This window comes from Hyla sarda, chromosome 2 (assembly GCF_029499605.1).
Source record: "Hyla sarda isolate aHylSar1 chromosome 2, aHylSar1.hap1, whole genome shotgun sequence".
Taxonomy (NCBI): domain Eukaryota; kingdom Metazoa; phylum Chordata; class Amphibia; order Anura; family Hylidae; genus Hyla; species Hyla sarda.
Window position 1 is genome coordinate 10,205,641 of NC_079190.1, and position 119,779 is coordinate 10,325,419.

General features: G+C 46.6%; 5 protein-coding genes across 10 annotated transcripts in view; 3 read left to right on the plus strand and 2 right to left on the minus strand.

The window, feature by feature from the left end:
- LOC130358214 (mitochondrial uncoupling protein 2-like) overlaps positions 1-1,642 on the plus strand; it is a 13,506-nt gene extending 11,864 nt beyond the window's left edge. For both annotated transcript variants that reach the window (XM_056561118.1, XM_056561119.1), the window contains one exon: positions 740-1,642. In XM_056561118.1, the coding sequence (XP_056417093.1) occupies positions 740-854 (115 nt within the window). In that variant the 3' untranslated portion in view covers positions 855-1,642. The remainder of the gene's footprint in view (positions 1-739) is intronic.
- A 21,135-nt stretch (positions 1,643-22,777) lies between these two features.
- Positions 22,778-53,360, minus strand: DNAJB13 (DnaJ heat shock protein family (Hsp40) member B13). Of its 2 annotated transcripts, XM_056561129.1 has the most exons (8): positions 53,186-53,360; positions 48,445-48,548; positions 47,309-47,470; positions 47,077-47,234; positions 41,297-41,410; positions 41,065-41,178; positions 37,075-37,151; positions 22,778-23,138 (listed from the first exon to the last, which is right to left on the minus strand). In XM_056561129.1, the coding sequence occupies exons 1-8, from the start codon at positions 53,251-53,253 to the stop codon at positions 22,976-22,978; spliced, it is 960 nt and encodes a 319-aa protein (XP_056417104.1). In that variant the 5' UTR covers positions 53,254-53,360; the 3' UTR covers positions 22,778-22,975. The 2 variants fall into 2 exon arrangements, with proteins under 2 accessions (XP_056417104.1, XP_056417105.1); XM_056561130.1 differs by lacking the exon at positions 41,065-41,178.
- Positions 53,361-53,366: 6 nt separating this feature from the next.
- On the plus strand, positions 53,367-62,806 carry LOC130358218 (uncharacterized). 4 transcript variants are annotated; one of them, XM_056561133.1, is made up of 7 exons: positions 53,367-54,255; positions 56,545-56,683; positions 57,021-57,209; positions 60,227-60,308; positions 62,121-62,207; positions 62,294-62,373; positions 62,583-62,806. In XM_056561133.1, the coding sequence occupies exons 2-7, from the start codon at positions 56,564-56,566 to the stop codon at positions 62,682-62,684; spliced, it is 660 nt and encodes a 219-aa protein (XP_056417108.1). In that variant the 5' UTR covers positions 53,367-54,255; positions 56,545-56,563; the 3' UTR covers positions 62,685-62,806. The 4 variants fall into 4 exon arrangements, with proteins under 4 accessions (XP_056417108.1, XP_056417109.1, XP_056417106.1 ...); XM_056561134.1 differs by having other exon boundaries at positions 53,367-54,177; XM_056561131.1 differs by having other exon boundaries at positions 53,367-53,992.
- A 1,009-nt stretch (positions 62,807-63,815) lies between these two features.
- On the plus strand, positions 63,816-71,670 carry LOC130358220 (gastrula zinc finger protein XlCGF71.1-like). Its single transcript, XM_056561135.1, has 6 exons — positions 63,816-63,917; positions 64,004-64,083; positions 64,296-64,377; positions 67,528-67,628; positions 67,705-67,768; positions 70,027-71,670. The coding sequence occupies exons 4-6, from the start codon at positions 67,611-67,613 to the stop codon at positions 70,563-70,565; spliced, it is 621 nt and encodes a 206-aa protein (XP_056417110.1). The 5' UTR covers positions 63,816-63,917; positions 64,004-64,083; positions 64,296-64,377; positions 67,528-67,610; the 3' UTR covers positions 70,566-71,670.
- Positions 71,671-75,223: 3,553 nt separating this feature from the next.
- Positions 75,224-107,251, minus strand: LOC130358221 (zinc finger protein 197-like). Its single transcript, XM_056561136.1, has 10 exons — positions 107,228-107,251; positions 104,594-104,732; positions 99,834-100,148; positions 93,250-93,364; positions 91,638-91,733; positions 89,817-89,917; positions 81,359-81,428; positions 80,344-80,444; positions 76,685-76,751; positions 75,224-76,392 (listed from the first exon to the last, which is right to left on the minus strand). Exons 2-10 carry the CDS (start codon positions 104,726-104,728, stop codon positions 75,458-75,460), a joined length of 1,935 nt encoding a protein of 644 aa, XP_056417111.1. The 5' UTR covers positions 104,729-104,732; positions 107,228-107,251; the 3' UTR covers positions 75,224-75,457.
- Between the last annotated feature and the right edge of the window lie 12,528 nt (positions 107,252-119,779).

A 119,779-nucleotide genomic window follows, 5' to 3' on the forward strand; every position in this document is an offset into this window, starting at 1 on the left:
TGGCATCAGTTGATTTAGAATGTGCCCCCCCCCCCCAAAAAAGTGGAGTACCCCTTTAACTCTGTTATCCAGGATTAGAAAACAAGGCTAATTTCTTTTAGCGCCATCCTTGTCCTTCGGTGGTGTGATATTGCAACATTTTATATTTTTAATCATGTAATTAAATATTTTGTAATACATATGTAAGTTTTATGACATTTTTAGTGTTAAAAATATTTTGCATAAATATGTAAAAAATAAACACTTTTTTTTATTTTATTTAAATATGTACAATTTTAATATAATTTGCATAGGTTCTCTATACAAATTAAAAAAAAAATGGAATAACTATGTAAAATATTTATTTAGTACACTATATATGGGTCTATTCACACATACAGGGTCCTGCGCAGGATTTGTAACTGCTGAATAGAAGTTGTGCGCGGTCATTTAGTTTACATTGAAATCTGCACAGAATACTGTACATGTGAATGCACCCAAAAAAAAGATTTTTGTTACAAAATATTTTATTATAATTAGAAATACATAATGTTGCAATACCACACTCTACCTAAAGACAAGGGTGGCGCTGTTTTTTTATTTTTAATTTTAAAATTTTTTTAAGAAATCTAATATAAATCTAAAATAATATACTTTTTTATTTTAACTTTTTTTTTTTTTTTTTTAACCTTCTAAGGGGGTGTCTGGGTATTTTTAACGTGGTAAATTCTTGTCCTAACCATCCGGTCTCCCCGCTCAGGTTCATGCCGTCCTTCCTCAGGCTGGGCTCCTGGAACGTTGTGATGTTCGTGACCTACGAGCAGCTGAAGAGGGCCATGATGTCCGCCCGCGGCTCCTGGGAGGCCCCTCTCTGACGCACTTCTACCTGTCTCTACCTCTTGTAGTTGTTTACAATAGTTTTTACGTTTTTTTTCCCCAAAAAAAATTAAAAAAAAAAATCCTTCCTTAGGTAGAAGCTCAGGTTTTAGTTTTACTACTTTAGAAGAAGAAAAAAAGTGAAGAAAAATACGAAAAACCCCAAAACTTCTCTTATTGCATCAATAAAACCCAAGACCAGGCAGGAATTGGCGCTCACATTCTGTCGTGACCATGACTGCAGATCCTGTTCTGCTTAACCCCTTACATTACTCGCTAAAACTTTTTTAATTTTTTTTTTTATTACTTCTGTCTTGTGTTTTTTGATTTTAATCAGTTCTGGTTTTTAAGAATTTTTAAACGTTACGGCTGAGTAATCTTGTAAATCCTTATCATTTTTATGGCATTGAAGGGGGGGTTATCCAGTATAGGAAAAAATAGCTGCCTAAAGCAACAGCGCCACTCCTGTCCTCCATGTTGTGTGTGGTATTACAGGTCTGTTTCATTAAAAGTGAATGGAGCTGAGATGTAATGGCCACCACTCTTGTCTTCAGGTTGTGTATGGTATTGCAGCTTAGTTCCATTAAAGTGAATAGGGTTGAGTTGTAATAGTGCTGCCCCTGTCCTCAGGTTGTGTGTGGTATTGCAAGTGGAGTTCTAATTAAAGGGGTACTCCCGTGGAAAACTTCTTCTTTTTATTTATTTTTATTTTTTTAACTGGTGCCAGAAAGTTAAACAGATTCGTAAATTAAATCTATTAAAAAAAAAAAAAAAAAAATCTTAATCCTTCCAGTACTTTTTAGGGGCTGTTTACTACAGAGGAAATTTTTTTTTTTTTTTTTTTTCTCTTCTGTCACAGTGCTCTCTGCTGTCCATTTTAAGAACTGTCCAGAATAGGGGAAAATCCCTATAGCAAACATATGCTGATCTGGACAGTTCCTAAAATGGACAGCAGAGAGCACTGTGGTCGTGACAGAAGAGAAATCCAAAAAAAGAGGAGAATTTCCTCTGTAGTATACAGCCCCTAAAATGTACTGGAAGGATTAAGATTTTTTTTAATAGAAGTAACTTACAAATCTGTTTAACTTTCTGGCACCAGTTGATTGAGAAAGAATATTAAAAAAAATATTTTTTTTCCCCACAGGAGTACCCCTTTAAGTGAATAGTAGAGATGAGCAAACTTACAGTAAATTCGATTCGTCACGAACTTCTCGGCTCGGCAGTTGATGACTTATCCTGCATAAATGAGTTCAGCTTTCAGGTGCTCCCGTGGGCTGGAAAAGGTGGATACATTCCTAGGAGACTCTCTCCTAGGAATGTATCCACCTTTTCCAGCCCACCGGAGCACCTGAAGGCTGAACTAATTTATGCAGGATAAGTCCTCAACTGCCGAGCCGAGAAGTTCGTGACGAATCGAATTTACTGTAAGTTTGCTCATCTCTAGTGAATAGTCAGTAGGCAGCGCTGGCCTTGTATTTAGGTTGTGTAGACTCTACTCGCTTAATTTGAACTCTGCTGCAATACCACACACAACCTGAAGATGGGAGGTGGCGCTGTTTAAGAAAGCAGCTATGTGTTTCTAATTGTGGATAAACCCCCTGAAATTTTATTAATCGGGTCCAAAACCACTGCTTTGCTGTTGGCTCTCATGACCAGAGTAAAATCCGCTATTCCTTTGCTATCCCTAGAACAGTGTGCCTCCAGCTGTTGCAAAACTACAACTCCCAGCATGCCCGGACAGCCATTGGCTGTCCGGGCATGCTGGGAGTTGTAGTTTAGCAACAGCTGAAGATCCACCATTTGAACCACTGTCAAGGTGCAAGATTACTGGTTGAAGTAACGAAGCTTGTCACTGGTTGCAGCCGAAGCTGCGAGGACTTCTCCTTTTATTATGGTTGACGTGTGACTGTCACATTCCTATGTGACACCCTTCCCCCCCCCCCCCCCCAACTAGACCAAATGACTCCTGTTCCCGGTTTTTGTTGTCTGTCTTTTATATGGATGACTTGGCATGAAACAATAAAGCCCAATGCACAAACAGCGGCGGTGGTCTAGCATCTTATTTACGCGGGGGGGCAGAGCTCATACGGCTCTAGGTGCTGCCAAGGTGGTCTCGGCACTCAAAGGGGTATTCCAGGAAAACTTTTTTATTTTTTTTATTTTATATATCAACTGGCTCCAGAAAGTTAAACAGATTAAACGTAGAGAGAGGGGGAGGGGGGGGGGGAGGAGAGGGATCAACATATGGGGGGAGGGGGGGGGGGGGGTACACAAACAGGCGACAAAACAGTCAAAAGGCAGTTAGGAGACAACCACTTATTCCCCCTTACAACTGACCCTACCTACACAATGGACAGATCCCACCCCCTGGATGACCTATCGTCTTGGGAGTGGGATCTGTCACCGAGCATCTGTCACATTATTTAGAATGGCTACTGTCACCGATTTTTACCAGCATATATTAAATATAGACTGCACCTACTTCAAATGATGAAAGAACTTTACCTGGGAAGAGGATTGGAAGTTATGTTCAATTGATGTCGTTAGCCTGTACACCCGTATCCCACATGATGCGGGTGTACAGGCTATCCGAGAGTTTAACTCGCTCGAACAAAACGACCCAATTCATAGACTTCGTGACAGAGGCACTCAGCTTCCTGCTGACAAATAGCACATTTAAGTTTGGAGAACAGTGGTATAGGCAGGACACCGGGATCCCTATGGGGACCCCGGTGTCCTGTACCTATGCTAATTTATTCTTAGCAGAATTTGAGAGCCAATACATATACTCATCAACTAACCCCCTTCATTGGTCATTTAAAGGTCTATGCAAGATACGTCGACGACGTTCTAATAGCGTGGGCAGGCACAGAAAATCAATTTAGTGACTTTGTCACTTATCTGACCAATGTAAATAAAATGAACTTCCCAATTCGGCGGATTCTCAATAGAGTTTCTAGATGTGAGACTTTTATAGTAGAGCAGAATAGAGTTGTCAGCGAAGGATATAGAAAAGAGACAGCCAGGAACACCCTTCTTCATTATGGGAGCTCCCACCCCCCAGTCAGTGAAGAGGGGTGTCCCTTATGGCCAGTTTATACGCCTTAGAAGAAACAATGTTTCAGGCATGACATTCGAAAGACAGGCCGACGAACTTCAAAAGCGGTTGATGGAAAGAAAGAGTCCGTTACAACTAATTACAGAAGGAAGAGAGAAAGCTTGTAGCGTAGTAAGATACTTTATTGATAGATAAAAAGAAACGAGGTCTTTTAGGAGAGAATAAACGTTTCACTTTCACCTTCCAAAATTCCCCTAATAACCCAATAATAGAGCGATCAGGAAAAAGTTCTCTTTTACTAGAAAGTGACCCTGAATTAAGTCGCGATGAGGAAATCTTATTTCCTATAGGAGAAATAGGATGTTAGGTGACACTCTAAAAAAGAAAGATGAAGACCCCAGAAAAACTACTTGGCTCGAAAAGAGTACCCCGAAAGGGAATTATTGTTGTAAGTTTTGCAAGTTTAATGCGGAGTTAAAAACAATGCGCCTCGGTGCAGTCACAGATATCATCACGTGCCGGACTAAGTATGTAGTATACGTGATCTTCTGCCCCTGCAGATTCTTCTACATAGGGAAAACTATCAGGCAATTAAGTGCGCGAATAAGAGAACATTTCTATTCGCTTCGTACTTTAAAAGGACGCGCCTCGCCTGATTTCCCATGTGGTCGAGTTCCACGGGGGGGGGGGGGGGGCAGACAGATCACTTGACTTTTTCTGGTATAGAGAGAATTAGACCAAGTCCGGTATAAATTTTACATAAATTTCTATTACAATGTGGATTGGATCATACGCGCTGCCGCAGCGGGCCCGTTGGGTCTGAACGAGAAAGTGGATTATGCCCCTTGTTTATAAATACCTATTAAATATGTTGTATTTATATGTACGCACTGGGTTCTTCTGATGTGTTTGAACAAAATGGCGACTTACAGCCAATGGTGTGAACCAGTGAGTTCACATCTCACATCAGAGCAGGTGGGCGGGTCGGATCATTTTTAGGTCCACCTCTCACCTGTATAAGAACCAGTTCAGGCTCCAGACCTGCATGGCCAGAGGAAGCTCGCCAGCCGAGTGACACAGAATCTGTCGCCTGTTTGTGTACCCCCCCCCCCCCCCCATGTTGATCCCTCTCCCCGATCTACGTTTTTTTTTTTATCTGAGTATTTTGCAATAAAGAAAATTAGAAGATGGGTGAGTGCCGGTTTTTCTTCAATATCCTTGGATCGAGAAGTTTAGATTTGTAAATTACTTCTATAAAAAAAATCTTAATCCTTTCAATAATTATCAGCTGCTGAAGTTGAGTTGTTCTCTTCTGTCTGTCAACAGTGCTCTCTGCTGACATCTCTGCTTGTCTCAGGAACTGCAGAGTAGAAGAGGTTTGCTATGGGGGATTTGCTTCCAAACTGGGCGGTTCCCAAGACAGGTGTCATCAGAGAGCACTTAGACAGAAAATAACGCCACTTCAGAAGCTCATAAGTACTGAAAGGATTAAGATTTTTTTTTTTTTTAATAGAAGTAATTTACAATCTGTTAACTTTCTGGAGCCAGTTGATATATAAACATTTTTTTTACTGGATAACCCCTTTAAAGAAGCACTCTAGGTTTTTTTCCTTACACATGCACTCACCATCACTAGTCCTACAGAATCATCTGTTTTATTCCAGCACAGCGGAAAAATGTTTTTACTTACTGTAACTCAGTCATGTGATCAGCAGTCTGAGCCTCCTAGCTTCCAGACCCCTCCCATCTCTGTATACTATATCTATGAGATTAGGCTATATAGTTAGTAGTTATAAATCTCCCCTACAGCTTTATCTGTATACTGCTGTTATCTGCATGTGATCAGGATATATATTATACACCTCCCCTCTAGCTCTTTGTATACTGCTTCAGTCTCTGAGATTAGGATATATAGTAAACACCTCCTCTCCATATAATTCTGATCCCATAGAGAGCAGCAGTATACAGAGTAGTTTATACACCTCTTCTCCAGCTCTATCTGTATACTGCTGCTTCTATCTCTATGGGATCAGTATATGATTCCCCTCCAGCTCTATCTGTATAAAGTTAATATACTCCCCTGAGGCTGTGCTTTTCCCCCCCCCTCCCCCTCTTTGCTGTGATTTTTCCCTTAAACATCAGAAATGGTGCTTTTTACCACAAATGCCAGTAAAATCAGTTTTTAAACCAGTTTTGTAAAAATGCAACATGTGAACAAAACCGAAGACTTGATCTTCATAAAACACAAACTCTGGTTATAGTGAAATCACATTCTCATTTTTTATGGTATAAAGTGACCAAAAATACGCTATTTAGGACTTTGGAATTTTTTTTTTTACATGTACGCCATTGACCGTGCGGGTTAATTAACGATATATTTAGTGTGGACATTTACACACGTGGCGATACCACATGTGTTTATAATTTTACACTTTTTTTTTTTATGGGAAAAGGGGATGATAAAAAAAAAAAATTTTTATTAGGGAAGGGGTGTAATCACATTTTAACAATTTTCTTACACTCCCATAGGGGACTATAACATGCAGTACATTGATTGCAGGCAATGATCAATGCTATGCCATAGCATTGCATTGATCAGTGTTGTCAGCGGTCCACTGCTTCTGCTTGGATCTCAGGCACAAAGCAGTGAATCAACAATCAGATAACAAGGAGGTAGGTAGAGACTCTCCTTGTGTCCGTACAGCTGATCGGGACACCGGTGGTGCCGATCAGCCTGACTTTGATCCCCGCATCTGAAGGGTTAATACTGGGTATCACCGATCAGTGATTTACGGTATTAGCAACAGGTCCCGGCTATCATTACTTACCGGGACCGACCAGTTATGACACGGGGTCACTGCATGACCCTGCTTTATATCACAAGAGCCGGCGCAGGATATAAATACATTCTGCGTCTAAGGAGTTAAATGTTTTGTTGCCAGAGTTCTGACCATTCTTCTACTTTGCCTAAATCCTTTTCCATTTGGCGGATCCCTCCAGGAACATCAACCCTGTTACATATCTTTGTGTCATCAGCAAAAAGACCAAAACCATCGGGACCTTCTGCAATATCACTAATGAAGATATTAAACAATATTGGTCCCAGTACAGATCCCTGAGGTCCCCACTGGTGACAAGACCGCGCTCTGAATATTCTCCATTGACTACAACCCTCTGTTGTCTGTCCCTCAGCCACTGCCTAATCCACTCAACAATATGGAGTCCAAGCTCAATGACTGCAGTTTATTGATAAGTCTTCTATGTGGGACAGTGTCACTAACCTTACTAAAATCTAGATATGCGATGTCTACTGCCCCTCCGCCATCTATTATTTTAGTCACCCAATCAAAAAAATCAATAAGACTTGTTTGACATGATCTCCCTGAAGTAAACCCATGTTGTTTTTCATCTTGCATCTTGCAATGGGATTTTAGATGTTTAGATGTTCCACAATCCTATCCTTTAGTAGGGTTTCCATTAATTTCCCCATTATTGATGTCAGACTTACTGGCCTATAGTCACCTGATTCCTCCCTACTACCTTTCTTGTGAATGACTCCTCTTACCAGTGATTGGTTAAATAAATCTTAACGGTTTTGCTAGCTCAGGCCCCTGTGACTTATTTGTCTTCACGTTAGACAGCAAACATAGAACCTCTTCCTCTGTAAAGGATTGCATTAGTCTTCCTCCCTAATTGAGGTCCTTTTTCTTCTGTAAAAACTGAATAGAAGTATTAATTTAGACAGTCTGCTGGCCCTTTATTCTCTTCTACATACCTGCCTTCCTTTTTTTTGTCTTTAATTGTTGTTCCTTGTTTTTATTTCCTTTTTTCATTTATATATCTGAAGAATGTCTTTATCTCCTTTTTCCCGGTCGCCATGACAGCACCACCTGAGAAAGGGACTCCGCCCCTAGGGTCAGGGAACCTGAGGCCTCCCCGGCCTTAGTGTGTTTCTTGCCCCGAAGGAGGCCTGTCTGGGCCGGGGGTCCCTGTCTCAGGTGTGGATAAGAAATGCTGAGGGTGCGCCGGAGCGGTTACAAATCCCCGTAGTCTCGGGGTTAAGGTGGTCCTATTTAGTCTCCCTAGTCTGGGAGTATTCAGCCTGGCTCCACGGCCTGCCCGTAACTGATGTTGCTGCCACGCCCCCTCCCATAGACTTGCATTGAGGGGGTGGGGCTATGACGTCACGAGCTGCCGGCTCCAGCGTTCGGAGCAGTTTGTGCCAAACGCTGAGCTGCGGAGTACCCCTTTAAAAAGAAAATACTGAGTTAACCGAAAGGGAGAAAGTACCAAAAAATAGATGTAGCCATTTCTAAGGTTTCCAGAAATGGCTTTGGAAGACAAGAGAGTTCTACGTCACCCTATGGACAAAAAATCAGACTTTTTTATTTTTTTATTTTTTTGCGTAGAACCTGAGAGGCCGCCACAGTCTCCTTCAAACCTAATGTGGCTTCTTCTTGGGTCGCCAGGTCTTTGATTCTTTGGCTGGATCAGTTCTCTTCCGACATTCAGAATCAGGTCCCTCGTGAAGAGTTACTCAATTCTATTCCTTGAATTAAAAAATCGGCAACATTTCTGGCAGATGCATCTTCGGATCCTCTTAGGTTATCTAGAACTGCAGCACTGTCTAAGGCTGGGTTCACACTACGTTTTGTCCCATACGGGAGCGCATACGGCAGGGGGGAGCTAAAAGCTCGCGCTCCCGTATGTCACCGTATGCGCTCCCGTATGTCATTCATTTCAATGAGCTGACCGGAGTGAAACGTTCGGTCCGGTCGGCTCATTTTTGCGCCGTATGCGCTTTTACAACCGGACCTAAAACCGTGGTTGACCACAGTTTTAGGTCCGGTGGTAAAAGCGCATACGGCGCAAAAATGAGCCGACCGGACCGAACGTTTCACTCCGGTCGGCTCATTGAAATGAATGACATACGGGAGCGCATACGGTGACATACGGGAGCGCGAGCTTTTAGCTCCCCCCTGCCGTATGCGCTCCCGTATGGGACAAAACGTAGTGTGAACCCAGCCTAAGGCTGCACGCACACCACGATTTTGTCTCCAGTTTAAAAACCGTACTGCAACCGCGTACGTTTTTTTAACATGGACGTCAGTGGGAAACGCACATGTATACGGTTCCATACGGGAAAAACATATATGTTTTTACTTTGCACATGCGCATTTGAATCCTAAAGTCCCCACCCAAGACCCCTCCCATTAAAAATGGACAAAATTTTCAAAAGCGTATGGTTTTCTTTTCTATAAAAACTGATGGAACTGTATGCACTTTTAAAAACAGTATACTGTTTAAAAACGCATACGGTTTACTTTTTTCCATACTGTTCCATCCGTTTTTTGCCATACGGTTTTCTTTAGAAAAACGGATTGAAAACAGTATGGCAAAAACGTAGTGTGAACCCAGCCTAAAGTCCGTTTTGCATCTCATACGGTTTTGCCCAGTTTTTTAACCGTATCCAAAACTGCAGTCTACCACGGTTTTTGGTCCGGGTGAAAAACTGTATTAAACTGTATAGTTTTTTTTTTCTAACATGGGAGTCAATGGGAACCGTACAGAACTGTATGTGAGTACGGTTCCATCAGGTTTTCACCATACGGCTTTTGACTTTGCACAGTTTTTTTTCTTGGAATTTCAATCAAAGTCAAAAACCGTATGGTGAAAACCTGATGGAACCGTACGCACATACAGTTCTGTACGGTTCCCATTGACTCCCATGTTAAAAAAAACTGTATACAGTTTAAGGCTGCATTCACACCACGTTTTTGCAATACAGTTCTCTCTATCAGGTTTTTAATGAAAAACGGATTCCTCAAAACCGGACTAAACTGTATCAAAACGTGTGTACAAATTTTAACCCATATACGGTTGAAAACCGTATACTGTTTGAAAAATTATGTCCGGTTGCATCCGTTTTTTTAAGAAAAAAGAAAGTATAAGTTTTTAACTTTTCACTCCATTTTGAATAAAGTTTCACTTGTTTGCACAGTTTTTTATATTGGAATTTCAAACAAGTGAAACTTTATTCAAAATGGAGTGAAAAGTTAAAAACTTATACTTTCTTTTTTCTTAAAAAAACGGATGCAACCGGACATAATTTTTCAAACAGTATACGGTTTTCAACCGTATATGGGTTAAAATTTGTACACACGTTTTTTCAATCCAAAACCTTTTTTCATCAAAAACCTGATACAGGAACTGTATTGCAAAAACATGGTGCGCATGCAGCCTAACTCTGCCCGCAGGGCCTTGTGGCTGAAAACGTGGCCTGGTGATAATTACTTCAAAGAACAAACTTTGTGCCCTTCCCTGTGAGGGAAAGTTGTTGTTCGGGCCTGTGTTGGCTGACATCTTAGAAAAGGCCGGGGACAAATCCAGACGTTACTCCACCAATAGGAGGGCGTAGGTCAGAGGATTCCCAGAGGTGGCGTTTCCCCCCAAAAAGGGGAACCCGATTTTCTAAGTTAATGAGAGCCTATATCTTCAATCAAGCCTCCACCAGTTCCAAAAAATCTAGTCAGCAATGACCGTCGGGGGCGAGTCGGGGGCGAGTCGGGGGCGGGCTGAGAAGCTTTGTGGCCGAATGGGAAAAAAATTATCAAACAACTCCTGGGTGTTAAATACCTTAAGGGAGGTCTCCGCCTGGAGTTCCTTAGTTTCCCTCCGACTCGCATAAGAGTGACGTCAAGTCACTTGGGACCCTCGGGGTTTGTGGCCCTTCAAAAAGAAATCCTTTCCCTACTAGAAAAGCAGGTTCTTGTTCCCGTCCCTCAGGAAGAAGTAGGGTTGGGTTTTTATTCTACCCTTATTTTGGTAAAAAAAAAATCCTGACAATACTTACCGTACAATTACAGTGGTCCCTCAAGTTACAATGGTCGTCCTGGAACCAATTAATATTGTATGTTGAGACCATTGTATGTTGAGACCAGAACTCTATGGAAACCTGGTAATTGGTTCTGAAGGCACCAAAATGTCATCCAAAAATAGGAAAAAGTGAGGATTAAAGATAAATAAGTAGATAACTAATACAGATAAAGCAAATCCTTATATATAAAAGGAATAAAGATCTGCTGGGAGCTGTAATCACTGTCTATGTCAGTGTTTCCCAACCAGGGAGCCTCCAGCTGTTGCAAAACTTGTAGTTTTGCAACAGCTGGGGGCACCCTGCTTGGGAAACACTGGTCTATGCAGAGGACAGGAACTTCTTCAGGGTCCTGTTCAGTACACCGTGTCCTTAAAAAAAGTAACATGGAGTCGCCCTCACTTGGTGTCCAAAGGAGCAGGTAACCATGGTACAGGTAAAGAGTACAGAACATGTAATACCTCCCTGTACTGTAGGGGGCGCTACCAGACACCAGTCAGTGCATACACTTCAGTAATACAGGTAAAGAGTACAGAACATGTAATACCTCCCTGTACTGTAGGGGGCACTACCAGACACCAGTCAGTGCATACACTTCAGTAATACAGGTAAAGAGTACAGAACATGTAATACCTTCCTGTACTGTAGGGGGCGTTACCAGACACCAGTCAGTGCATGCACTTCAGTAATACAGGTAAAGAGTACAGAACATGCAATACCTCCCTGTACTGTAGGGGGCGATACCAGACACCTGTCAGTGCGTGCACTTGAGTAATACAGGTAAAGTGTATACAGAACATGTAATACCTCCCTGTACTGTAGGGGGCGCTACCAGACACTAGTCAGTGCATGCACTTCAGTAATACAGGTAAGGAGTAGTACAGAACATGTAATATTTCCCTGTACTGTAGGGGGCGCTACCAGACACCAGTCAGTGTATACACTTCAGTAATACAAGTAAAGAGTACAGAACATGTAATACCTCCCTGTACTGTAGGGGGCGCTACCAGACACCAGTCAGTGCATACACTTCAGTAATACAAGTAAAGAGTACAGAACATGTAATACCTCCCTGTACTGTAGGGGGTGCTACCAGACACCAGTCAGTGCATGCACTTCAGTAATACAAGTAAAGAGTACAGAACATGTAATACCTCCCTGTACTGTAGGGGGTGCAACCAGACACCAGTCAGTGCATACACTTCAGTAATACAGGTATGGAGTACAGAACATGTAATACCTCTCTGTACTGTAGGGGGCGCTACCAGACACCAGTCAGTGCATGCACTTCAGTAATACAGGGGGTTTTACCAGTGAATGCCCATTCTGATTGGTCATTTCTTCCGGCCATTGACACGTTTCGCAGATCTGGACTGTCTGTACATTGTATGTTGAGTCTGGTTTCAACTTACAATGGTCCAGAAAAGACCATTGTATGTTGAAACTATTGTATGTTGAGGCCATTGTAAGTTGAGGGATCACTGTATAAACTTAAAACCTCTAAATCAATACCTTGTATACAAAAAGTTCAAAATAGAGACCATAAAATCAACAATAAATCTGTTAACCTAATTCTGCTTCATGGTCTCCATGGACCTAATAGATGTGTACCTGCACGTCCCCATGCATCCAGACCACAAAAATATTTACACATAGCCATAAATTTAGACGTAGGATTGACTTAGCTCCAGTTCAGGGCCTTGCCTTTTGGGATAGCCGTAGCCCCCAGGGTTTTTACCAAAATGGCAGCACACATCCGAGAAGGGGTAGGCTTATTCGCCCCATACTTAGACAATTTCCTTTTGGTAGGGCAGTCAAAAAAAACAGGTCAAACAATGTTTAGGTCACACTATAGTCATCTTAAAAAAGTTCGGTTGGATTGTGAATTGGGGGAAATCATCCCCACTGGTGTCTGACAGATCTTTGGAACAGTGGGCTGTGCAAATTCAAAATAATGTTTTTTCATTTTCACGGACCACTGTTCCAAAAATCTGTCAGACACCAGTGGGGTGTAAATGCTCACTGCACCCCTTTTTAAATTCTGTGAGGGGTGTAGTTTTCAAAATGGGGTCACATGTGTGGGGGGGGGGGGGCGGGTTCTGCTATTCTGGCACCACGGGGGCTTTGTCAACACACATGGCCTTCAATTCCAGCCAACTGTGTAGGGTTATGTGTATATGGAGTGTTTTTAGGGTTCATTATAGAGATGAGCGAACTTACAGTAAATTCGATTCGTCACGAACTTCTCGGCTCGGCAGTTGAAGTTTTATCCTGCATAATTAGTTCAGCTTTCCGGTGCTCCCGTGGGCTGGAAAAGGTGGATATAGTCCTAGGAGAGTCTTTCCTAGGACTGTATCCACCTTTTCCAGGCCACCAGAGCACCTGAAAGCTGAACTAATTTATGCAGGAAAAGTCATCAACTGCCGAGCCGAGAAGTTCGTGACGAATCGAATTTACTGTAAGTTCGCTCATCTTTAGTACATTCACTTGGGGGGGGGGGGGAAACAAACCTTCAGATTTTGCAAAACTACAAGTCCCAGCATGCCTGCCCTTCGGCTGTCACTGCATGCTGGGGGTTGTAGTTATGCAACAGCTGGAGGCACACTGGTTGCAAAACGGAGTTTACTTAGTGTTTCGCAACGTGTGCCTACAGTTGTTGCAAAAACTACAACTCTCAGCATGAAGTGACAGCTGAAGGGCATGCTGGGACTTGTAGTTATGCAACAGCTGGAGGCACACTACTACAACTTCCAGCATACCCTTTGGCTGTCCGTGTATGGTGGGAGTTGTAGTTATGCAACAGCTGGAGGCATACTTTTTCATAACTACAACTTCCAGCATGCCCAGACAGCCCGCTTGGAGCTGCAGTTGTGCCTCCAGCTGTTACAAAACCAACATGCCCGATGCCCCGCCAATGCCGCCCAGCAGGACGGGTGATTGGTCGGCCGATCCAGCCGACTAATCACGCCGATCTTGAGGTGGCACCGGTGGCACTTCACTCCTGCTGGGCAAGAGTGATTGGTGCCAACTCGGACTGCACCAATCACCCTTTTTTTTTCGGGTCACCAATGACCGTGCGGCGGGCTGGAGCTGAGGCGTTTGTCATCTTGCCCACTTGGGATGTAAACCATCGTACCCCATGCATCTTGATATGAAAATTTGATGATTTTGAAAGCAACAAATGAATAAAAAGTGAAAGTATGAAGAGTAATTCATCTAAATCTTCTAGTGCAGTTGTATATACTCGCCGCATGCTATCCAGTTAGCCAAAAAAAACACACGGCAAACATTTAAGCGCCGTATGCAGGTCCCGGGGGGACCAATATATAACGGAGAGACCCTCGATACTGACAATATTTCGTAAAGGTAGAACAATCTTTATTAAACAGAATAAGACATACAATTAAAATAATTAAAAATAAAAGGCAGAAGATGACCATGGGCAGGAGACAAATTGTGCTGGTGAATCCGGTATGGGTGATGCAGGTATTCAACGAGGAACATACACAATATAATACTGAAAGAACTGCAGATTCCTAATGTAATACAATATAAGTGTAGCGTCTAACAGACATAAGTATAAGATAGGAGGCAGCAATACAGTAGTATAAGCAAAATAAAAACTAGGGATCGACCGATATCGTTTTTTTAGGGCCGATACCGATAATCGGTGGAGGTTAGGGCCGATACCCGATAACTTATACCGATATTCCGGTATAAGTTATCGGCTATTTAATCCCCTGCGACACCGCTGCAGATCATTGATTTAAAGCGGGCGCTTTAAATCAATGCACTGCAGTGGCTTTTGCGGTGCCAGAGACCGCCGCCACCACCTCCCGCTTCTCTCCCCCTGCCTGTCAGGGTGGTCCGGGCCATCCATCCTTCCTTCCTTCCTGTAGTGTCCGGGGGCATTCCGGGTGGAGGGTGAACTGGTCCGGGCTGTCCTTCTTCTCCGGCAGTCATCTTCTCCACTCCGGGCAGGCTCCGGCCTAGTAACGCTGCATAGACGCCGCTGCGCAGTGACGCCCGTGCGCAGCGACGCATCTGACGTCACGGCGTAGCGGCGTCTATACAGTGTACTAGGCCGGAGCCTGCCCGGAGTGGAGAAGGAGGACAGCCCGGACCGGTTCACTCTTCACCCGGAATGCCCCCGGACACTACAGGAAGGAAGGATGGATGGATGGTTGGCCCGGACCACCCCCATTACGGGTAAGCTTAATTTTTTTTATTGACTCGGAGGGTGGGGGAGGGGCCCGACCGGTATAGCGGTATGGGCAAAAATCCATACCGGTATACCGCCCAGCACTACGGGGGGGGGGTTGGTCGGGGGGATGTTGGGTGCGACGCGGTGCGGTGGGGGCGGTGCGGGGGCGGGGCATTATCGTCAAGGTAATTGCCGATACCGATAATGCCCAAAATCGTGATTATCGGCCGATAATATCGGCCATACCGATAATCGGCCGATCCCTAATAAAAACCAAAATTGGAAAAGAGGAACGCCTAAGAAAACTACCTGTCATAAACCCACAAGCCAGGAACACCAAGCACCGACACCCCAACGCACGTTTCGCATATGGGCTTCGTCAGGGGGCGTGACACGCCCCCTGACGAAGCCCATACGCGAAACGTGCGCGTTATTTTAATTGTATGTCTTATTCTGTTTAATAAAGATTGTTCTACCTTTACGAAATATTGTCAGTATCGTGGGTCTCTCTGTTTTTTTAGACTATTAGTTTTTAGCCTATTCAGTGTCCGGTTTACCTGCCCCAATTGGTCTTAGAGCTTACTCAACTCGAGCTGTAGCCGCCTCTTGGGCAGAAAGAAGTGGCGCCTCTATAGATCAGATCTGCAGGGCAGCTACCTGGTCTTCCTCATAATTTTTTTTTTTCGTGACTATCGGGTGAATGTTGGGAGTTCTTCTTCCCTTTCTTTTGGTCGCAAGGTCTTGCAGTCAGTATTTTTGTTTAAATGGGCACTGTCATGAAAATTTTTTTTTTATATATATGTTGTAGTACTTATGTACTACAACATATCTCTAATACAGTTTCATTATTTATTTATTTTTTTATTAATATGGTGTAATTTACGTTTGAAAACCGGCCACTAGGGGTCTCCCTACTAGTGGCCAGCTGCAGCCTGGCGTGAGGTCTGAATTCGGACTGATGTGGCCGGGCATCGGTCCTTTTCATTCAGCCTGCGCTCGCTCCCTGCCTGTCAATCAGACAGGCAGGGAGCGCTGAGAGCGCATTGGCTCCCTGGCCTCACACACCGGCCCCACCTCCCGGCATACGCCGCTATTGCTGCCTCAGGAAGGACTCAGCACAGCACTTGGGTATGTCTGCTTTGGGTGGGGGTGGGGGGATTTTAGCGCCTGGGGTGGGGGTTTGCATAGCGCCGCGGCCATAACAAATGTATTGCTGTCAGCGGGGCGGGCGGGGGTTAGCGCTGCAGCCACAGCGCTATGCAAAAATCAAATGTATTGCTTTTACCGGGGCGGGCGGGTTTAGCGCCGAATGTATTGCTTTCAGAGGGGGGGGGGGGGTGTTGTCACCACAGGATGCCTCCAGTTTCACCACTTCAACTCCCAGCATGCCCTGACAGCCGATAGATGTCAGGGCAATCTGGGTGTTGTATTGGTAAAACAGTTGGAGGCGCCCTGTATAGATGAGTTAAGGGCGGAAGTGCCGGCCCCAGCAGGCATCAGTGACGTCGCCCCTGCTGGGGAAGTCTACCTGGTAGTGAACACACTACCAGGCAGACAAAAAGGCATTTCTAAAATAGTTTTAAAAAAAATTTAAGGCAGGGAGGGGGTAAGAAAAAGATGGGCAATAGGCAGGAATAGAAAAAAAAAAAGAATGGTGAGAGCTACTCTTTAAGTACTACAACATATCTCTAATATACTTTTATATAAAAAAAAATGCTTTTAAAACATTTTAAAAGCAATTTGAAATTCGGCCACTAGGGGTCGCCCTCCTAGTGGCCGAATGCAGTGCGGAGTGACGTCACTGCAAGATTCCGACTGATTCTGGCAGGGCATCAGTCGTAATTTTGCGCAGGCGCAGGAACATCCAGGGCTGCGCATCGGCTCCCTGCACTCGCCAATGGCCCTGCTGCAAGGATTGGGGGGGGGGGGGGTATAGGAAGAGGCTCCCCCGCAATCGTCCCTCCCGCATCGGCTCCCGGCTCACTCCTTCCCCCATGACGTTCCTGTCCTGGGCGGCGGCAGCCAACAGAGCCCTGGGCGGGGGTGGGCCTAGTGCAGGGAGAAGCACAGCTGTAAGGGGCACCGCACGTCCTTCTTCAGCAGCCGCCTGAGGGGAGTCCGGGGCTCCAGGGACCACTGGGGCCCCTCTGGCTCCACTCTGGTGTAGCTGCTGCCTTCCATGGCCAGGCTCCGGCTCAGCTCCAGCTCCCCGCCGCTGTCCGTCAGGTACAGAGCCACGGAGGTTGCCTTCCAATACAGGGTGCCTCCAGTTGTTTTACCACTACAACTCCCAGCATGCCCTGACAGCCAATAGATGTCAGGGTATGCTGGGAGTTGTAGTGGTGAAACAGCTGGAGGCACCCTGTTAGGAGAACTAAGGGCGGAAGTTGGCCCCCCCAGCAGGCATCAGTGACGTGGTGCCTGCTGGGGAAGTCTGCCTGCTAGTGAGCACGCTACCAGGCAGACTAAATGCCATTTTTAAAATAGTAAAAAAAATAAAAATAAAGGCAGGGAGGGGGTTAGGGATAGAAGGGCAATAGGCAGGGACAGAAAAAAACATGATGGTGGGCGCTACCCTTTAAAATTTCAGTTTTCTCTGATATTCTCTCAGGTGGTGCTGTCATGGCAACCGGGAAAGCCGCTAATTACTCACCGGTAATCCTGTTTCCCCGAGCCATGACAGCACCAGGGCATTCCCACCCTATATTTTCAGGTGTTGTTTCCTCACGTGGTGGGGGGCCACGTTCTTTGCCTCTTCTTCAATAATGTTATGTTTACTAATTAAGAAGGCTCTTCTGAAACTCACTGAGGCCGAGGAGGAGGGTTCTTCTTCTTTTTATCCTCAGGTTTCCTGTCCCTAGAGGCGGAGTCCCTCTCTCAGGTGGTGCTGTCATGGCGACCGGGAAACAGAGTAATTACTGGATCTTCCCAGACTGAGCTAGATTTTCTTCTGCCTGTGCTTTAGAAGTTCTTATAACTTGCTTGGCCTCTTTCTGCCTAGTCTTGTAGATTTCCCGATCTTCATTGCTCTGGGTTGTTTTATAATTACTAAATGATAGTTTTTTGTTTTTTATGATTTTGGCCACTTCTGCTGAGTACCGCAGGGGTCTCTTCCTATTTCTGCTTTTACTGACAAGTCTAATGCAATTTTCTGTTGCCTTCAATAAAGCGTCTTAAAGGGGTTATCCAGGAAAAAACTTTTTTTTATATATCAACTGGTTCCAGAAAGTTAAACAGATTTGTAAATTACTTCTATTAAAAAATCTTAATCCTTTCAGTACTCATGAGCTTCTGAAGTTAAGGTTGTTCTTTTCTGTCTAAGTAATCTCTGACGACACGTGTCTCGGGAACCGCCCAGTTTAGAAGCAAATTCCCATAGCAAACCTCTTCTAAACTGGGCGTTTCCCGAGACACGTGTCATCAGAGATTACTTAGACAGAAAAGAACAACCTAAACTTCAGAAGCTCATAAGTACTGAAAGGATTAAGATTTTTTAATAGAAGTAATTTACAAATCTGTTTAACTTTCTGGAGCCAGTTGATATATATAAAAAAAAGTTTTTTCCTGGAATACCCCTTTAAATTGTCCCATTTCTCCTGAACTCCATGTTCTCTGTTCCAGTCTGATAGGGACTCATTTATGGCTCCTCAACCACTTGTTGTAGAGATAATCCCAATAGGGAATTTAGAATATCTGTACTCCCGGCAGAACTTGCTATTTTGGTTTTCCAGTTTATATCCGGAAGATTGAAGTCTCCCATAATGATAACTTCTCCTTTCATTGTCATTTTAGATATTTCTTCAACTAGGAGATCATCTACTTCTTTAACTTGGCCAGGTGATCTGTATATCCCACCTACACAAGTAACTGCATGATTACCAAACTGCACCGTAGTGCTGGGCGGTATACCGGTATGAACCGGATACCGTTTTTTTTTTCTCCCACGGTATGGATTTTTGCCCATACCGCTATACCGGTCGGGCCCCTCCCCCACCCTCCCAGTCAATAGAAAAAATTAAACTTACCCGTAATGGGGGTGTCCGGGCCATCCATCCTTCCTGTAGTGTCTGGCGGCATTCCGGGTGGAGGGTGAACCGGTCCGGGCTGTCCTTCTTCTCCGGGGGTCCTCTTCTCCACTCCGGGCAGGCTCCGGCCTAGTAACGCTGCATAGACGCCGCTACGTCCGTGACGTCAGGTGCGTCGCTGCGCAGCGGCGTCTATGCAGCGTTACTAGGCCGGAGCCTGCCCGGAGTGGAGAAGAGGACCCCCCCGGAGAAGAAGGACAGCCCGGAACGGTTCACCCTCCACCCGGAATGCCGCCGGACACTACAGGAAGGATGGATGGCCCGGACCACCCTGCAGCAACTGGGAAGGTGAGTCAGGGTTCTGGGATGGACAGGAGTCTGTATAATATACTATACCTACAGTAGGCCCTCCAGCTGTTGCAAAACTACAGCCAACGGCTGTCCGGGCATGCTGGGAGTAGTAGTTTTGCAACAGCTGGAAGCACCCCTAGTTGGGAAACACTGACCTATACTATACGCTACTATATAGTCCAACATGCTGGGAGTTGTAGTTTTGCAACAGCTGGAGGCACCCCTAGTTGGGAAACACTGACCTATACTATACGCTACTATATAGGCCAACATGCTGGGAGTTGTAGTTTTGCAACAGCTGGAGGCTGTAGGGTTGTTTGTTACATCTATTTAAAAGGGTACTCCACTGCCCCAGTGTTCAGATCATTTAGTTCCGCTACGCCCCCTCAATGCAAGTCTCAATGTAAAAAAATAAAATAAAATACCGTGATAATTTAGAAAAATACTGTGATACTCATTTTTGGTCATATCGCCCAGCACTACTGCAACGTAACCCAACCTGACTCTATGTTGGCCTCACTAACTTGTATTAGGTTAGATTTTATGCTATCTTTCACATATAGGGCCACTCCTCCTCCTTTCTTGCCTTCTCTGTCTCTTCTGTATAAAGAGAACCCTGGTATGGATATGTCCCAGTCATTCCTTTCATTAAAAACTAAATCTACATTCAGATGCCATTATTGACCCGGGTTCATTGATCTTCTTATTACCTAGACTGCGGGCATTTGTAGACAGGACTCTGAGCTTGACATTTCTTAACCTCTGTGCTACTGACATGTTCTGGCATTGTTTTGGGGGCAATTGGACTCATGGATTATCACTCTTTTGCACCCCGCCCTCCTAGTTTAAATACTCCTTAGCACATTTTGGGAATTGCTCACTGAGTACATTTGTTCCTTTGAGAAAAAGATGCAAAACATCTTTTTTGTGCAGTACAAGTAAAGCTTTCACGAGACACAAAGCCAAATCTTGAAACCATTTACTAAGCCATAATTAGAACTCCTTAATGCGCCTCTGCCTATCATTCTGAACATTATGCACAGGCAGAACTTCGGAAAATGAAACAGTGGATGCAAAATCCTGTACATCATTACCAAGTGTGAGAAAGGATTCCTTCACCTCCTGAAACTTCAAGCCAGGTCATTTGTCCCTAGATGGACGAGAACATTCATGTCCCCTTCCTGCTTGTTTAACAATATTAAGAATACGTCTTCAAGCAGTAGCACCAGGGAGACCTCTCGAATTTGTCAACGGAAAATCCGCTTGGATATTTCTGACCTGAAGAATGGCATTGCTCATTCTTCAGGCCGAAATACTCACGAAACACATTGCAGTCTACTGGAGAAATTTCCTGCCCAGAGACTCCGTAGTGTGAACCTAGTCTTGCAGCAGTCCCAGCCAGATAATTTAAACATCAAAGGATTTCTAAAAATGCTGCAGTAAGGAGAACTGTCTACAGATCTGACAGCATCCAAACCTCCAAAGAGTGGAACATGAAATAAAGGCACAACAATTCCTGCACTGAACCAAGTCTTCCATTTTAAAGAGGAGAACATTTTAATCAAACAAATTTTATTTTTTAGATTGTATCTACCTCCTGCAGTATCTCCCTAATGCACTTAGAATAGCAGCACTTTGAATATGCAGCTAATGAATTAGCAACTGACCCCCAACCCACTTATGAGTCCAATCAGTTTAGGCTTTTGTCTGCTGGAGTCTAGCCAGGTGATTAGGTCACATAAGGTGAATTGTAGTATTAAGACTCCACCCCCCTCTCTCTGCAAAACCAGAGGGTTCATGGGAAATGTAGGCAGAATGAGAATTTCAGTTCTGAAAAAACAATCAAACAAAAAAAAAAAAAACATGGCTGAAAACTCATGCCTGCCACATCAGCTAAAACAGGTGAGCACAAGGCATACACAAGAACCTCTACATTATACTCGACTAGCCGATGCTGCACTAAAGAAGCACAATAACAATTCCTGAAGTGTTTTTTTTTTTTTTTTTTTAATAGGAATATCTGACTAGCACCCATACATTTTTGCCTCTAATGCTCCTTGACATTCAACAAAATGTGGATGGCAAAGGCTGCCATGTTGTTAATCCAAGAGAACAATGGAGATACAAAATGGCTGCCATATTGTGTCACCCAGCTTTCCCAGATACAAATATTGCTGAAGATTTGCTGCAAGGTATTAAAGGGGTACTCCACTGGCCAGCGTTCAGAACATTTAGTTCCGCACGCGGTGTGCAAGCTGTGGGGGGGGCGGGTTGGCCACGCCTCCTCATGACCACACCAAGCCCCCTCAATGCAAGTCTATGGGAGGAGGCGTGACTACCCCCCATGACCCCTCCCATAGACTTGCATTGAGGGGGCTTGGCGTGACATCACGAGGGGAGTGTGGACGACCCCCCGCAGCTTCCACACCGCGTTCGGAACTAAAATGTTCCGAACGCTGGCCAGTGGAGTACCCCTTTAAATGGGGGTGGGTGGTGGTGTTCAAGATGAGGAAAAAACATGGCGGATTTTGGTGGTCCCACACCTGTCCACAAGCTGCATGTGGTAGTGCAGCTCCACCCAATTCAATGGACCAGAGGTTGCAATACAAGATATTACCAGGTGGGGCGCTGTATATAATTTTTTCTTGAATAATTTTAATACGGGTGCATTCACCTTTACAGGATTTGCCACATTTCGTTAACATTAAAATCTGCAGAAGATCCTGTATGTGTGAAAACTTTACTGCGAAGTGTGAACACGGCCTCAAGTAATAGTGGTTTAGCCATTTGGGATATTCTTAAAGGGGTACTCCGGTGAAAAACTTTTTTTTTTTTTTAAATCAACTGGTGCCAGAAAGTTAAACAGATTTGTAAATTACTTCTATTAAAAAAAAATCTTAATCCTTCCTGTACTTATTAGCTGCTGAATACTACAGCGGAAATTCTTTTCCATTTGAAACACAGAGCTCTCTGCTGACATCACGAGCACAGTGCTCTCTGCTGACATCTCTGTCCATTTTAGGAACTGTCCAGAGCAGCCTATGTTTTCTATGGGGATTTCCTTTTACTCTGGACAGTTCCTAAAATGGACAGAGATGTCAGCAGAGAGCACTGTGCTCGTGATGTCAGCAGAGAGCTCTGTGTTTCAAACGGAAAAGAATTTCCGCTGTAGTATTCAGCAGCTAATAAGTACTGGAAGGATTAAGATTTTTTAATAGAAGTAATTTACAAATCTGTTTAACTTTCTGGCACCAGTTGATTTAAAAAAAAAAAATAAACTAAAAAAAAAATTTCACCGGAGTACCCCTTTAAGGGCTTGATGCAGTGTTTCCCAACCAATATGCCTCCTGTTGCAAAACTACAACTCCCAGCATGCCCGGACAGCCTTTGGCTGTCCGGGCATGCTGGGAGTTGTAGTTTTGCAACAGCTGGAGGCACCCTGGTAGAGAAATCCTAACTACTTATGAGATGTGTCGTCAAACTACACCGCCCCCTGCTGTATGAGTTTTAGTGGTGCAACGCTCGGTCATAGTGTCCAACTATGGCAGATGAGCGAGTCCACTTGCTGTGCTGCAGATAGATTGGATACGTGTCTCGGCTACAATGTATCACGCGTCTCGGGTCAGGAGCGCTTTCCGGAGCAGCTGCTTCTTCTCCGGCGTCAGGTGTTCTGGAAACTGGATGTCAAATTGGATGATCAGGTCGCCCTTTACGGTAAGGTCACTGGGTGTCTGCATCCCCTCCCCGGGGACCACCTTACTGTACTTGGGGCTGGGAGAGAAGAACAAAGTGATGTCATCAATGTTAATAACCAATAGGGTGTAAAATATTTAACATGGTGTCCCCCTTTAACCCCTTAAGGACTCGGCCCATTTGGGCCTTAAAGGGGTACTCCGCTGCTCAGCATTTGGAACAAACTGTTCCCGAACACTGGAGCCGGGAGCTTGTGACCTCCTATCCCCGCCCCCTCATGATGTCACGCCCCGCCCCCTCAATGCAAGTCTATGGGAGGGGGCGTGACGGCTGTCACATCCCCTCCCATGGATTTGCATTGAGGGGGCGGGGCGTGACATAATTAGGGGGCGGGGATATGACGTCACAAGCTCCAGCATTTGGAACAGTTTGTTCCAAACGCTGAGCAGCGGAGTACCCCTTTAAGGACTCAGACAATTTTATTTTTACATTTTCGTTTTTTCCTCCTCGCCTTCTATAAAAATCATAAATTAAATAATATTTTCATCCACAGACAAGTATGAGGGCTTGTTTTTTGCATGATGTTTTCGTTTTCACGCTGTGCAGTTCAGTTTACGGTAAAATAGACCTGTTCTCTTTATTCTGTGGGTCAATACGATTAAAATGATCCCCATGATTACATATCTTTCTATTATTGTACCGCTTTAAAAAAAAAAAAAATTGAACCAAATTAGTACGTTTAAAATCCCTCTTTTGCTGATCTGTAACTTTTTTTTACTTTTCCGTATAAGCGGCGGTATGAGGGCTAATTTTTTGCACCGTGATCTGTACTTTTTATTGATATATTTGCATATGTAAAACTTTTAATACAGTGACCCCCCGACCTACGATGGCCCCGACATATGATCAAATCGACATACGATGCTTTTTTATGTCGGGGCCATCGCATTAAGTGCTATCCGGCAGCGCCAAATGCTTAAGCTGCTGCCGGATAGCAGCTTAATGTTCCCAGTGTGGTGCGGTAAGTATTACTTACCCCTCCACGATGCTCCGGGGTGCCCTCCGGGTCCAGCGCTGGTCTTCCGGTGTCTTCTCGGCCCTCTACGATGACGTCAATACGCTGCTGCGCACGTCATCCAATAGGAATGGCATACGCAGCGCCGTAATGACGTCGCTACGCAGGCCCAGTAAGGCCTTGCGGAAGGAAGCAAAGGACCGGAGAAGACAGCGGAGGAGACAGCGGAGGACCGGAGAAGACAGCGGAGGACCGGAGAAGACAGCGGAGGACCGGAGAAGACAGCGGAGGACCGGAGAAGACAGCGGAGGACCGGAGAAGACAGCGGAGGACAGGAGGAGACAGCGGAGAAGACAGCGGAGAAGACAGCGGAGGACAGGAGGAGACAGCGGAGAAGACAGCGGAGAAGACAGCGGAGAAGACAGCGGAGAAGACAGCGGAGAAGACAGCGGAGAAGACAGCGGAGGACCGGAGGAGACAGCGGAGAAGACAGCGGAGAAGACAGCGGAGGACAGGAGGAGACAGCGGAGAAGACAGCGGAGAAGACAGCAGAGGACCGGAGAAGACAGCGGAGGACCGGAAAAGACAGCGGAGGACCAGAGAAGACAGCGGAGAAGACAGCAGAGGACCGGAGAAGACAGCGGAGAAGACAGCGGAGAAGACAGCAGAGGACCAGAGAAGACAGCGGAGAAGACAGCGGAGAAGACAGCAGAGGACCGGAGAAGACAGCGGAGGACCGGAAAAGACAGCGGAGGACCAGAGAAGACAGCGGAGAAGACAGCAGAGGACCGGAGAAGACAGCGGAGAAGACAGCGGAGAAGACAGCAGAGGACCAGAGAAGACAGCGGAGAAGACAGCGGAGAAGACACCGGAGAAGACAGCGGAGAAGACAGCGGAGAAGACAGCGGAGAAGACAGCGGAGGACAGGAGGAGACAGCGGAGAAGACAGCGGAGGACAGGAGGAGACAGCGGAGAAGACAGCGGAGAAGACAGCGGAGAAGACAGCGGAGGACAGGAGGAGACAGCGGAGAAGACAGCGGAGAAGACAGCGGAGGACAGGAGGAGACAGCGGAGAAGACAGCGGAGAAGACAGCGGAGGACCGGAGAAGACAGTGGAGAAGACAGCTGAGAAGACAGCGGAGAAGACAGCAGAGGACCGGAGAAGACAGCGGAGGACCGGAAAAGACAGCGGAGGACCAGAGAAGACAGCGGAGAAGACAGCGGAGAAGACAGCAGAGGACCGGAGAAGACAGCGGAGAAGACAGCGGAGAAGACAGCAGAGGACCGGAGAAGACAGCGGAGAAGACAGCGGAGAAGACAGCAGAGAAGACAGCAGAGGACCGGAGAAGACAGAGGAGAAGACAGCGGAGGACCGGAGAAGACAGCGGAGAAGACAGCGGAGAAGACAGCGGAGAAGACAGCAGAGGACCGGAGAAGACAGCGGAGAAGACAGCGGAGAAGACAGCGGAGGACCGGAGAAGACAGCGGAGAAGACAGCAGAGGACCGGAGAAGACAGCGGAGAAGACAGCAGAGGACCGGAGAAGACAGCGGAGAAGACAGCGGAGAAGACAGCGGAGAAGACAGCGGAGAAGACAGAGGAGAAGACAGCGGAGGACCGGAGAAGACAGCGGAGGAGACAGCGGAGGACCGGAGAAGACAGCGGAGGACCGGAGAAGACAGCGGAGGACCGGAGAAGACAGCGGAGGACCGGAGAAGACAGCGGAGGACCGGAGAAGACAGCGGAGGACCGGAGAAGACAGCGGAGGACCGGAGAAGACAGCGGAGAAGACAGCGGAGAAGACAGCGGAGGACAGGAGGAGACAGCGGAGAAGACAGCGGAGAAGACAGCGGAGGACAGGAGGAGACAGCGGAGAAGACAGCGGAGAAGACAGCGGAGAAGACAGCGGAGAAGACAGCGGAGAAGACAGCGGAGAAGACAGCGGAGAAGACAGCGGAGGACCGGAGGAGACAGCGGAGAAGACAGCGGAGAAGACAGCGGAGGACAGGAGGAGACAGCGGAGAAGACAGCGGAGAAGACAGCGGAGAAGACAGCGGAGAAGACAGCAGAGAAGACAGCGGAGAAGACAGCGGAGAAGACAGCGGAGAAGACAGCGGAGAAGACAGCAGAGGACCGGAGAAGACAGCGGAGGACCGGAAAAGACAGCGGAGGACCAGAGAAGACAGCGGAGAAGACAGCAGAGGACCGGAGAAGACAGCGGAGAAGACAGCGGAGAAGACAGCAGAGGACCGGAGAAGACAGCGGAGAAGACAGCGGAGAAGACAGCAGAGGACCGGAGAAGACAGCGGAGAAGACACCGGAGAAGACAGCGGAGAAGACAGCGGAGAAGACAGCGGAGAAGACAGCGGAGGACAGGAGGAGACAGCGGAGAAGACAGCGGAGAAGACAGCGGAGGACAGGAGGAGACAGCGGAGAAGACAGCGGAGAAGACAGCGGAGAAGACAGCAGAGGACCGGAGAAGACAGCGGAGGACAGGAGGAGACAGCGGAGAAGACAGCGGAGAAGACAGCGGAGGACAGGAGGAGACAGCGGAGAAGACAGCGGAGAAGACAGCGGAGGACCGGAGAAGACAGTGGAGAAGACAGCTGAGAAGACAGCGGAGGACCGGAGAAGACAGCGGAGGACCGGAAAAGACAGCGGAGGACCAGAGAAGACAGCGGAGAAGACAGCGGAGAAGACAGCAGAGGACCGGAGAAGACAGCGGAGAAGACAGCGGAGAAGACAGCAGAGGACCGGAGAAGACAGCGGAGAAGACAGCGGAGAAGACAGCAGAGAAGACAGCAGAGGACCGGAGAAGACAGAGGAGAAGACAGCGGAGGACCGGAGAAGACAGCGGAGAAGACAGCGGAGAAGACAGCGGAGAAGACAGCAGAGGACCGGAGAAGACAGCGGAGAAGACAGCGGAGAAGACAGCGGAGGACCGGAGAAGACAGCGGAGAAGACAGCAGAGGACCGGAGAAGACAGCGGAGAAGACAGCGGAGAAGACAGAGGAGAAGACAGCGGAGGACCGGAGAAGACAGCGGAGAAGACAGCGGAGAAGACAGAGGAGAAGACAGCGGAGGACCGGAGAAGACAGCGGAGAAGACAGCGGAGAAGACAGCGGAGAAGACAGCGGAGGACCGGAGGAGACAGCGGAGAAGACAGCGGAGAAGACAGCGGAGGACAGGAGGAGACAGCGGAGAAGACAGCGGAGAAGACAGCGGAGGACAGGAGGAGACAGCGGAGAAGACAGCGGAGAAGACAGCGGAGAAGACAGCGGAGAAGACAGCGGAGAAGACAGCGGAGAAGACAGCGGAGAAGACAGCGGAGAAGACAGCGGAGGACCGGAGGAGACAGCGGAGAAGACAGCGGAGAAGACAGCGGAGGACAGGAGGAGACAGCGGAGAAGACAGCGGAGAAGACAGCGGAGAAGACAGCGGAGAAGACAGCAGAGAAGACAGCGGAGAAGACAGCGGAGAAGACAGCGGAGAAGACAGCGGAGAAGACAGCAGAGGACCGGAGAAGACAGCGGAGGACCGGAAAAGACAGCGGAGGACCAGAGAAGACAGCGGAGAAGACAGCAGAGGACCGGAGAAGACAGCGGAGAAGACAGCGGAGAAGACAGCAGAGGACCGGAGAAGACAGCGGAGAAGACAGCGGAGAAGACAGCAGAGGACCGGAGAAGACAGCGGAGAAGACACCGGAGAAGACAGCGGAGAAGACAGCGGAGAAGACAGCGGAGAAGACAGCGGAGGACAGGAGGAGACAGCGGAGAAGACAGCGGAGAAGACAGCGGAGGACAGGAGGAGACAGCGGAGAAGACAGCGGAGAAGACAGCGGAGAAGACAGCAGAGGACCGGAGAAGACAGCGGAGGACAGGAGGAGACAGCGGAGAAGACAGCGGAGAAGACAGCGGAGGACAGGAGGAGACAGCGGAGAAGACAGCGGAGAAGACAGCGGAGGACCGGAGAAGACAGTGGAGAAGACAGCTGAGAAGACAGCGGAGGACCGGAGAAGACAGCGGAGGACCGGAAAAGACAGCGGAGGACCAGAGAAGACAGCGGAGAAGACAGCGGAGAAGACAGCAGAGGACCGGAGAAGACAGCGGAGAAGACAGCGGAGAAGACAGCAGAGGACCGGAGAAGACAGCGGAGAAGACAGCGGAGAAGACAGCAGAGAAGACAGCAGAGAAGACAGCAGAGGACCGGAGAAGACAGAGGAGAAGACAGCGGAGGACCGGAGAAGACAGCGGAGAAGACAGCGGAGAAGACAGCGGAGAAGACAGCAGAGGACCGGAGAAGACAGCGGAGAAGACAGCGGAGAAGACAGCGGAGAAGACAGCGGAGGACCGGAGAAGACAGCGGAGAAGACAGCAGAGGACCGGAGAAGACAGCGGAGAAGACAGCGGAGAAGACAGAGGAGAAGACAGCGGAGGACCGGAGAAGACAGCGGAGAAGACAGCGGAGAAGACAGAGGAGAAGACAGCGGAGGACCGGAGAAGACAGCGGAGAAGACAGCGGAGAAGACAGCGGAGAAGACAGCGGAGGACCGGAGGAGACAGCGGAGAAGACAGCGGAGAAGACAGCGGAGGACAGGAGGAGACAGCGGAGAAGACAGCGGAGAAGACAGCGGAGAAGACAGCAGAGAAGACAGCGGAGAAGACAGCGGAGAAGACAGCGGAGAAGACAGCGGAGAAGACAGCAGAGGACCGGAGAAGACAGCGGAGGACCGGAAAAGACAGCGGAGGACCAGAGAAGACAGCGGAGAAGACAGCAGAGGACCGGAGAAGACAGCGGAGAAGACAGCGGAGAAGACAGCAGAGGACCGGAGAAGACAGCGGAGAAGACAGCGGAGAAGACAGCAGAGGACCGGAGAAGACAGCGGAGAAGACACCGGAGAAGACAGCGGAGAAGACAGCGGAGAAGACAGCGGAGGACAGGAGGAGACAGCGGAGAAGACAGCGGAGGACAGGAGGAGACAGCGGAGAAGACAGCGGAGAAGACAGCGGAGAAGACAGCAGAGGACAGGAGGAGACAGCGGAGAAGACAGCGGAGAAGACAGCGGAGGACAGGAGGAGACAGCGGAGAAGACAGCGGAGAAGACAGCGGAGGACAGGAGGAGACAGCGGAGAAGACAGCGGAGAAGACAGCGGAGGACCGGAGAAGACAGTGGAGAAGACAGCTGAGAAGACAGCGGAGAAGACAGCGGAGGACCGGAAAAGACAGCGGAGGACCAGAGAAGACAGCGGAGAAGACAGCGGAGAAGACACCGGAGAAGACAGCGGAGAAGACAGCGGAGAAGACAGCGGAGAAGACAGCGGAGGACAGGAGGAGACAGCGGAGAAGACAGCGGAGGACAGGAGGAGACAGCGGAGAAGACAGCGGAGAAGACAGCGGAGGACAGGAGGAGACAGCGGAGAAGACAGCGGAGAAGACAGCGGAGGACAGGAGGAGACAGCGGAGAAGACAGCGGAGAAGACAGCGGAGGACCGGAGAAGACAGTGGAGAAGACAGCTGAGAAGACAGCGGAGAAGACAGCAGAGGACCGGAGAAGACAGCGGAGGACCGGAAAAGACAGCGGAGGACCAGAGAAGACAGCGGAGAAGACAGCGGAGAAGACAGCAGAGGACCGGAGAAGACAGCGGAGAAGACAGCGGAGAAGACAGCAGAGGACCGGAGAAGACAGCGGAGAAGACAGCGGAGAAGACAGCAGAGGACCGGAGAAGACAGCGGAGAAGACAGCGGAGAAGACAGCAGAGAAGACAGCAGAGGACCGGAGAAGACAGAGGAGAAGACAGCGGAGGACCGGAGAAGACAGCGGAGAAGACAGCGGAGAAGACAGCGGAGAAGACAGCGGAGAAGACAGCAGAGGACCGGAGAAGACAGCGGAGAAGACAGCGGAGAAGACAGCGGAGGACCGGAGAAGACAGCGGAGAAGACAGCAGAGGACCGGAGAAGACAGCGGAGAAGACAGCGGAGAAGACAGAGGAGAAGACAGCGGAGGACCGGAGAAGACAGCGGAGAAGACAGAGGAGAAGACAGCGGAGGACCGGAGAAGACAGCGGAGGAGACAGCGGAGGACCGGAGAAGACAGCGGAGGACCGGAGAAGACAGCGGAGGACCGGAGAAGACAGCGGAGGACCGGAGAAGACAGCGGAGGACCGGAGAAGACAGCGGAGGACCGGAGAAGACAGCGGAGGACCGGAGAAGACAGCGGAGAAGACAGCGGAGAAGACAGCGGAGGACAGGAGGAGACAGCGGAGAAGACAGCGGAGAAGACAGCGGAGGACAGGAGGAGACAGCGGAGAAGACAGCGGAGAAGACAGCGGAGAAGACAGCGGAGAAGACAGCGGAGAAGACAGCGGAGGACCGGAGGAGACAGCGGAGAAGACAGCGGAGAAGACAGCGGAGGACAGGAGGAGACAGCGGAGAAGACAGCGGAGAAGACAGCGGAGAAGACAGCAGAGAAGACAGCGGAGAAGACAGCGGAGAAGACAGCAGAGGACCGGAGAAGACAGCGGAGAAGACAGCAGAGGACCGGAGAAGACAGCGGAGAAGACAGCAGAGGACCGGAGAAGACAGCGGAGAAGACAGCGGAGAAGACAGCGGAGAAGACAGCAGAGGACCGGAGAAGACAGCGGAGAAGACACCGGAGAAGACAGCGGAGAAGACAGCGGAGAAGACAGCGGAGAAGACAGCGGAGGACAGGAGGAGACAGCGGAGAAGACAGCGGAGGACAGGAGGAGACAGCGGAGAAGACAGCGGAGAAGACAGCGGAGAAGACAGCAGAGGACCGGAGAAGACAGCGGAGGACAGGAGGAGACAGCGGAGAAGACAGCGGAGAAGACAGCGGAGGACAGGAGGAGACAGCGGAGAAGACAGCGGAGAAGACAGCGGAGGACCGGAGAAGACAGTGGAGAAGACAGCGGAGAAGACAGCAGAGGACCGGAGAAGACAGCGGAGGACCGGAAAAGACAGCGGAGGACCAGAGAAGACAGCGGAGAAGACAGCGGAGAAGACAGCAGAGGACCGGAGAAGACAGCGGAGAAGACAGCGGAGAAGACAGCAGAGGACCGGAGAAGACAGCGGAGAAGACAGCGGAGAAGACAGCAGAGAAGACAGCAGAGGACCGGAGAAGACAGAGGAGAAGACAGCGGAGGACCGGAGAAGACAGCGGAGAAGACAGCGGAGAAGACAGCGGAGAAGACAGCAGAGGACCGGAGAAGACAGCTGAGAAGACAGCGGAGAAGACAGCAGAGGACCGGAGAAGACAGCGGAGGACCGGAAAAGACAGCGGAGGACCAGAGAAGACAGCGGAGAAGACAGCGGAGAAGACAGCAGAGGACCGGAGAAGACAGCGGAGAAGACAGCGGAGAAGACAGCAGAGGACCGGAGAAGACAGCGGAGAAGACAGCGGAGAAGACAGCAGAGAAGACAGCAGAGGACCGGAGAAGACAGAGGAGAAGACAGCGGAGGACCGGAGAAGACAGCGGAGAAGACAGCGGAGAAGACAGCGGAGAAGACAGCAGAGGGCCGGAGAAGACAGCGGAGAAGACAGCGGAGAAGACAGCGGAGAAGACAGCGGAGAAGACAGCGGAGGACCGGAGAAGACAGCGGAGAAGACAGCGGAGGACCGGAGAAGACAGCTGAGAAGACAGCGGAGAAGACAGCAGAGGACCGGAGAAGACAGCGGAGGACCGGAAAAGACAGCGGAGGACCAGAGAAGACAGCGGAGAAGACAGCGGAGAAGACAGCAGAGGACCGGAGAAGACAGCGGAGAAGACAGCGGAGAAGACAGCAGAGGACCGGAGAAGACAGCGGAGAAGACAGCGGAGAAGACAGCAGAGAAGACAGCAGAGGACCGGAGAAGACAGAGGAGAAGACAGCGGAGGACCGGAGAAGACAGCGGAGAAGACAGCGGAGAAGACAGCAGAGGGCCGGAGAAGACAGCGGAGAAGACAGCGGAGAAGACAGCGGAGAAGACAGCGGAGAAGACAGCGGAGGACCGGAGAAGACAGCGGAGAAGACAGCAGAGGACCGGAGAAGACAGCGGAGAAGACAGCGGAGAAGACAGAGGAGAAGACAGCGGAGGACCGGAGAAGACAGCGGAGAAGACAGCGGAGAAGACAGAGGAGAAGACAGCGGAGGACCGGAGAAGACAGCGGAGAAGACAGCGGAGAAGACAGCGGAGAAGACAGCAGAGGACCGGAGAAGACAGCGGAGAAGACAGAGGAGAAGACAGCGGAGGACCGGAGAAGACAGCGGAGAAGACAGAGGAGAAGACAGCGGAGAAGACAGCAGAGGACCGGAGAAGACAGCAGAGGACCGGAGAAGACAGCAGAGGACCGGAGAAGACAGCAGAGGACCGGAGAAGACCAGGAGAGCCCAGCGGAGGCCCGAGGTCACCATCGGGAGCGACGGGGACAGGTGAGTACAGCTTCCTATACTTTACATTGCACGAATCCCTCAACATACGATGGATTCGACAAACGATGGCTCGCTTGGAACGAATTACCATCGTATGTTGAGGGTCCACTGTACATTTATCAATTTTTTGGGAATAAAAAGGTTATAAAAAAAAAAAGCAGCAATCTTGAAATTTTTTTTTTACATTCACCGTATGGGATCATTAACATTACATTTAAATAGTGTTGACATTTATGCACGCGGCGATACCAAATATGTTTGTTTATTTAAAAAAAATATATATTTTTTTTTTTGGGGGGGGGGGTAAAATGGGGGAAAAAGGGACAATTTACATTTTTATTGGAGGGAGGGGATTTTTCACATTTTACTTTTTTGATTACGTTTTTTTTTTTGACTTTTTATGTTGCTAATTGCTAATACTGTTCAGTGCTATGTATAGGACATAGCATTGATCAGTATTATCGGTGATCTTCTGCTCTGGTCTGCTCGATCTCAGACCAGAGCAGAAAACGCCGGGAGACGGACGGAGGCAGGTGAGGGGACCTCCGGCCGCCATGCTGGATGATCGGATCCCCGCGGCAGCGCTGGCGATCCCATCATCCATTTTAGTGACCGCACTGCCGCCTGTCTGTATTGATCATGACATGTGAGGGATTACTGGCCATTACCGGCGGGTGGCTGGCTGCTATCAGAAGCCGGGACCTACCGCACATGATCCGTCATGTACAGGACGTAAATGTACGTCCTGGTGCGTTAAGTACCACCGCAACAGGACGTACATTTACGTCCTGTATCGTTAAAGGGCTGAGGCATGTTAGTGCAGTCCAAGCATCGCCCTCTATAGGAGAGAATGGGTATATGATGCAAACAAGTGGAGAAAAGGGGTTCTTAAATAGGTCCATAGCATCTATGCCCTAAATTGGGTCAGTAAGTGACAGCACTGAATTTTTACAATGGTCCATACCCGGTGTTAAAGGGGAACGTCAAACACAAGTCATTGGGCCGTCTCGATATCCACTGCTATTTCTATAACAGTGTTTTCCAACCAGGGTGCCTCCAGCTGTTGCAAAACTACAACTCCCAGCATGCCCGGACAGCCAAGTATGAGGGCTTGTTTTTTGCAGGACCAGTTTTCGTTTTCACGCTGTGCAGTTCAGTTTACGGTAAAATAGACCTGTTCTCTTTATTCTGTGGGTCAATACGATTAAAATGATCCCCATGATTACATATCTTTCTATTATTGTACCGCTTTAAAAAAAAAAAAAATTTAACCAAATTAGTACGTTTAAAATCCCTCTTTTGCTGATCTGTAACTTTTTTTTACTTTTCCGTATAAGCGGCGGTATGAGGGCTAATTTTTTGCACCGTGATCTGTACTTTTTATTGATATATTTGCATATGTAAAACTTTTAATACAGTGACCCCCCGACCTACGATGGCCCCGACATATGATCAAATCGACATACGATGCTTTTTTATGTCGGGGCCATCGCATTAAGTGCTATCCGGCAGCGCCAAATGCTTAAGCTGCTGCCGGATAGCAGCTTAATGTTCCCAGTGTGGTGCGGTAAGTATTACTTACCCCTCCACGATGCTCCGGGGTGCCCTCCGGGTCCAGCGCTGGTCTTCCGGTGTCTTCTCGGCCCTCTACGATGACGTCAATACGCTGCTGCGCACGTCATCCAATAGGAATGGCGTACGCAGCGGCGTAATGAAGTCGCTACGCAGGCCCAGTAAGGCCTTGCGGAAGACAGCAGAGGACCGGAGAAGACAGCAGAGGACTGGAGAAGACAGCGGAGAAGACAGCAGAGGACCGGAGAAGACAGCGGAGAAGACAGCGGAGAAGACAGCGGAGAAGACAGCGGAGAAGACAGCGGAGAAGACAGCGGAGGACAGGAGGAGACAGCGGAGAAGACAGCAGAGGACCGGAGAAGACAGCGGAGAAGACAGCAGAGGACCGGAGAAGACAGCGGAGAAGACAGAGGAGAAGACAGCGGAGAAGACAGCGGAGGACAGGAGGAGACAGCGGAGGAGACAGCGGAGAAGACAGCGGAGAAGACAGCGGAGAAGACAGCGGAGAAGACAGCGGAGGACAGGAGGAGACAGCGGAGGAGACAGCGGAGAAGACAGCGGAGAAGACAGCGGAGAAGACAGCGGAGGACAGGAGGAGACAGCGGAGAAGACAGCGGAGAAGACAGCAGAGGACCGGAGAAGACAGCGGAGAAGACAGCGGAGGACAGGAGGAGACAGCGGAGAAGACAGCGGAGAAGACAGCGGAGAAGACAGCGGAGGACAGGAGGAGACAGCGGAGAAGACAGCGGAGAAGACAGCGGAGGACAGGAGGAGAAGACAGCGGAGGACCGGAGAAGACAGCGGAGAAGACAGCGGAGAAGACAGCGGAGGACAGGAGGAGACAGCGGAGAAGACAGCGGAGAAGACAGCGGAGGACAGGAGGAGACAGCGGAGAAGACAGCGGAGAAGACAGCGGAGGACAGGAGGAGACAGCGGAGAAGACAGCGGGGAAGACAGCGGAGAAGACAGCGGAGAAGACAGCGGAGAAGACAGCGGAGAAGACAGCGGAGAAGACAGCGGAGAAGACAGCGGAGAAGACAGCGGAGAAGACAGCAGAGGACCGGAGAAGACAGCGGAGGACCGGAAAAGACAGCGGAGGACCAGAGAAGACAGCGGAGAAGACAGCGGAGAAGACAGCAGAGGACCGGAGAAGACAGCGGAGAAGACAGCAGAGGACCGGAGAAGACAGCGGAGAAGACAGCGGAGAAGACAGCAGAGGACCGGAGAAGACAGCGGAGAAGACAGCAGAGGACCGGAGAAGACAGCGGAGAAGACAGCGGAGAAGACAGCGGAGAAGACAGCAGAGGACCGGAGAAGACAGCGGAGAAGACAGCAGAGGACCGGAGAAGACAGCGGAGAAGACAGCAGAGGACCGGAGAAGACAGCGGAGAAGACAGCGGAGAAGACAGAGGAGAAGACAGCGGAGGACCGGAGAAGACAGCGGAGAAGACAGCGGAGAAGACCGTGGAGAAGACAGCAGAGGACCGGAGAAGACAGCGGAGAAGACAGCGGAGAAGACAGCGGAGAAGACAGCGGAGAAGACAGCGGAGAAGACAGCGGAGGACCGGAGAAGACAGCGGAGAAGACAGCGGAGAAGACAGAGGAGAAGACAGCAGAGAAGACAGCAGAGGACCGGAGAAGACAGCGGAGAAGACAGCAGAGGACCGGAGAAGACAGCGGAGAAGACAGCGGAGAAGACAGCGGAGGACCGGAGAAGACAGCAGAGGACCGGAGAAGACCAGGAGAGCCCAGCGGAGGCCCGGGGTCACCATCGGGAGCGACGGGGACAGGTGAGTACAGCTTCCTATACTTTACATTGCACGAATCCCTCAACATACGATGGATTCGACAAACGATGGCTCGCTTGGAACGAATTACCATCGTATGTTGAGGGTCCACTGTACATTTATCAATTTTTTGGGAATAAAAAGGTTATAAAAAAAAAAAGCAGCAATCTTGAAATTTTTTTTTTACATTCACCGTATGGGATCATTAACATTACATTTAAATAGTGTTGACATTTATGCAGGCAGCGATACCAAATATGTTTGTTTATTTAAAAAAAAAAAATATATTTTTTTTTTGGGGGGGGGGGGGGGGTAAAATGGGGGAAAAAGGGACAATTTACATTTTTATTGGAGGGAGGGGATTTTTCACATTTTACTTTTTTTATTACTTTTTTTTTTTTGACTTTTTATGTTGCTAATTGCTAATACTGTTCAGTGCTATGTATAGGACATAGCATTGATCAGTATTATCGGTGATCTTCTGCTCTGGTCTGCTCGATCTCAGACCAGAGCAGAAAACGCCGGGAGACGGACGGAGGCAGGTGAGGGGACCTCCGTCCGCCATTATGGATAATCGGATCCCCGCGGCAGCGCTGGCGATCCCATCATCCATTTTAGTGACCGCACTGCCGCCTGTCTGTATTGATCATGACATGTGAGGGATTACTGGCCATTACCGGCGGGTGGCTGGCTGCTATCAGAAGCCGGGACCTACCGCACATGATCCGTCATGTACAGGACGTAAATGTACATCCTGGTGCGTTAAGTACCACCGCAACAGGACGTACATTTACGTCCTGTATCGTTAAAGGGCTGAGGCATGTTAGTGCAGTCCAAGCATCGCCCTCTATAGGAGAGAATGGGTATATGATGCAAACAAGTGGAGAAAAGGGGTTCTTAAATAGGTCCATAGCATCTATGCCCTAAATTGGGTCAGTAAGTGACAGCACTGAATTTTTACAATGGTCCATACCCGGTGTTAAAGGGGAACGTCAAACACAAGTCATTGGGCCGTCTCGATATCCACTGCTATTTCTATAACAGTGTTTTCCAACCAGGGTGCCTCCAGCTGTTGCAAAACTACAACTCCCAGCATGCCCGGACAGCCTTCGGCTGTCCGGGCATGCTGGGAGTTGTAGTTTTGCAACAGCTGGAGGCACACTGATTGGGAAACACTGACTTAAAACCAGTATTCACAGGAGGCTAATACTCACTGTACGATGTCGTTGATGGGAATGTTCAATAGTCTTTCATCCAGTGTTTCCACTTCTACAGTGCAGCCTGTCAGAGCCTGCAACATACGACATACAAGAGATGATGGGGTTAGGTGCTACCCCCTGCTGGGAGGTATAAGAGACTGCACCATCACTTAATTACAGTCACTACAGTATTAAACCTGATATATTGTGTGTGTTATATTATATAATTTTTTTCTTTTTACATATGTATAAATGTAAAAAAATTATACATAATTTTCTTACAATATATATATATATATATATATATTATACACACACGTAAAAAGAAAAAAAATTATAAAATTTTCTCTTTTTACGTGTGTGTATGTATATATTTCTTTTTTTTTTTTCCATAATATACATGTAAAAATAAATATATAATTTTATTTTTACATATATATATATATATATATATATATATATATATATATATAGTAAAAATAAAATTATTATATATAATTTTTTTTACAATATACACACACACATATATACATACACTGCTCAAAAAAATTAAGGGCACACTGAGATAACACATGTGAATGAATGAACTAATCGTATGAAATACTTTCATCTTTACATAGTTGAATGTGACAACAAAATCACCATAAATTATCAATGGAAATCAAATGTATTAACCCATGGAGGTCTGGATATGGAGTCACCCTCAAAATCACAGTGGAAAACCCCACTACAGGCTGATCCAACTTTATGTAATGTCCTTAATACAAGTCCCAATGAGGCTCAGTAGTGTGTGTGACCTCCACGTGCCCTTATGACCTCCCTACAACGCCTGGGCATGATCCTGATTAGGTGGGGGATGGTCTCCTGAGGGATGTCCTCCTAGACCTGGACTAAAGCATCCACCAACTCCTGGACAGTCTGTGGTGGATGGAGCGAGACGTCCCCGATGTGCTCAATCGGATTCAGGGGAACGGGCGGCCAGTCCATAGCATCAATGCCTTCCTCTTGCAGGAACTGCTGACACACTCCAGCCACATGAGGTCTAGCATTGTCTTGTATTAGGAGGAACCCAGGGCCAACCGCACCAGCATATGGTCTCACAAGGGGTCTGAGGATCTCATCTCGGTACCTAATGGCAGTCAGGCTACCTCTGGCAAGAACATGGAGGGCTGTGCGGCCCCCCAAAGAAATGCCACCCCCACACCATTACTGACCCACCGCCAAACCGGTCATGCTGGAGGATGTTGCAGGCAGCAGAACGTTCTACACGGCGTCTCCAGACTCTGTTCCGTCTGTCACATGTGCTCAGTGTGAACCTGCTTTCATCTGTGAAGAGCACAGGGCGCCAGTGGGAAATTTGCCAATCTTGGTGTTCTCTGGCAAATGCCAAACATCCTGCACGATGTGTGGCTGTACGCACAACCCCCACCTGTGGACGTCGGGCCCTCATACCACCCTCATGGAGTCTGTTTCTGACCGTTTGAGTGGACACATGCACATTTGTGACCTGCTGGAGGTCACTTTGAAGGGCTCTGGCAGTGCTCCTCCTGCTCCTCCTTGCACAAAGGCGGAGGTAGCGGTCCTGCTGCTGGGTTGTTGTCCTCCTACGGCCTCCTCCACGTCTCCTGATGTACTGGCCTGTCTCCTGGTAGCTCCTCCATGCTCTGGACACTACGCTGACAGACACAGCAAACCTTCTTGCCACAGCTCGCATTGATGTGCCATCCTGGATGAGCTGCACTACCTGAGCCACTTGTGTGGGTTGTAGACTCCATCTCAATCTACCACTAGAGTGAAAGCACCGCCAGTATTCAAAAGTGACCAAAACATCAGCCAGGAAGCATAGGAACTGAGAAGTGGTCTGTGGTCACCACCTGCAGAACCACTCCTTTATTGGGGGTGTCTTGCTAATTGCCTATAATTTCCACCTGTTGTCTGTTCCATGTGAAATTGATTGTCAATCAGTGTTCTTCCTGAGTGGACAGTGGGATCTCACACAAGTGTCAGTGACTTGGAGTTACATTGTGTTGTTTAAAGGAGTACTCCGGTGGAAAACTTTTTTTTTTTAAATCAACTGGTGCCAGAAAGTTAAACAGATTTGTAAATTAATATCCTCATAAGAAAGGAGACAGTTTTGGAGCACTCACCTCCGACACTGATACATCGCGCAGAAAGTCCTTTATTCGTAGTTACATTTGCAAGTACTGTACATAGCAGAGAGGTGGAATGATGGAACAGGAGCGGGTGGGGTAAGCCGGTGGGCGACTGTCCGTTTTCGCTCTCTTGCGCTTCATCATGCCCCTCTGGGTCCTAGTGGGGCCTGACAAAGTGCAAGAGCGCGATAACGGACAGTCGCCCACCGGCTTACCCCACCCGCTCCTGTTCCATCATTCTAAATCCCTGCTATGTTCAGTACTTGCAAATGTAACTACGAATAAAGGACTTTCTGCACAATGTATCAGTGTCTGAGGTAAGTGCTCCAAAACTGTCTCCTTTCTTATGAGGATATTGCTGTGCATGCTTTGCTGGATTTGAGAAGCCCCCACACAAATTAAGACTAGGCTGCAAGCTACCTGTAATTTAAAAGGTGAGTCCTCTGAGGTTAAATCCATTGGGACAGTGCCAGGTCACCTGCTCTACATCATCATTTAGATTTGTAAATCACTTCTATCAAAAAATCTTAATCCTTCCAGTACTTTTTAGGGGCTATATATTACAGAGGAAATGCTTTTCTGTTTAGATGTCTCTGATGTCATGACCACAGTGCTCTCTGCTGACCTCTGCTGTCCATTTTAGGAACTGTCCAGAGCAGGAGAAAATCCCCATAGCAAACATATGCTGCTCTGGACAGTTCCTAAAATGGACAGCAGAGGTCAGCAGAGAGCACTGTGGTCGTGACATCAGAGGAAATGCATTTCTTTTTTGGATTTCTCTTTAGTATACAGCCCCTAAAAAGTACTGGAAGGATTAAGATTTTTTTAATAGAAGTAATTCACAAATCTGTTCAACTTTCTGGCACAAGTTTTCCTCCAGAGTACCCCTATAAGGACCAAGCAAATTTTCGTTTTTGCACTTGTGATTTTTAGAAGGGGAGGAGGAAAAAAACAAAACACTTTCAATTTTGCACCTTCAGACCCATATAAGGACTTGTTATTTGCGTCACAAATTGTACTTTGAAATGACATCACATATTTTATAACATAATCTGAGGCAAAACAAAAAAACTAAAACAAACGCCATTTTGTAACTTTTGGGGGCTCCCGTTTCTACGCAGTGCACTTTTCAGTAAAAATGACACCTTATCTTCTATATTCTGTAGGTCCATACGATTACAGGGACACCCAATTTATCTAGGTTTTATTTCATTTTACTTTTTAAAAATATTATAACTACATGCACCAAAACTAGTGAGTTTAAAATTGTCTTCTGACCCGTATAACTTACATTTTTTCCGCATACGGTCTATATGACAGTCCATTTTTGGCGCCGTGGGCTGTAGTTTATTTTGTTTTGATGTGACTTTGATTGCTTTTTATAAATTTTTTTTTTAATGGTATATGAAGTGACCAAAAATGCAGTTTTTAAATTTGGCATTTTTTTACGTTTACGCCATCGACCATGCGGTTTAACTAACCTTATATTTTAATAGTTCAGACATTTACGCACGAGGCGGTACCACATTATTATTATTTTTTACTTTTTTTTAGTCCCCATAGGAGGCTATGCCATACAATCTTTTGATTGCATACACTGATCAATGCTATGACATAGCGTAGCATTGATCAGTGTTATCGGTGCTCTGCTGCTCTTGCCTGCTGAAGCACCAGATCACCGATCGGACGGGAGGAGGCAGGTAAGGGCCCTCCCGCCGTCCTCTCAGCTGATCGGGACATTGCGATATTTACAATACATGCCCGCAGATAAAACTTCATAAAGCATTATAATCTATACCCCTCACTTCTCAGCTCTTACATGTTTCTTTTATCCAGCTCCATTTTTTGTTACCTTGCCAAGTTCGATGTTTGCTGTGTAGATCAAATTGTCTTCTTGTCTTATGAAGCGGGGGTGGGGCTTCTCCTTTACGATGAATACAATGTCTGCCGGGATGATGTTGGGGCCCTAGAGACCGATATTAGTTATGAACAATAAGCCTCTCCGTACCTGGCTGATAACAGGGAGCAGTAGACTGTGACCCCCTGCCCTGGGGAAAGGCTGACACAAGAGGACACGTACTGACCTGGTCACCTTCATTAGGAAATGTGATTCTGGTCCCCGATCTCCACCCGGGAGGGACGTCTATGGAGAGGATTTTATCCCGGATGCTGGACGTGTGGCCGTCTTCATTCATTACCTGCAAGACAGAGAAATGGACATTTATATATGTGTAAAACGGGTGTATATGGGAGCAGGGGTCTGTACCGGGTGTATATAAGTGATAGAACAGGGTCTGTACTGGGTGTATATGGGAGCAGGAGTCCTGTACCGGGTGTATAAGTGATAGAACAGGGGTCTGTACCGGGTGTATATAAGTGATAGAACAGGGGTCTGTACCGGGTGTATATAAGTGATAGAACAGGGGTCTGTACCGGGTGTATATAAGTGATAGAACAGGGGTCTGTACCGGGTGTATATAAGTGATAGAACAGGGGTCTGTACCGGGTGTATATAAGTGATAGAACAGGAGTCCTGTACTGGGTGTATAAGTGATAGAACAGGAGGTCTGTACCGGGTGTATATAAGTGATAGAACAGAGGTCTGTACCGGGTGTATATAAGTGATAGAACAGGAGGTCTGTACCGGGTGTATATAAGTGATAGAACAGAGGTCTGTACCGGGTGTATATAAGTGATAGAACAGGAGGTCTGTACCGGGTGTATATAAGTGATAGAACAGGGGTCTGTACCGGGTGTATATAAGTGATAGAACAGGAGGTCTGTACCGGGTGTATAAGTGATAGAACAGGGGTCTATACCGGGTGTATATAAGTGATAGAACAGGAGGTCTGTACCGGGTGTATAAGTGATAGAACAGGGGTCTGTACCGGGTGTATATAAGTGATAGAACAGGAGGTCTGTACCGGGTGTATAAGTGATAGAACAGGAGGTCTGTACCGGGTGTATAAGTGATAGAACAGGAGGTCTGTACCGGGTGTATAAGTGATAGAACAGGAGGTCTGTACCGGGTGTATAAGTGATAGAACAGGGGTCTGTACCGGGTGTATATAAGTGATAGAACAGGAGTCTGTACCGGGTGTCTATAAGTGATAGAACAGGGGTCTGTACCGGGTGTATATAAGTGATAGAACAGGAGGTCTGTACCGGGTGTATATAAGTGATAGAACAGGAGTCTATACCGGGTGTATAAGTGATAGAACAGGGGTCTGTACCGGGTGTATATAAGTGATAGAACAGGAGGTCTGTACCGGGTGTATAAGTGATAGAACAGGAGGTCTGTACCGGGTGTATAAGTGATAGAACAGGAGGTCTGTACCGGGTGTATAAGTGATAGAACAGGAGTCTGTACCGGGTGTATATAAGTGATAGAACAGGAGTCTGTACCGGGTATATATAAGTGATAGAACAGGAGTCTGTACCGGGTGTATAAGTGATAGAACAGGGGTCTGTACCGGGTGTATAAGTGATAGAACAGGAGGTCTGTACCGGGTGTATAAGTGATAGAACAGGGGTCTGTACCGGGTGTATAAGTTATAGAACAGGGGTCTGTACAGGGTGTATATAAGTGATAGAACAGGGGTCTGTACCGGGTGTATAAGTGATAGAACAGGGGTCTGTACCGGGTGTATATAAGTGATAGAACAGGAGTCTATACCGGGTGTATAAGTGATAGAACAGGAGTCTGTACCGAGTGTATATAAGTGATAGAACAGGAGGTCTGTACCGGGTGTATAAGTGATAGAACAGGGGTCTGTACCGGGTGTATAAGTGATAGAACAGGAGGTCTGTACCGGGTGTATATAAGTGATAGAACAGGAGTCTGTACCGGGTGTATAAGTGATAGAACAGGGGTCTGTACCGGGTGTATATAAGTGATAGAACAGGGGTCTGTACCGGGTGTATATAAGTGATAGAACAGGAGTCTGTACCGGGTGTATATAAGTGATAGAACAGGAGTCTGTACCGAGTGTATATAAGTGATAGAACAGGAGTCTATACCGGGTGTATAAGTGATAGAACAGGGGTCTGTACCGGGTGTATATAAGTGATAAAACAGGGGTCTGTACCGGGTGTATAAGTGATAGAACAGGGGTCTGTACCGGGTGTATATAAGTGATAGAACAGGGGTCTGTACCGGGTGTATATAAGTGATAGAACAGGGGTCTGTACCGGGTGTATATAAGTGATAGAACAGGGGTCTGTACCGGGTGTATAAGTGATAGAACAGGAGGTCTGTACCGGGTGTATAAGTGATAGAACAGGGGTCTGTACCGGGTGTATATAAGTGATAGAACAGGGGTCTGTACCGGGTGTATAAGTGATAGAACAGGGGTCTGTACCGGGTGTATATAAGTGATAGAACAGGAGTCTGTACCGGGTGTATATAAGTGATAGAACAGGGGTCTGTACCGGGTGTATATAAGTGATAGAACAGGGGTCTGTACCGGGTGTATATAAGTGATAGAACAGGGGTCTGTACCGGGTGTATAAGTGATAGAACAGGGGTCTGTACCGGGTGTATATAAGTGATAGAACAGGAGGTCTGTACCGGGTGTATATAAGTGATAGAACAGGGGTCTGTACCGGGTATATATAAGTGATAGAACAGGAGTCTGTACCGGGTGTATAAGTGATAGAACAGGGGTCTGTACCGGGTGTATATAAGTGATAGAACAGGGGTCTATACCGGGTGTATATAAGTGATAGAACAGGAGTCTGTACCGGGTGTATATAAGTGATAGAACAGGAGTCTGTACCGAGTGTATATAAGTGATAGAACAGGGGTCTGTACCGGGTGTATAAGTGATAGAACAGGGGTCTGTACCGGGTGTATATAAGTGATAGAACAGGGGTCTATACCGGGTGTATATAAGTGATAGAACAGGGGTCTGTACCGGGTGTATATAAGTGATAGAACAGGGGTCTGTACCGGGTGTATATAAGTGATAGAACAGGGGTCTGTACCGGGTGTATATAAGTGATAGAACAGGGGGTCTATACCGGGTGTATATAAGTGATAGAACAGGGGTCTGTACCGGGTGTATATAAGTGATAGAACAGGGGTCTGTACCGGGTGTATATAAGTGATAGAACAGGGGTCTGTACCGGGTGTATATAAGTGATAGAACAGGAGTCTGTACCGGGTGTATATAAGTGATAGAACAGGGGTCTGTACCGGGTGTATATAAGTGATAGAACAGGAGTCTGTACCGGGTGTATATAAGTGATAGAACAGGGGTCTGTACCGGGTGTATATAAGTGATAGAACAGGGGTCTGTACCGGGTGTATATAAGTGATAGAACAGGAGTCTGTACCGGGTGTATATAAGTGATAGAACAGGGGTCTGTACCGGGTATATATAAGTGATAGAACAGGAGTCTGTACCGGGTGTATAAGTGATAGAACAGGGGTCTGTACCGGGTGTATAAGTGATAGAACAGGGGTCTGTACCGGGTGTATATAAGTGATAGAACAGGGGTCTATACCGGGTGTATATAAGTGATAGAACAGGGGTCTGTACCGGGTGTATATAAGTGATAGAACAGGGGTCTGTACCGGGTGTATATAAGTGATAGAACAGGGGTCTGTACCGGGTGTATATAAGTGATAGAACAGGGGTCTGTACCGGGTGTATAGAAGTGATAGAACAGGAGTCTGTACAGGGTGTATAAGTGATAGAACAGGGGTCTGTACCGGGTGTATAAGTGATAGAACAGGGGTCTGTACCGGGTGTATATAAGTGATAGAACAGGAGTCTGTACCGGGTGTATATAAGTGATAGAACAGGGGTCTGTACCGGGTGTATATAAGTGATAGAACAGGGGTCTGTACCGGGTGTATATAAGTGATAGAACAGGGGTCTGTACCGGGTGTATATAAGTGATAGAACAGGGGTCTGTACCGGGTGTATATAAGTGATAGAACAGGAGTCTGTACCGGGTGTATATAAGTGATAGAACAGGGGTCTATACCGGGTGTATATAAGTGATAGAACAGGGGTCTGTACCGGGTGTATATGGGAGCAGGAGTCCTGTACTGGGTGTATAAGTGATAGAACAGGGGTCTGTACCGGGTGTATATAAGTGATAGAACAGGAGTCTGTACCGGGTGTATATAAGTGATAGAACAGGGGTCTGTACCGGGTGTATATAAGTGATAGAACAGGGGTCTGTACCGGGTGTATATAAGTGATAGAACAGGGGTCTGTACCGGGTGTATATAAGTGATAGAACAGGGGTCTGTACCGGGTGTATAAGTGATAGAACAGGGGTCTATACCGGGTGTATAAGTGATAGAACAGGGGTCTGTACCGGGTGTATATAAGTGATAGAACAGGGGTCTGTACCGGGTGTATAAGTGATAGAACAGGGGTCTGTACCGGGTGTATATAAGTGATAGAACAGGGGTCTGTACCGGGTGTATATAAGTGATAGAACAGGGGTCTGTACCGGGTGTATATAAGTGATAGAACAGGGGTCTGTACCGGGTGTATATAAGTGATAGAACAGGAGGTCTGTACCGGGTGTATATAAGTGATAGAACAGGGGTCTGTACCGGGTGTATATAAGTGATAGAACAGGGGTCTGTACCGGGTGTATATAAGTGATAGAACAGGGGTCTGTACCGGGTGTATATAAGTGATAGAACAGGAGTCTGTACCGGGTGTATATAAGTGATAGAACAGGGGTCTATACCGGGTGTATATAAGTGATAGAACAGGGGTCTGTACCGGGTGTATATGGGAGCAGGAGTCCTGTACTGGGTATATAAGTGATAGAACAGGGGTCTATACCGGGTGTATATAAGTGATAGAACAGGGGTCTGTACCGGGTGTATATAAGTGATAGAACAGGAGTCTGTACCGGGTGTATATAAGTGATAGAACAGGGGTCTGTACCGGGTGTATATAAGTGATAGAACAGGGGTCTGTACCGGGTGTATATAAGTGATAGAACAGGGGTCTGTACCGGGTGTATAAGTGATAGAACAGGGGTCTATACCGGGTGTATAAGTGATAGAACAGGGGTCTGTACCGGGTGTATATAAGTGATAGAACAGGGGTCTGTACCGGGTGTATAAGTGATAGAACAGGGGTCTGTACCGGGTGTATATAAGTGATAGAACAGGGGTCTGTACCGGGTGTATAAGTGATAGAACAGGGGTCTGTACCGGGTGTATATAAGTGATAGAACAGGGGTCTGTACCGGGTGTATATAAGTGATAGAACAGGGGTCTGTACCGAGTGTATATAAGTGATAGAACAGGGGTCTGTACCGGGTGTATAAGTGATAGAACAGGGGTCTGTACCGGGTGTATATAAGTGATAGAACAGGGGTCTGTACCGGGTGTATATAAGTGATAGAACAGGAGGTCTGTACCGGGTGTATATAAGTGATAGAACAGGGGTCTGTACCGGGTGTATAAGTGATAGAACAGGGGTCTATACCGGGTGTATATAAGTGATAGAACAGGGGTCTGTACCGGGTGTATATGGGAGCAGGAGTCCTGTACTGGGTGTATAAGTGATAGAACAGGGGTCTGTACCGGGTGTCAGGGGTCTGTACTGGGTGTCAGGGGGTCTGTACTGGGTGTCAGGGGGTCTGTACTGGGTGTCAGGGGGGTCTGTACTGGGTGTCAGGGGGGTCTGTACCGGGTGTCAGGGGGGTCTGTACTGGGTGTCAGGGGGGTCTGTACTGGGTGTCAGGGGGGTCTGTACCGGGTGTCAGGGGTCTGTACCGGGTGTCTAAGTGAGGGATCAGGGGTCCGGTGAGGGGACAGGTGACCGGTCCTGGGATCAGTAACATTGCAGATCTTTACAGAAGTCCAGGGGACGTTTCTTACCCTACGGGAAATTTTGATCTTCTTTGTGCACCCAAAATACAAGTCCTCCAGAGACAGGAAGAGATCTCGCTCTATTGGGGGGTCCTGTTTCTTCACTCCTCTTCCTCGCAGACCCCCAAATCCTGTGTTCACTTCACATCCGTCTGGTGTGAAGAAGTCTGAAGCAGAGACACAGTGACAGCACATGAGCAGATAGGGGACGGTTCACACACGGACACAATCCTGTTCTTACCTGCAAACGGATTATCTCCCCCAAAGAACTCCTTGAAGGTCTTGTCAGGATTCCCATGATACGTGTACCCCGAGGTCCAAGCGTCCTGACCCCCAAACTCAGCCGGGATCCCCCCTTTCAGACCCTCCTCTCCGAACTTATCATACGTCGCCTTCTTTCTGACTGTTCCGAGACAAAACAGGACACATGGCATTAGTCTAGGAAGGTGTCTTTAAGAGGGGCTATTACAAGACAAAGATAAATTCTTCCAAAAAGAGCGCCACCCCTGTCCTCAGGTTGTGTGTGGTATTACAGCTCAGTCACATTGAAGCGAATGGAGCCAAGTTGTAATACCGCACACAACCTGACAACAGGGGTGGCGCTATTTTTGGAAAGAAAAAAAAAATCCTTTTTTTTTTTATCCTGGTTAACCCCTTTGATTCCTCACCATGTACAAGAAAGTTTTTATTTCCTTTTTTTTTTATTTTTTTTATTTTTTTTTAACATCCAGAAGTAAAAATCTTTTCCTTAGAAGAGGGATTGCTGCCATTACATTCAGCACATCTCTACTGTTTTCTGAGAATTTGTTACAATGTATCAGTGCCCAGACCAGAGGCTTATGCTTATTTAACTTGGATGCAATGGTAACAAACGCTCAGCTGTGTAATGTATTAGAAGAATTCAGGTAGAGAAGACAGGCATGGTCGCACATCTACATTTTGTATTTTGATCTAATTGCTTCTCAGCAATGAGTGGCATTGGGGCTGCTCTGCCAGTGGGTCGTTCCCCCTGTGGGCATTGGTGTTGCGGCGGTGGTGGTCACCGCCCGGCGCTACGCCATTTTATGCTAAGGACCCACTCTAAATAGGTGGCCTTGACGTGGCGAGTGGGCTTGTACCTTTTGATCAAAATGTATAATAACAACCTGTTAGTTTTTGAATTTATGCTGAGAAGCAATTAGATCAAAATACAAAATGTAGATGTGCGACCATGTCTGTCTTCTCTACTTGAATTCACGTGTAACGTATTAGGTTTTTTTTTTTCTTCAAATTTTGGATTCATTTGATTTAGAAAATAATAATAATAATAATTAATTAATAAAGAAAAAAAAAAGAAAAAAAAAAAGAAAACTATATTAAAAAATAAAATGGACTCACGGTCACTGAGCACATCGTAGGCCTCTGCAATCTGCCGGAATCGGTGCGGCGCCGACGGCTCCTTATTTTTTAGGGGATGGTACTTCAAAGCCAACTTCCGGTACCTGAATAACAAAGAGAGAAAAAGAGGGAAAAATGTAATGAGTAATGAGTATACAGGACCCATCCCCATCCTGATGACATCACAGGCGCCAATACTTACCTTTATAACCTATATCAGTAGTCTCCAAACTGTGGACCTCCAGCTGTTGGCTATGTCCGGGTATGCTGGGAGTTGTAGTTTTAAAACAGCTGGAAGTCAAATAATGGCCGCCGGAATCGAAATGTCGTTGATAGATGTTTCTGCCATGTGCACGGAGCAGCAGAATCCAACTGAAAACAGAATGGGATTTCCAGGCGGAGCTTTTCTGAAGGATTTTACTCGGAAATTCCCCAAAAACGCTGCAAAATCTACGGCTCCTTTCACACTGCTGTTAGAAGATAGCGGGAGAAACAATTGTGCTTGACACGTCTTTTTCTCCCCCTACAGTGACCCCCCCCGCCCTACGATGGCCCCGCCATATACGATCATTTCAACATGCGATGGCCTCTCATACGATGCTTTTGTATATCGGGGCCATCGAATAAACGGCTATCCGGCAGCGCAGACTGCTTCAGCTACCACCGGATAGCCGTTTACGGTGCCCCGTGTGGTCCGCTGACGATCACTTACCTGTCCTCGGGGCTCCGGCGCGTCCTCTTCGGGATCCCCTGCATCGTCGACGCTCTCCGTCGTCGTCATCACGTCGCTGCGCACGCCGTCCCGTCATCCAATAGGAGCGGCGTGCGTAGTGATGTGATGGCGGCGATGGAGAGAGAAGATGCTGGGGAAGCAGAGGCCTTGCCGAAGCGTCGGGGACACCCCGGGGACGCGGCGACAGTGATGGAAGGCGACATCCAGGGCAGCGGTGACGGTCCGGAGCGGAGGAGACACGTGAGTACAACCTCCATTACCAGTGGTCTTCAACCTGCGGACCTCCAGATGTTGCAAAACTACAACTCCCAGCATGCCCGGACAGCCAACGGCTGTCCGGGCATGCTGGGTGTTGTAGTTTTGCAACATCTGGAGGTCCGCAGGTTGTAGACCACTGTCCTATACTTTACATTGCACGGATCCCTCAACATACGATGGTTCCAACAAACGATGGTCCATTTGGAACGGATTACCATCGTATATTGAGGGACCGCTGTATCTTCCTGCGGAATAACGAACGTCAGAGAATCCCATTCAAGTGAATGGGATCCTCTTTGCCCGTTATAATTCCCGTTGGGCTCTGTCACACTAATGGCCGTTAAAGGCAGGAAAACAAAAAAAAAAAAGATAGCCTTAAATGGGCACTGCCATTAAAACTAATTTTTGCTATTGCTCTCCTTATGCTAAATAAAAATCTTTCGAATGTACTTTGTTTTAAAAAAAAATTATAATAAAGTTTTCTATGTTTTATTTGTGTATACAAAAAGCTGCCACTAGGTGTCTCCCTACTTGTCCAGAGCACATCCCCCCCCCCTCCCCCCATCTCTAACATAGACTCTTTACTCCTGCTGGGCTGGCAGAAGTAAGAAATCAGGAAATGCAGTCTGGTATGCATACTGGGTGTGTGCAGCCTTATCCAGTCATAGCTCATCTCACACTGAACTGCTCTGGGCTGAGTGTAGCAGAGTGAGGGAGGAAGTTCTCCCCTGTATGGCTTCAGATGATGTTACGCATGCCGGGGAACGCCCCCTTCCCAGTCTGTGAATCTGACTGAGCAGAAAATACAGAGCGATATCAAGGTAGAAAACTAAAAAATAACCAAAATAAAGGCAGGGGGTGGTTTATCGTGATGGGGGCAGGGAACTGGGAGGATTATAAAATGTATCAAGTTAATGAGAGGTTCTCTTTAACGGCCATTTATGGCGGAGCCCAGCGGCAGTGTGAAAGTAGTCTAAGACGATCAGAATCTGGTCATAAATTCTGCGGATTTTCCATAATGGAAATAAAAGCCAAATATTCACAATTAAATGTCGCGGACGTGTTGCGGATTTTCCCTGCTACAGATTACGCCAACTACCGTAAATAATATTTAACCACTCAAGGACTCAGGGCGTACATGTACGCCCTGGTCCTGTTACTGGGGTTTAAAGCGTTCTTACAAGCGGAGCAGACTTCAAACCCGGTGCTATCAGCAGCCAGGACCCGGGGTTAATATGCAGGATAGGGGATAAGTGTCTGATCGCGGGGGGGTCCGAACGCTGCGACCCTCCGCAATCTCCTGCAGGAGGCGTGTCGGCTCCATGTATCTCTATGGGAGAGGTGGAGATGCGGCGTTTGTGCATCCCCACCTCTCACATAGAGCTGTATGGAGGGGGCGTGCAGTGAGGTCGACGACACACGCATAAGCCGTGCCGAGCCGCGTTAATGATGGGTCAATACCCCCCCCCCCCCCCGCACGCGATCAGACCTGCTGATTAAGCCTAAAAAAAGGGGAATCGCCATCCAAAGCCGCAGCCTCGGGATACGCCGCCATTTTCAGTCATGGATGCCACTTCGTCATTGGGGTCTATGGAGAAAATCAGGTAGTATGAGTAAGGTTAGTCTATCTGGCTGAAACGCGTCACTTTTATCCTGTTCTTGTTGGTACCTGAATAAAGAAGTTCATTATAGCACGAAGTCTGCGCTGGATCCTTTTTTTTCTGCTTCCAGTTGTCTTCTGTGCTGGTTTGCACCTGTTCGGGCGCGGACACTGAGCACAATCAGGGGTGAGCTGATGAATAGAGATGAGCAAACTTACAGTAAATTCGATTCGTCACGAACTTCTCGGCTCGGCAGTTGATAACTTTTCCTGCATACATTAGTTTAGCTTTCAGGTGGGCTGGAAAAGGTGGATACAGTCCTAGGAAAGAGTCTCCAGCCCACCGGAGAGCTGAACTAATTTATGCAGGATAAAGTCATCAACTGCCGAGCCGAGAAGTTCGTGACGAATCGAATTTACCGTAAGTTCGCTCATCTCTACTGATGAACTCTATTTCTTTATCTGACAATCTGAGCAGCGCGCCAATGTCCACCTGGATTTGGTTGTCAACTACAACTCCCAGCATTTGTAGGTGTCATTGACGTGATTGAATTAAATTGTTTCGGATTGGTTTCTGTCTGATGATGTCATTAGCGTGGACGATGACCTCATGGTAGGGCTGGGTGGTATGACCAAATGTGTGTATCACGGAATTTTTTGTAACTTTTGGCGGTTCCACGGTATAAAACGGTATTTCCTCCTCCTCCCCTCCCCAAAATAATTATCAGCCCAGCGCTGCGCTGTCCCCATCGGGGTACTACTCACACGTCACCCGCAAGCGCTGCCCTCCTCGTCCTCCTGTTTGTTGCGGCCGCAGGCGCTGACACTCTATACTGTACGCTGTATCCCTATGCCCGGGCTGCAAAAGGTAAACAAAATAAACTAACGCACGTTCCGACGTCGGCCTTACTCTGGGGAGGGAACGTCGTAGAGCTCGGCCGGTGATAGGCTGAGCCCACTGTCATGTAAGGAGCCGGCTTCTTACATGACAGTGCACTCAGCCTATCACTGGCCGAGGCGGAACATCGCTGCGGCCGGTGATAGGCTGACGGCTCTACGACGTTCCCGTCCCCAGGAAACAAGTGAGGTCGGTACCCGACCAACGGGAGGTGAGTTAAAGTTTATTTTGTTTATTTTTTGCAGCCCGGGCGTAGGGATACAGCGTACAGTATAGAGTGTCCGCGCCTGCGGCCGCAACAAACAGGAGGACGAGGAGGGCAGCGCTTGTGGGTGACATGTGAGTATTTACCCCGATGGGGGCAGCGCAGCGCTGGGCTAATAATTAATTGTTGGGGGGGCAGGACAGCGCTGGCGGGTCACATATGATTAGTTCCCCGATGCGGGGACAGGTCAGCGCTGGGCTGATAATTCATTCCCGAGGGGGAGGGGCCAAACCGGTATTGCGGTACGTTTTAAAATTCATATCTTGCAGCACAAAAATTTTGGTATTCGGTATGAACCGGAATATATACCGCCCAGCCCTACCTCATGGAACTGTTGTCAGGATTCCCCAACCCGAGGCTCTCCAGCTGTTGCAGAGCTACTACTCCCAGCATGCCCTGACAGATTTTGGCTATGAGGACATGATAGGAGAAGTAGTATCAACCTGTAGCTATACAGGCTGTTAGGGCATGCTGGGAGTTATAGTCTTGCAACAGCTGGAGGACCTCAGCTTGGACACAGTGGCTGTTCTATAATAACACCCAATATCTACATCAGTGGTCTCCAACCTGCGGACCTCCAGATGTTGCAAAACTACAACTCCCAGCATGCCCGGACAGCCAACGGCTGTCCAGGCATGCTGGGAGTTGTAGTTTTGCAACATCTGGAGGTCCGCAGGTTGGAGACCACTGATCTACATAAAGGGGGAGATTTATCATATATATATATATATATATATATATATATATATATATATATATATATATATAAAAATATGAAAGTTGCTGAGTTGCCCATAGCAACCAATCAGATCACTCCTTTCATTTTGCAGAGGCCTTTTCAAAAGTGAAAGAAGCGATCTGATTGGTTGCTACGGGCAACTGGACAACTTCTCCTCTGGACGGGTTTTACTCTGTCCCAAAGTGCTTCTGTGGGGTCACGTGACCGGCGCGCTGAGCGGCATGTCGTGCTATAATATTATAACTTACGCTTTTTTAATGTCCCCATCCCCGGCGCTATGGGTGATCTCCAGCACCGAGTAGTAATCCTGCCCCATGATGTCTCCGCGATCCCGGTAGCTTCTTTCTCTCCCTCCCTTTCACTTTCATGCGTTGCTAGGGACGCCCCGGCCGCGGCGCACCCTGGGAAAGCTAACACAACAGCGGTTACCATGGTGACTCCCAGCATGCTTTGCTCCCTAGGCCCCTCCTAGCGCGACGTTTCTCAGACTGCAGTTCCAGCAATCCGCCTGAAGATGGCAGCAGCGTCAATGAGGAATTTTACTACTGTACCACCGCCGAATCTTTCATATAGGATGCAATTCCATCATCGGCCTACAGAGGGCAGCAGCGTCAGTGAGAAATTCTACTACTACTGCCACCGAACCAATTCATTTAGATTGCAGTTCCAGCATTAGTCTGAAGACGGCAGCAGCGTCAATTAAAATTATACTACAAGTACCACCACCAATTCAGTTTTGTTTAGATTACAGTTCCACAATCGACCTGAAGATAGCAGCAGCGTCCGCGATTAATTCAATTACTACTACCCCAAAATCTATTTAATTTAAAATGCAGTTCCAGCATCGGTCTGAAGATGGCAGCATCGTCAACGAGGAATTCTACTACTACTAATACTATCACCACCGAACTATTTCATTGAGATTGCAGTTCCACCATCAGCCTGGTGATGGCAGCAGCGTCAATGCGGAATTCTGCTTTTACTACCACCACCGAATCAATTTACTTAGATTGCAGTTCCTGTATCGGCCTGTAGATGCCAGCAGTGTCCACAAGGTATCTACATTTTTAATAATAGAATTGTAAATTCAGCCCGGCGGCCATTTTGTCGAAGACCAAGACTTTTTATTACCGCAGTCTTTGGGGTTCTGTGAACTGTAGTCCCAGCGTGTTTGAATGTCTTTAGTCCTGAACTGAGGATTGACTACAACTCCCGTGGGGCCTTGCGTTGCGGAGCTCAGGTAGGGTATATAGCAGTAGTTCCTGATGTGAGGCAGAGCCCGTCCGCGGAGGATACACCCTGCTGCCCCGGGTTCACGGTAGGAGACCCCTTAATGTTAGTGTATCCTGGACGCGGACATGGCTGGGCGCCCCCCGGGTCCTGCTGCCCGCGGATACCATTCCTTCTCTTACAATCTAATACAGAGGAAACAATGATTTACCCCACTGCGGAGTGAGAATGACCTACAGGGGGCGGGGCCACAGTGTCAGCAAATAGCAGGGAGGGATATCCTGGCATGCTGCGCTCCCATTGGCTAAGCCTATCACAGTGGGCGTGGCTTCCCAGTCATTCTTACGCTTTTTTATTCTATTCCTTATATACTAGACTAAAATTAAAAATAAAATAAACTTTGTGGCAAGAAATAGTTTTTTATTTTATTTTTTAATTTCCACTTTATTATTATTATTTTTTTTTACAAACAATGATATATGCAGTGACAGACAGGTGACGTCTTCTCCTTTCCGTTTTCGTCTCCATTCAGCCCAGACCGCCAGGATGGCTTCTCCCAGACACAACTTATCTCCGCAGAACCTGACAGACAAACGCCTTATACTCTGCATATTTCCCCATAAATAGGGTCCTAAATAATAATAATAATAATCTACCATTTAGTGTTACGCACAGTAAAGTGGGTTGGTGGGGAGGGGTTGGTCCGTTGGGGATGGGTAGGCAATCCTCCCCCCCCGATTGGGTAAGTAGGTGCCCCCAGCATGTAGTTCTCCTCATTAGATGGCCTATCCCCGTGGATAGTTTGCCTCCCAAGTAGGACCCATGTAGATTGTTGGACCCCCCTAAAGGTAGTTTTCCCCTGTAGGCAGCTTTTCCCCTGTATATAGGACCCCACTGTATATAAGACCCCCTGTATATAGGACCCCACTGTATATAAGACCCCCCTGTATGTAGGACCTCACTGTATATAGGATCCCACTGTTTGTGGGACATCTGAATGTAGGACTCCCCTGTATATAGGACCCCACTGTATATAAGACCCCCCTGCATGTAGGACCTCACTGTATAAAGACCTCACTGTATATAATACCCACATGTATGTAGCACCTCACTGTATATAATACCCCATGTATGTAGGACCTCACTATATATAAGCCCCCCCCCCCGTATGTAGGACCTCACTGTATATAGACCTCACTGTATATAATACCCACATGTATGTAGGACCTCACTGTATATAATACCCACATGTATGTAGGACCTCACTGTATATAGACCTCACTGTATATAATACCCACATGTATGTAGGACCTCACTGTATATAATACCCACATGTATGTAGGACCTCACTGTATATAATACCCCCCTGCATGTAGGACCTCACTGTATATAATACCCCCCTGCATGTAGGACCTCACTGTATATAATACCCACATGTATGTAGGACCTCACTGTATATAATACCCCCCTGCATGTAGGACCTCACTGTATATAATACCCCCCTGCATGTAGGACCTCACTGTATATAATACCCACATGTATGTAGGGCCTCACTGTATATAATACCCACATGTATGTAGGGCCTCACTGTATATAATACCCACATGTATGTAGGGCCTCACTGTATATAATACCCCCCTGCATGTAGGACCTCACTGTATATAGACTTCACTGTATATAATACCCACATGTATGTAGGACCTCACTGTATATAATACCCACATGTATGTAGGACCTCACTGTATATAATACCCCCCTGCATGTAGGACCTCACTGTATATAGACCTCACTGTATATAATACCCACATGTATGTAGGACCTCACTGTATATAATACCCCCATGTATGTAGGACCTCACTGTATATAGGATCCCAATGTATATAGGACCTTACTGTATATAAGACCACCCTGTATGTAGGACCCTGCTCTATATTTGACCCCACTGTATATATGACCACCCTATATTTAGGATCCCACTGTATGTAGGACCCCCTGTATATGGGATTCCATTTTCTGGAGTTTTCCCCCTGTAGGTCGGACCCCCTTGAAAACTAATACCTCGACCCCCCGGCAGTCACCGCCGACTTTTCCTGCTGCTTCTACGCCGCAGATAGCTTAATCCTTGGGCCACTAGAGGCCGGGATCTTCTCTACCAACAGGACACGTGTAATGATGTCACTTGTGCGCGCCCCTGACGTTCCCGGCCTCTAGTGACTGCAGGCAGCTTCATGCCTGCAGCCTAGAGACGGCACAGCTAGGACACCTGTGGTGGTGGTGAGCCGCGGCTTCCCATTGGTTAACAACTGTCATGGACTGTTGTCTGTGTATATGCCCCGCCCTCTTCATTATTTCTGTTTACAATTTTTTTACCCCGCAGCCACTGCCGACCGACAGACATGGAGATCGCCTTCATGGATCACGTCCGTCGATCGCTGATGATCGACAGCAACAAGGACGCCATCATAGACAAACTGCTAAGCCTGACCCTGGAGATCATCTGCCTGCTGACCGGAGAGGTGAGGAGACTCCGCCCCCTAGACTTTGCCATGTGTGTCATGTGATCACAACAGGCTCTGCTGACTGCCTAAGAGGAATCACATAGGGGGAGGGGCCTATAAGAGGAATCACATAGGGGGTGGGGTCTATAGGAGGGATCACATCAGGGGAGGGGCCTATTAGAGGGATCACTTCGGGGGAGGGTCTTATAAAAGGAATGTTATTATGAAGGGGCCTATAAGAGGGATTACATAGGGGGAGGGGCCTATAATTTCCAGGCCGTTGAATGCAAAGTTATTCGGCCATCTTTATTAACCCTTTTCTCCTTTCTTTGTAACAATTTTTCTCTGCCTTTAGGATTATGTCGTGGTGAGAAAATCAGGAGATCCCCACACTGCAGAGAAGAGGGCATGTCGGGGGTCAGAGGTGCGCAGCGAGGCCCGGGGTCTGGTAACCATGGCATCAACTCCCACTACTGTAACAGAGGAGAATCCTGCCAGGAGGATCGCAGGATCCGCCAAGAATCCACACAGAGATGCTGAGAAGGTGAAGGTTGTGCCATTAGTATGCTTTATATCAGTGGTCTCCAAAGCTTGGACCTACAGCTGGTGCAAAACTACAACCCCCAGCATGCCCGGACAGCCAACGGCTGTCCGGGCATGCTGGGTGTTGTAGTTTTGTAACAGCTGGAGACCAGTGACTTGTGTCACGCCTATTGGGTACCCAATCTGCAAAAACATAGCATTGACCACTATAAGCAATTTAATGGTTGCTTATAAAAGTCCCCTAAAAAGTTCTAAAAATAATAACGATTTGATAATAATACAATAGTAAAATTCTAAAATATAACAAATTTAAAAATAATAATAATAATAAAGTTATAAATAAATAACATTAAATTAAAAATAAATGCATCAATAAATAAATTACTTATTTAAAATAATAATAAAAGTAATATTATTATTATTTTATATAATTTATTTCTTTATGCATTTATTTATAATTTAATGTTACTTATTTAGATATTTTTTATCACTATTATTATTATTATTTTTACATTTATTTTTAAATTTTACTATTGTATTATTATCAAATTATATTATTATTAATAATAAATACTAATAATTTGATAATAATATAATAGTAAAATTAAAAAATATAACCAATTTAAAAATAATAATAAAGTTATAAATAAATAATAACATTAAATTAAAAATAAATGCATCAATAAATTACTTATTTAAAATAATAATAAAAGTTATTATAATTATTTTATATAGTTTATTTCTTTATTTCTTTATGCATTTATTTTTAATTTAATGTAACTTATTTAGATCTTTATTATTATTATTTAAAAACTTTACTATTGTATTATTATGGAATGATATTATTATTATTAATAAGTAATAATAATTTGCTAATAATACAATAGTAAAATGTAAAAATATAACACATTTAAAAATAATAAATAATAAAGTTATAAATAAATAACATTAAAAATAAATGCATAAATAAATTACTTATTTGAAATGATAATAATAAAAGTAATATTATAATTATTTTATATAATTTATTTCCTTATGCATTTATTTTTAATTTAATGTTACTTATTTTGATCTTTATTATTACTATTATTATTATTATTTTTACATTTATTTTTAAATTTTACTATTGTATTATTATCAAATTATATTATTATTAATAATAAATACTAATAATTTGATAATAATATAATAGTAAAATTAAAAAATATAACCAATTTAAAAATAATAATAATAAAGTTATAAATAAATAATAACATTAAATTAAAAATAAATGCATCAATAAATTACGTATTTAAAATAATAATAAAAGTTATTATAATTATTTTATATAATTTATTTCTTTATTTCTTTATGCATTTATTTTTAATTTAATGTTACTTATTTAGATCTTTATTATTATTATTATTTAAAAACTTTACTATTGTATTATTATGGAATGATATTATTATTATTAATAAGTAATAATAATTTGCTAATAATACAATAGTAAAATGTAAAAATATAACACATTTAAAAATAATAAATAATAAAGTTATAAATAAATAACATTAAAAATAAATGCATAAATAAATTACTTATTTGAAATGATAATAATAAAAGTAATATTATAATTATTTTATATAATTTATTTCCTTATGCATTTATTTTTAATTTAATGTTACTTATTTTGATCTTTATTATTACTATTATTATTTTTACATTTATTTTAAAATGTTACTATTGTATTATCAAATTATATTATTATTCTTAATAATAATAATAATAAAAAATAATAATAGTTTGATAATAATACAATAGTTAAATGTAAAAATATAACACATTTAAAAATAATAATAAAGTTATAAATAAATAACATTAAATTAAAAATAAATGCATAAATAAATACATTTAATTAATTAATTAATTAATTAATTAAATAAATAAATAATAATAACAATAGTAAAATAAAAATTTAAAGGGGTACTCCTCTGGAATTTTTTTTTTAAATCAGCTGGTGCCAAAAAGTTAAAGGGGTATTCCAGGAAAAAACTTTTTTTTACATATATCAACTGGCTCCAGAAAGTTAAACAGATTTGTAAATTACTTCTATTAAAAAATCTTAATCCGTTCAGTACTTATGAGCTTCTGAAGTTAAGGTTGTTCTTTTCTGTCCAAATCCTCTCTGATGACACGTGTCTCGTGAAATGGCCAGTTTAGAAGAGGTTTGCTATGGGGATTTGCTTCTAAACTGGGCGTTTCCCAAGACAGGTGTCATCAGAGAGGATTTAGACAGAAAAGAACAACCTTAACTTCAGAAGCTCATAAGTACTGAAAGGATTAAGATTTTTTTTATAGAAGTAATTTACAAATCTGTTTAACTTTCTGGAGCCAGTTGATATATATATATATAAAAAAGTTTTTTCCTGGAATACCCCTTTAAGGTAGTACAATGATACAAAAGCTATGCAGCTATGTAAATATTGGTATCACTGTAATCGTATGGACCCACAGAAAAAAGAAAACATGTCCGTTTTACCATAAAGTGCGCTGCGTAAAAGAAAATCCCTCAGAAGTTGCAAACCTGCATTCGTTTTTTTTAACTTCCCCCACAAATAATATATATATATATATATATATATATATATATATATATTTATTTTTATTATTATATATATTTTTTTCTGTACACTTTATGGTAAACTGAGTGCTGCCATTACAAAGTACAATGCGTCCTGCAAAAAACAAGCCTCATATAGGTTTAGTGTTTAGCTTACTGTATACAAATAGTAACAAACCCTCAGCTGTGAGAAGTATTGGGTCTGTCTGGGTATTCTGTATCTTGTTGTTCATTATTTGCTGTATATTTGAACAGTGTGTCTCCAGCTGTTGCAAAACTACAGCTCCCAGCATGCCCGGACAGCCTCCGGCTGTCCGGGCATGCTGGGAGTTGTAGTTTTGCAACAGCTGGAGACACGTTGTTTGAAAAACACTGCTGTATATAGATGTCAGGTGCATATATCCTGTCCTCCCGCACTGTAGCTTCCCATAAAGTCTGAGGATGTCCAGATCTCTACGTGGGACGCTGTGGCGGTCGGTGGTCCGGAGCCGTTCCGCTCCGCCGGTAAGTACACATTCTTTTTGCATTGTATTATATGGCAGAAATTGTTCAGGTGGGATATCCCCACTCCCATGTCATGCACACTCCCCACCACTAGTCCTACAGCACCATCTGTTTTACTCCAGCACAGCTGCATTGATACGTTTCATGTAACTGGGTCATGTGATGACCAGTATGACTCACAGAAAATCACAGTGTTTAATCTGTCAGAGAAAGTAAAAGTCAGTCCTGGGTCAGTCCTGGGTCAGCTGACTGTGGACTACAGGATTACATCATCACCTATGAGATCCCTCCTGCTAGCTCTTAGACACTCTCTCCTCCTAGCTCTATCTGTATACTGCTGCCTCTAGGATCAGGATATATAGTAGTTATACACCTTCCCTCTAGCTCTATCTGTATACTGCTGCTATCTCTATGGGATCAGGATATATAGTAGTTATACACCTCCCCTCCTAGCTCTATCTGTATACTGCTGCCTCTAGGATAAGGATATATAGTAGTTATACACCTCCCCTCCAGCTCTATCTGTCTACTGCTGCTATCTCTGTGGGATCAGGTTATAAAGTAGTTATACACCACCACCTCCAGCTCTATCTGTATACTACTGCTATATCTATGGGATCAGTATATATGGTAGTTATACACCTCCCCTCCAGCTCTTTCTGTATACTGCTGCTACATCTATGGGATCAGTATATATGGTAGTTATACACCTCCCCTCCAGCTCTTTCTGTATACTGCTTCTATCTCTATGGGATCAGTATATATAGTAGTTATGCATCTCCCCCTCCAGCTCTATCTGTATACTGCTGCTATCTCTATGGGATCAGGATATATAGTAGTTATACACCTCCCCTCCAGCTCTATCTGTATACTGCTGCTGCTATCTTTATGGAATCAGGATATATAGTAGTTATACACCTCCCCTCCAGCTTTATCTGTATACTGCTGCTATCTCTATGGGATCAGGATATATAGTAGTTATACACATCCCCTCCAGCTCTATCTGTATACTGCTGCTATCTCTGTGGGATCAGGATATATAGTAGTTATACATATTCCATTCAGCTCTATCTGTATACTGCTGCTATCTCTGTGGGGGTCAGGATATATAGTAGTTTTACACCCCCCTCCCTCCAGCTCTATCTGTATACTGCTGCTTTCTCTGTGGGATCAGGACATATAGTATGCCGTGATTTTTCTAAAATTGCTGCAAAAATGTATCAATTTTACAGCAATTATGCCAATCACAGTAAAAATATGTCTTTTAGAAAATTGCAGCAAAAACAGCCCAAATGCAGTAAACTTCAATGTGTAAAACAACTTCAAACAACTTCAATAGTGACTATAGGTCAATTCACTTTCTCCTCATGGCAATATTTCTCTACAAAACGCACTTTGGATAGGAACATGCATGAAAACTGCACATAATGTGAACTGACCCCCAACCCACTTATGAGTCTAATCAGTTTAGATAACTAACTAGTTATCTAATTAGGTTGCTGGTGCTGGAAGTCACCCACCTTCAGCACCAGCAACCTAATTAGATAACTAGGTGCAGTGATCAAACTCCACCCTCTCTCTCTCTCTCTCTGCAAAGCCAGAGGATTCATGGGAAATGTAGGCAGCATTAGTAAATCATTTCAGTTATGAAGCTGCAATTAGTATGGCAGAAAACTCACGCCTGCCACATCAGCTAAAACAGGTAAGCACAAGGTGTACACAAGAACCTCTACATTTTTCTCTAATTGTAGCCTATGATGCATTATTTTGTATGAATAATGTAGAAATAAAATTGTTCATTGTCCCGAGGAGATTCTGCGCCAGTTCACCAGAGGATTTTGGAGCGGGGTGTCAGAGGTCACCAGGACTCTACAGACCCTAAGGCAGATTATATATCAGGTCAGTGGTCAGATCTGCTATACAGCGATGGTGGCGGCTTCCCTTGGGTATTGATAACCAGTATCCGTATCACTTCATCTCTGCAGCTCGTATTACCATAGGAAGCCCCTCCAGGAAGTGTCGGACCCCTGTGTGTTCTCAGGACTGTAGCACCCAGGAGCCCCAGGTACGATATGGGGGGGCAGACCGATATGGTGGAATTTATCTATTCATCTAGACCAGTGGTCTCCAAACTGCAGACCTCCAGATGTTGAAAAACTACAACTCCCAGCATGCCCGGACAGCCAACGGCTGTCCGGGCATGCTGGGAGTTGTAGTTTTGCAACATCTGGCTTGGTATAGTAATATCATTATAAAGTATCTGTTTGCATATAGCAGGCCGTGCCGCCGGAGGATGGGAGGTTTCACCAGCAGTGCAAGGAGGAGGAAGATGCGGCCATTCCTGATGACATTGGGTCAGGTGAGGTTGGAGAGTGACCACTTGGCCTATTTCTGTAGGATCAGGATATATAGTAGTTCTACACCTCCCCTCCAGCTCTATCTGTATACTGCTGCTATCTCTATGGGATCAGGATATATAGTAGTTCTACACTTCCCTTCCAGCTCTAGCTGTATACTGCTGCTATCTCTATGGGATCAGGACATATAGTAGTTATACACCTCCCCCCCAGCTCTATCTGTATACTGCTGCTATCTCTATGGGATCAGTATATATAGTAGTTATACACCTCCCCCTCCAGCTCTATCTGTATACTGCTCCTATCTCTATGGGATCAGGATATATAGTAGTTATACACATCCCCTCCAGCTCTATCTGTATACTGCTGCTATCTCTGTGGGATCAGGATATATAGTAGTTATACATATTCCATTCAGCTCTATCTGTATACTGCTGCTATCTCTGTGGGGGTCAGGATATATAGTAGTTTTACACCCCCCTCCCTCCAGCTCTATCTGTATACTGCTGCTTTCTCTGTGGGATCAGGACATATAGTATGCCGTGATTTTTCTAAAATTGCTGCAAAAATGTATCAATTTTACAGCAATTATGCCAATCACAGTAAAAATATGTCTTTTAGAAAATTGCAGCAAAAACAGCCCAAATGCAGTAAACTTAAATGTGTAAAACAACTTCAAACAACTTCAATAGTGACTATAGGTCAATTCACTTTCTCCTCATGGCAATATTTCTCTAAAAAACGCACTTTGGATAGGAACATGCATGAAAACTGCACATTATGTGAACTGACCCCCAACCCACTTATGAGTCTAATCAGTTTAGATAACTAACTAGTTATCTAATTAGGTTGCTGGTGCTGGAAGTCACCCACCTTCAGCACCAGCAACCTAATTAGATAACTAGGTGCAGTGATCAAACTCCACCCTCTCTCTCTCTCTCTCTGCAAAGCCAGAGGATTCATGGGAAATGTAGGCAGCATTAGTAAATCATTTCAGTTATGAAGCTGCAATTAGTATGGCAGAAAACTCACGCCTGCCACATCAGCTAAAACAGGTAAGCACAAGGTGTACACAAGAACCTCTACATTTTTCTCTAATTGTAGCCTATGATGCATTATTTTGTATGAATAATGTATAAATAAAATTGTTCATTGTCCCGAGGAGATTCTGCGCCAGTTCACCAGAGGATTTTGGAGCGGGGTGTCAGAGGTCACCAGGACTCTACAGACCCTAAGGCAGATTATATATCAGGTCAGTGGTCAGATCTGCTATACAGCGATGGTGGCGGCTTCCCTTGGGTATTGATAACCAGTATCCGTATCACTTCATCTCTGCAGCTCGTATTACCATAGGAAGCCCCTCCAGGAAGTGTCGGACCCCTGTGTGTTCTCAGGACTGTAGCACCCAGGAGCCCCAGGTACGATATGGGGGGGCAGACCGATATGGTGGAATTTATCTATTCATCTAGACCAGTGGTCTCCAAACTGCAGACCTCCAGATGTTGCAAAACTACAACTCCCAGCATGCCCGGACAGCCAACGGCTGTCCGGGCATGCTGGGAGTTGTAGTTTTGCAACATCTGGCTTGGTATAGTAATATCATTATAAAGTATCTGTTTGCATATAGCAGGCCGTGCCGCCGGAGGATGGGAGGTTTCACCAGCAGTGCAAGGAGGAGGAAGATGCGGCCATTCCTGATGACATTGGGTCAGGTGAGGTTGGAGAGTGACCACTTGGCCTATTTCTGTAGGATCAGGATATATAGTAGTTCTACACCTCCCCTCCAGCTCTATCTGTATACTGCTGCTATCTCTATGGGATCAGGATATATAGTAGTTCTACACTTCCCTTCCAGCTCTAGCTGTATACTGCTGCTATCTCTATGGGATCAGGACATATAGTAGTTATACACCTCCCCCCCAGCTCTATCTGTATACTGCTGCTATCTCTATGGGATCAGTATATATAGTAGTTATACACCTCCCCCTCCAGCTCTATCTGTATACTGCTGCTATCTCTATGGGATCAGGTTATATAGTAGTTATACACCTCCCCTCCAGCTCTATCTGTATACTGCTGCTATCTCTATGGGATCAGTATACATATAGTAGTTCTACACCTCCCTTCCAGCTCTATCTGTATACTGCTGCTATCTCTGTGAAATCAGTATATATATATGGTAGTTATACACCTCCCCTCCAGCTCTATCTGTATACTGCTGCTTTCTCTATAATATCAGGATACATTCGGGATCAAAAGTTTGGGCACCCCAGGTAAAAATTTTTATTAATGTGCATAAAGAAGCCAAGGAAAGATGGAAAAATCTCCAAAAGGCATCAAATTACAGATTAGACATTCTTATAATATGACAACAAAAGTTAAATTTTATTTCCATCATTTACACTTTCAAAATAACAGAAAACAAAAAAATGGCGTCTGCAAAAGTTTGGGCACCCTGCAGAGATAATATCTTGTACTGCCCCCTTCAGCAAATATCACAGCTTGTAAACGCTTTTTGTAGCCAGCCAAGAGTCTTTCAATGCTTGTTTGAGGTATCTTTGCCCATTCTTCCTTACAAAAGTCTTCCAGTTCTTTGAGATTTCTGGGCTGTCTGTCACGCACTGCTCTTTTAAGGTCTATCCATAGATTTTCAATTATGTTGAGGTCAGGAGATTGTGAAGGCCATGGCAAGACCTTCAGTTTACGCCTCTTGATGTAATCCCCCGTGGATTTCGAGGTGTTTTTAGGATCATTATCCATTTGTAGAAGCCATCCTCTATTTAACTTAAGCTTTTTCACAGATGGCATCAAGTTAGCATCCAAAATTTGCTGAAATTTTATTGAATCCATTTTTCCTTCTACTCGTGAGATGTTCCCTGTGCCACTGGCTGCAATACAACCCCAAAGCATGATTGATCCACCCCCATGCTTAACAGTTGGACAGAGGTTCTTTTCATTCAATTCTGTTCCCCTTCTCCAAACGTACCATTGCTCATTCCGGCCAAAAAGTTCAATTTTAACCTCATCGGTCCACAGAACTTGTTTCCAAAATGCATCAGGCTTGTCTATATGTTCATTTGCAAAGTTCAAACGCTGATTTTTGTGGTGAGGACGTAGAAGAGGTTTTCTTCTGATGATTCTTCCATGAAGACCATATTTGTACAAGTATCTCTTTATAGTGGAATAGTGCACCACAACTCCAGTGTCTGCCAGATCTTTCCGGAGGGATTGTGCAGTCAAACGTGGGTTTTGAATTGTTTTTCTCACAATCCTGCAAGCTGTTCGGTCTGATATTTTTCTTGGTCTTCCAGATCTTGCTTTAACTTCCACTGTTCCTGATGACTGCCATTTCTTAATTACATTCCGAACAGAGGATATTGACATCTGAAAACGTTTTGCTATCTTCTTATAGCCTTCTCCAGCTTTGTGAGCATCAACTATTTTCAGTTTCAGATTTCTAGACAACTGCTTAGAAGAACCCATGGTGCTGATTGTTGGGGCAAGGTCAGATGAATCTGGGCATTTAAAACCTTTGAGATTGACATCACTTGGTCTTCCCTGATGATGATTGAGAACAATCCATGACACTGGCAGGTCTCAGCTTTGCAAAGGGGACAGAAGATGCTATAAATTCTGCAGGGTGCCCAAACTTTTGCAGACGCCATTTTTTTGTTTTCTGTTATTTTGAAAGTGTAAATGATGGAAATAAAATCTAACTTTTGTTGACATAATATAAGAATGTCTAATCTGTAATTTGATGCCTTTTGGAGATTTTTCCATCTTTCCTTGGCCTCTTTATGCACATTAATACAAATTTTTGCCTGGGGTGCTCAAACTTTTGATCCCCACTGTATATAGTAGTTATACACCTCCCCTCCCAGCTCTATCTGTATACTACTGCTATCTCTATGGGATCAGGATATATAGTAGTTATACTCTTCCCCCCCCCCAGCTCTACCTGTATACTGCTGCTGTTATTGCTATCTTGACCTATATCAGATTGCTTGGTCTTAGACTAATGTGTACGTGGATTTGGATATCTCAGCTGCTATCTCTAATAACCCTAGAACAGTGGTCTTCAAACTGCAGACTTCCAGCTGTTTCAAAACAGCCGTTGGCTGTCCGGGCATGCTTGGAGTTGCAGTTTTGCAACATCTGGAGGGACACAGTTTGGAGACCACTGTTCTAGACGGGTCTTCATATATAGGACCACCAACCAAATAGGTTCCATATAGGTATTTACTTCTGCTCCGGTAGTTCCTGACACAAACAGAGGTGTCAGCAGAGAGCACTGCGTTCAGACTGGAAAGAACTACACAACTTCCTGTGGAGCATACAGCAGCTGATAAGTACTGGAAGGGTTAAGATTTTTATATAGAAGTCATTTACAAATCTTTTTAACTTTTTGGCACCAGATGATTTAAAAGAAAACATTTCCACTGGAGTACCCCTTTAAAGGGGTTGTCCGGTTTAGAGAAATGTAACCCCCTATCCAAACCGGTATCCGACCACTGGGAAACTCGGTCGAGTTTCCTCATGGGGTCGCACAAGCCCTCCGTTGATCTCTATAGGAGAGCCAAATCGCTCTCTTCGTATATCTTCGGCTCTCCCATAGAGATGCATGGAGGGTCGCAGCAGTCGGACCCCCGCAATCAGATTAAATTTATTAATTATTAATCAATTTATTAATTACATTTTTTTCCAAATTAACTGGTGCCAGAAAGTTCTACAGATTTGTAAATTACTTCTATAGAAAAATCTTAATCCTTCCAGTACTTATCAGCTGCTGTATGCTCTGGAGGAAGTTGTGTAGTTCTTTCCAGTGGATCAGAAAACATTTTTACCTCTTTAATATCTCTCAGGTGGAGACGATTCTACAGACCCCCCGGAGCGATGCCCGATCCCTGTGAGATGTGAAGAGTCATCGGAGGAGGACAATGAGACGATGACCCAGGACTATCGGGTACTGTGACCTCACACACACGTGTGCTGACCCCATTGACGTCCCCCGTCCCTTATAACACGTTCCTGTATTACAGCCCGATGTCGGGGACGCGATATTTCATCCGCCGTGTAAGGAGGAGGTCGGCTCTGATTATTCAGGTAAAACAAATCTAATGTCATTATGTGACGTCAAGTATAAAGGGCGCCAAGTACATGGGTAAAGGCGGTGAGAACGCGCTTAGCGCCTTCTTAGCGATCGTTTGGGGTCTGAACACTCAGACTCCGACCGATCAAAACTGTCAATATGTCTCTATAACAGTGTTTTCCAACCAGGGTGCCTCCAGCTGTAGCAAAACTACAGCTCCCAGCATGCCCGGACAGCCTTTGGCTGTCCGGGCATGCTGGGAGTTGTAGTTTTGCAACAGCTGGGGGCACCCTGTTTGGAAAACACTGTTGTAGACAATCTCTAAAACAGTGATTTCCATCCAGGGTGTCTCCAGCTGTTACAAAACTACAACTCCCAGCATGCCAGAATGTAGAGGTTCTTGTGTATGTCTTGTGCTTACCGGTTTTAGATGTTGTGTCAGGCATGGGGGGGGGGGGGGGGGGGGGGTTCTTAATGCTGCCTACATTTCCCATGAATCCTCTGGCTTTGATCATTCAACATATGATATTCCGCAACATTTTACTTATATTGGACCAGCTGCAATTTTTCTTGCAATAAAGAGGTGATTTTTTTTTCTTCTTATATAGTGCAGCATAGGCTAATATAGGAGAATATTGTAAAGGTTCTTGTGTATGCCTTGTGCTTACCTGTTTTAGCTGATGTGGCAGACATGAGGTATTCAGCTGCCCTGATTCTATTTCATCACTAAATTGATTTCATAATGCTGCCTGCATTTCCTATGAATCCTCTGGTTTTGAGAGGGGGTGGAGTCTCATCACTTCACCTGGCAGAGAGAGGGGGTGGAGTCTCATCACTGCACCTGGCAGAGAGAGGGGGTAGAGTTTCATCACTGCATCTGGCAGGGAGAGTGGTGGAGTCTCATTACTGCACCTGGCAGAAAGAGAGAGAGGGGGTGGAGTCTCATTACTGCACCTGGCAGAGAGAGAGAGAAGGGGTGGAGTTTCATCACTGCACCTGGCAGAGAGAGAGGGGGTGGAGTCTCAACACTGCACCTGGCAGAGAGAGCGAGAGGGGGTGGAGTCTCATCAATGCACCTGGCAGAGAGAGAGATAGAGAGGGGGTGAAGTCTCATCACTGCACCTGGCAGAGAGAGAGAGGGGGGGGGGTGGAGTCTCATTACTGCACCTGGCAGAGAGAGAGAGGGGGGGGGGGTGAAGTCTCATCACTGCACCTGGCAGAGAGAGAGAGGGGGGGTGGAGTCTCAACACTGCACCTGGCAGAGAGAGAGGGGGTGGAGTCTCATCACTGCACCTGGCATAGAGAGAGAGGGGGTGGAGTCCCATCACTTCACCTGGCAGAGAGGGGGTGGAGTCTCATTACTGCACCTGGCAGAGAGAGGGGGTGGAGTCTCATCACTGCACCTGGCAGAGAGAGGGGGTGGAGTCTCATCACTGCATCTGGCAGGGAGAGTGGTGGAGTCTCATTACTGCACATGGCAGAAAGAGAGAGAGGGGGTGGAGTCTCAACATTGCACCTGGCAGAGAGAGCGAGAGGGGGTGGAGTCTCATCAATGCACCTGGCAGAGAGAGAGAGAGAGAGAGGGGGGGTGAAGTCTCATCACTGCACCTGGCAGAGAGAGAGGGGGGGGTGGAGTCTCATTACTGCACCTGGCAGAGAGAGAGAGGGGGGGGTGAAGTCTCATCACTGCACCTGGCAGAGAGAGAGAGAGAGAGGGGGTGGAGTCTCATCACTGCACCTGGCAGAGAGAGAGAGGGGGTGGAGTCTCAACACTGCACCTGGCAGAGAGAGAGAGAGGGGGGGTGGAGTCTCATCACTGCACCTGGCAGAGAGAGAGAGAGAGGGGGTGGAGTCCCATCAGTTCACCTGGCAGAGAGAGGGGGTGGAGTCTCATTACTGCACCTGGCAGAGAGAGGGGGTGGAGTCTCATCACTGCACCTGGTCATAGAATTAGGCTGCTGGTGCTGGAGGTCACCCGGGTGAACTGATTAGACTCATAAGTGGGTTGGTGTTAGTTTGCATTATGGGGGAGATTTATCAAAGCCTGTCCAGAGGAAAAGTTGCTGAGTTGCCCATAGCAACCAATCAGATCGCTGCTTTCATTTTTAACAAGGCGTCTGCAAAATGAAAGAAGCGATCTGATTGGTTGTTATGGGCAACTGGGCAACGTTTCCTTTGCACAGGTTTTGATACATCTCACCCTATGATCATATAGATGATAACCTGTAATTGTTGGAGAACCCCTTTAAGTCATTGATTTTGCCCGTTGCAGGTGCGGCCGTCTCCTCGCTGGATGCGGTGGTCATCCGTCAGTGCTCGCAGGCCCAAGAACATTTCCCCAATCACTCGGACCCGGTTGCCTTCCAGAAATCTCCCTATACAGGTGACCTCTTCTCCTGCTCCACCTGCGGCATCCGCTTCAGTTCGGAGACGACTTTCGCCGCCCACCAGCGATTCCACGCGGAGGAGAAATCCCACGACTGCACCTATTGCGGCAAATCGTTCAACCAGCGCTCGCGTCTCCTGTCACACAAGAGGAAGCACACGGGGGAGAAGCCGTTCTCGTGCCCGGTGTGCGGGAGATGTTTTGCAGAGAGGTCCGCCCTGGTGACCCATCAGCGGATCCATTCCGGGGAGAAACCTTTCAACTGCACGGAGTGCGCCCGGAGCTTCGTCCAGAGATCCAGCCTGGTAAAGCACCAGCGCATTCACACCGGCGAGAGGCCCTTCGTGTGTTCTCAGTGCGGACGCTGCTTCTCTCAGAGCTCCAACCTCGTCCGACACCAAAGAATACTCCACCAGTTCTTATAGACAACTCCTGCCCCGACCTTCTCTTATTTATAAGGCTCCTCCTCTTTGTGTCTCTGCTCAATGGAAGGAACCAACATGAGGCTCCTCCTGTTTATGTCTCTGCCCAATATAAGGATCCACCATGAGGCTCCTCCTGTTTGTCTCTGCCCAATATATGGAACCACCATGAGGCTCCTCCCGTTTGTGTCTCTGCCCAATATAAAGAAACCACCATGAGGCTCCTCCCGTTTGTGTCTCTGCCCAATATAAGGATCCACCATGAGGCTCCTCCTGTTTATGTCTGTGCCCAATATAAGGAACAACCATGATGCTCCTCCTATTTATATCTCTGCCCAATATAAGGAACCACCATGAGGCTCCTCCTGTCTATATCTCTGCCCAATATAAGGATCCACCATGAGGCTCCTCCTGTTTATGTCTGTGCCCAATATAAGGAACAACCATGATGCTCCTCCTGTTTATATCTCTGCCCAATATAAGGAACCACCATGAGGCTCCTCCTGTTTATGTTTCTGCCCAATATAAGGAACCACCATGAGGCTCCTCCTGTTTTGTCTCTGCCCAATATAAGAAACCACCATGAGGCTCCTCCTGTTTGTGTCTCTGCCCAATATAAGGAACCACCATGAGGCTCCTCCTGTTTGTGTCTCTGCCCAATATAAGGAACCACCATGAGGCTCCTCCTGTTTGTGTCTCTGCCCAATATAAGGAACCACCATGATGCTCCTCCTGTTTGTGTCTCTGCCCAATATAAGGAACCACCATGATACTCCTCCTGTTTGTCTCTGCCCAATATAAGGAACCACCATGATACGCCTCCTGTTTGTGTCTCTGCCCAATGGAAGAAACCAAATTTTTTGAGGGGGGTGGATAAATGAAGTAAATCAGTGCATGAATTGCGCCGTCAATGTCTTGGACACGAAGACGAAAATGTTTGACCATCAGTTGCCGAACCTTCCCAAATACTCCAGACCCCACGTGACTGTAAAAAAAACCTAAACAAATATGGATGATCGGTCCACTTCAGATAATGGGAGATGGGTATAGATAGGTGTTTTCCAACCAGTGTACCTCCAGCTGTTGCAAAACTACACCTCCCAGCATGGGTGCCAGAGCATGCTGGGAGTTGTAGTTTTGCAACAGCTGGAGGTACACTGGTCAGGAAACACTGGTATAGGGCCTTGTTGTTCCGCTCCTTGACCCTTTACGGCTGTCTGTACCTCCTTAATGAATTTACCATTTGTTTCGTTAGCTTTGTGTTGAATTTTATTATGTGTATATAATTTGTTAATTTTTTTATAACATGCAATTGAATGCAGCTCTGGATGTGACTGGAGTATAGAGAATCAATAAAGCAACTTATTTCAAAAGTTACTCATCATTACCTAGTATAGTGTTTCCCAACCAGTGTGCCTCCAGCTGTTGCAAAACTACAACTCCCAGCATGGGCATGCTGGGGGGTTGTTTTGCAACAGCCGGAGGCACACTGGTTGGGAAACACTCATCTAGTATATATGGAACACAACTGGTGTTCGGGAATGCTGGGTGTTGTAGTTTTTACAACAGCTGGAGGCACTCTGGTTGGGAAACACTCATCTAGTATATATGGAACACAACTGGTGTTTGGGAATGCTGGGTGTTGTAGTTTTTACAACAGCTGGAGGCACTCTGGTTGGGAAACACTGAGGTAGTATATATGGAACACAACGGGTGTTTGGGAATGCTGGGAGTTGTAGTTTTTCCAACAGCTGGAGGCACTTTGGTTGGGAAACACTGTGCTAGTATATATGGAACACAACAGGTGTTTGGGAATGCTGGGAGTTGTAGTCTTCCAACAGCTGGAGGCACTTTGGTTGGGAAACACGGAGCTAGTATATATGGAAAGCAACGGGTGTTCAGGAAAGCTGGATGTTCTAGTTTTGCAACAGCTGGAGGCACTCTGGTTGGGAAACACTGTGCTAGTATATATGGAACACAACTGGGTTTTGGGAATGCTGGGAGTTTTAGTTTTGCAACAGCTGGGGGCACTTTGGTTGGGAAACATTGACCTAGTATATACAGGGCATAGTGGGAGTTGTAGTTTTGCAACAGCTGGAGGCACACTGGTTGGGAAACAATGACCTAGTATATATGGAACACAACGGGTGTTTGGGAATGATGGGTGTTGTAGTTTTGCAACAGCTGGAGGCACACTGGTTGGGAAACACTGTGCTAGTATATATGGAACACAACAGGTTTCCGGGAGTGCTGGGAGTTGTAGTTTTGCTACAGCTGGAGGCACTCTGGTTGGGAAACAATGACCTAGTATATATGGAACACAACAGGTGTCCGGGAATGCTAGGAGTTGTAGTTTTGCAACAGCTGAAGGGACCCTGATTTGGAGACACTGACCTAGTATATATGGAACACAACAGGTGTTTGGGCATGCTGGGTGTTGTAGTTTTGCAACAGCTGGAGGCACACTGGTTGGGAAACACTGCTAGTATATATGAAACACAAAAGGATGTTCTGGAATGCTGGGAGTTGTAGTTTTGCAACAGCTGGAGGCACTCTGGTTGGGAAATACTGTGCTAGTATATATGGAACACAACATCTGTCCGGGCATGCTGGGAGTTGTAGTTTTGCAACATCTGGTTTTGACCACCCATGAACTTGTCGGAACCCCCCCCCCCCCCCAAAAAAAAACAAAACCATATAGTCTTGTGTGTCCTGTTTTAATGATAAATAAGGCAAATAGTGTGCAAAATAATATATACAAACAAAGTAAGGACAATAAAGTTTAAACCTTTTTGGAGTTTCTGTCGGAGCCGTTACCGTCACTCTACAGCGTACACCGAGCCCGGACCCCGGACATTTACGCACAGTATTGTTCCATTTTGCTGCCTGTCATCATGTGAAAAACAACTTCAGCTCCTTGTAGTTTTCTTCTAGAAACAGCGCCACTCTCGTCCTCAGTTTGCCGGTGGTATTGCAGTTTGGTTCCACTGAAGTAAATAGAGCGGAGATGTAATACCGCACACAACCTGAGGACGGGGGTGTCCTCGTTTCTGACAGAAAGCAGCTATGCTTTCCTTAATCCTGGATAAACCCTTATAACATGGCCGCCACGTGAGCGCCAGCAAAACAAAAGTGGTTCACCCTATAATTTTTTTTTGCCAACAACGAAAACATTTTTGGATTCTTTCTCTGAAACTTTTTTTTTTTAAACCCTGGATGACCCTTTAAGAAAAACATGGCTGTCATTTTCCAAAAACAGCGCCAACATCTGACCACAGGTTATGTGTAGTATTGCAGCTCAGTGCTAATCACATCAGTAAATCAGTGACGACCCAGGATTACAAAAATATATATATATATATATATATTTTTTCCCAAAAACAGTGCCACACCCGTCCTCAGGTTGGGTGCGGTATTACAACTCAATCCCATTCACTTCAATGGAACTGAGACGCAATACCAAATCCAGCCTGAGGACAAGAGTGGCACTGTTTTTGGAAGAAATCAGCAGTTTTTTTATTTTTAGATCCTGGATAAAAACATGGCTGCTTTTATTCAAAAACAGCGCCACACCTGTCCTCAGGTTGTGTGCGGTATTACATCTTGGCTCCATTCACTTCAATGGAACTGAGCTGCAATATGACACCCAACCTGAGGACACGGGTGGCGCTGTTTCTGTAATCCTGGATAGCCGCTTAATTATTTTAAAGATGACAAGCCGTGAGCACTGTCCGGGCATGCTGGGAGTAGTGGTTTTGCAACAGCTTGAGGCACCAAAGTTGGGAAACACTGAGCTAAAGATTTTTAGCAAGTCTCCTGCAAATTATTTTTTTTTTTAATAAAAACAGCGCCACACCTGTCCTCAGGTTGTGTGTAGTATTACATCTTGGCTCCATTCACTTCAATGGAACTGGGCTGTAGTACCACACACAGCCTGAGGACAAGTGTGGTGCTGTTTTCGGAAGAAATCATCTCCGTTTTTATTTTTTAATCCTGGATAAAAACATGTCTGCTTTCATTTAAAAACAGTGCCACACCTGTCCTCAGGTTGTGTGCGGTACTGCATTTTGGCTTCATTCACTTCAATGGAACAGAGCTGCAATACCGTACACAACCTGAGGACAGGGGTGGTGCTGTTTTTGTAATCCTGGATAGCTACTTAAAAGGGGTATTCCGGGTTTTTACATCTTATCCCTTATCCAAAGGATAGGGGATAAGATGTATGATCGCAGGGGTCCTGCTGCTGGGGACCCCTGCGATCCCGGTGCAGCCCCCTCCATTCATGTCTATGGGAGGGGGCGTGACGGCCGTCACGCCCCCTCCCATAGACATGAATGGAGGGGGCGTGGCGTGATGTCACTAGGGGGCGTGACCGTGACGTCCCGTCACAGAAGCAGCGCCCGGCACAGAATGCCGAGAGCTGCACCGAGATCGCGGGGGTCCCCAGCGGCAGGAACCCTGCCATCATACATCTTATCCCCTATCCTTTGGTAGTTAAAAGGGTTATTCCGGATTTATACATCTTATCCCCTATCCGCGATCTCGGTGCAGCCCCCAGCATCCTGTGGCGGACGCTGCCTCCGAGACGGAGACGTGACGTCATGGCCACGCCCCCTCCATTCATGTCTATGGGAGGGGGCGTGACTGCATAGACATGAATGGAGGGGGCGTGGCCGTGACGTCTCGGTCGAGGAGGCAGTGCCCGGCGCAGAATGCTGGGGGCTGCACCAAGATCGCGGGGGGCTCCAGCAGCGGGACCCCTGCGATCATTCATCTTATCCCCTCTCCTTTGGATAGGGGATAAGATGTATAAACCCCTTTAATTATTCTAGAAACTAACTTGGACTAGACCATTTGTGACCACGATTACTCCAGAAATGCCACCCCCACCAGGATCAGGACATGGAGTCTGACTGCTGCGCATGAACCTTGCTATGTGCCATGAGGGCGGACCTCTGCAGGAAGCACCTTCCACAGTCCGAGCAGGTGAAGGCCTTGTGCCGATTGTGAAAGGCCTGATGGGCTTCCAGGACCGACCTGACCGAGAAACACTTCCCGCAGTCGGAGCAGGCAAAGGATTCCTTACTGTTGTGGACGCTCTGATGGGTGATGAGGTGGCACCTCTGGGTGAAGCGTCTCCCGCACTCAGAACAAGCGTAGGGCTTCTCTCCCGTGTGAGTCCTCCGGTGTATAATAAGACCCGTCTTATCCGAGAGACACTTCCCACAATCGGGACAGGCGAAGGCGCCCGTGTGGATCCTCTGATGCTTGACCAGGCTGGACTTCTTCATGAACGACTTCCCGCACTCCAGGCAGGAGAACGGCCGGTCGTCCTTCGTTGAGGGTTTGGTCTGGGCCGGTTCCCCCATCTTGGGCTCCTGAATGTGAAAAGTCCACTCGTGGACCACCAGGGCGGACTTATCCATGAAGCTCTGCTGACACAGCGCGCAGTGGAACACTTTTTCGTGTGTCCTCTGGTGAGAGATCAGATCGATGTGGTTTCGGAAGCTCCGCCCACATTGCAGGCATTTATGCACCAAGGGGCTCTCCTGGATGGGCGGTAAGTTTATAGCCCCTCCTCCAAAGTTCATCAGGCTACTGGAGGAGGCATCTACTTTTGGTTTTTGCCAAAAACGAGGCGATAGGTCTGGTTTGCTCCTCGGGGGCGGGGCTTCATTTAGAACCGTCTTGGGTTTTACCATTACCACCATGGGGGGACTGTTACTTGATATACTCCCTTCCATCTTTCTCGGGTTTGCTCCGTTTTTATGGTGGACGGGAATTAACAGGTGGGGGGTGTCAGGTTGGACCTTCCAGCTGGTTGGTAGACCTGTAATGGATTCAGAGGTGAGAAGGTGACCACAGTCTCAGTATATACTACATGCATTCCCGACAGAGATGACCCCTTCAGGATCCCTACAAGATCAGAATACAGGTGGTTTACTAAGAGCAGAAGCCATGCAGTGATCTCCCAACAAGACCTTCAAAGCAGAGCTGTCAATCACATACAGCTCCGCCCACAATGGGCTGCCCAGCATTGTAAACACTGTAGCACATACAGAAGTGACCAGTCCTGTCTAGCTAGCATTCTAGAGGTCCGCCACCAAGAATTCTTTACTCACCCGAGTTGATCTTAGGAGGATCTGGTTCCTTCTTACACCATTTGGGCAAAATGTCTTCAGTTTTAGCCTATAATACAGAAAGAGAAGTCTTAAAGGGGTACTCCACTGCCCCAGCGTTCAGAACATTAAGTTCAGAATGCTGGGTGTGGGCTGCGGGGTCTTGATGTCACGACCACGCCCCCTCAATGTAAGACTATGGGAGGGGGCGTACGCCCCCTCCCATAGACTTGCATTGAGTGGGCGTGGCCGTGACGTTACGACCCCGCAGCCCAAACTCAGCATCCTGAACTAAATGTTCTGAACGCTGGGGCAGTGGAGTACCCTTTTAATGATCATACGTGTATACGCCCCATCATTCCCTCATAAACCTGCAGAGAGCAGATGTTCAGAAGAAAAAAAAAATTAAAGTTTTTAGCTTTTAGAAAAATAAAATTTAAAATGCTTTTATTATAGGAGAAAATAAACAAACAAATAAATAACAATTAAATAAATATTTAAATAAAATAATAATAAAAAAGCTACCGTAAATTATATAAAAAATAATTTATATTGGAAACATTGTTCACGTTATTTTTTTGTTCCCTTCTTTTTTAATTTTACAAATGGAATAAAAGGGCAATTTCACTTTTTTTTTTTAATGGGGAGTATTTTTTTTAATCTTATATACCGTATTTATCGGCGTATAACACGCACTTTTTAGGCTAAATTTTTTAGCCTAAAGTCTGTGTGCGTGTTATACGCCGATACACCCCCAGGAAAGGCAGGGGGAGAGAGGCCGTCGCTGCCCGCTTCTCTCCCCCTGCCTTTCCTGGGGTCTAGAGCGCTGCTGTCGTCCCTTTTCACCCCCTGGCTATCGGCGCCGCTGCCCGTTCTGTCCCCCTGACTATCGGTGCCGGCGCCCCATTGCCGGCGCCGATAGCCAGGGGGAGAGAAGCGGCGCAGACAGCCAGGGGGAGAGAAGGGGCAGCGGCACCCATTGCCGGCGCCGCTGCCCCGTTGCCTCCCCCCATCCCCGGTGGCATAATTACCTGAGTCCGGTCCGCGCTGCTCCACTGCTCCAGGCCTCCGTCGTGCGTCCCCAGCGTCGTTGCTATGCACGGCGCGGCGCTCTGACGTCATGCGCCGCGCCGTTCAGCGCATAGCAATGATGCCGGGGACGCACGACGGAGGCCTGGAGCAGCGCGGACCGGACTCAGGTAATTATGCCACCGGGGATGGGGGGAGGCAATGGGGCAGCAGCGCCGGCAATGGGTGCCGCTGCCCCTTCTCTCCCCCTGGCTGTCGGCGCCGGCACCGATAGTCAGGGGGACAGAACGGGCAGTGGCGCCGATAACCAGGGGGTGAGAAGGGCCGACAGCAGCGCTCTAGACCCCAGGAAAGGCAGGGGGAGAGAAGCAGGCAGCGACGGCCTCTCTCCCCCTGCCTTTCCTGGGGGTATATCGGGGTATACACGCGCACACACGCACCCTCATTTTACCATGGATATTTGGGTAAAAAACTTTTTTTACCCAAATATCCTTGGTAAAATGAGGGTGCGTGTTATAGGCCGGTGCGTGGTATACCCCGATAAATACGGTATTTTATTCTATATTTTTTTTTTTATAATAATTTTATAGACCTGCAGGGGTTCTGCAATGTGTTATAGAAGAGAGCAGATGTTCAGAAGAAAAAAACTAAAGTTTTTAGCTTTTAGAAAAATAAAATGTAAAAAGCTTTATTATAGGAGTAAATAAATAAATAAATAATTAAATAAATATTTAAATAAATAATAAAATAAAATAATAATAATAATAAAAAGCTAAATTATATAACAATTTTTTTTTTAAATATATTAAATATTATTTATTGTATGTAGCACACACAATGTTCACGCAATTTTTTTGTTGCTTTTTTTTATTTTTCAAATGGAATAAAAGGGTGATTAAAATTTTTTTTATGGGGAGTATTTTTTCTATCTTATATATTTTATATAATTTTTTTTTTTTATTATTTTAGAGACATTTTTTTTTTTTTTTTTTAGTACCTCAAGGAGACTTTTATAAGCAACTATTAGATTGCCTATACTGATCAGAGAAATCGTTGCTCTGCTAGTACAGTCCTCCTGAGGCGGACTATATTAGTAGAGGCTACATGGTGAGATGTCTACATTAAGACATTAAATAGGCAATTGCTTTCATTAGAAAATGTTCAGTATTTCATACTGTAAAATCCAGTCAAACAACTGCCCCCCCCTGCCTGCTTGGACACATACTATTCCTGCTGTGTCCATGCGTCATGGACACACTTCCTTGATTGACAGCTGTGAGTGCAGGGCTCAGAGCTGGAGGAAAAATCCTCCCACTGTCAGCTTGTGTCCCGCTACTGTCAGTGAGGACAAGCTGGGAGTTGTAGTTTTGCTAATGCTAGGGGAGATGTGAGCAGACAGCATACTGAGGGAGGGGGCGGAGACCTGCACAGTGAGGCCACGCCCCCTCCCTTTGAGAGGAATTCAGACTAGTGAGCTAAATTAAAAGTGTAATAAAAATAAAAATAAAAATTAGATGTACAGTGGTCCCTCAAGTTACAATATTAATTGGTTCTGGGACGACCATTGTAAGTTGAAACCATTGTATGTTGAGACCAGAACTCTATGGAAACCTGGTAATTGGTTCTGAAGCCACCAAAATGTCATCCAAAAATAGGAAAAAGTGAGAATTAAAGAAGTAGATAACTAATATAGATAAAGCAAATCCTTACATATAAAAGTAGGAAAGATCTGCTGGGAAGTGTAAATCATTGTCTATGTCAGTGTTTCCCAAGCAGGGAGCCTCCAGCTGTTGCAAAACTACAACTTCCAGCATGCCTGGACAGCCAAAGGCTGTCCGGGCATGCTGGGAGTTGTAGTTTTGCAAAAGTTGGGGCCACCCTGCTTGGGAAACACTGGTCTATGTAGAGGACAGGAGCTTCTTCAGGGGTCCTGTACAGTACAGGCAATGTCCCAAACAAGTAATGGAGTCGCCCTCACCTGGTGTCCAAAAGAGCAGCTAATCCTGATACAGGTAAAGTGTACAGAACATGTGATACCAGACACCAGTCAGTGCATACACTTCAGTAATACAGGGGTTTTACCAGTGAATGCCCATTTTGATTGGTCGGTTCTTCAAGCCATTGACACGTTTCACAGATCTGGACTGTCTGTGCATTGTATGTTGAGTCTGGTTTCAAGTTACAATGGTCCAGAAAAGACCATTGTATGTTGAAACTATTGTATGTTGAGGCCATTGTAAGTTGAGGGATCACTGTACATGGTCAGGATTAGGTACTGAGTGATATATTAAAAAAAAAAACTTTTTTTTTTTTGTTGGATCTGACGGGTACACTTTAAGGCAATGTTTTCCGATCGGTGTGCCTCCAGCTGCTGCAAAACTACAACTCTCAACATGCCCGGACAGCCTTTGGCTGTCCGGGCATGCTGGGAGTTGTAATTTTGCAACAGCTGAAAGCACACCAATTAGGAAACACTGAACTGTGTTAACTGATACAGCGCCACACCTTGCCCACAGGAGGTTTGTGGTACTGCAGCTCAGGTCCATTCCCTTCAATCCAGACAAGGTGCTATGTCAGTTGCGGAACAGGTAGCCATATATCTCCTATACCTAATAAAAAGGAGGTTCATGTACCTGATACACCTGTGGGATCATCCTGTTACCTTCCTCTACACAGTCCTGAGGACAGACGGGGTCACCGCTTATCTCCAGGGGATGTATAGGACTATGGTCACCTGCAGGGAAACGGACACAAATCAGACAACTGCCTAAAACGCCAAAAAAAATCAAATAAAAAAAAAAAACTAATAAAAGCCAACCCTAAAAGAAACCTGTCATCAGTCGTTAGTGTGATGAGATATTCTGAATTATTGGACTTTTTACAGGAATATTTTCTTATACAGTGGTCCCTCAACATACGATGGTAATTCGTTCTAAACGACCCATCGTTTGTCGAATCCATCGTATGTTGAGGGATTCGTGCAATGTAAAAAGTGCATTTAATACTCACCTGTCCCTGCTGCTCCGGACCGCGTCCTCACCGCTCCCGATGCTGTCCCAGGGGCTCCCGATGCTGTCCCAGGGGCTCCCGATGCTGTCCCAGGGGCTCCCGATGCTGTCCCAGGGGCTCCCGATGCTGTCCCAGGGGCTCCCGATGCTGTCCCAGGGGCTCCCGATGCTGTCCCAGGGGCTCCCGATGCTGTCCCAGGGGCTCCCGATGCTGTCCCAGGGGCTCCCGATGCTGTCCCGCTGCGCCGGCGTCTTCTTCGGGATCCTCCGGCTTCTTCCGCATCTTCTCCGGTGTCTGGGCCTCGCTTTCTGGTAACGTTATTACGTTGGTGCGCCGGGACGGAGTGCGCACGACGTAATAACGACACTGGAAAGCGAGGCCCGGACCCCGGAGGAGATGCAGAAGACGCCGGAGGATCGCGAAGTGGACCCGGAGCAGCGGGGATAGGTAAGTGAACCTGCCCGGGATGCTTAAACTGCTATCCGACAGGAGCTTAAGCATTTTGCGCTGTCAGATAGCAGTTAATGCGATGGCCCCGACATATAAAAGCATCGTATGTCGATTTTATCATATGTCGGGGCCATCGCAGGTCGGGGGGTTACTGTACGTTCCATCTCATGGGGACCCAGTGTGCCTCACCTGAGCTGATCTCCACTGGAACGTCTTCCTCTTTACACTGAAGCGGTGATATCTCCTCCGCCGGATGATCCTGACACAAAGGAACAAGACCAAGATTAATATGTATATTACATAAGGTTATTGTTACGTCTAAGTGCGGGAAATATCATTGCAGGTTAACTTAGGTAGCTGATTGGGACCACTGCAAAGAAATCTTGGGGTCCCTACTTGCCTCCTTCCTTTCCAATAGTGCAGGCAGCAGCCTGTAGTAATGGAGCGCCAATAACACTGATCAATGCTGTTCTATGGCAGCCTGTAGTAATGGAGCACCAATAACACTGATCAATGCTGTTCTATAGATGTAGTAATGGAGCGCCAATAACACTGATCAATGCTGTTCTATAGATGTAGTAATGGAGCGCCAATAACACTGATCAATGCTGTTCTATGGCAGCCTGTAGTAATGGAGCACCTATAACACTGATCAATGCTGTTCTATGGCTGTAGTAATGGAGCACCAATAACACTGATCAATGCTGTTCTATGGCAGCCTGAAGTAATGGAGCACAAATAACACTGATCAATGCTGTTCTATGGCAGCCTGTAGTAATGGAGCGCCAATAACACTGATCAATGCTGTTCTATGGCAGCCTGTAGTAATGGAGCACCTATAACACTGATTAATGCTGTTATATGGCAGCCTGTAGTAATGGAGCGCCAATAACACTGATCAATGCTGTTCTATGGCAGCCTGAAGTAATGGAGCACCTATAACACTGATCAATGCTGTTCTATGGCTGTAGTAATGGAGCACCAATAACACTGATCAATGCTGTTCTATGGCTGTAGTAATGGAGCACCAATAACACTGATCAATGCTGTTCTATGGCAGCCTGAAGTAATGGAGAGCCAATAACACTGATCAATGCTGTTCTATGGCAGCCTGAAGTAATGGAGCGCCAATAACACTGATCAATGCTGTTCTATGGCTGTAGTAATGGAGCGCCGATAACACTGATCAATGCTGTTCTATGGCTGTAGTAATGGAGCATCGATAACACTGATCAATGCTGTTCTATGGCAGCCTGTAGTAATGGAGCGCCAATAACACTGATCAATGCTGTTCTATGGCAGCCTGTAGTAATGGGGCACCTATAACACTGATCAATGCTGTTCTATGGCTGTAGTAATGGAGCGCCGATAACTCTGACCAATGCTGTTCTATGGCAGCCTGTAGTAATGGAGCGCCGATAACACTGATCAATGCTGTTCTATGGCAGCCTGTAGTAATGGAGCGCCAATAACACTGATCAATGCTGTTCTATGGCTGTAGTAATGGAGCACAGATAACACTGATCAATGCTGTTCTATGGCAGCCTGTAGTAATGGAGCGCCAATAACACTGATCAATGCTGTTCTATGGCTGTAGTAATGGAGCACCAATAACACTGATCAATGCTGTTCTATGGCTGTTCTAGCTTTAATAACATCAGCTTTTAATAGTTGGCACGTAGTGATCCCAATTAGGTTTTCTGTTTACAGTAAAAAAAAAAAAAAAAAAAATGGGAAAAGGGAGGTGATTTTAATTTGAACAAATTACCAAATTTCTAGAATTCTTCTATTATTTACTAAAACAGACAGGCCAGAAAAGTTAACAACTCCTCTTAAAGGGTCTTTAACCCCTTAACGGCGCAGGACGTAAATGTACGATCCCGCAGATGTCCGCCATTAACCCCTCAGATGCCGTGATCAATACAGATCGCGGTCACTAAAATGGAGGATCAGATCACCCGCAGCGCTGCCACGGCGATCCGATCATTCAGCACGGCAGCCGGAGGTCCCCTCACCCGGCTCCTCTGCCTTCCCGCAGACCAGAGCAGAAGATGACCGATAATGCTGATCAGTGCTGTGTCCTATACATAGCTCTGAACAGGATTAGCAATGGAATGATTGCTATAAATAGTCCCCTCTAGGGACTATTAAAGCGTAAAAATAAAAGTGAAAGAAGGAAAAAAAGAAAGTAAAAAAAAAAAAAAAGTGAAAAACCCCCTCCCCCAATAAAAACGTAAATTGTCCCATTTTCCCTATTTCACCCCCAAAAAGTGTTAACATTTTATTTATTTTTTTTACATATTTAGTATCGCCACATGCGTAAATATCTTAATTATTAACCCCTTAAGGACCAAGGACGTACCGGTACGTCCTTGGTCCTGCTCTTCTGATATAACGCGGGGTTACACAGTAACCCTGCGTCATATCATGGCGGGCCTGGCGTCATAGTGAAGCCGGGACCCGCCTCTAATAGTGCGCAGCGCCGATCGCGGCGCCGCGCGCTATTAACCCTTTAGCCGCGCGCTCAAAGCTGAGCCGCGGGGCTAAAAGTGAAAGTGAAAGTTCCCGGCTAGCTCAGTCGGGCTGTTCGGGATAGCCGCGGCTAATCACGGCATCCCCAACAGCTGACAGGACAGCGGGAGGGCCCCTTCCTGCCTCCTCGCTGTCCGATCGCCGAATGACTGCTCAGTGCCTGAGATCCAGGCATGAGCAGTCATGCGGCAGAAGCGTTGATCACTGGATTCTTATGAGAAACCAGTGATCAACATAGAAGATCAGTGTGTGCAGTGTTATAGGTCCCTATGGGATAACAATGATCAGTGTGTGCAGTGTTATAGGTCCCTATGGGATAATAATGATCAGTATAAGAGATCAGTGTGTACAGTGTTATAGGTCCCTATGGGACCTATAACACTGCAAAAAAAAAGTGAAAAAAAAAAGTGAATAAAGATCATTTAACTCCTCCCCTATTAAAAGTTTGAATCACCCCCCTTTTCCAATAAAAAAAAAAAAACACAGTGTAAATAAAAATAAAAATAAACATATGTGGTATCACCGCGTACGGAAATGTCCGAATTATAAAAATATATCATTAATTAAACCGCTCGGTCAATGGCGTGCGCGCAAAAAAATTCCAAATTCCAAAATAGTGCATTTTTGGTCACTTTTTATATCATTTAAAAATGAATAAAAAGTGATCAATAAGTCCTATCAATGCAAAAATGGTAACGTTAAAAACTTCAGATCACGGCGCAAAAAATGAGCCCTCATACCGCCCCATACACTGAAAAATAAAAAAGTTATAGGGGTCAGAAGATGACAATTTTAAACGTATTAATTTTCCTGCATGTAGTTATGATTTTTTCCAGAAGTCCGACAAAATCAAACCTATATAAGTAGGGGATCATTTTAACCGTATGGACCTACAGAATAAAGATAAGGTGTAATTTTTACCGAAAAATGTACTACGTAGAAACGGAAGCCCCCAAAAGTTACAAAACAGCGTTTTTTTTTCAATTTTGTCGCACAATGATTTTTTTTCCCGCTTCACCATAGATTTCTGGGCAAAATGACTGACGTCATTACAAAGTAGAATTGGTGACGCAAAAAATAAGCCATCATATGGATTTTTAGGTGTAAATTTGAAAGAGTTATGATTTTTTAAAGGCAAGGAGCAAAAAACGAAAATGCAAAAACGGAAAAACCTCCGGTCCTTAAAATAAAATGTTAATGATACCGTACGGTGAATGGCGTGAACCTAAAAAAAAAAAAAGTCCAAAATAGCTGCTTTTTTATAACATTTTATTTAAAAAAAAAAATGGATTATAAGTTTTATATAAGCAAATATGGTATCAATAAAAAGTACAGATCACGGCGCAAAAAATGAGCCCTCATACCGCCGCTTATACGGAAAAATGAAAAGTTATAGGTCTTCAAAATTAGAGGGATTTTAAATATACAAATTTGGTTAAAAAGTTTGCGATTTTTTTTTTAAGCGCAACAGTAATAGAAAAGTATATTATCACGGGTATCATTTTAATCTTATTGACCATAAGAATAAAGAACACACGTCATTTTTACCATAAATTGTACGGCGTGAAAAAGAAAACTTACAAAATTAGCAAAATTGCGGTTTTCTTTTTAATTTCACCATACAAATAGTATTTTTGTGGTTGCGCCATACATTTTATGGTAAAGTGAGTGATGGAATTACAACCGACAACTGGTCGCGCAAAAAACAAGCCCTCATACTAGTCTGTGGATGAAAATATAAGAGTTATGATTTTTTGAAGGCGAGGAGGAAAAAACAAAAACGTAAAAATAAAATTGTCTGCGTCCTTAAGGCCCAAATGGGCTGCGTCCTTAACCTGTTCAGGACCCAAGGCGTAATTTTACGCCCCGGCGCCCTGGTACTTAAGGACCCAGGGCGTAAACTTACGCCCTGGCATTTTCCGGTCCCTGCCGCGCGCCGGGCAGAGATCGGAAGCGGATGCCTGCTGAAATGCTTCAGCAGGCATCCAGGGCAAACGCCGAGGGGGGCCATGTAGGCCCCCCATGTCGGCAATCGCCGCAAATCGCAAGGGAAATCGCCCTTGCGATCTGCGGAGATACCGGGCTGATCGGGTCTCTGGGACCCGACCGCCCGGTAATTTCGCATGATCCCGGTTGTCACAGACAGCCAGGACCATGCTGGAGTATAGGAGCGAGGTGGCAAGCCGGCCACCTCCTCCAATCCCCTGCGATCCGTCGGTTAGTTAACCGACCAATCGCAGGGGGGGGGGGGCGGAGAGGACGGGAGGAAGAGTGGAGGACGCGGCGGGGGACGGGGGAGTGCTGGGGCCCAGCCCTGGTACTTACCTCATCCCTGAAGACCCGGATCCCAGCGTGAAGACGGCGGCGGCGACAGGCGAGTTCCTCTTCAGCCGCGGTCGGGCCCTTTACAACAATGCACATCGCCGTAAAGCGACGTGCATTGCTGTAATGGGACCCTGTATACTACAACTCCCAGCATGCCCAGACAGCCCTTGGCGTCTGGGCATGCTGGGAGTTGCAGTTTTGCAACATCTGGAGGTCCACAGTTTGGAGACCACTGTGCCCTTCCAGATTTTGCAAAACTACACATCCTCAGCATGCCCTTACTGTCCAGGCATGCTGGGAGTTGTAGTTCTGTAACATCTGGCCCTTCAGATGTTGCAGAACTACAACTCCCAGCATGCCTGGACAGTAAGGGCATACTGGGAGTTGTAGTTTTGCAACATCTGGAAGGGCACAGATTGGGAACCACTGTATTAGTGGTCTGCAAACTGTAGTCCCCCAGATGTTACAAAACTACAACTCCAAGCATGGTGGGAGTTGTAGTTCGGCAACATCTGTTGCCGAACTACTACTCCCAGCATGCCTGAGAATGTTTGGGAGTTGTGGTTTTGCAACAGCTGGAGGCACACTGGTTGGGAAACATTGTTTGTTTCCTAACTCAGTGTTTCCCAACCCGTGTGCCTCCAGCTGTTGCAAAACTATAACTACCAGCATGCACTGATAGACTTTACATGCTGGGAGTTGTAGTTTTGCAACAGCTGGAGGTCCCCCCCCCCCCCCCCGTGAATGTACAGGGTATATTCACATGGGCAGGGGGCTTACAGTGAGTATCAGGCTGCAAGTTTGCGATGCAGCAAATTTTGCGCGGCAGCTCAAATTCGCAGCGGGAAACTCGCTGTAATCCCCCGCCCGTGTGACTGTACCCTAAAAACACTACACTACACTAACACAAAATAAAATAAAAAGTAAAAAACACTACATATACACATACCCCTACACAGCCCCCCTCCCCAATAAAAATGAAAAACGTCTGGTACGGCACTGTTTCCAAAATGGAGCCTCCAGCTGTTACAAAACAACAACTCCCAGTATTGTCAGACAGCCATTGACTGTCCAAGCATGCTGGGAGTTTAGCAACAGCTGGAGGCACACTGTTTGGGAATCACTGGTGTAGAATACCCCTATGTCCACCCCTATGCAAATCCCTAATTCAGGCCTCAAATGTGCATGGTGCTCTCTCACTTCGGAGCCCTGTCGTATTTCAAGGCAACAGTTTAGGGCCACATATGGGGTATCGCCGTACTCGGGAGAAATTGCTTAAATTTTGGGGGGCTTTTTCTCCTTTAACCCCTATGAAAAGGTGAAGTTGGGGTCTACACCAGCATGTTAGTGTAAAAAATGTAAATTTTTTACACTAACATGCAGGTGTTGCCCTATACTTTTCATTTTGACAAGAGGTTAAAGGGAAAAAAGCCCCCCCAAAATTTGTAATGCAATTTCTCCCGACTACGGAGATACCCCATATGTGGGCGTAAAGTCCTCTGGGGGCGCACAACAAGGCCCAAAAGGGAGAGTGCACGATGTACATTTGAGGTGATTTGCACAGGGGTGGCTGATTGTTACAGCGGTTTTGACAAACGCAAAAAAAGAAAACCCCCACATGTGACCCCATTTCGGAAACTACACCCCTCACGGAATGTAATGAGGGGTGCAGTGAGAATTTACACCCCACTGGTGTCTGACAGATCTTTGGAACAGTGGGCTGCGCAAATTAAAAATTTTGTACAGCCCACTGTTCCAAAGATCTGACAGACACCAGTGGGGGTAAATGCTCACTGTACCCCTTGTTACATTCCTCAAGGGGTCTAGTTTCCAAAATAGTATGCCATGTGTTTTTTTTTTTTTGCTGTCCTTGCACCATAGGGGCTTCCTAAATGCGACATGCCCCCGAGCAAAATTTGCTCTCAAAAAGCCAAATATGACTCCTTCTCTTCTGAGCATTGTAGTTCGCCCGTAGTGCACTTCAGGTCAACTTATGGGGTACCTCCATACTCAGAAGAGATGGGGTTACAAATTTTGGGGGGTATTTTCTGCTATTAAACCTTGCAAAATGTGAAATTTGGGGGGAAACACACATTTTAGTGAAAGAAATTATATATTTTTTTTACATATGCAAAAGTCGTGAAACACCTGTGGGGTATTAAGGCTCACTTTATTCCTTGTTACGTTCCTCAAGGGGTCTAGTTTCCAAAATGGTATGCCATGTGGGGGGGGTTTGCTGTTCTGGCACCATAGGGGCTTCCTAAATGCAACATGCCCCCGAAAAACCATTTCAGAAAAACGTACGCTCCAAAATCCCCTTGTCGCTCCTTCGCTTCTGAGCCCTCTACTGCGCCCGCCGAACACTTTACATAGACATATGAGGTATGTGCTTACTCGAGAGAAATTGGGCTACAAATATAAGTATACATTTTCTCCTTTTACCCCTTGTAAAAATTCAAAAATTTGGTCTACAAGAACATGCGAGTGTAAAAAATGAAGATTGTGAATTTTCTCCTTCACTTTGCTGCTATTCCTGTGAAACACCTAAAGGGTTAAAATGCTGACTGAATGTAATTTTGAATACTTTGGTGGGTGCAGTTTTTATAATGGGGTCATTTGTGGGGTATTTCTAAGATGAAGACCCTTCAAATCCACTTCAAACCTGAACTGGTCCCTGAAAAATTGTGATTTTAGAAATTTTGTGAAAAATTTCAAAATTGCTGCTGAACTTTGAAGCCCTCTGGTGTCTTCCAAAAGTAAAAACTCGTCAATTTTATGATGCAAATATAAAGTAGACATATTGTATATGTGAATAAAAAAAAAAAATTATTTGGAATATCCATTTTCCTTACAAGCAGAGAGCTTCAAAGTTCGAAAAATGCAAAATTTTCAAATTTTTCATCAAATTTTGGGATTTTTCACCAAGAAAGGATGCAAGTTACCACAAAATTTTACCACTATGTTAAAGTAGAATATGTAACGAAAAAACAATCTCAGAATCAGAATGATAAGTAAAAGCATCAGAGTTATTAATGTTTAAAGTGACAGTGGTCAGATGTGCAAAAAATGGCCGGGTCCTAAGGTGTAAAATGGCTGGGTCCTTATGGGGTTAAAGGGGTACTCCCGTGGAAAAAAATTTTTTTTTAAATGAACTGGTGCTAGAAAGTTAAACAGATTTGTAAATTACTTCTATTACAAATTCTTTATCCTTCCAGTACTTATTAGCGGCTGTATACTACAGAGGAAATTATTTTCCTTTGCGATTTCTTTTCTGTCACGACCACAGTGCTCTCTGCTGACACCTCTGTCAATTTTAGGAACTGTCCAGAGCAGGATATGTTTGCCATGAGGATTTTCTCCTGCTCTGGACAGTTCCTGACATGGACAGAGGTGTCAGCAGAGAGCACTGTGGTCGTGACAGAAAAGAAATCGAAGAAAAAAAAAGATCTTCCTCTGTAGCATACAACTGCTAATAAGTACTGGAAGGATTAAGATTTTTTTAATAGAAGTAATTTACGAATCTGTTTAACTTTCTGACAACAATTGATTGAAAAAAAAAAAAAAAGTTTTTCACTGGAGTACCCCTTTAAGTCCTGCACCAGATATGGTAGAAGGGGGGGGGGGAGGCTCCTGCTGCAGCCAGTTGTCTTTAACAGACAAACATACAGCATTGGGGAGGAGGGGGGAACATGGCTTAACTCCTAGGAAGGATGTTCTGAGAAGGTTTGTTAGTTTTCTATGTTTAGTGTGCCTTTATGTTTCCTCTTCTGGGGAGGGGGGGTCCTTATACCTGCATTTCTTGTGTCTCCATCCCATCATCTTCCTCCATACATTCCTGTAAAGTGGGGGGGCTCGGGCAGCTTTCACAGGGTTCTGCAGGACTATGTCCACCTGTAGGGAAATGACAAACATGGAGCATAAATAAAAAAAAAAGGTGGAGAAACATGTGGTGCGGAGATCCTAGACATATGGAATACGATACAGGCTCATTAACACTAGCTCCTCCCACAAAATGGCTGATTCCGCCATTGCATTTCTGATAAATAAAAAAATCTCGCATTGAATATAGTAAATCTCATTTCGGTACTAAAAATGAATTCAGAAAATTTAATTTTAATAAGAGCCACTAGAGGGCACCCACAGGACATGAACTTCCTATGTAGTGCAGCTCACTTTACAGCTGTGCTGCACAGACTGAATTCTGGCAGAAGATTTCGAGGGGGAGTTTATTCAAATCTGTGCCTTGGCGCAAAATGGGGGCGTGATTTGGTGTGAAGGTGGCACGACAGCCCCACACATAAAATTAAAGAGGTATTCCGGCTTTATCCAAAGGATAGGGGATAAGATGTATGAATGCAGGGGTCCCGACGCTGGGACCCCCACGATCTCGGTGCAGCCCCCGGCATTCTGTGCCGGGCGCTGCCTCCAAGACGTGACTTCACGTCCACGTCCACTTGTGCCGTCAAGCCACACCCCCTCCATTCATGTCTATGGGAGGGGGCGTGACGGCGGTCACGCCCCCTCCCATAGACATGAATGGAGGGGGGCGTGGCGGGATGTTTCGGAGGCAGTGGCGCCACAGAATGCCCGGGGGCTGCATCAAGATCGCCAGGACCCCTGTGATTATACATCTTATCCCCTATCCTTTGGATAGGGGATAAGATGTATAAAGCTGAAATACCCCTTTAACTACCAATTATGTCTGTGCTGCCTGAGCCTAGATAAGCAGGACTTCACAACAGCAGAATCTGCGAATAGCACACAAACTCTCTTCTGTTCATTGTGTGCTATAAAAGAGAGCTCTCCCTGTAATGCACTGGTGTGATGCTGGGTGGGCAGGTTAGAAGGACTCAATAACTGCTGTGCTGTACTGCTGGAACCAAGATAGGCAAGAACACATCTATGACAAAAGCTAAGAAAGATATAAACACATACTCAGGTTGATTTAACAATAGTGCTTAAAGGGGTTCTCCGCCCCTAGACATCTTATCCCTTTTACAAAGTATAGTGAATAAGATGTCTGATCGCGGGGGTCCCGCCGCTGGGGACCCCCGCGATCTTGGCTACGGCACCCCGGACATCTGGTGCACGGAGCGAACTTCCGGATGACTGGTGATGTGGAAGCTTGTGACGTCACGGCCACGCCCCGCTCGTGAAGTCGCGGCCACGCCCCCTCAATGCAAGTCTATGGGAGGGGGCACGCCCCCTCCCATAGACTTTCATTGAGGGGCGTGGCGTCACGAGCGGGGGCGTGACCGTCATATCGTGTGTAGTCAGATTCTGCAGTCTGTTCCTGTGGATCATTTACAAACAGCAGAAGAAGGAGCGGAGGAACACGACTGCAGGATCAGACTACACAGGGCTTGTTTGTAGTCTGTTACCATGGAGACACATGGGTCTGCACAGGAGCTGTGTACAAAAATCAACAGATTTTAAATTATTATTTGCAAAACTGATCATTTTAGATTTATCGACGCAACTTAAAGTGATAGCGAGAGGAAACTGCCGCATGACGAAACTGTGATGGTGCGGTCTTATATGGCATTGTGTGAACGAGCGCCAGCGTATCCTGCAGTAGGGGGCGTATAATGTTATCTTACATGTCACCAACCTGTGGAGGGGGCATCAGTAATGGCGGCGGCCGGATCCACCTGGATGTTGTTATTCAGCTCTTTAGCTTCCTCTGCAGCATTAACCCCGTCACAGCCTGAGGGGGGGAAAGGACAAATGTAAAATTATCTATACTGTGTTTTCTCAGAATCTCCATGGCTGGAATATTGTTCTACTAATAATTCCTGAATAACCTGATATTACTAGAAGTATAATACAGGATATAACTCAGGATCAGTACAGGATAAGTAATGTAATGTATGTACACAGTGACCTCACCAGCAGAATAGTGAGTACAGCTCTGGAGTATAATACAGGATATAACTCAGGATCAGTACAGGATAAGTAATGTAATGTATGTACACAGTGACCTCACCAGCAGAATAGTGAGTGCAGCTCTGGGGTATAATACAGGCTATAACTCAGGATCAGTACAGGATAAGTAATGTAATGTATGTACACAGTGACCTCACCAGCAGAATAGTGAGTACAGCTCTGGAGTATAATACAGGATATAACTCAGGATCAGTACAGGATAAGTAATGTAATGTATGTACACAGTGACCTCACCAGCAGAATAGTGAGTACAGCTCTGGAGTATAATACAGGATATAACTCAGGATCAGTACAGGATAAGTAATGTAATGTATGTACACAGTGACCTCACCAGCAGAATAGTGAGTGCAGCTCTGGGGTATAATACAGGATATAACTCAGGATCAGTACAGGATAAGTGATGTAATGTATGTACACAGTGACCTCACCAGCAGAATAGTGAGTACAGCCCTGGAGTATAATACAGGATATAACTCAGGATCAGTACAGGATAAGTAATGTAATGTATGTACACAGTGACCTCACCAGCAGAATAGTGAGTACAGCCCTGGAGTATAATACAGGATATAACTCAGGATCAGTACAGGATAAGTAATGTAATGTATGTACACAGTGACCTCACCAGCAGAATAGTGAGTACAGCTCTGGAGTATAATACAGGATATAACTCAGGATCAGTACAGGATAAGTAATGTAATGTATGTACACAGTCACCTCCACCAGCAGAATAGTGAGTACAGCTCTGGAGTATAATACAGGATATAACTCAGGATCAGTACAGGATAAGTAATGTAATGTATGTACACAGTGAACTCACCAGCAGAATAGTGAGTACAGCTCTGGAGTATAATACAGGATATAACTCAGGATCAGTACAGGATAAGTAATGTAATGTATGTACACAGTGACCTCACCAGCAGAATAGTGAGTGCAGCTCTGGGGTATAATACAGGATATAACTCAGGATCAGTACAGGAGAAGTAATGTAATGTATGTACACAGTGACCTCACCAGCAGAATAGTGAGTACAGCTCTGGAGTATAATACAGGATATAACTCAGGATCAGTACAGGATAAGTAATGTAATGTATGTACACAGTGACCCCACCAGCAGAATAGTGAGTGCAGCTCTGGGGTATAATACAGGATATAACTCAGGATCAGTACAGGAGAAGTAATGTAATGTATGTACACAGTGACCTCACCAGCAGAATAGTGAGTGCAGCTCTGGAGTATAATACATGGTGAATACACCGTTTACATTGAATATCACATACCAGTAGATTGTTGTCTCTCTGACACCACATTCTTGTAACGTTCTTTATGTCCTTCCAGATATTCCCATTCCTCCATGGAGAAGAAGATGGCGACGTCCTCGCACCGCACCGGAACCTGAGACAATCAGAAGATAATTCAGTCAGATCACTAGTACAGTATAATCTCCCTTAGCGGACACCTCCCAATAGTGGGCAGTTTTTAATTCCCCGGCAGAGTCCCATAAGACTTAATGTATTTGCACCCTCCAAATAGGGGACAAAACACTCCCAATAGGGGACAAAACCGCTCCCAATAGGGGACAAAACACTCCCAATAGGGGACAAAAAAACGCCCAATAGGGGACAAAACACTCCCAATAGGGGACAAAAAGGAGATTTTTTACACTTACCGTAAAATCTTTTTCTCATTCAGCTCCATTGGGGGACACAGGAACCGTGGGTATATCTTGCTGCCACTAGAAGGCTGACACTAGGCATACAAAAAAAGAAGTCGGCCCCTCCCAGCAGGGTATACCCCACCTCCTGCCTTAGAGACACTCAGTTTTAGTCCTAAAGCAATAGGAGGAACCTAAAAAAAATACAGAGTCTAGAGGGCGCCCAGTCACAATAACGAAACAACCAACTGACAGGCGACCAACTCTCAGATCACAACTAACAAACACAGGGTGGGAGCTGTGTCCCCCAATGGAGCTTCTGAGAAAAAGATTTTACGGTAAGTGTAAAAAATCTCCTTTCCTCATTCAGTTCCATTGGGGGACACAGGAACCGTGGGACATACCAAAGCAGTCCCCGGGGGTGGGAAAACCATGTAACCCAGAAATCAAGCGGACGGCAGAGCCACCACTGCCTGCAAAACCTTACGCCCCCGAAAGAGGCATCGGCGGATGCAGAAGTGTGCACTTGGTAGAACTTGGTGAATGTGTGCACCGAAGACCAAGTAGCCGCCTTACACACCTGTAGGGCCGAAGCCCTGTTAAAGACCGCCCAAGAGGCCCCCACAGAGCGAGTGGAGTGAGCCGTAACCCGGAAGGGAGGATCCTTCCCCTTGGAACGGTATGCTTCAGAAATGGCGGACTGGATCCATCTGGAGATGGTGGCCTTAGAAGCCGGCAAACCCTTGCGTCGGCCCTCCGGAAGGACAAACAGCGACTCTGACCGTCGGAAAGAAGAGGTGGCCGAAAGATAAACTCGTAAAGCCCGTACCACATCCAGGTTGTGAAGAGAACGCTCTTTAGGATGAGACGGAGCAGGGCAGAAGGAAGGAAGAACGATATCCTCGTTCAGATGAAAGGACGAAACCACCTTCGGTTGAAATGAAGGAACCGGCCGAAGTACTGCCTTGTCTTGATGAAGAATCAGGAAGGGAGGTTAACAAGAAAGAGCTGCCAACTCCGACACCCGATGGATCGAGGTCACAGCTACCAAAAAGGCAACCTTCCAGGAAAGGAAACGGAGAGAAATATCTCGATAGGCTCAAACGGAACGGGTTGCAAGGCACTCAGGACCAAATTTAAGTCCCAAGGGGGAGTAGGAGACCTATAGGGAGGAATCTCATGAGCTACTCCTTGGAGGAAGGTGTGAACCGATGAGTCAGAAGCCAGAGGTCACTGAAAAAGAATAGACAGCGCCGACACTTGACCCTTGAGGGAACTAAGAGCCAGGCGCGTCTCAAAACCCGACTGCAGAAACGCCAGAAGGTTCGGCAGAGAAAACTGAACTGGGGAAAGAGAGCGGGCCTCACTCCACCGAAAATAAGCCCGCCAGGTCCTATGGTAGACCCTAGCCGAGGATGGCTTACGCGCCTTGAGCATAGTGCGAATAACCCTAGATGAGAAACCTTGAGCCTTCAATACCGCGGTTTCAACCGCCACGCCGTTAAACGCAGCGGCTGTGAATTGGGGCGGCAAAGAGGACCCTGAGACAGAAGATCGAGGCGATCTGGCAGGCGGAAGGGAACGTCCGCCACAAGCCGAACCACGTCGGCGTACCAAGATCGGCGGGTCAATCCAGGGCCACTAGGATGGCCGGTACGCCTTCCGCCTTGAGTTTCCTGAGCACTTGGAGAAGGAGGGGAATTGGCGGAAACAGGTACGGGAGAGTGAACCGATATGGAGGGAACCATGTGTTCCGCCCAGTTCAAAATCTTGGACATGGCGGCACTGCTGCGAGTGCACCCTTGGCGGTTGAGATACGCCACAGCCGTGGCGTTGTCTGACTGAATGCGAATCGGGCGACCCCGAAGAAGAGACTCCCAGTGTCGGCGTCAAAGGAATATCGCTCGGATCTCCAGGACATTGATTGGAAGCCTGGCTTCCCGAGGTGACCACCGGCCCTGGACCATTCGGTCCAGGAGGACACCCCCCCAACCGAGAAGGCTCGCATCCATCGTAAGAACCAGCCGGTTCAATGGTAGAAACGAGCGGCCGCTCTGAAGGAGGGGAGAGTGGAGCCACCAAAGAAGAGACTGGCGAGCTGGGGTGGGCAGACGGATCCGATGATCAAAGGACAGGGGGGATCCGTCCCACAGAGACCAAATAGCCCACTGAAGCGGATGGCAACGGAACTGTGCAAACGGAACCGCCGTTATGGCCGCCACCATTCTGCCCAGCACTGCCATGCATGCACAAATGGACACTGGATGCAGGCGTCTCAAGTGCCGAACTCCTAACAGCTGAGCACTCCGCTTGTCCGGAGAGAGGAAGATGCGCGCGCTCGCGGTATCGAACCAGAGTCCCAGAAAGACCAGAAGCTGGATAGGGTCAGCAGGGTGATGTGGAGACTCTCCTCCTTCTGGATCCGGGACGGGGCCTTGATAAGCAGGTCGTTCAGGTAAGGAAGGACAGACACCCCCCGGGACCTGAGAATGGCCATGACAGCCGCCAGGATCTTGGTAAAAACCCGGGGGGCAGTGGCCAGGCCGAAGGCAAGTGACCCTGCGGAACAGCAAAGTGTAGAAAACGTTGATGAGGAGGAAAAATCGGGATGTGAAGATACGCATCCCGAATGTCCACTGAAGACAAGAATTCGCCCTGATCCATGGATGCCACGATCGACCGTAGTGACTCCATACGGAAGTGTCGAAGGCGAAGATGCCGGTTGAGGAGTTTCATGTCCAAAATCGGATGGACTGAATCCTCCTTTTTGGGCCCCACGAAGAGGTTGGAATAGAAACCCCTGAAACGGTCTTGAGGTGGAACGGGCACAATAACACCCTGCTGCAGCAGAGTGCGAATGGCAGAATGAAAACCTGAGGCCAGAGCAGGTGAACGAGGAGGCCGGGATCGAAAAAAATGATCCCGGGGAAAAGAAGCGTACTCGATTAGGTAACCGTCGGAGAGGACGTTTCGAACCCAAGAGTCCTGGACTTGTGCCAACCAGACGTCCCAAAAAAGAAGTAAGCGACCGCCCACCAGAGACAGATTCCCAGGTGGGGGCAGGTTTACGGGTTCCTGATTTAGCGGGAAATCGGTTGGAACGATTATCCTGCTTCCAGAAGGACGAAGTTTGAAGGATGGGCCCTGCCTACCCTGCGAAGGGCTCGATTTTTCCTGGCGCCCCTGACCCAAGGGGCGAAAGGATCGAAAGGAGGTTGACTTACGAAAACCCCCACGAGCCGCAGTGCGGCGAGCCTTGTTCTGGGGAAGCAAAGAACTTTTACCTCCTGTAGCCTTAGAGATGATGTCATCTAGCCGTTTCCCAAAAAGGCAACCGCCAGAAAAGGCCATAGCCGTCATTTTCTGGAAGCCGAATCGGCGTTCCAAGCTTTGAGCCACATGGAGCGACGAATGGCGACCAGATTGCCAGACGCGACAGCCGCACAGCGAGCAGACTCCAACAAAACCGGGCATAAATATTCGCCTGCGTATGACACCTGACGAGCAATTTCAGCCAGAGCGTCCAGGGGGGCCCCGGACAACAGACCTTGACGGAGCTAAGAAGCCCACACCGCTAAGGCCTTCGCCAACCAAGTGGAAGAAAATGCCAGAAGCAGGGAGGATCCCACTGCTTCAAAAGCGTATTTTGCAAAATTCTCATCCCGCTTGTCCGCGGGATCCTTAAAGGAAGCGGCATCCGCCAACGGTAGAGTGGTGGATTTGGACAAACGGGAGACTGGGGGGTCCACAGATGGTGGAACAGTCCATTTAGAAATAAGGTCCCGAGGGAATGGACACAGAGTCTTTAACCTTTTAGTGCCTTGGAAGCGCTTCTCCGGAACTCACATGAATATGGAGGTGTACTTCCCTCCAAGAAGTTCTGTCCCCTCTTCACCAGAGCTGGGAAGGAAGGGTTAACGGACCATACTCTATGGAACCGTGCCCTTCAGTCGCAGGCGGGGAAACAGGCAGCGCCATGCTCCTGTCGCCCCTACCTAGAAAAGTAAAAAAGAAGAAAAATTCTAAACACTATCACTAGAAAATAAAAAAAGACCAGACCTGGAGCAACCCAAGCCCATGTTGCCTCCTATGACACTAAGCTAAAAACGGAGTGTCTCTAAGGCAAGATGTGGGGTATACCCTGCTGGGAGGGGCCGACTTCTTTTTTTGTATGCCTAGTGTCAGCCTCCTAGTGGCAGCAAGATATATGCACGGTTCCTGTGTCCCCCAATGGAGCTGAATGAGAAACACTCCCAATAGGGGACAAAACACTCCCAATAGGGGACAAAACACTCCCAATAGGGGACAAAACACTCCCAATAGGGGTCAAAACACTCCCAATAGGGGTCAAAACACTCCCAATAGGGGTCAAAACACTCCCAATAGGGGTCAAAACACTCCCAATAGGGGACAAAACACTCCCAATAGAGGACAAAACACTCCCAATAGGGGACAAAACACTCCCAATAGGGGACAAAACACTCCCAATAGGGGACAAAACACTCCCAATAGGGGACAAAACAATCCCAATAGAGGACAAAACACTCCCAATAGGAGGACAAAACACTCCCAATAGAGGACAAAACACTCCCAATAGGGGACAAAACACTCCCAATAGGGGACAAAACACACCCAATAGGGGACAAAACACTCCCAATAGGGGACAAAACACTCCCAATAGAGGACAAAACACTCCCAATAGGGGACAAAACACTCCCAATAGGGGACAAAACACACCCAATAGAGGACAAAACACTCCCAATAGGGGACAATACACTCCCAATAGAGGACAAAACACTCCCAATAGGGGACAAAACCCTCCCAATAGGGGACAAACACTCCCAATAGGGGACAAAACACACCCAATAGGGGACAAAACACTCCCAATAGGGGACAAAACACTCCCAATAGAGGACAAAACACTCCCAATAGGGGACAAAACACTCCCAATAGGGGACAAAACACACCCAATAGAGGACAAAACACTCCCAATAGGGGACAATACACTCCCAATAGAGGACAAAACACTCCCAATAGGAGGACAAAACACTCCCAATAGGGGACAAAACAATCCCAATAGAGGACAAAACACTCCCAATAGGGGACAAAACACTCCCAATAGGGGACAAAACAATCCCAATAGGGGACAAAACACTCCCAATAGGGGACAAAACAATCCCAATAGAGGACAAAACACTCCCAATAGGGGACAAAACCCTCCCAATAGGGGACAAAACCCTCCCAATAGGGGACAAAACACTCCCAATAGGGGACAAAACACTCCCAATAGGAGGACAAAACACTCCCAATAGGAGGACAAAAAACACTCCCAATAGGAGGACAAAAAACACTCCCAATAGGAGGACAAAACACTCCCAATAGGAGGACAAAACACTCCCAATAGGGGACAAAACACTCCCAATAGGGGACAAAACACTCCCAATAGGGGACAAAACACTCCCGATAGAGGGGACAAAACCCTCCCAATAGGGGACAAAACCCTCCCAATAGGGGACAAAACCCTCCCAATAGAGGACAAAACACATTCGGGAACAATCAGGCTTATGTGCCGGCCCTACCTTGTACACCGGGTCACCATCAGGGGGTACAGCCAATACCCCAGTAAGGAGCCCAAATTCCCACTGCAACCCCTGCAGCAGCCACAGCACAGAATCAGAAGACCCCTTTATCCCCCTGTGCCACTTCATAAAGAGGGGGGTGATGAACTTACATAGAGGGTAATAATGGGGGAATAGAATGGCACAGGGGGATCAAGGGGAAATGATGTGGCACGGGGGTAAGGGGGGGGGGATAATTTGGCACAAGGCATAAGGGGGGAATGAAATGATGGGGGAGGGGGTGATAAAAGGTGATTAAACAGCACTGGGAGATTCTACTGTAATGTTGCTTTTTATCATGTTTTATAGGTGATTACACTCTGGAGTGAGTACAGGACAGTATTCAGGCATTTAGAAAGGTTTTTGAGCCTTTTTTCCCCCAATAGGGGACATCTCTCAATAGGGGACATCTCTCAATAGGGGACATCTCTCAATAGGGGACATCTCTCAATAAGGGACATCTCTCAATAAGGGACATCTCTCAATAAGGGACATCTCTCAATAGGGGACATCTCTCAATAGGGGACACTTATTTATTCCCCGTGAGTGTCCGCTATTGGGAGATTCTACAGTATTAGCATAGTGCAGTCACCTCCTCCGCTGTACTGTGGGTGATCTCGATGGGTTTTGGGGTCACCTTGTCTGCTGTACTGTGGGTGGTCTCGTTGGGTTTTGAGGTCACCTCCCCCATACTGTGGGTGGTCTCGTTGGGTTTTGAGGTCACCTCCCCCATACTGTGGGTGGTCTCGCTGGGTTCTGGGGTCTCTTCCTCTGGGGTCTTCTCATGTGCTGGAGACTGACATGGACTCTCCTTGCAGGGACTCTGATCCTTGGTCGATTCCTCTGATAAACATGCCTGGCAGTCGTCTGAGGTCTGGTTGTTCTTTTTTTTACTGAGGACAAAATCCTGTATGGAAATAAATCTGCTGTCAGATCAGTCTGAATGAGTTAAGGGGTCCTGGTCTGCAGTCTGAATGAGTTTAGGGGTCTGGTCTGGAGCATGAATTTATCTTTGAGGTCTCAATTAATTAAAGGGGTACTCCACTGGCCAGATTTCGGAACTAAATGTTCTGAATGCTGTTTTTGCGCTGCGGGGGTCGGCCACGCCCCCCCGTGACATCACAGTCACGCATCTCAATGCAAGTCTATGGGAGGGGGCACGCCCCCTCCCATAGACTTACATTGAGGGGGCGTGGCTGTGACGTCACGACAGGTGTGGCTGACCTCGGCAGCGCGAAAAACAGCGTTCGGAACATTTAGTTCCAAATGCTGACCAGTGGAGTACCCCTTTAAGGTGTCTGGAGTAGGAATACATCTTTGACATCCGGTCTGGGGGTCTAAATTAATTTAGGGGTCTGGTCAGGGGTCAAGTCCTGGAAAAAAAAAAAGTGTGGGAACTCTTCCACTAAAGGGCTGGTCCTGCAGGACTCCTACTAATGGGAATGGTGTTCCTGCTGTGAAAAAAGCGCAGGAACTCAGTTCCAACACGTTCCTGCAGGACTTGAGCCCCAGGTCTGGTCTGGAATAGGAATATATTTTTAAGGTCTGGTCTGAGGTCTAAATTAGTTAAGGGGTCTGAGGTATATATATATATATATATATATATATATATATATATATATATATATATATATTTATTTATTTTTTTTAAGGTCTGATCTGGAGTAGAAATATATCTCTGAGGTCTGGTCTGGTCTCTGAATAAGTTTAGGGGTCTGGTCTGGGGTATGAATATATCTCTGAGGTCTGGTCTGGGGTCTGAATAATTTAGGGGTCTGGTCTGGAGTATGAATATATCTCTGGGGTCTGGTCTGGGGTCTGAATATATCTCTGGGGTCTGGTCTGGGGTCTGAATATATCTCTGGGGTCTGGTCTGGGGTCTGAATAATTTAGGGGTCTGGTCTGGGGTATGAATATATCTCTGAGGTCTGGTCTGGGGTCTGAATAATTTAGGGGTCTGGTCTGGGGTATGAATATATCTCTGGGGTCTGGTCTGGGGTCTGAATAATTTAGGGGTCTGGTCTGGGGTATGAATATATCTCTGAGGTCTGGTCTGGGGTCTGAATAATTTAGGGGTCTGGTCTGGGGTATGAATATATCTCTGAGGTCTGGTCTGGGGTCTGAATAATTTAGGGGTCTGGTCTGGGGTATGAATATATCTCTGGGGTCTGGTCTGGGGTCTGAATATATCTCTGGGGTCTGGTCTGGGGTCTGAATAATTTAGGAGTCTGGTCTGGGGTATGAATATATCTCTGAGGTCTGGTCTGGGGTCTGAATAATTTAGGGGTCTGGTCTGGGGTATGAATATATCTCTGGGGTCTGAATAATTTAGGGGTCTGGTCTGGGGTATGAATATATCTCTGGCGTCTGGTCTGGGGTATGAATATATCTCTGGGGTCTGGTCTGCGGTCTGAATAATTTAGGGGTCTGGTCTGGGGTAAGAATATATCTCTGTGGTCTGGTCTGGGGTCTGAATAATTTAGGGGTATGGTCTGGGGTATGAATATATCTCTGAGGTCTAGTCTGGGGTATGAATATATCTCTGGGGTTTGGCCTGCAGTCTGAATAATTTAGGGGTCTGGTCTGGGGTATGAATATATCTCTGGGGTCTGGTCTGAATAATTTAGGGGTCTGGTCTGGGGTATGAATATATCTCTGGGGTCTGGTCTGGGGTATGAATATATCTCTGAGGTCTGGTCTGCGGTCTGAATAATTTAGGGGTCTGGTCTGGGGTATGAATATATCTCTGGGGTCTGGTCTGAATAATTTAGGGGTCTGGTCTGGGGTATGAATATATCTCTGGGGTCTGGTGTGGGGTATGAATATATCTCTGAGGTCTGGTCTGCGGTCTGAATAATTTAGGGGTCTGGTCTGGGGTATGAATATATCTCTGGGGTCTGGTCTGTGGTCTGAATAATTTAGGGGTCTGGTCTGGGGTATGAATATATCTCTGGGGTCTGGTCTGTGGTCTGAATAATTTAGGGGTCTGGTCTGGGGTATGAATATATCTCTGGGGTCGGGTCTGGGGTCTGAATAATTTAGGGGTCTGGTCTGGGGTATGAATATATCTCTGGGGTCTGAATAATTTAGGGGTCTGGTCTGGGGTATGAATATATTTTTAAGGTCTGGTCTGAGGTCTAAATTAGTTAAGGGGTCTGAGGTATATATATATTTTTTTTTTTTTTTTAAGGTCTGATCTGGAGTAGAAATATATCTCTGAGGTCTGGTCTGGTCTCTGAATAAGTTTAGGGGTCTGGTCTGGGGTATGAATATATCTCTGAGGTCTGGTCTGGGGTCTGAATAATTTAGGGGTCTGGTCTGGGGTATGAATATATCTCTGGGGTCTGGTCTGGGGTCTGAATATATCTCTGGGGTCTGGTCTGGGGTCTGAATAATTTAGAGGTCTGGTCTGGGGTATGAATATATCTCTTGGGTCTGGTCTGGGGTATGAATATATCTCTGAGGTCTGGTCTGGGGTCTGAATAATTTAGGGGTCTGGTCTGGGGTATGAATATATCTCTGGGGTCTGAATAATTTAGGGGTCTGGTCTGGGGTATGAATATATCTCTGGGGTCTGGTCTGGGGTCTGAATAATTTAGGGGTCTGGTCTGGGGTATGAATATATCTCTGGGGTCTGAATAATTTAGGGGTCTGGTCTGGGGTATGAATATATTTTTAAGGTCTGGTCTGAGGTCTAAATTAGTTAAGGGGTCTGAGGTATATATATATTTTTTTTTTTTTTTTAAGGTCTGATCTGGAGTAGAAATATATCTCTGAGGTCTGGTCTGGTCTCTGAATAAGTTTAGGGGTCTGGTCTGGGGTATGAATATATCTCTGAGGTCTGGTCTGGGGTCTGAATAATTTAGGGGTCTGGTCTGGGGTATGAATATATCTCTGGGGTCTGGTCTGGGGTCTGAATATATCTCTGGGGTCTGGTCTGGGGTCTGAATAATTTAGAGGTCTGGTCTGGGGTATGAATATATCTCTTGGGTCTGGTCTGGGGTATGAATATATCTCTGAGGTCTGGTCTGGGGTCTGAATAATTTAGGGGTCTGGTCTGGGGTATGAATATATCTCTGGGGTCTGAATAATTTAGGGGTCTGGTCTGGGGTATGAATATATCTCTGGGGTCTGGTCTGGGGTATGAATATATCTCTGGGGTCTGGTCTGCGGTCTGAATAATTTAGGGGTCTGGTCTGGGGTATGAATATATCTCTGGGGTCTGGTCTGCGGTCTGAATAATTTAGGGGTCTGGTCTGGGGTATGAATATATCTCTGGGGTCTGGTCTGAATAATTTAGGGGTCTGGTCTGGGGTATGAATATATCTCTGGGGTCTGGTCTGCGGTCTGAATAATTTAGGGGTCTGGTCTGGGGTATGAATATATCTCTGGGGTCTGGTCTGAATAATTTAGGGGTCTGGTCTGGGGTATGAATATATTTCTGGGGTCTGGTCTGCGGTCTGAATAATTTAGGGGTCTGGTCTGGGGTATGAATATATCTCTGGGGTCTGGTCTGCGGTCTGAATAATTTAGGGGTCTGGTCTGGGGTATGAATATATTTCTGGGGTCTGGTCTGCGGTCTGAATAATTTAGGGGTCTGGTCTGGGGTATGAATATATCTCTGGGGTCTGGTCTGGGGTCTGAATAATTTAGGGGTCTGGTCTGGGGTATGAATATATCTCTGAGGTCTGGTCTGGGGTCTGAATAATTTAGGGGTCTGGTCTGGGGTATGAATATATCTCTGGGGTCTGGTCTGGGGTCTGAATAATTTAGGGGTCTGGTCTGGGGTATGAATATATCTCTGAGGTCTGGTCTGGGGTCTGAATAATTTAGGGGTCTGGTCTGGGGTATGAATATATCTCTGAGGTCTGGTCTGGGGTCTGAATAATTTAGGGGTCTGGTCTGGGGTATGAATATATCTCTGGGGTCTGGTCTGGGGTCTGAATATATCTCTGGGGTCTGGTCTGGGGTATGAATATATCTCTGGGGTCTGGTCTGAATAATTTAGGGGTCTGGTCTGGGGTATGAATATATCTCTGGGGTCTGGTCTGCGGTCTGAATAATTTAGGGGTCTGGTCTGGGGTATGAATATATCTCTGGGGTCTGGTCTGCGGTCTAAATAATTTAGGGGTCTGGTCTGGGGTATGAATATATCTCTGGGGTCTCGTCTGTTTTTCCTACAAACCAACAATAAATCTTGATATAAGCCGCTGTGTAAAAAACCATAACAAGGTGACATCATTACATCTGGTTTTCAGCTCAGACCACAGACTAGAACAGCACTTAACCAGGAAACCAGCAGAACAGTGAGCGCAGCTGTGGAGGTGTCTGGAGGATAAGAGGCGCCCTCACCTCTCCGGTCAGCAGGAAGATGATCTCCAGGGTGAGGCTCAGGATCTTCTCCGTCACCTCCATCTTGTCTTTACTCATCATCAGAGAACGGTGTAAGAACTCTGAGATCCCTCCGCGCTCCTTACAGATGTGCATGATCCTGGGAGAAATAGGAAATATACACAGTACAACTTCTACTGACCGCAGATACATCAGCACACAGTACAACTTCTACTGACCTCAGATACATCAGTGCACAGTACAACTTCTACTGACATCACATAGATCAGCGCACAGTACAACTTCTACTGACCTCAAATACATCAGCACACAGTACTACTTCTGCTGACCTCAGATACATCAGTGCACAGTACAACTTCTACAGACCTCAAATAAATCAGTGCACAGTACAACTCCTACTGACCTCAGATACATCAGCCCACAGTACAACTTCTGCTGACCTCAGATACATCAGTGCACAGTACAACTTCTACAGGCATTAGCAAAATCAGTGCACAGTACAACTTCTACTGACCTCAGATACATCAGCACACAGTACAACTTCTACTGACCTCAGATACATCAGCGCACAGTACAACTTCTACTGATCTAAGATACATCAGCGCACAGTACAACTTCTACTGATCTAAGATACATCAGCGCACAGTACAACTTCTACTGATCTAAGATACATCAGCACACAGTACAACTTCTACTGATCTAAGATACATCAGCACACAGTACAACTTCTACTGATCTAAGATACATCAGTACACAGTACAACTTCTACTGACCTCAGATACATCAGCACACAGTACAACTTCTACTGACCTCAGATACATCAGCACACAGTACAACTTCTACTGACCTCAGATACATCAGCGCACAGTACAACTTCTACTGACCTCAGATACATCAGCGCACAGTACAACTTCTACTGACCTCAGATACATCAGCGCACAGTACAACTTCTACTGACCTCAGATACATCAGCGCACAGTACAACTTCTACTGACCTCAGATACATCAGCGCACAGTACAACTTCTACTGACCTCAGATACATCAGCCCACAGTACAACTTCTACTGATCTAAGATACATCAGCCCACAGTACAACTTCTACTGACCTCAGATACATCAGCCCACAGTACAACTTCTACTGACCTCAGATACATCAGCACACAGTACAACTTCTACTGACCTCAGATACATCAGCACACAGCACAACTTCTACTGACCTCAGATACATCAGTGCACAGTACAACTTCTAATGACCTCAGATACATCAGCCCACAGTACAACTTCTACTGACCTCATATAAATCAGTGCACAGTACAACTCCTACTGACCTCAGATACATCAGCCCACAGTACAACTTCCACTGACCTCAGATAAATCATGGCACAGTACTACATCTACTGACCTCAGATACATCAGCCCACAGTACAACTTCTACTGACCTCAGATACATCAGCCCACAGTACAACTTCTACTGACATCACATAGATCAGCACACAGTACAACTTCTACTGACCGCAGATACATCAGCGCACAGTACAACTTCTACAGACCTCAGATACATCAGCACACAGTACAACTTCTACTGACCTCAGATACATCAGCGCACAGTACAACTTCTACTGACCTCAGGTACATCAGCCCACAGTACAACTTCTACTGACCTCAGATACATCAGCGCACAGTACAACTTCTACTGACCTCAGATACATCAGTGCACAGTACTACTTCTACTGACCTCAGATACATCAGTGCACGGTACAACTTCCACTGACCTCAGATAAATCAGTGCACAGTATAACTCCTACTGACCTCAGATAGATCAGCGCACAGTAAAACTTCTACTGACCTCAGCTAAATCAGGGCACAGTACAACTTCTACTGACCTCAGATACATCAGCGCACAGTACAACTTCTACTGACCTCAATTAGATCAGAGCACAGTACAACTTCTACAGACATCACATAGATGAGAACAGTACAACTTCTACTGACCTCAGATACATCAGGGCCCAGTACTACTTCTACTGACCTCAGATGAATCAGTGCACAGTACTACTTCTATAGACATTAGAAAGATCAGGGCACAGTACTACTTCTATAGACATCAGATAGATCAGGGCACAGTACTACTTCTATAGACATCAGATAGATCAGGGCACAGTACTACTTCTACAGACATCAGAAAGATCAGGGCACAGTACTACTTCTATAGACATTAGATAGATCAGTGCACAGTACTACTTCTATAGACATCAGATAGATCAGGGCACAGTACTACTTCTATAGACATTAGATAGATCAGGGCACAGTACTACTTCTACAGACATCAGATAGATCAGTGCACAGTACTACTTCTATATAACTGTCCTGGTATCTCCAGGGATATACAAACAATTATGGGGGATCACTTTGGGTGACACTTATGGGGGATCTGGGAGTCAGGAGGGTGTGGTCAGGGTACAGAAGGGCGGGGCCTGCAGTACATGTATTAGAGCCATGTTCACACGGATGACTGTGCACATATTGCGGATTATATGGATGATCTGTTGGATTATTATTACTGGGGTCCCGGGTGATCTATACTGGGGGGGGGTCTATGGAGTCTCTATATACACTCCCAGCCATGTAACCCACCAACAACATGGCGTCCGGTTTACCCCCGCAGTGACGACACTTACCGGCCGGGCTCTAGAGTCACACGGAGAGAGTCGCGGTCAGGAGTAGACAGCGGCCGAGGCTACGGGAAGAATATTCGTGTTGTCAACGAGATGTTGTGTCATGTGATCCCGATGTCATCACTGAGCGACCACAACATCCTTCCGTACAGTGAGACCAGCGCAGGTTCCGCTGCTGCCGTGTCACGTGATCTGTACGTCATCACTGCGCGCCGACTCCGGGGAATATTCCGTACGAGAACACTTATTTCTGTGCAGGGTAATGCACAGTACCACTTCCACCCAAAGCCTATAGAATAATAATACACAGCACAACCTCCACCCCATAGCCTATATAAATGCACAGTATAACTTCCTGTCAGCTAATGTGAATGTACAGTACAACTTCCACCTAGGATTGCCACCTTTCTTGCACATTTTTTTTTTAACTGGCCATGCTAATTTGCATAGTTAATTATATATGCGTGACGTCACAGGATGCATATATGGGGGGATTTTGTCCTATTCTGACCCCTATAACTTTTTATTTCTCCTTATACGTACGAGTTTGTTACTAACTACAACTCCCAGCATGCCCTGATACAGCCTGTGGCTCAGCAGCTGCCCTAAACGAAAACTACAACTCCCAGCATGTTGAATTATTTAATATATAGTATAGGTCAGTGTTTCCCAGCAAGGGGTGCCTCCAGCTGTTACAAAACCACAACTCCCAGCATGTTGAACTATGCTGCTCTGGACAGTTCCTGACACGGACAGAGGTGTCAGCAGAGAGCACTGTGGACTAGACAAAAAAGAAATTCAAAAAGAAAAGAATTTCCTCTGTAGAATACAGCTGCTAAAAAGTACTGGAAGGGTAAAGATTTTTTAATACAAGGAATTTACAAATCTGTTTAACTTTCTGGCACCAGTTATTAATAATAATAAAAAAAAAAAAAATTCCACCGGAGTACCCCTTTAACCTGGGACAAGAGATCTGGCCTGTACATATTGACCTGAAGAAGTTTAAAGGGGTACTCCGCCCCTAGACATCTTATCCAAGACATCTGGTGCATGAAGCGAACTTCGCTCCTTGTCGGATGGCTGGCAATGTGAGGCGGAGGCTTGTGAAGTCACGGTCACACCCGCTCATGACGTCACGGCCATGCCCCCTCAATGCAAGTCTATGGAAGGGGGCGTGACGGCTGTCACGCCCCCTCCCATAGACTTGCATTGAGGGGGCGTGGCCGTGATGTCGTGAGCGGGGGTGACGGTACGAGCCTCCGGCTGGTGCAGCAGGGAGATCACGGGGGTCCCCAGCAGCGGGAACCCACAATCAGACATAAGATGAGATGTTTAGGGACAGAGTACCCCTTTAACCCCTTAACGACAATGGGCGTAAATGTACGTCATGGTGACGTGGTACTTAACGCACCGTGACGTACATTTACGCTCCGACATGATCGTGACCACTGCAGCGGTGCTCACGTCATGCGCGGCAGGTCCCGGCTGCTATCAGCAATCAGGGACCCGCTGGTAATGGCGGACGTCTGCGATCGCGCGGATGTCTGCCATTAACCCCTCTGATGCCGTGATCAATACAGATCACGGCATTGCAGTACTTTGAATGGATTATCGGATCGCCCCCAGCGCTGCAGCTGGAATCTGATCATCCAGCATGGCGGCCGGAGGTCCCCTCACCTGGCTCCGGCCGTCTCCCGGGGTCTTCTGCTCTGGTCTGAGATCGAGCAGACCAAAGCAGATGATCACCGATAATACTGATCAGTGCTGTGTCCTATTCATAGCACTGCACAGTATTAGCAATCAAATGATTGCTATAGATAGTCCCCTATGGGGACAGAAAAAGTGTCAACAAAAAAAAGTAAAAAAAAAAAAATAGTGAAACATCCCCTCCCCCAATGAAAAAGTAAAACGTCTGTTTTTCCCATTTTACCCCCAAAAAAGCGTAAAAAAAATAATTTATATACATATTTGGTATCACCGCGTGCATAAAAGTCTGAACTATTAAAATATATTGTTAATCATCCCTTACGGTGAACGGCGTAAACGTAAATGTTTTTTTTTTTTAAGTCCAAAATTGCTGCTTTTTTGTCACATTTTATTCCCAAAAATTTTTTTTATAAAAAATGTATAAAAAGTAAAACCTAAGCAAAAGTGATACTGATAAAAACTGCAGATCATGGTGCAAAATATGAGCCCACATACCGCCACATATACGGAAAAATTTGAAAGTTATAGGTGGTCAAAATAGGGTAATTTCAAACATACGGTACTAATTTTGTTAAAATGGTTTGAGATTTGTTTTTAAGCGGTACAATTATAGAAAAGCAGATAACATGGGGATCATTTTAATCTTATTGATCCACAGAATAAAGAAAACGTGTTATTTTACCAGAAAGTGTATAGCGTGAAAACAAAACCCTCCAAAACTTTCTAAATTGCGGTTTTCTTTTCACTTTTCCCACATAAATAATATTTGTTTGGTTGCGCCGTACATTTTATGGTAAAATAAGTGATGTCATTACAAAGTACAATTGGTGACGCAAAAAACAAGCCCTCATACGGGTCTGTGAATGGAAATATATGAGAGTTATGATTTTTAGAAGGCGAGGAGGAAAAAACAAAAATGCAAAAATAAAATTGGTCTGGTCCTTAAGGGGTTAAGTTGTTCTATGTTTCTATGATAACAAGTTGGAGTAAGCAACCAAGGGTGGTCAGGTAATCTTGAAGCAGGTAGAAGTGTTGTGGTCAGGTGGTCCTGTGGGGGGGGGGGGTAGATTTATCAAAACCTGTGTAGAGGAAGAGCGGTGCAGTTGCCCTTAGCAACCAATCAGATCGCTGCTTTCCTTTTTCTACAGGCCTCTTTAAAAATGAAAGAAGCGATCTGATTGGTTGCCATGGGCAACTGCAACACTCTTTCTCTGCACAGGTTTTCATAAATCTCCCCTGTGGAGTTTCAGGTCCTAAGGGTACGTTCAGACGAGCGGATCCACAACGTATTTAACGCTGCGGATCCGCCACTGAGGGACGGCTACATGGTGCCTTTAGATGTGCCTGCTTGGAGCAGCAATACGCCGCTACGAGCAGACACACTGCGATGTGCGAGTCGCAGCACGCATGCGCGGTATACTTGCACATCGCGGCTGCTCTTGGCCTTAGTGAAACCAATGCAGACCCCTAGGTGGATCAAACTGAAAGGGTTACTCCGCTCCCCAGAGTCCGGAACATTGAGTTCCGAATGCTGGTGTGCGGGCTTCCCCTCCCCCTTGTGACATCACGCCCAGTCATGTGACATCATGTCCCGCCCCCTCAATGCAAGTCTATGGGAGGGGGCGTGATTTCATGAGGGGGCGGTTTTGAACACGGAAGCCTGCACACCAGCATTCGGAACTCAATGTTCCGGACCCTGGGGAGCGGAGTAACCCTTGAAGGTAACATCCCGGACTCTCATTGTTGGATGTACTCAAGCCAACAGATGTTATAATCACAACCTGGGCCTTGGTGGAGCTTTACTGCTTGTCCCCACGACAGAAGTAACTCCTGGAGAGCCGTGGATTGGGCCCGGGCCTGAGCCCATCTGACTAATGGGGGAGGCCAAGAACAGACAAGTTCTCCTTTATAGAACTGGACATGATCGAAAGAAAAGACTTGAGTAATGATGATGTCTTCTAAGGCTGCGTAACAGACTAACGGATGCCGTTATTGTTCAGTTAATAAACCAAAAAGAAAAATGTTTATTTGTTCTGAGCATGCTCAGAAGTAAAGACGGATCAAAAAACTGATTGAAAACCGGATGCAAAGGGATGCAAATGATTAAAGGCTCATTCGTTTTCCATAGACTTCAATGTTAAATCCGTTTTTTTCTTCAGTTTTTTTTGACGGAAGAAAAAATACTGCATGTGCAGTTTTTTCTGCCGTAAAAAAAACAAAAAACGGAAATGAGTGCAGACTGGTACAAACGGATGTAAACGGATTGTAAAAAAAATCCCATTGACATGAATTACAGCCTGCAAGACAAAGAAACGACAGCAGCGAAGAGGTTCAAAAAGTCTGTGAAAAGCTTGACTTAAAGGGGCACTCCGCCCCTAGACATCTTGTAAGATGTCTGAGCGTGGGGGTCCCGCCTCTGGGGACCCTCGCAATCTTGGCTGCAGCACCCCAGACATCCAGTGCACGGAGCGAACTTCGCTCCGTGCCGTATGACTGGCGATGCAGGGCAGAGGCTTGTGACATCACGTTCACGCCCCACTCGTGACATCACGGCCACACACCCTTAATGCAAAAAAAAATACAGCTTGACCGTCTTTTTCTCCTGCTACTCCCGCTGAAAAACCGCGGCACCTGACGGAGTTTGACGCCCATCCTTGACGGGGTGCAACGGCAATGTGAAAGAAGCCTTAGGGTCCGTTCACACGAGCAGATTCCCAGCGCGTATTACACTGCGGATCCGTCGCTGAAGGACCGCTGTATGCTGCCTCTACAGGTGCCTGCTCGGAGCGGCAATCCGCCGCTACGAGCAGACACACTGTGATGTGTGAGTCGCCGCGCACATGCGCAGTACACTCACACATCGCGGCTGCTCTCGGCTAAGCTCAGGGAGCAGGGGGAGCGGCCACGAAGTGTGCGAGTACACCGCGCATGCGCGGCAACTTGCATATCGCAGCAGTATGTCTGCTTGTAGCAGCGTATTGCCGCTCCGAGCAGGCACATCTAAAGGCACCCTGTAGGGGTCCTTCTACGGCGGATCTGCAGAATAAAATACGCTGTGGATTTGCTCGTCTGAACGTATCCCGAGTCAGAATTTTTCAGAATGTACCTAAGGGTGAATTCACACCACAAATTCGGCAGGAGATGTTAAAGGGGTACTCTGGTGGAAAACTTTTTTTTTTTAATCAACTGGTGCCAGAAAGTTAAACAGATTAGTAAATTACTTCTATAAAAAAAAAAATCTTAGGGGGGGCGGAGCCTGACCGCGGACTGGAATGGCTGTGTGAGACGGAGCTCTCCTGCCACGCACCGCTCCTACACTACTTTATCCCCACTTTATTTGGACCGTGATGGTGAAGTTTGGTCGCTATCAGCCCAGCGACCCTACGGACATGCCCAAAGCTCAAAACAAACAGGCTGACGTGGCTAAATTCTTCTCTAAACGATCAGACCGCTCCCCGGCCTGGTCTCTCAAAATGGTGCCCGTGTCACAGTGCAACTCAGAGGACGAGCTGAGACAAGACAGCGACTCGGACGAGGGGAACTCGGCGACTCTAACTCCGGCCTTCCTCAAGTCGTTCATGAAGAAAGCTCTCTCTCAAGCTCTCAAACCGGTGCCTGCTGATTTTGCTGAAATTAAATCTGATGTTCACGCCATTGGCTACCGCACCGAAGCGCTGGAAGCTGCATGTGCAGACCTCACCTCACACTCGGCGGCCATGGCGAGCAGAGTGGAGGTCCTGGAGACTTATGTTAATAATGCACTTACCTTGATCGAAGATCAGGAAAACAGGAGCCGCTGAAAGAACATACGGTTCAAAGGTCTCCCGGAGTCCTGGGCGCCTGACTCGCTGCCTAAAATAGCTAAATAAATATTTGGAGGTCTATTGGGTGCTGAGAGGGCGGCCGACATCGTCATTTAACGTATCCACAGAGCTCTGCGACCTAAACCAACAGAACCACCTCGAGATGTTATCTGTGGCCTCCTGTCCTATGTGGACACAGCTGCTATCCTACAGGCGGCGAGGGAAAAGAGGCCGATTTACTACAGGGATGATGAAGTGGCACTTTACCAGGATATTGCCCCCATCACGTTAATGAAACGGCGCATCCTGCGCCCCCTGCTTGACAAGCTACGAGACAAGGGGCTCTCTTACGCTTGGCTGTTCCCCTTCGGCCTGTCAGTTCTCAAGGAGGGGACGAGAATAGTCGTCAAGACGCCTGATGACTTAGAAAAGGCTTGGTCTGCCAAGGATATAACCCCAGTTCCGATACCATCGTGGATGCCGCTTTCTGACCACATCCCTCTGCCTCAGCTTCCCCGCATAGAGGAATGGAAACAGGTGCCCCGGTCCAAGCCTACCAAACAGAAGAAGACCCTTGTGAAGTCCTTACCTCCTGATCGCTGAAGTTGAGTGCAGCTCTCTGCTGTCTCCTTCACCCGTGGACATACTGAGATGAAGCTCTATACATGTTCCGGTTCGTTTCCATGCGCCCCTCTGAGGACGCAGCTTCGGCTTTGTTTGCTGCCCACCTAGTGATCAGATGTGCTGGCTTCTACCTGTGTGATGTTCTACGGACGCTCATGGAGATCTATCTGAAAGATAAGTTTTTTTTTTACAGCCCCAGCTACCCCCGCCCCCCCCCCCCTACTCCTACCCGCCCTTCAACCCAAGGACTGTGCCACCCAGTTCCATGGTCCCCGTTCCCGTTCCCCTCTCCATCCTCTCCCTCAGCGCCCCCCCTCGTTACCTATATACCTTTTCTCTATCATTACCCATTCACCTCCACCTATTGTCTGCTCTAGTGTTCCGTGGTTCCAAAGTCTCCTGCCTTCCTTACCTTCCCACCTGCTTTCCTTTCTCTCCCCTCCTTGGGGCCTAACCTTCCCTCGCCTTTATAATTATGGCCTCCATAACCTGTGTATCCTTTAATGTGAGGGGCATGTTGACCCCTAACAAATGGAATCATGTTCTGTCTATGGTTAGGAGACTCCGTTCTCATGTCCTATTCATAGAAGAAACTCATTTCAAACGTGAGAAAATCCCCAAGCTGCCCTTGAAACACTACCCTACATGGTTTCACGCTTGCCACGCGACCTCTGCCTCTAAGGGTGTGTCCATCGCTATTCACAGGAGTGTGCCATTTAAAGTTCTCCAACAACACTCTGACGAAGAAGGTAGGGTTCTCTTTTTAAGAGTACTCCTTCATAACTCCAAATACATACTGGCAAACTTGTATGCACCGAATCATGCGCAGGTCCCGTGGCTCCTAAAGGTCTTAGATGACCTGAAATTGTTCGCTGATGGCCCTATAATCCTAGGTGGTGACCTTAATGTTACCTTAAATCCTGCTCTAGACACCTCTGCCTCAAAACCCTCCATCCCTTACAGGGCATTGGCGTGCTTACGTAACAAACTATCTGACTTGTCTCTTTTAGATGCCGGGAGGACGCAGAATCCCACGGTCAGGGACTACTCTCACTTCACGGCTGTTCATAACTCACATCAGAGACTGGATTACTTGTTCCTGCACTCTTCCTTGCTACCATCTCTCACGACCACAGGTATTGATGTGATCTCTATTTCCGACCACGCTCCCGTTTTCCTCTCTATTCTTGCCTCCCCCTCTGCTGCTAGGGCCAACCGGTGGCGTCTGAACGAGCACATTCTTGAAAACCCCCAGGCACGGGCTGATATTGAGTCGCTCTTGGTGTCCTTTTTTGCTACTAATGTGGACTCAGGTCCACCGACCCCCATTGTCTGGGAGTCCCATAAGGCCTATGTCAGGGGTATTTTTATCTCTTGGGGCACCAAACTTAAAAAGATATATCAGAGGGAAATAGACTCCCTCTTGAAGCAAATAGCCTCGCTGGAGCGGATCCATAAATTGTCCAGGTCGGAAGACACCCAGAAGGAGCTAGTCTCTCTTAGAGAAAAGCTCCTACGACATCTAAATTACAAATCCTCCAAGGCCTACTTAAATTTCCGGCACCACCTCTATGCCCATGGCGATAAGGGTGGTAAGCTCATGTCCTCCCTCCTTAAAAGAGCAAAAGAGAAAAGACACATCCATGAGGTAAGAGGAGAGGATGGCGCTCTTTGCTCAGCTACCCAGGATATTGCAGTGGCTTTCCAACGTTTCTACTCTAGACTATATAACCTAGATGGCGAAGCTGAAGACTTACGTAGGGCCGACAGAGCCCCTCTAATCTGTAAGTTTCTGGAGGAAATTTCTCTCCCATGTGTTGATGAAGGCATGGCGGCATCCCTCCTCGAACCCGTTACACAAGAAGAAGTCAAAAAAGTTTTGTCTTCATTTCCCCCCGGGAAAAGCTCAGGCCCGGATGGCCTGCCCCTCTCATATTACAGAACGTTCCAATCCGTGCTTCTTCCCCAGCTGACTAGTTGGTGTTCCTCCCTCTTTTCTGGTGCCACGCTACCCAATCAATCCCTAGAAGCACACATAACCCTGATAGCTAAAGATGGCAAGGACCCATCGGATTGTGGGAGCTACCGCCCCATATCACTCCTAAATCTTGACTTCAAGCTGTGGGCTAAACTCCTTTCTTTACGCATGAAAAAGTTACTACTGCACCTGATAGGGGAAGAGCAGGTAGGCTTTATCTCGGGCAGGGAGGGCTGCACAAATACAGAGAAGCTCCTTCTCGCCATCTCTCACGCACAGGCCACAGGGAAGTCATTGGCTCTTCTCGGGATAGACGCCGAGAAGGCCTTTGATAGAGTCAGTTGGCAGTATATGGAGGCCGTTTTACGGAAATTCCTCTTCCCTGAGCCCTTCATCGCTGCCATCATGACACTATATTCCAACCCTACGGCATCCCTTCTGGTGAACGATTCCATCCCCCCCTCCTTCCACATGCTAAATGGCACCAGACAGGGCTGCCCCCTCTCTCCCACGCTGTTCGTACTAGTGATGGAGACTCTCCTACAGAGGACACGCCAACTCTCCTCTATCTCCGGCTACGATACCACCCGCGGAGAACTAAAAGTCCTAGCTTTTGCAGATGACTTACTCTTCTTGCTAACTGACCCCCTGGGTAGCCTACCCTCGTTGACGACCCTCTTCGCTGACTTTGGAGCTATTTTTAACTTCAAGGTTAACATCATGAAATCTGAATTGCTCAATGTCACTTTACCACCTGTAACAGCCGCATGCCTACGCAGCCAGTCTCAATTTAAATGGGCGCCCTCACATATTAAATATCTAGAAGTATGTATAACTGCCACCATGGGGACTTTATACGATTTAAATTTTGACCCGCTGCTGTCGGATATCGCCACTGTCTTACGCGATTATGACTCACCCCTGATATCCTGGATAGGAAGAAGGAATGTCCTACAATGTTATGTGCTCCCCAAAATCTCATACAAACTCACAATGCTTCCTATAGCGCTCCCTGAGAAATTCTTTCGTGCCATTAAATCTATTTTCTCCAAATACCTCTGGAGGCAAAAGAGGCCTCGTATAGCTCACAGCCTCCTAACGCGACCAAAACATGAAGGTGGCCTGGGACTGCCAGACATTCGGGGACTGTACAGGGAAATCCAACTCAAACGGTGGGTCCACTTGGCCCGAACATCATACCCCTCGAGGATTGCTGAGTGGGCCAGAGCGGCCTATAGTGGTGACATGCTGAGAGATCTCTGGTTACCCTCTAACTCATGTAGCAGGTACAGACGTGAAGTCGGGTGGTCCCTATATAGAGGGGTCTTCTCCTCTTGGTCCTCTCTATCTCCTATTCTTTCCCCACCTATTTCCCCCCTGCTCCCCTCTCATCTGATACCTGTGGTCGTGGGGATGTCCTCTCCGACGTTCTTCCCCATGTGGGCGAAGATCTCTAATATTCAACTGATGCAGCTCTGCCCTGACGGTGGGATTCTGTCCGTAGACCGCCTTAGATCCCTATTACCTGAAATTAATTCCTCCTTTTTACACCTGCGACATGTCAGGGACTGCTGCACGGCCTTCACGAAACACTTTCTCCCGCTTAGAAGCCTAACGGACTTCGAAAGCTCCTTTTCGCTTTCTAATGCTGATACTCCATGGAAACTGTCGACAGTCAAGCGTTTATATAGCCAGGCCCAACCGAAGTCTAGGCCCGGATATATTACCTCCTGGGAGAAGGAACTCAACTGCCACTTCACAGACACTGAGGTCTCACGTATCCTGACTAATTCACATGGTCTGTCCCGTTGTGTTCGGTTACAGGAGAACCACTTTAAAATCCTAACTAGGTGGTACAAAGTTCCTGAATTTTTACATGCCCATGGTCTCTCTGACTCGAATTTATGTTGGAGATGTGGTGCGCATGTTGGAACCCATCTCCACATTTGGTGGCAGTGCCCACTGATTGCGCCTTTCTGGCGAGAAGTGGAATCCGTGCTTGCCACGCTTCTGGACACGACCATTACATTAACGCCTGAGGGCGTACTGCTGGGTAGTCCATCTGCCTCGTATGTACCCTCCTCCGACTTGCTAATCACTCACTTGCTTGCGGCAGCTAAAAGCTTGATTCCAATTAATTGGCTTCAGCAACATCCTCCCTCTAGGCAGGACTGGCTCACCAAGGTGGCCCAGGTCTGCAGATTTGAGGAAATGTCCAGTAGAATCAACAGAACACATGCTTCTTTCCTTGAGGTCTGGGGGCCCTGGCTAGATTCAGACCTCTCTGGCCCCAAGGGGTGAGCATCCTACTGCAGTTGAGTTCCTCTTCCCTTCTTCTTTCTTTCTCCCTTCTTCGCTACTACACTACTAAATCTTTATCCTTCTCTGGAACCCCGGGACACAAACCTCTCTCCTGGATATTAGCCTCCCTCTTTTCTCTATTTCTTCCTCCCTCCCCTTGCTTACCTCCCCCCCCCTCCTTCCTTTCCCCTGACTCTCACCTCTCCCCCCCCCTCTCACTGCTCATAGCCCCTGTCCCCTACTCTCTTTCTCTGCTCCCCCCCCCACCTTAGAGCTCCTGCCCAATAATTACCTCCTCCTCCCGCACCTCCTCTTTCCCATCTCTCTTCCTCATTTATCACTCACGTACCTCTTTCTCTCTCTCCCCTCTCAGGCCCTTATCGTTACCATCATCACCCCCCCCCCCCTAGCCTTCTACTCCCCTTACCCACTTCTGCTTCACACCACCCACCTCCCCCCCCTTTTGCTCCCCCAATTCCAGCCCCGATCACCCGACCCCCCCCCCCCCTCCGTTTAGATCACTCTTGCCCTTACGACTGCCACCCTACTAGCCTCCCTACTCCCCTGCCCCCTCGTGTCTACACCCCCCCCCCCTTCTGATTTTTCTCATACCCGTATGCCCGGAATGTTATTGATCTCGTGGATCGATACGAGCATTAGTGTTTCAAGAATGTCTGTCTGTACCGACTCCTCATCCGTGTCCCGACACACAAATAGTACCTTCGGACTTGAGTTACATGTTTAACAATATTAAACCCTTGTATGTGTTATTGAAAAATTGTGAGCATTGCAAGTATACCCACCTGCGTGTGGGTCAGTTATGTTTAGGACATGCTTGTTGTCTCGTGCTCAATAAAAATTATAGTTGAAAAAAAAAAAATCTTAATCCTTCTAGTACTTATTAGCTGCTGAATACTACAGGGGAAATTCTTTTCTTTTTGGAACACGGTGCTCTCTGCTGACATCACGAGCACAGTGCTCTCTGCTGACATCTCTGTCCATTTTAGGAACTGTCCAGAGCAGCATATGTTTGCTATGGGCATTTTCTCCTACTCTGGACAGTTCTTAAAATGGACAGAGGTGTCAGCAGAGAGCTCTGTGTTCCAAAAAGAAAAAAAAATAGAATTTCCTCTGTAGTATTCAGCAGCTAATAAGTACTGGAAGGATTAAGATTTTTTTATAGAAGTAATTACAAATCTGTTTAACTTTCTGGCACCAGTTGATTTAAAAAAAAAAAAAAAAAAAGTTTTCCACCGGAGTACCCCTTTAAAAACCCCTTGCTGACTTATTCATGCCAGACCCTATTTAATTCAATGATGCAAATGGAGTCACCTAGAGACTGTGTTGGGGTCATTTTGAGACCATAACTAACTTTTGGCCTGGATTAAAAACCGCATCAACCACAAATTTCAGTCCAGGTCAAAAGCTGCATATGGTCGGGAAATGACCCCAAGGTAAGTCCATTCGGGTCATTGGTTGAACAGGGTCCAGCGTGGATACTGGCTTGTGGTTATGGGCTTCTCCCTACAGATATGTTCCATGAAGGCCTGAAACGTAGTGTGAACGCGCCCTTAGTGGGAGATTAGTTGTTACATGAGCAAGTACACCTTGCAAGGGTGTCCAACAGTTGTCTGGGCATGCTGGGAGTTGTAGTTTTGCAACATCTGGAGGCCCACAGTATGTAGCCCACTGTTGTAGAGCACCGTTTTCCAACCAGGGTGCCTCCATCTGATTCAAAACTACAACTCCCAGCATGCCTGGACAGCCGAAGGCTGTCCAGGCATGCTGGGAGTTGTAGTTTTGAAACAGCTGGAGGCACAGTGGTTGTAGAGGAATGGAATTAAATGGGTACTCCGGTGGAAAACTTTTTTTTTTTTTTTTGAACGAACTGGTGCCAGAAAGTTAAACAGATTTGTAAATTACTTCCATTTAGAAATCTTAATCCTTTCAGTACTAATTAGCAGCTGTATGCTACAGAGGGAATTTATTATTTTTGAATTTCTTTTTTGTCTAATCCACAGTGCTCTCTGCTGACAAGTGTCAGGAACTGTCCAGAGCTGCATAGGTTTGCAATGGGGATTTTCTCCTGCTCTGGACA

What these genes read in the sequence shown, in the direction of transcription:
- LOC130358218 (XM_056561131.1), top strand. Translation starts at nt 53,973, where the DNA reads ATGCCAGCAGTGTCCACAAG. An exon ending in ATGCCAGCAGTGTCCACAAG is followed by an intron (nt 53,993 to 56,544) that starts GTATCTACATTT and finishes TTTACCCCGCAG; the next exon opens with CCACTGCCGACCGACAGACA. An exon ending in GGAGCCGTTCCGCTCCGCCG is followed by an intron (nt 60,309 to 62,120) that starts GTAAGTACACAT and finishes TGTCCCGAGGAG; the next exon opens with ATTCTGCGCCAGTTCACCAG.
- DNAJB13 (XM_056561129.1), bottom strand. Translation starts at nt 53,253, where the DNA reads ATGGGGCAGGATTACTACTCGGTGCTGGAGATCACCCATAGCGCCGGG. An exon ending in GATGGGGACATTAAAAAAGC is followed by an intron (nt 48,549 to 53,185) that starts GTAAGTTATAAT and finishes TTTGTTATTCAG; the next exon opens with GTACCGGAAGTTGGCTTTGA. An exon ending in CCCATCAACGACATCGTACA is followed by an intron (nt 23,139 to 37,074) that starts GTGAGTATTAGC and finishes CTTCTCTCCCAG; the next exon opens with CCCCAAGTACAGTAAGGTGG.
- LOC130358221 (XM_056561136.1), bottom strand. Translation starts at nt 104,728, where the DNA reads ATGCACATCTGTAAGGAGCGCGGAGGGATCTCAGAGTTCTTACACCGT. An exon ending in AGAGAGACAACAATCTACTG is followed by an intron (nt 91,734 to 93,249) that starts GTATGTGATATT and finishes TCCCCCCCTCAG; the next exon opens with GCTGTGACGGGGTTAATGCT. An exon ending in TCCTCCTAAGATCAACTCGG is followed by an intron (nt 76,393 to 76,684) that starts GTGAGTAAAGAA and finishes AATCCATTACAG; the next exon opens with GTCTACCAACCAGCTGGAAG.
- LOC130358220 (XM_056561135.1), top strand. An exon ending in GGTCGGCTCTGATTATTCAG is followed by an intron (nt 67,769 to 70,026) that starts GTAAAACAAATC and finishes TGCCCGTTGCAG; the next exon opens with GTGCGGCCGTCTCCTCGCTG.